General features: G+C 47.5%; 3 protein-coding genes and 1 pseudogene across 12 annotated transcripts; 2 read left to right on the plus strand and 2 right to left on the minus strand.

Annotated features, from left to right (window-relative positions):
- The first annotated feature begins 15724 nt into the window (after positions 1-15724).
- Positions 15725-33429, plus strand: Elp6 (elongator acetyltransferase complex subunit 6). Of its 4 annotated transcripts, none has more exons than XR_003948016.1 (7): positions 15725-16676; positions 21422-21500; positions 23896-23966; positions 25303-25421; positions 27078-27368; positions 30897-31043; positions 32142-33429. XR_003948016.1 is itself a non-coding variant. In NM_001081381.1 (7 exons), exons 1-7 carry the CDS (start codon positions 16623-16625, stop codon positions 32268-32270), a joined length of 801 nt encoding a protein of 266 aa, NP_001074850.1. In that variant the 5' UTR covers positions 16519-16622; the 3' UTR covers positions 32271-33429. The 4 variants fall into 4 exon arrangements, 2 of the variants coding, with proteins under 2 accessions (NP_001074850.1, XP_006512360.1); NM_001081381.1 differs by having other exon boundaries at positions 16519-16676; positions 27078-27279; XR_001779017.1 differs by lacking the exon at positions 15725-16676 and adding an exon at positions 16683-16996.
- Positions 19327-19648, minus strand: Gm35575 (predicted gene, 35575; annotated as a pseudogene).
- An 11185-nt stretch (positions 33430-44614) lies between the features above and the next one.
- Scap (SREBF chaperone) lies at positions 44615-96276 on the plus strand. 5 transcript variants are annotated; one of them, NM_001103162.2, is made up of 23 exons: positions 44615-44676; positions 64273-64491; positions 73721-73850; positions 83524-83681; positions 84303-84523; positions 84717-84822; positions 85324-85496; positions 85837-85963; positions 87890-88002; positions 88966-89060; positions 89671-89769; positions 89896-90114; positions 90783-91159; positions 91528-91716; positions 91821-92022; positions 92100-92215; positions 92299-92812; positions 92890-92975; positions 94876-94958; positions 95059-95225; positions 95393-95473; positions 95594-95800; positions 95883-96276. In NM_001103162.2, exons 2-23 carry the CDS (start codon positions 64370-64372, stop codon positions 96126-96128), a joined length of 3831 nt encoding a protein of 1276 aa, NP_001096632.1. In that variant the 5' UTR covers positions 44615-44676; positions 64273-64369; the 3' UTR covers positions 96129-96276. The 5 variants fall into 5 exon arrangements, with proteins under 5 accessions (NP_001096632.1, NP_001001144.2, XP_006512146.1 ...); NM_001001144.3 differs by lacking the exon at positions 44615-44676 and adding an exon at positions 44683-44832; XM_006512083.3 differs by lacking the exon at positions 44615-44676 and adding an exon at positions 44683-45093 and having other exon boundaries at positions 95883-96273.
- A 134-nt stretch (positions 96277-96410) lies between these two features.
- Positions 96411-119537, minus strand: Ptpn23 (protein tyrosine phosphatase, non-receptor type 23). 3 transcript variants are annotated; one of them, XM_011242931.2, is made up of 25 exons: positions 119361-119528; positions 109448-109522; positions 105028-105155; positions 104698-104774; positions 104030-104079; positions 103812-103943; positions 103309-103430; positions 103094-103225; positions 102961-103008; positions 102536-102592; positions 102371-102429; positions 102178-102257; positions 101957-102071; positions 101797-101862; positions 101370-101515; positions 100800-101117; positions 100568-100722; positions 100339-100490; positions 100068-100247; positions 98058-99978; positions 97781-97965; positions 97572-97676; positions 97345-97483; positions 97141-97254; positions 96411-97059 (listed from the first exon to the last, which is right to left on the minus strand). In XM_011242931.2, the coding sequence occupies exons 7-25, from the start codon at positions 103354-103356 to the stop codon at positions 96580-96582; spliced, it is 4500 nt and encodes a 1499-aa protein (XP_011241233.1). In that variant the 5' UTR covers positions 103357-103430; positions 103812-103943; positions 104030-104079; positions 104698-104774; positions 105028-105155; positions 109448-109522; positions 119361-119528; the 3' UTR covers positions 96411-96579. The 3 variants fall into 3 exon arrangements, with proteins under 3 accessions (XP_011241233.1, XP_030099856.1, NP_001074512.1); XM_030243996.1 differs by lacking the exon at positions 119361-119528 and adding an exon at positions 118067-119336 and having other exon boundaries at positions 103309-103389; NM_001081043.1 differs by having other exon boundaries at positions 96416-97059; positions 103309-103389; positions 119361-119537.
- Between the last annotated feature and the right edge of the window lie 2359 nt (positions 119538-121896).

Consider the following 121896-nt stretch of genomic DNA (forward strand, 5'->3'; position numbering starts at 1 on the left):
ACCAGCCCCTGATCCCATTTTTTAAAAGAATTATTTATTTTATGTATATGAGTATACTACACTGTACATATCTTCAGACACACCAGAAGAGGGTATCAGGTCCCAATACAGATGGTTGTGAGCCACCATGTGGTTGCTGGGAATTGAACTCAGGACCTCTGGAAGATTAGTCAGAGCTCTTAACAGCTGAGCCATCTCTCCAGCTCTGCTTTAGTTTTTTGGTTTGTTTTGTCTTTGTTTTTTTAAGAAAGTAATATGAAGTACATCTCAGCGATAGAGTACATGCTTAGCACAGAAAGGGAGGGAAGGACGGAGTAAGGAAGGAGATGCACAGGAAATTAAATCCCATGATGCTTTGTGTCCTCGCTCTAACCACGGACCAGACCTTAGGGTTGATTCTTCTTGTAGTTAACAAATTCTGTTCAAAACAATGTATACAGTGGGGACTCAGCAATGAACCTGGACTGTATAGTGTTGTCAGTATGAGAAATGCTTACAAAGAAAATACAGCAGAGAAGCGGTTGCAGGGGTGGTAGGGGACTCCGTGGCTGGAAGTTTGGGGCAAGGCAAACAAAACGCTTTAGTTTCTATGGCTGCATAAGACACAAGTCCCAGACGTGTTGGCTCAAACACAACGACCAGTTGTGGGGCCTATGTGGGGCATCTCAGCTGGGGACCTCCCCGAGATGGTGATCACACGAGAAATGGTCCTGGGATCCTCCCTTTGACATTACAGACCAGGGCCAGGCAATCGGGACAGTATCTCAGCATCTCTCACTGACTCCCCATGGTCTTTACAGGAGATCTCTCCAGCAGAGCAGATTCAAGGCCAGACTTTTCTCCAAACCATCAGGGCTCCACCTTGATGCATCTGTGAGCATGAAGCAGGGATGACTGCCTTTTACCACACAGCTTCAACGATCACACAATCACACGTGTCATCTCTGCTGCGCTTTTCGCTAAGCACTTAGAGAATGTTGCCACACTCCATGGTGCAGTCTGTAATCCAAGCTCCTTGGATGGCTGAGAAGGAGGACCACAGGTTCAAGACCTACCTGGACGACTTACTGAGATTCTTTTCCAAATAAAAAGTTAAAGGAAAAGTTAGGAATAGCTCAGCTCTCAACTGTAGGGCATTTTCTTTGTATGGATGAAACCTTGATTCAGTCTCCATTAATGAAAAGTGTGTGGGGGTGTGTGTGACATGAGACATGAGTCCATTCATCATCTCTCAGTGAGGTGTCAATGTGAAGTTGTGAGACAAAGATGAAGATTGTTCTATGACCTGTTGGCACAAACACTCTGTTTTTATATCTAGATTAACACTCATTCTTTTTTTGTTTGTTTGTTTTTAAATTTGTTTTTTGTTTTTTCTCTTACTTTCTTTCTTTCCTTTCCTTTTCTTTTTTTCTTTTCTTTCTTTCTTTTATTTATTTTGTTTGTTTGTTTGTTTGTTTGGACTTTTCGAGACAGGCTTTCTCTGTGTAGTCCTGGCTGTCCTGGAACTCACTTTGTAGACCAGGCTGGCCTTGAACTTAGAAATCTGCCTGCCTCTGCCTCCCGAGTGCTGGGATTAAAGGTGTGCGCCACCATACCCAGCTTCTTTTCTTTTTTCCTTCCTTCCTTCCTTCCTTCCTTCCTTCCTTCCTTCCTTCCTTCCTTTCCTTCCTTCCTCCCTCCCTCCCTCTCTTCCTTCTTCCTTCCTTTCTTTCTTTCTTTCTTTCTTTCTTTCTTTCTTTCTTTCTCTCTCTCTCTTTTTTTTTTTGAGACAGGATTTCTCTGTATAGTCCTGGATGTACTAGAATTTTCTTTGTAGGCCTAACTGGCCTTTAACTCACAGAGATCCACGGACTACCTCTGCCTCCCGAGTGCTGGGGTTAAAGGTGTGCATCACCTGCCATGTCTGGCTTCAATACCTGTTCTTAATCTATGTTAAAACCTTTCTTGAGGTTGAAGAGATGGTTCAGCCATTAAGAGCATTTAACCTGGAGGTCCCTGGAAGACAGTGTTTGGATGGCAGTTGGGAGGACAGGGGACCTTGATTCAATTTTTTAAAAAGATTTATTTATTATTATATCTAAGTACACTGTAGCTGTCTTCAGACACACCAGAAGAGAATGTCAGATCTCATCACGGATGGTTGCTAGCCACCATGTGGTTGCTGAGATTTGAACTCACGACCTTCAGAAGAGCAGTCAGTGCTCTTAACCGCTGAGCCTTCTCTCCAGCCCCCTTGATTCAATTTTTTTTCATTTGTTTGTTTGTTTGGGACAGGTCCTCTCTCTATGTAGCCCTGGCTGGACTGGAACTCACTGTGTAGACCAGGCCAACCCTGAACTCATAGAGATCTGCCAGCCTCTATCTCTGGGTTTAAAGGTGTATGTCATTGTACCAGGCTAAGCCCTGTATTCTTTACCACACCAGTCCGAAGTGGAGTCACCAGAACATACACAAAAAGTCAGGTGTGGTGGAATATGCTTTGTAACCCCAGTGATGGCAAGAAGCAAGGTAGAAATAGGTGGCTCCTGGGGCCACTGGCCAGCCAGTCTGATGGCCTGGTGAAGTTCCAGGCCAGTGAGAGACTGTCTCAAACAAAAGGCACCTGCGCTTATCCTTTGATCTTCAAATGATAGAGAGAGCCAATTCCCAGAGTTATTCTCTTTCCTCCACATGCACACCCTTGGCAGGAGCATGCTCACAACCATCCCTATAGATAAATAAGTAAGAAAAATTATTAAAATATAAAATTAGGGGGGCTGGTGAGATGGCTCAGTGGTTAAGAGCACTGACTGCTCTTCCAAGGTACTGAGTTCAATTCCCAGCAACCACATGGTGGCTCACAACCATCTGTAATGAGATCTGACTCCCTTTTCTGGAGTGTCTGAAGACAGCTACAGTGTACTTACATATAATAAATAAATAAATAAATAAATAAATAAATAAATCTTAAATATATATAATTAGATGATATTTTAAAGGCCACCATCTGCTATATAGTGAATTTGAGGCCATTCCTGATCTATATCAGATCGTATCTCAATAAACAGACTGGTGGGCATGAGGGCACACACCTTTAACCCCAGCACTCTGGAGGCAGAGGTAGGCTGATCTTTGTGAGTTCAAAGCTAGACTGGTCTACCTAGCAATTTCTAGGCTAGCCAGGGCAACACAGTGAGACTCTGTCTCAAAAAAAAAAAAAGTCTACCAACATTAAAACTAAATGACAAACTACCTACAATTTTGATTGGTTTGCTTATTTTAGTAAATTTAAATAGATTTTCCTGAATTAGCTGGGCAGTGGTGGCACACGCCTTTAATCCCAACACTTGGGAGGCAGAGGCAGGTGGATTTCTGTGTTTGAGGCCAGCCTGGTGTCTACAGAGTGAGTTCCAGGACAGCCAGGGCTACACAGAGAAGCCCTGTCTCAAAAGACCAAAACTAATAATAATAATAATAATAATAATAATAATAATAATAATAATTTATTTGCTCTATGACCTTATGTCTTAAGGTTAGCAGTTCTCAGCCAGTGGGTCTTGAGTCTTGGCCCCTTTGGCAGGGTCACATATCAGAAACTTTGCATATCAGATATTGACATTATGATTCATAATAGCAAAATTATAGATATGAAGTAATAACAGAATAATATTATGGTTGAGGGTCACCACAGCATGAGGAAATGTACCAAGGGTGACAGCATTAGGAAGGTTGAGAACCATTGCCTTAGGACCATTTCAAGGAAATAGATGTCTTTATTTCTTTCCACAGGACTTCATCTGGCATAACTTGGCCCCAGACTCACTACATTGCTAAAAGATCTTCCTGCCTTCAGCACCCACATGCTGGGATTACATGTGCCCAGCACTAAGTTCAGTTTTTAGGACTTGCTGCCAGGAAGTCTTGCATGCTAAGCTAGCAGTCTACCAACTGAGCTATACTCCAAGACCGGGCTTTTCTATTTGTCATGAGGTTGGATGGAACCTCTTCCAGAGGTCCTTAATCAATTCCCAGCATCCACATGGTGGCTCACAACCATCTGTAATGAGATCTGGTGCCCTCTTCTGACCCGTAGGCATACATGCAGGCAGAACGTTGTATGCATAACAAATACATAAATCCTTTTTTTAAAGTATGGGGAGTGGAGTGGATAGTATATGATGTTGAATTACTTGTAGAAACGTTTTGAGGCTATAGGAAACACAACTCTTGTAGCTCAAGTTTCAAAAACGTTTCTGGGCTTAAAGCCCTGGGTGAGACAACAGAGCAGAAGTAGAAATACGTTTACCAGAACCTATTTCCTAAGCCTGGAAGCCAATATGGCCAAGTACTATCTGGACACAGCTTAATAGCACCTAGACTTTGACAAGGACAAAAAGTCAATAGACGATGACAATGTTCTGACAGAGCTATTACAGGAGTCAGAAAAGCCCCTAGACATTGTCACCATGGCCTCTTATCAAGATAGCCAAAGCCTTCAACTCCCTTACCAGCTTCTGCCTCCAAATGTCCGAACTCCTCGTAGGAGGCCTCTACAGATGGCGTGCTTAGTTTCAGGGCTTAGAGCCGTGGCAGGCTCACAGCGCAGAAGGGCTTAAGAAGCATCTGATGTTAGATAGCACTGTTCTTCGAAATGCTCTGGCAGCTGCCGGCCCCTCCTGCCTCCCCTGCGCCTGGGCCAGTGGCCACGAGCTCCTCTGAGCCCTGCTTCCGAAAAGCCCATTCATAGCCTTCTTTCTCAAGGTCTCATCTCAACCCTGACTTCCCTGTCTACACAAAGCCACCCTTTCTTCTCAGGGACCCAGGTGGCAGTTGAGACTGTACATAATGACTCTTCTTTCTTGTGGCCCCAGAAAGCCCCCCAAAGGGCAGCCCAGACGGAAGATCTGCTTTGTCCGCGGGTGGTGTGGAGGAGTCAGAGGAGGGTACTTAATCTTCATTCTAGCCAGAATGGGGCAGAGCAGCAGCCCAGAGCTAACGGACACATTACAGACCAACCCTCCTGATACAGGCAAGGCTCTTTTCTCTCAGCGAACGCAGTGAAGATTCCCTGCCTCCCACCTTCCCCGTGGGCATGAGTGGGTGGGAGGGCTTACTCTCCAGGTCTCAGACTCACGTGCCTTTGCTCCCTGACCTCTGCTGGCTACTAATGAACGCCACTCTCAGCTTTCCACGGGCTTCTCAGGATCCTGTCGTTTTCTGAACATTTCACTGTCTCCACCAGGCAGGATTCAGTGCCTCCTGGCTTCCGATTCCACCTCCTCTACTGTAAGGTAGATCACCCGCGCTGTTGGCTTCAAGGCCGTCAGAGCTACACACCCACTCCATTTCTCCCATCCCCTCTTCAGCAGGACACACAAGTCTCTGCCTTTGTTTCTGATCCACACTACCTCAGAGCCTCTTGTCATCTCAGCAGTGACTGTGTGTTCTGCCTCTCACGTCAGCACGAGTTCCATGAGCCCCCAGGCTGCAGCAGACAGTACCTCATTGCAGGCAATCAGCACAACTGCCACTGCCGCTCGCCCACATGTGACAAAAACAGGTAGAGAAACCATTCCAAGGCTGGAGAGACAGCTTAGCGCTTGCTTGCTTTGCAGACATAACGGACCTGAGTTCGATCCCCAGTGTTCACATGATCCCAGGGCTGGCAAAGTAGAGACAGATGGGTCAGTGGAGTTCTCTTCAGCCAGCCTACCGTAACTGGCAAGCCTAAGATCCTGTTAGAAACTCCGTCTCAACTGGCAAGATGGCTCAGTGGATAAAGGTGCCTGCTGCCAAGCTTGACGACCTGAGTCGGATCCCCCAGGACCCTCATCGTAAAGGGAGACAACTGACTCCTGTAAGATAAGCTGCTTTCTGACCTCTACACCAATTGTGAGGTACACTTGCCTTCCCCGCCCAGTAAATAGGTGTATGTAATTTTTAAAATTTAAGAAATCTTATCTTGGGCCGGGCGTGGTGGCGCACGCCTTTAATCCCAGAACTCGAGAGGCAGAGGCAGGCGGATTTCTGAGTTCGAGGCCAGCCTGGTCTACAAAGTGAGTTCCAGGACAGCCAGGGCTATACAAAGAAACCCTGTCTCGAAAAACCAAAAAAATAAAATAAAATAAAATAAAATAAAATAAAATAAAATAAAATAAATAAATAAAATCTTGTCTTAAAAACCAAACAAACAGAAAAACCAAACAAGGCCCTGGGCTAGTGAGATGCTCAGCAGGTGTAGTGGTTTGACTGAAAATGGCTCCATAAACTCTTTGGGAGCGTCATTATTGGAGGTGTGGCCTTGTTGGAGTGGGTGTGGCCTTGACGGAGTGGGTGTGGCCTTGCTGGAGGACGAGTGTCACTGGGGATGAGCTCTGAGGTTTTCCCCATTGGCATGCTTCCTGCTGCCTGAGGACCCAGGTGTAGAACTCCAAGCTACTTCTCCAGTACCATGTCTGTCTGTGTCCCACCATGCTTTCTGTAGTGTTGACAGTGAACTAAACCTCTGAGCTATTAGCTGCTTTCCTTTATGAGTCGTCATGGTCATGGTGGCTCTTCAAGACAGCAATAAAAATCCTGACAAGACAGCGGGTCAGGGTGCTTGCCACCAAATCTGACTCCCGGAGTTTGATCTCTGAGATCCACATGGAGGACTCCTAAAATTTGTTCTCTGGCTTCCACACATGTACCACGGTACATCCACACCAACCTGTAAGGGATTGGTCTGGTGCCGCTTGTATTCAAATGATAAATTCTGTACCCCAAGATCTGGTTGCCCCAGTCAGGAACAAGGAAATTCTCAAGTATACCAACCTTGCCCTCAAAGTTATCCCTGATTGACTAATAAAGATGCCTACAGCCTGGGCTGGGCAGAAGAGAGGGGGCTTAGCAAAGGTTCCTAGCCTTGGGGTCTCAGAGAGAGGATGTAAAAGAAGAAGGAGGAGGTTGACATGGGGTAGGGAGGATGGTGAGCAAATAGCCACAAGGGCTAGCCTGATGAAGCAGAAGCAGCCCAAAGGGAACATACGGCAAATAATATCTAAGGGATCAAGACAGCAAAGCAAACAAAATAGCTTAGAGGGTTGGTATCTGCCCAGCTCTAGTGCTTTAAGGCTTATCATAAAATATAAAGGCTTTTATGTCATTTATTTGGGAACTAAATGATATAAGTGGGGTATTTACCAAGTAATATTTGCTACAACATCCACCCCTCTAAAAGGTAATAAAAATTTAAGAAAAAAAATTCGCTGAGCAGTGGTGGCGCACGCCTTTAATCCCAGCACTTGGGAGGTAGAGGCAGGCAGATTTCTGAGTTCAAGACCAGCCTGGTCTAAAGAGTGAGTTCCAGGACAGCCAGAGCTACACAGAGAAACCTTGTCTCAAAAAAATCAAAAAATAAAATTAATTATATAATTAATAGATTAATAAAATAAAATAAAATATAATGCTCGTCTGTCCTATGGGGTACACAGTGAGGTACACAGTTCTGGGAGATTTCCTGCCAGCTTTCCCCAGAACTCTGTAGTGTCCAGTTTGAGCACAGGACCCTGCCCAGGCCTTTCCTGTTTCTAGCTCACTCCAGAGTTTCCTTCCACATTTCTTTCCCCTTAAACCATCACTTGGGGAAGCCTGGCAAAACTGTTCTTCTCCATTCTCTGGAATTCTCTCTCCTGTCTGTTCTCCTCTGACCTTAGAAAACTGACCATGGGTCCTTGTTTCCTTCCTTCATTATTATGTTTATGGGTTTAAAAAAAAACTTATCTCTTCATTTTATTTGTGTGTATATACTATCACTGCCTTTAGACACACCAGAAGAGGGCATCGGATCCCATTACAGATGGTTGTGAGCCACCATGTGGTTTCTGGGAATTGAACTCAGGACCACTGGACCATGTTTATGTATTACAGGTATTCAAGCTCCAACAATATACTAATGAGAAAAAGAGACAAACCCTGCCTGTCCTCTGGGGCTGGAGAGCCAGCTCAGCAGTAAAGAGCACTTTTCCAGAGCTGCTCTTCCAGAGAAGCCAAGTTTCATGCCTAGCACGCATGTCAATCAGGTTATTCTCCTCGCTAATTCCAGCTCCAGGGACCCAGGGGATCCGGTGCCTCTGACAGCCAAGGCCCCTATATTCAGCACACTTACCTACCCACATGCTCCACACACACACACACACACACATACACACACACATCATTTAAAATAATAAAAATAAGTCTTTTTTTTTTTTTTTTTAATTTGGGACTAGAGACCATTGAGGGGTTAAGAGAACTGACTACTCTTCCAGAAGACCCTGGGTTCTTTTCCTGGCACCCACATGGCAGCTCACAGCCATTTGTAACTCCAGCTTCAGGAGATCCAATCCATTCTTCTAGCCTCTGAAGACACCAGGTACACATGTGATACAAGGTCATGCATGCATGCAACACACACAGACAAAGACACACACACAGACAAAGACACACACACAGACAAAGACAGACACACACACAGACAAACACACAGACACACAGACATCTTTATTTAAAAAGAGGCGAACTAAGAGAGCTGTGTGGTTGTCCCTGGGAGCCGCACATGACCTCTGTTCTATCAAGCCTCAGGATTTGTTAACCCGGCAGCATTAGCGAATGTCTGCTGCCCTCTGGTGGGCATGTAAGAAATGGCCCAACTTTCTTCCAGCTCTGTTAGCCAGCTGTGGTTTATAAGTTCACCTTCAGCTCCATCCCAGACAGATGGCAGAAGCAAATGCTGTGCCCAGGAGGCAAACAACGTGACAATACCAAGTGTTTGTCAGAGAGGTGAGTTCAAGGGCACAGTCATGAGAGGAAAAGCTTTGAAGTTGACAAGGCCTGGACTAGATGCTTTAGTAGTCCTGCTCCTTTACCTCTCCCTCCCCTCCCCCTCCCCCTCCTCATTATTTTCAGCATGAACAGGGTCTCATTGTGTATCTGTGGCTGGTATGTCATTCTATGTAGACCAGGATGGACTGAGACTCACAGGGGTCCTCCTGATGCTGCCTCTCCAATGCTAGGATTAAAGGCATTCCTGCCTATCTGCCTATTTTGTTTCTTATTTTATTTTATTTTTTGCTTTTTTTTTTTTTTGTTTTTGAGACAGGGTTTCTCTGTGTAACCCTGGCTGTCCTGGAACTCACTCTGTAAACCAGGCTGGCCTAGAACTCAGAAATTCGCCTGCCGCTGCCTCCCAAGTGCTGGGATTAAAGGCGTGTGCCACCACGCCCGGCGCCTATTTTGTTTCTTGAAGATTTAATTGTATGTATGTATTTTGCCTGTATCTAAGTATGTACACCACATGTGTGCCTGTGCCTGTGCCTGTGGAGGTCAGAAAAGGAGACACCAGGAGTGTCAGATCCCCTAGGCATAATGTGAATGCTGGTCCTAGGCCATCTGGAAGAGCATCCAGCTCTTATACCTGGAGCCGTGTCTTTAGCCTCTATCATCATCATCACTTTTTTGTTCTCTTTATTATTACTGTTGTTGTTCTTGTTCTTGTTACTATTTTGTTGTTTGTTTTTTTTTTTCAAGACAACATTTCTCTTTGTGTAGCTCTAGCTGTCCTGAAACTTGCGCTGTAGACCAGGCTGGTCTCAAACTCACAAAGATCTGCCTCCTGAGTACCGGGATTAAAGGTGTGTGTGTGTGTGTGTGTGTGTGTGTGTGTGTGTGTGTGTGTGTCAATGCCACCCAGGCCCATTTATCATTTTCTAATGTGTCTGCATATGCCAATGTATCTGCCATGAGTGTAGACACTTGAAGAGGCCAGAAAAGAGCACCAGATCCCGTGGAGGTGATACCACACACAGGTGTGAGTGCTGCGAACTGAGTTTATGGCTTTGGGAAACAGCAAGTGTCTTAGTTGGTGAGCTACCTGTTCAACCCCCAGAACCATCTCTGAGTTGGAAAGATTGTAGCTAAGGGGCTGGGGAAGCAAAGATGTTTGTTTGTTTGTTTGTTTTGTGGTTGTGATTTTTTTTTCTTTTTCAAGACAGGGTTTCTCTGTGCAGCCCTGGCTCTCTGGGAACTCGCTCTGCAGACCAGGCTGGAGATCCTTCTGAGTTCAGGGATTAAAGACATGCACTACCACTGCCCAGATGACACTTAGAGTTCTTAGGACAGCATACCCGAGAAGACACTGGGACACAGAGAGAGCCTGGAGTCTGCAGAGGGCGGCTCTCAAGTGTTCAGTATAGGAAGATGCTCCCCAAAGCCAGGGAAAGAAGCCCAGAAAGACTAAGGGGGCAGAACTAGGAGGAAATTCTTTCAATCTAATAAATCGAAGCTATGAAGAGCCTGCAACTATAATCTTATTTCATGATGAAAAACTAACAGTTTTCACTTGAAATAAACAAGACAAGAGCTGGGCGTGGTGGCACACGCCTTTAATCCCAGCACTCCGGAGGCAGAGGCAGGTGGACTTCTGAGTTCGAGGCCAGCCTGGTCTACAAAGTGAGTTCCAGGACAGCCAGGGCTAGACAGAGAAACCCTGTCTCAAAAAACCAAAAATAAAAATAAAAGGAAAGAAACAAGACAAGAATGTATATGTTTTCACCATTTCCAGCTCATGTCCTTAAGTAAGAAAATAAATAAAAGGTACATAGGTGGGGAAGAAAGACATAAAATTATTCTACTCACTGACACTATAGTCATTTACGCAGAAAATTCAATGGAGCCTTTTAAAAGCTACAAGAATTAATGGGTTTAGCAAGGATGAGGGGTAAATCAAAATACACAAATGAAAACACGGATAACTAGGGGTGTACTTGCCCAGCATATGGGAGACTCCCTAGCAGCTCACATACAAAAAGCAAAACACTGGAGCTAGAGAGATGGCTCCCTGGATAGAGATATTTACTATGAAAGTCTGGTGACCTCAGTTTAATCCCCAAGCCCATGGAAAGGTAGGAGAGAGCTGATATCGTCAAGTTGTCCTGTGACCTCCACATGTACTTGGTGGCACACACCCACACCCAGACCACCACCACCATCATCAAAATTGTGCCAGGCCTAGAATCAAATTCATTTAATCACTGCACTAGAGGTGAAGAAGCAGGCAAATACAAGGCTGGCCTGGCTTACATAACAAGTTTTGGCCTAACCAGAACTACATAATGAGACTGTTTCAAAAACAAAAATTGAGCAGGGCAGGGTGGCACACACCTTTAATCCCAGCACTTGGGAGGCAGAAGCAGGCGGATTTCTGAGTTTAAGGCCAGCCTGGTCTACAGAGTGAGTTCCAGGAAAGCCAGGGATGTACAGAGAAACCCTGTCTCAAAAAACAAAACAAAACAAAACAAAACAAAAACAAAAAAGGGAAAAAAAGAAAAGAAAAAAGAAATCGAAAAGAAAAAGTACTATTTATGGCATGGTAATCCCAGCTCTCAGGAGGCAAAGGTAGGTGACTCTCTATGAGTTCCTGGTCTATAATAGTAAGTTCCAAGCCATCCAGGGCTACACAGTAAGACCTTTTCCCAAAACAAAACAAACAAACAAACAAACAAACATCTATGATAGTTTAGAAACATAAAATAAAATAAACTTGACAAAAAATAAAATAAACTTGACAAATCTGTGAAAGTCATGAAGACTGGAACTACAAAATATTTAAGATGACCTCAATGAATAGAAGAGAGAGACAGAGACAGAGAGACACACACACAGTGTGAAAGAGAGAGACAGAGAGAGAGAGAGAGAGAGAGACAGACAGACAGACAGAGACAGAGAGAGAGAAAACAATAGTCCTAGTACAGGGTGCACTCAGGTCAGATGGCTGCAAGTTCAAGGCCAGTCTGAGCTACCTAATGAGTACCAGATCAGCTAAGTCTACACAGCCAGGCCCTCCCTTTAAAAGCCAAGAAATGAGTAAAAGGAGAAAACACAAGCAAGGCTGCAGAGATGGTTTAATAGTTAGAAGAGATTACCGGGCTTACAGAGGACTAGGGTTCAGCTCCCAGCACCCACAATGCACAGCTACAACTGCCTGTAACTCCAGCTCCCAGGGCTCTGAGTCTTGTCTCTGTGGGCACTGGCACTCACGTGTGTATACCCACACCCATACACAAAATAAAGCCTTAAAAAAACAAGAGACAAAGAACAAAACAAACAAAGACCTGGTCGATTAGTTTGATAGTTTGTGATATTACTTATGTTCTGAAAAAGTGTAATAAAAACAAACAAACAAAACTAGGCCTTTAGGCCCAGGCTTGAGAATGTGACCTTTGTGACTCAATGCTCCAAGGCATGCTAATCATAAAACAGATAGCGACATTCCTCCGCCCACCTGCTTCCTGGGATCAGGGAGTTTTCGTTCAAAGAAACTCAACCTGACCGCTCCTGGAACCCACTATACAAATGTGCTATTGTTAGGGGCTCACAGAAGCTGTCATGAGAAATAACCCGCACAATTACCAGGTATTCCTTGTGACTCTTGTAACTTTACACTTCCTCGTGACTCTTTTTTTTTTTTTTTTTAAGATTTATTTATTTATTATATGTAAGTACACTGTAGCTGTCCTCAGACACTCCAGAAGAGGGCGTCAGATCTCATTACGGATGGTTGTGAGCCACCATGTGGTTGCTGGGATTTGAACTTTGGACCTTCGGAAGAACAATCGGGTGCTCTTACCCACTGAGCCATCTCACCAGCCCTCCTCGTGACTCTTAACTGGTATTTTTGGTATTTTCCAATAACGCCCTTCCAACCCCCTTGTGGTTTCTTCCTTTAAATACCCCCTTACCCAGCTACTCGGGGCCCACGGTCCTCTACCCCTGTAGGGTGTACGACTGTGGGCCCCAGAGCGTGCCTGGAATAAAAGTCCTCTTGCAGTTTGCATCAAGACCGTTTCTTGTGAGTGATTTGGGGTGTCGCCTCTCCTGAGTCAGAACGTGGGGGAGTCCTCACGTTGTGGGTCTTTCATTTCAACAGAACAGATGCCTTGCTGTGAGCATCAGGCCAACTCCTGGAGTCAGTTCTCTCTCTCTCTCTCTCTCTCTCTCTCTCTCTCTCTCTCTCTCTCTCTCTCTCTCAATTATTAGGGGCTGAAGAGGTGGCTCAGTTACCACATGATGGCTCACAATCATGTAACCCAGGGAATCCGATTGATGCCTTCTTCCAGACTCTGAAGGCACTAGGCATTCATGTGGGCAAAACATCCACACTCATGAAATAAAATAAATCTTTTAATCTTAAATGTCATTTATTGTTGTACGTGAAAATGTGAACGTGGGTGCCCATGTGCCACGGCATCCTTGTGGAGATCAGAGGACAACTTTCAGAAATCAGATTCTCTCTCCTTTGTGGGTCTGGGGCACACACTCGGGGCATCAGGCTTGCAAGCCCTTTCACCTGAGGAGCCACCTCAGCCCCAGAGATTGCTTTTCTTTCTCACTACCAGTAAGCCCAGACAGCCCTTTTGTTTTGTTTCTTTGAGACAAGGTCTTGCCAAGTATCCTTGACTGTCTTGGACTCACTATGTAGACCAGACTGACCTCAAACTCACAGAGATCCTCCTGCTTCTGTCTCCTGAATGCTGTGTGCTCCACTAGGCCCTGCTCAAGAGCCCATTTTTGGCTGTAAGATCTAACTCATCTTGACTCAGAGAGGTCAGCCTTGGCTTCCATCGCACATGTAGAGCTTCAGAGCTGACATCTTGTTCCTTTCTTTTGTTTGTTTTTTGTTTTTGCTTTTGTTTTTTTGAGACAGGGTTTCTCTGTGTAGCCCTGGCTGTCCTGGAGCTCACTCTGTAAACCAGGCTGGCCTAGAACTCAGAAATCAGACTGCCTCTGCCTCCCGAGTGCTGGGATTAAAGGCGTGTGCCACCACGGGCCGGCTTGTTCCTTATCTTAATCTTGTAGTTTTTGAAAAATATCTAGGTCAATTACTGACCCTTTCACACACAGCTGTGTTTAGTTTTGAGTTTACCAAAAACATTGCTCCATTTACATTTTACCTTATTATATATAAAGAAAAGGCAAACAAATCTCCGAAAAACAAACAAACAAACAAAAACAACAACAACAAAAAATGGGAAATTTACTTAAACTTCACACACTTTCCCCAAATCCTCCTAACTCTCTTTTGGCAATAGGCCATAGGCCAGCTAGCTCAGGCACTGCAATACAGGAAGCTTTACATTGGTTAATGATTTTTTTTTCCTGGGGATCTGAGGGACTCCTTAGGTTAGAACAAAACCACATGATTTAAGCAGGACCCTCAGGGAAGGCCTCCAAGATAAACTGAAAACTGAACCAAACACCTGGAGTGGCTTCACATCAGCTGGATATCTGGGGGGAGAATCATTCCAGAAAGCAGAACTTCTCTGCATACCCCCAAGGATGGGCACACAGGTGTATCCCCACCATACCATTTTTTTTAAGTATTAGTGCCAGGCATAGATATACATGCCATTAATTCCAGCATCCAGAAATCACAGGCAGGTCTGTGAGTTTGAGGCCAGCCTGGTCTACCTAGAAAGTTTCAGAATAGCCAGGACTACATAGACTCTATCTCAAGGGAAAAAAATGTATGGGTGTTTTGCTTACATGTACATGACCAGTGCCTAAAATGGCCAGAAGAAGACACTCAAACACCTGGAACGGGGATGACAGACAGATGTGAGCTGCCATGTGGGTATTGGGAATTGAACCTGGGTCCTTTGGAAGAGTAAACAGTGCTCTTAATTGCTGAGCCATCTCTCCAGCCCCAATCACAATTTCTTAGTGAAGGTACCTCTGACAACTACCTTAATTTCAAATCTCTATCCAGTCTTGCTTTTCTCTACAGTACCTACAGAGATCGGGTGCAGTTGTATTTCCTTTTATTCCTTTCTAATTATGCCTTTTGAGTTTATAATTATACCATCCCCCTTCCCGTTTCTCCCTCCATATCCCTCTCCTGGCTCTCTTTCACATTCATGGCCGATTTTTTTTCATTGTTTTTACATAACTGTATGTTTCTGTATATAACCTCTGTATATTTCATTATTTCATTTACTTGTTTATTTGTTGTGTTTTTGTTTTGTTTTGTTTTTGTTTTTCTGTATAGATCTGGCTGTCCTAGAATTTGATCTGTAGATCAGGCTGGTCTCGAATTCAGAGATCTGACTGCTTCTGTTTCTTTTTTTTTTTTTAAAGATTTATTTATTATTATATGTAAGTACACTGTAGCTGTCTTCAGACACACCAGAAGAGGGAGTCAGATCTTGTTATAGATGGTTGTGAGCCACCATGTGGTTGCTGGGATTTGAACTCTGGACCTTCAGAAGAGCAGTCGGGTGCTCTTACCCACTGAGCCATCTCACCAGCCCTGCTTCTGTTTCTTAAGTGCTGAAATTAAAGGTATGTGCCACCACCACTAGCTTATATTTCTTTCTTCCTCTTCTTCCTCCTCCTCCTCTTTTTTGTTTGTTTGCTTGCTTGTTTTTTCGAGATGGGGTTTCTGTGTTCGCCTGGCTAGCCTGGATTCACTTTGTAGACCAGGATGGCCTCATACTGCCAGAGATCTGCCTGCCTCTGCCTCCTGAACACTAGGATTAAAGGTGTGCCCCATAACGCCCAGTTCCATTATTTTTATTTTTTAGAGGTAGTTTCACAAAGCTCAGACTTGCTGGCAACCCTCCTGCCTAAGCCTCCTGACAGCTGAGATCACAGATGTTGGCAGCATGCTTTTTATGTTGTTTTTGATGCTAGGAAAGAACTCTTCAACTGACCTGTATCCCTCTGACTTTTCTTTTTTGTTCTTTTATTGTTTTAGCAGAAGGCCGAGGAGGGCCTTGCTTATTTAAAATAAAACTATGCATACGTTTTGATGGTATGTATAGGTGCACCACTTCTATGCTTGGTACCCTTGGAGGCCAGAAGAGGCTATCAGATTCCCTGGGACTGTAGTTACAGAGGGTTATAAGTTGCCAAGTGGATAATGAGAATCAAATTAGGGTCCTCTAAAATCTTCTGAGTCCCCTTAAATTTTTTTGTGTATATTGTGTGTGCATGTGCTGCAGAGCCCAGAAGAGGGCGTCGGGTCCCCTGGAGCTGGAGTTACAAGTAGAGCAACCCAATGTGGGTGGTCTTCAGAGGGAGGAAGAAGAGCGTTTATTCCCTGAGCCATCTCTTTGGCCTCCTGGCTTCTGCTTTATACAAAAAGCTCTTCAGGATGTAATTCTGTGCTAGTAAGGTTTGTTCTCTCTTTTTGCGAAGATCCTGCAAACATTTCTCTATGTGTTCCATGTATCTAGCCCAAGTTTGTGAGCAATACACTAGGAAGACGTGGAGCAACTAAGACCCGGAGGTGCGGAGGGAGGGGGAGCAACGGAAAGAGAAAGCTCGCCTGCTCGTGCTAAATCGTGAGGGAGCACCAGCACTGTGTGGACCCGCACCTACTGAGAGCAGCACAATGGTCCATTGCCCGAATGAGAGATCGCTCTAAGGCTCAGCTTTACGAGCATACGTGCTCACGCGCTTGCGCAGCAGCAGCAGCAGCATCACAACCCCAAGCCTGATTGGCTGACTCGAGTCCGGCAGCGAGATCACGCATGCGCGCTTTCTCGCGCTCGCGAGCACGGTCTTGTGGGTGCTGTTCTTGGACCTTCATTCTTTCTGTAGAACCATAATTTTTATCCCAGTTCACGATGTTTCCGGAACTCAACAACCTTCTCAGCACCACCCCAGACAAGACCGAGCAGGTAAGATGTCGTGCGGACCGGAAGAGGGCAGGTCCCGGGAGCGTGCAGGATTGCATCCGGGACGCTGCGCGGTGGAGTAGGCGCGTCTGCCGTAAACCGAGGGCATCTGGGAGTTGTAGTCTGGAGAGGGCTCGCCGAGGCTGCAGTCGCATTCCTGGGCCTTTGGAAGATGGGTTTCTGGACTATCTTGCGTGTTCGCTTCCAGCCCCAGGACCATGTGCTCCGTGCCACACTGGCGCCCAAAGATGGTTGCAGAGCAGGCCCTAGAGGAGATCCTTTTATCTGTCCTGAATCTCCTTCCACCATGGAACATTTTACAGGTTGCACGGAACACTGCTTGCACTCTTCCTAGTTCTGATGATATCTGGTTGCAAAAAGGCCTCAGCATATTCCATCCCCTCTGTTTTTCCCAACCTCCTCACTCTCCATGGAACCTCGAAATGTCTTTCACATTTTCACTTAGGGGTTACCTCTCCCAGGAGTATATCTGTTTTATTCTGTAATTTGCAGCAAACACACCACATATGGAAAGCTTTAAATAGATCTTGTGGATTTTGGTTGTTTGGTTGCTTATTTGTTTTTTTTGTTTTTTGAGACAGGGTTTCTCTGTGTAGCTCTGGCTGTCCTGGAACTCACTCTGTAGACCAGGCTAGGCCTTGAACTCAAGAAATCTGCCTGTCTCTGCCTCCCAAGTGCTGGGATCAAAGGCGTGTGCCACCACTGCCCTGCGATCCTTCTGGGTTTTATTTGCCTAACAGTTCTTGACTGTTCAGACCTCCAGTTCTGACTACTTTTCTAGTTGCTAGGGCATTTCCCAGGTCCAGAGTGACAGCAGGAAGTGACCACTTTGGGTGGGAAATGTGTTTCAAGGCCAGGCAGTGTGATTTGGCATTTTATATTGGGGGGAGGGAGGAGAGGGACACAGCTGAAACCCAGAGGCATTGGACAGGTTTTCCCTAGGTTGGTACAGCATTGAGGTGGTGTGTGACAGCCCTTGGTCCCAATGTTGTCTGTTACTTACAGAACTACAGCAGGTAGTTAGGCAATGCAGAGACCATCTTCATAGGGCTTTCCAGCGATTGCTGTGATAAGAGTCCCGTCTGAACCACAGTCACTGGGAGATCTTTGTCATCAGAGGCCTTGTCAAGAATTGGGCCAGGGGATAGAACAGTGGATATAGGGCTTGGCACCAAGTATAGAAGTGGAATTTGGGTTCCAAGAACCCACGTCAAAGCCAGGTAGGCAAGAGGACACCTGTCATCCCAGCACTAAAGAGGCAGAGGTGGGATCCCTGGGGCAAGCTGGCTGGCTGCATTAGTTCAGATTGCCTAGTCATTAAGATTCCCTACCTTGATAAATTGGAAAGAATGGAAAGCGGCTGAAGAAGACACCCAGCCCCGACTTCAAGTCTCCCTACATGTGTGCCTGCACACACATGTCCATGCACATGCAGACACAGATACCACAACCACAAACCCAAAACTAAAACCGTTTTTTTTTTTTCCCCTCCCCATTCACTGTTACAGACACAGACGCCAGGGAGCATCTTAGGGCCTAAGACACTACTTAAAACATCGTACAATTAGGTGTGTGGTGGCAGGGGCAACAACAGGCAGATCTCTGTGAGTTCTAGGCCAGCCTAGAACAGCCTGTAGGGTGAGTTCCTGCCTCAAAACAAACAGAACAAAATAACTCTGTTTCAAGATGGTCTGACTTGAGCATATCAGGCTGGTATTTTTTTGTTCCTTTGTTTTTGCTTTTGTTTCTTATGTCTGTGTAGCCATGCTGGCTTGAAACTCACGGTGTAGACTAGACTAGTCTCGGGCTCACAGAGTCCCGCCACCCTCTGTCTCTCAGGTGCTGAAAGGAACCACAGTCTGCTTAGTCTGGCCTTTGTCTCACAACCCTGTTGCCCCAGCCTTCCAAGTTCTGCATGGGAGACCTTTTCTGAAGGCCCGTTCTACTCACTGGAAACCAGAGATAAAGGACAAAGGCAGGCTTTCTTTTAATCTAATTCTCCTTAAGACTGGTTCCTGAGTTACTAAGCCAAGCAGTGACAACAAAATATCTCTCTCTCTCTCTCTCTCTCTCTCTCTCTCTCTGCCAGTAACATCAGTTTAGTACCTTGAGGAGGCAATTATAGTCTGGTCAGCGCAGAGCCAGCCCTTACAGGTCACTGGGTTCCAGAAGGGTCTGGTGAAATCTCTACATCCTCTTCTGGGGTGCTAGCCAAAGTCTCTTCCAGGTGACCAATGGTTTTCTCCAACTTTGCTGCAGATGTTTCAGCAAACAGCTGGGGTCTCAGCCTCCTTCAGCTCTTCCTCCAAAGCTTTAATCTCTTCTTGGTGCTCGCCCTCCTTGGTGGAATGTTCCTCTGGGGCTATCAGCCTCAGAGGGCCTGCTCCATGGTTCGAAACTCCTCCTCCAGCGGCCTGGCTTGCCTCCCAGCCGCCTCAGCTCTCCTGAGGGCTCCAGCTCTCCTTCCAGGGTCACCAGCTTCCTGGCCACCTCATGTGTGCAGCCGGGGACCTCTGTGTTGGACTTTGGCCCCCTTCAGCTGAACCCCCCGCCTCTCCTATCTTTTCTTCATCTTTCGTAGTCCAGCTTTCAATGTCCTTCCTCTCTTGCTCTCATCACATGCTTTCCCGGTCTCTTCAAGCTTTTGCAGGGCTGTAGCTGGGCACTGCTGCCGCCTGACTCCTCCTCTAGAAGCTGAGCAGTGCTTCAGGAAGGCCACATCTGCTTCATCCTCAGTGGCCTTCTCAGCCTGCTCCGGTTTCTCCTGGGCGTTCTTCACAGACATTTCCCACCTCACCTTCTGTCTCTTTTTGCTTTTTCTAGAGGGCAACATCTGTTGCTCTCATCCAGCTGCCTGGATCAGTCCTTGGCTTACTTGTGGGCCTCCGCCTGCTCAGTGAGGTGATGGTATTGTCCTTGTCCAGTTTCAGCATCTGCATCTTCTTTTGGATGGCACCCTTGTTGGGCGGGCAGGCCGTGAAGTAAACTGGGCTGGTTGCGAGCAACGAACACATGGGCCACCGAACACATGGGCTCTTCCCTACTTTTGACTTAAGAGGCTTAGCTGTGCGTGCCCATTGTGTTTAACAGGGCTCACAACTTTACTCCCTCATGACTCTAATTATCGGTTTTCTTATTTTTTAACAACTTGGTTTTTAATTTTTTTTTTTAAGATTTATTTATTGATTATATGTAAGTACACTGTAGCTGTCTTCAGACACTCCAGAAGAGGGAGTCAGATCTTGTTATGGATGGTTGTGAGCCACCATGTGGTTGCTGGGATTTGAACTCCTGACCTTCGGAAGAACAGTCGGGTGCTCTTACCCACTGAGCCATCTCACCAGCCCGGTTTTTAATTTTTAATTATGTATAGCTATGTTTGTCTGAATATGAATGCAGGTGTCTGAAGAGGTTAGAGATTTTGTTGCATCTTTCTGGATGCTATAGAGCTATAAGCAGTGTGAGCTGCCTGAAGCAAATGCAGTCCCCTGCAAGAGTAGATTATACTCTTAGCTTGTAAGTCGTCTTGGTAATGTGTAAGAGTCACCCAAGTGGTACTGGTTTTGAAGGCATGAAGGAGTTGAGCCGAGCAGCTGAGGCTTGGCACTGTGAGAGGCCATGGAAGGCCATTGGTGAAAGTGCAGCCTCAGTTGCAATTGATGGCCCAGGACTGAAGGGGTCATGCAGTGTTTTGGAGATGCCAGTACCATGAGATGACCACCAAGAGCAGCAGCAGCAGTGGAGTACAGGCATCTGGAGCCTAGAGGATGACGTGTGTGCTACAAAGGGCATGGCTGGAGAAGTGACCCAAGCCCTTGGAGGAGCCCAGAAGATCGTGAGTTGGATCCCAGACATTGGACGGTTGGAGATTGACTTTTGCTTTTGATTGTGACTATGCCCTGATATTTTTCCCTCTTGAAGGAAGAAACTGTTTTAGTGGAGCCCACAGTTAAGAGACTTTTAATTGTAAAAAGACTTTGGATTTTAAAAGAGATGGATATTTTAAAGAGATTGAAAATTTAAGAATATGTAAAGACTTTTAATTGTCATGTGTATGCATGTGTTCCCACATTTGTGTGTGTGAATGTAGTTGCACACATGCCCAGGTGTGTGTGTGGTAGTCATTTCTCTTGTTTTGAGACTGTTGTTCACTGCGTACACTAGCTGGCCATGGAACTTGTAAAGATTCCATCTTTGCCTCCTGTCCCTGCGTAGGTTCTTAGCTTACTTACTTACTTACTTACTTACTCACTGCTGGGTCTGACTTTACTTGAGTTCTGGGGATTCAAACTCAGGCCCTCATTATTGCACAGCGAGTGATTTATCCACCAAGCCATCTCCTCTGCTCTGACGTTTATTCACTTTTGGGTTAACTTAGTATGTATGTCATTATTTTGTCTTTTTTTTTTTTTTCCAGAGTTGAGGACCGAACCCAGGGCCTTGCGCTTGCTAGGCAAGCGCTCTACCACTGAGCTAAATCCCCAACCAGGGTTTCTTTGTATGGCCCTGGCTGTCCTGGAACTCACTTTGTAGACCAGGCTGGCTTTGAACTCAGAAATCCGTCTGCCTCTGCCTCCTGAGTGCTGGGATTAAAGGTGTGCGCCACCACGCCTGGCGTATGTAGGTCATTAATAAACAGCTGTTCAAGTGTCGAAATGTCCATAACTGACTAGCTTTCTCTGATGGGGCTCAGCCCTAACTTACCTTGTACTCTTCTCTACTTTCAGGGGACGCTGACTCTCCTCTGTGACGCTAAGACAGATGGCAGCTTCCTTGTGCACCACTTCCTTTCCTTCTACCTGAAAGGTATGTGACTCCCTGGTGCTGTAGAGAAGGATCCCCAGGTCTGCAGAGATGGCTCTGTGGTTTGGAGCACCAGGTACTCTCTCAGAGGACTCAGGTTTAATTCCCAGCACCCACGTGGTGGCTCACAACCATCTGTAACTTCAAAATAAAACAAAAATCAGTAATTATCTAGCCAGGCATTTGGTGGCGCACGCCTTTAGTCCCAGCACTTGGGAGGCAGAGGCAGGTGGATCTCTGAGTTTGAGGTCATCCTGGTCTACAGAGTGAGTTCCAGGACAGCCAGGGCTACACAAACTAAAACAAACAAACAAACAAAAAACAACAATAAAAAAAAAGTGGAAACTCAGAACAGCTAAGAAAGTAGAGAAGAAAAACCCTAAGGAAGCAACGGGGAAAACATTGATTGTCTTGGCTTTGGTGTTTGGGTAATCAATGAGCTTTCCTGTTAGGTACCGAGTGATGGGGGCATCATTACACCCTGCCCAAGAATGCCGTGTGCCCATCTGATCTACAGCCTGACTTCCCTTCTTCTCCGCCTCCCCCTCTCCATCCACTGTGGAGGAGCCACCACCTCTCTGAGGTCCTCGTGGGGGTGGCTTCCTGACCCAGTTGTTTCTTAGCTGTTATGTGTTTAGTCCCAGTTTCTCCAACCCGTGTGATATTTTGCCATTGCAATAGCTGCTTCCTAGAGAACACTGCGGTTTACCTTAGGAAAGAGATTAGAAAGTCTCTCCCTCCATTTTTTGGTGGTGCTATTACTGTGAGACTGAGTCTCCTGGAGCCCATGCTCGTCTCGAGTTTTCTGTGTAGCTGAGGATGACCCTGAATTGCAGGTGTGTGCCACCGTGCCTGGCCTTATTCAGTGCTGGGGATCCAACTCAGTGCTTTATGAGTACTCGGTAAGTACTTTATCAGCTTAGCTATTTTCCCAGCACAGACTCATCCATCATTAGCTTCTCCCTGAGGATGCCCCGTTCCAGCCGTGATAATGAGGCAGACCTTTGCCTGGTGCACTAATTTACAGCTTCAAAGGATTATATTCTCAAGTAATGTGATTTTCAGCCTAGAAAAACCAAATAATCTCTAAATACACTATTAGAATGAATAAGGCTCAGTTAATTAGCTAGAGTTTCTTAGAGTTTAATTCCTGGTCATATAAAACTATTTATCAATTGTATTCCTGTGTATAAGCAGTAAACACACAGCAAAGTTGGGAAACAGACACAATTTACAAAAGAACAAAGTTAAGAACCTACGAGCTGCAGAGGTAGGTGCATTTGGTAACAGGCTTGAGGTCCTGAGTTCAGATCTCACCTGGGTGTGGTGCAGACCTGTAACCACAGCACTAGGCAGAGAGGGGAAGAGTCAGTTAGGTTCCTGGAAGCTCAATGGTTAGCCCAGCTGGGTCAGTGAGCTTCAATTCAGTGAGAGACGGGTCTCCATTAATAAGGTGGAGAACGGTTGAACGTGACACCTGATGCTGATCTCTGGCCTCTACACACATGCACAGACTCACACAAACATGAATGAACACACACACACACACACACACACACTCACACAGAGTACTTAGGGGCCAGCGAGATAGCTCAGTTGGTAAACAGCACTGGCTACACCCGCCTGATGATCTGAACTCAGTCCCATCACCCACATGGTAGAAAGAAAGAACTCACTCCCACAAGTTGTCCTCTGTCTTCTGTACTCACACCGGGGTATGTGTGCACAGCCCTCCTTCCCCCAAGCAAGCAAACAAACAAACAAACAAATAAAACAACCAAACACAAGCTGGGGGTATGACTTAGTGGTAGGACTGAGTTTAATCCCCAGTTCTAGAAAACAAAAGGGGAAGAGGACATTTTGGCTTGTTACGACAGTTCAGTGGGTAAAAGTACTTGTCACACAAGCATGGCGACCTGAGTTCAGCATTTGGAACCTGTGTGCAGGTGGACGGAGAGAAGCAACTCCACAAACTTGTTCTCTGGCTTCTGTGCATACACATTACACATACACATACACATGATAAGTTTTTGCATCTTAGAGACTTGGGGTTGTAGCTCAGTTTATAGAATGTTTGCTTAATGTACATGAAGCCCAGGGTTGCGTTTCCAGTATCATAGCCAGGGCTACATAGAGAAATCCCATCTCAAAAAACCAAAATAACAAAACAAAGCAAAACAAAAAATAGAGTTCAAAGTTGTCCTGGGTTATACAGGGAGTTGAAGACCAGCATGTGCTACCCGAGACACTGTGTCATAGAGAGAGGGTGAGGAGGTGCGCCAGAGTGCAAGGCCTCGGCTAGGCCTTCCTCATAGCTCCTGTCTCCAGAGGATTGAAATAGTTATGTCTGGTTGTAGGAAGAGGATTTGTTTAAAAAGTCATTTATTTTGTTTTTTAGCTAATTGTAAAGTCTGCTTTGTGGCACTTGTCCAGTCCTTCAGCCATTACAATATTGTGGGACAGAAACTGGTAAGTGTTTCAGCCCTCTGTGGTGACATCCCCTCAAAGGAGCATGTGTCACTTGTGGCTAGGACTGGGACTTTCTTCTTCTTCTTCTTCTTCTCCTTCTCCTTCTTCCTTCTTCCTTCTTCCTTCTTCTTCCTTCTTCTTCCTTCTTCTTCCTTCTTCTTCCTTCTTCTTCCTTCTTCTTCCTTCTTCTTCCTTCTTCTTCCTTCTTCTTCCTTCTTCTTCTTCTTCTTCTTCTTCTTCTTCTTCTTCTTCTTCTTCTTCTTCTTCTTCTTCCTTCTTCCTTCTTCCTTCTTCCTTCTTCCTTCTTCCTTCTTCTTCTTTTTTTATTTATTATTTTTTTTATTTTTTGAGACAGGGTTTCTCTGTGCAGTCCTGTCCTGGAACTCACTCTGTAGACCCAAGTAAACAAACAAACAAATAAAACAACCAAACACAAGCTGGGGGTATGACTTAGTGGTAGGACTGGGTTTAATCCCCAGTTCTAGAAAACAAAAGGGGAAGAGGACATTTTGGCTTGGTATGATGGTTCCAAGGCCTCAAACTCAGAAATTCACCGGCCTCTGCCTCCCAAGTGCTGGGATTACAGGCATGTGCCACCACTGCCTGGCTGAAGCTGGGCTTTTCTGCTTAGGTTGTGGAGAACCTAACAGGAAGGACTGAGGATATTTTGGGACTCTGAACCCCTTATCCAAAGGATGGGCGTGTTTTATTGAAAGCATATAGAACCAGACCTAGTATATGTAGTTGTCAGTGACTCAAACCCTTCTCCTGATTGCGGCCAGTTAAGATTTTCTTGCCTAGCTGAGTATGTTTTCACATGACTTTAATCCCAGCACTAGGAGGTAGAGGCAGGACACAAGATCGGGGCTGGGACTGCAGAGGTGGCTCCGTGGTTAGCACTGCTGCAGAGGACCTGAGTTAGGTGCCCAGCACCCCCGTCAGGCAGCTTACAGCCTCCTGAGGCAGCTGCACTTGCATGCAGAGACATTTACACATAATTAAAAAGTAAACATAACCTCAGCATTCAGGAAGCAGAGACAGGCCGGCCTGGTCACAGATCTAGTTCCGGGACAGCTAGGGATACACAGACACTCTGTCTTGGGGGGAAAAAAAAGGTCACAGTCATGTTCTACTGCATTTTGGGTCAAAGCTTGCTTGGGAGGATACCCAAGTCCTTGTTGCAAATATCAGATAGCAGAGTGGAAATAGACAGGAACACTTAAGCGGGGTTTGGAGTATGTCTTGTACCCTCTTATTAGCTAGTATGTAGTTTCTCTGAAAGGCTCTCCATTCCCCAGAGGGCACAGCAATTCACTCTGCTCTTTGTCTTGTCTAGGGTGTCAGCTTGACAGCGGCTCGGGACAGAGGGCAGCTTGTGTTCCTGGAGGGTCTCAAGTCCTCTGTGGAGGTCCTCTTCCACTCTCAGGACGAGCCTCACCCCCTGCAGTTTCTCAGGTCAGAACCATAGTGCTGGGGTGGGGCAGGCAAGGGCTGCTGTGTTGTGTGGGAAGGCAGAAGTGACTTCAGGGATCAGACTCTTTCCCCGTGTTCCTGTGTGTCAGATAGCCCCTGGCTGCCATCATGAAGCTGACGGTGGGTGGTGGTCCCCAGAGCTGTGGGAAGCGTCCGTCATTTGCTGGGAGGATGGCGCGGTGATGTTACCCTGCTGTTTCGCTGATGGGGGCTTAGACCTCTCATGCACCTACTTTTGCTCTTTCTTGCCTTCATGTAGAAACTTCATCTTATGGGCCAGTGACCTTATTGGGACATAGCCATATTTGTTTGTCATTGATTGTCCCTGGAATATTGGGGGGGAAAATGACCTGCAGGCTTAAATATCTCTGTGTGAGTCTTTAACAACAGCAAGAGGAAGTTGTTCCCGGTCTGAGACTGTCTATGCTGTGCTCCTCAGCCTTTCTGAACATCAGCCCCTAATTGACTGCTAGTCTTTCTCTTTCACAAAGGAGTCCGAGACAAAGCTGCCCCCACCGCCCTACCTTTTCAGATATACCCTTTTGCCATGGCTAGAATGTCTCTGTGTGACTTACTCCCTAGCTCCACGGTCTTGGTCTTAACATTTGACTGCAGGGGCGGGTTATACCTGATCCCAGTGTGTGTGTGTGTGTGTGTGTGTGTGTGTGTGTAGGCGGTTGCTCTGGGCACTGTGCTCCACTCCTCCTCACGCTGCTGGGAAATGACAGCTTGCAACATCCCCCCAAGGAAGGTGGGGGTGGGTGGGTCACCATGTGTCAGAGATCTGTCAATTCTGCCTGTATTCCAGCAACCCATAGGCCACGCCCCTCACCAAGATGCTTGGATGCTGCTCAACTTCCTCTTGCAGCTCAGGATGTGCTGGGGAGGCCTCTCTCGCCTGCCATTCTGACTTGTTCATCCAGGGGCCTCAGCTTCTGGATTGAGACTGCCTTCCCCATGCTGGCCTCCAGCTTTCTATTCTCCTGTTTCTATGGTAGTTGGGACTATAGGTATGGACCACCGTGACAGATCTTTATAATGTCTCTTCAGGGACTCAAGGCTTGTTCAGTTTTTGTAGCCCCTAAATTTTACCTTAGTACCTGGTAGGCCATAGAAAAGACTTGAATTGGAGTAAAGTAAAAATTACTTGTGTGTGTGTGTGTGTGTGTGTGTGTTTTTCCAGATGGCCAAAGACAGTCATACAGTTCTTTGCCTTCTCCAGCCTCCCTTGGTGTCACTTTGTCCCAGATAAACATTTGTAGAGCTGGGCATGGTGGTACATGCCTGTAATCCTAGCACTCGGGAGGCAGACACAATGGGATAATGAATTCCAGGTTGGTTCTAAAGTGTCACACTTGAACAGAAGAGAAGAGCTGGGCAGTAGTGTTTACCTAGTGTGCGTGAAGCCCTGTGTTTGACACCCAGCTCTCCGTCAAACCAGCTGTCACGCCTGCTAGGGAGCACTTGGGATGTGGAAACAGAAAGATCTGAGAATCAAGGTCTCCCTGGGCTACATACTGAGTTCAAGGCCAGCCTGGAGTTCATGAGACACTGTCTCAAAATAAAATAAGACACCACCCCCCACATCTGTAGTGTGTGACTGACGAAAGCTTTGGTGACTTTTCCCTATGTTTCTAGGGAGGCTGGTACAGGAAACCTGCAGTCACTGTATACGTTTATTCAGGACACCCTGAAGCCTGCGGACAGTGAGGAGTCCCCATGGAAGTACCCAGTGCTGTTGGTGGACAACCTCAGTGTGCTGCTGAGCCTGGGCGTGGGGGCAGTCGCTGTGCTGGACTTCATGCAGTACTGCAGAGCCACGGTGTGCTGCGAACTGAAGGTACTGCCGAGACTGCTGTGGTCCCTGAGAACCCAGACTGTGCTCTGCTTTCTCTGTCTGCCTGCTCTGAGTTCCGCTGCTTTCCTCAGGTAGACCAGAAGTCCTTTGTTCCGCCCATTCTACTTTACTCTACTTGGCAATGCTGAATAATAAACCTCTCAAAAGTAAAGAGTGACTGGCACCGTGGGACCGTGCCCTAGTCCCTGCTGTGTGCCCTGTGGGCTCCTTAGCGAGTATTGAAGATTAGCTGAAGCCATGACTCATAACTTATATTTTCTTCCTTTATGGGTGAAAGTTCTGAGGATTGAACCTTAAACCTTTCACTGGATTTTTTTTTTTTTTTTTTTTTTTTTTTTGGTTTTTCGTGACAGGGTTTCTTTGTGTAGTCCTGGCTGTCCTGGAACTCACTCTGTAGACCAGGCTGGCCTCGAACTCAGAAATCCGCCTGCCTCTGCCTCCCGAGTGCTGGGATTAAAGGCATGCACCACCACCGCCCGGCTTGGAACATTTTTTATGCGGTAAATTAGGGCCGTGGTTGTCACTCAGTTGGTAACATGCGTATGTAGCAGCTGTTCATGATGTCACATGTCTTTAACCCAGCACTCAGGACATTGTTGGAAGAAGGGTTGTGAGTTTTAGGCCAGGCAAAAGTGCTGGCTGCACAGGCCCAGTGACCTGAGTGTGAGCCCAGAACCCACGTAAAGGAGAAAGGAGAGGACGTGTCACAGAACTGTCCTCTGACCTCCACACGTGCGCTGCGTGCCTGTGCCAGCACCCTCTCACACCCTGTACACAAGATAAACAAAATAACTGAGTGAGAGGCTGAACAGGGCAGCATGTGCTTATAAGCACTGGTAGAGAGGAGTTAGATGAATTAGCAGGAGTGTCTCCAGTCGTGTAACCCGCATGCACAGTCTGCCTGGGAGCCATGGTCAAAGGACTGCTGGGACCCTCAAGGCTACAGTCACAGGGCCAGGATCCAGATAAAGAGGGGTAAGGGAGGGCCGGAGGGAGGGAGGGAAGGAGGGAGGGAAAGAGAGGAAGACTTCAGAGCCCCCATGGAAGGAAGACTGGCTGGCCAGTGAGCTCCAGGGCTTCCCTGCTCCACGCACCTAAGGCTCCGGAGTGCTGGGGTTACATGTGCACTGCCTGGATTTTTTTTTTTTTTTTTTTTTTTTTTTGAGGTGGGGTTCTATCTATGTAATCCAGGCAGGCTGACTTTGAACTTTGAACAATGTAACCTTTCACCTCTGACCTTCTTTGTCCACCTCCCAAGTACTGGAGTCACAGATCTGTACACCATGCTGACCTCAAATCTGTCCTTTTGGTTTTTAATTTTTTTTTTTAAAGATTTTCTTATGTGTTTGTTTACTTACTTAGTTTTTTGAGACAATTTCTTTTTGTACCCTTGGCCATCCTGGAACTCACTCTATAGTCCAGGCTGACCTCAAACTCATAGATCCTCCTGCCTCTGCCTCCCCAGGGTTGGGATTATAGGCATGCACCTTTATGGCCTGGCCTAAGATTCTTTTATTTATTTTATTTTATTTTATTTTATTTTTTTTTGGTTTTTTGAGACAGGGTTTCTCTGTGTGGCCCTGGCTGTCCTGGAACTTACTTTGTAGACCAGGCTGTCCTTGAACTCAGAAATCCGCCTGCCTCTGCCTCCCAAGTGCTGGGATTAAAGGCGTGCACCACCACGCCCGGCAATTCTTTTATTTTTAAGTGTGTGTGTGTGTGCCTGTGTGCATATGCATGTGTCTGTGCATGTGCATGTGCGTGTGTTTCTGTGTAGGTATGTGTACACACATGTTGCATAGGTGATTGTTGAAGGCCAGAAGAGCTCACTGGATCCCTTGGAGCTGGAGTTGAATGCCTGGATCCTCCCCAAGAACAGTTATATACTCTTACTGCTGAGCCATCTCTAGTCCTCATATCTGAACTTAAGAATTCTTTTTTTTTTTAAGATTTATTTATTTATTATATGTAAGTACACTGTAGCTGTCTTCAGACACTCCAGAAGAGGGAGTCAGATCTCATTACGGATGGTTGTGAGCCACCATGTGGTTGCTGGGATTTGAACTCCGGACCTTCGGAAGAGCAGTCAGTGCTCTTACCCACTGAGCCATCTCACCAGCCCCCGAATTCTTTTTTTATAATAGTAGCTTGTTGCCCATGGAGACTGGAAGAGAGAACTGAATCCTCTGGGACCTGAGCCACAGACATCTAAGGACCACCTTCTCAGTGCTGAGAATTGAACCTGGGTCCTCTGGAAGAGTAGTGCTCTTAACTACTGAACCATCCCTTCAGCCACCAATCCCCACCCCCCACCCCGCCCTCTTTAAAGACGAGGTCTCACTATGTAGCCCTGGCTCTTCTGGAAACTCACTGTGTAGACCAGGCTGCCTCTGCTTCTTGAGTACTAGGGTAAGAGGTGTGGGCTCCATACATAGCTCACGTCTGCCTCTGTATGAAGGTGCTTGGGGTCCTGTGGGCTCCACCTCAGGTCACCGTGCTTTCACAACAAGCACTTTACTACTGAGCCGTTTCTCTGGCCCCATAATTTTTAGTTTTTAGTTTCTTGCTGTCTGGGGAATTGAACCAGGGACTTGTGTATGCTGAACATGTGCTAACTTAAGCTGTACTTCTAATCTCAACCTTTTACTTTTCCCCTCTATGGTTCCAAGGACCAAATCTAGGGCCTCTAGGGCCTCAAGCATACTAGGCAAGTACTCTCCCACTGAACTGTATACCCCAAGATGCCACCTCTTGGTGGGGTAGACCCTCCATTTCTGTTTGGTTAATTTTGCTCTGCCATCAGGATTCAGGTCAATGTGTCCTCCCTGGCTCTCCTTTGAGATCTCCCTGCCCCATGCCTCTCTCTCTGCTGGACTTGTCACCCTAGATTATCTGTCTGTCTCCAGAGCCTAGCTCTCTCTTCTATCCTGTATTATCTGGTATACAGTGAGTTCTTGGGAACTGTTGGCTGAATGGTGCCTGGCAGAATGGTACCAATTAAGTGGAAAAAAAAATTTTTTTCCCCCGAGGCAGGGTTTCTCTGTGTAGCCCTGGCTGTCTGTAGACCAGGCTGGCCTCGAACTCAGAGATCCACCTGCCTCTGCCTTCTGAGTGCTAGGATTAAAGATATGCACCATCACTGTCCAGCTAAATGAAAATTTAAAGATACTTAATTTGGTAGTGGGGGGCGGGGGGACATGCCACAGACAGCTTTCAGGAGTCCCCTCTGTCCTGCTGTTCTGTGAGGTCTGGGGATTGACTCGGATCATTGGGTCGACGGCGGCGCTTTTACCTGCCGAGCCGTCTTGCTGGCCCCTGGTGGCGTGGTACTAAGGAGCAGAGGCTGAGCTCCTAGGATGAGGTTAGTTTTAGACGTTTAGGTTGGACTTTCAGGTGAAGATATGCAGTAGCTGATTGGAATTAGGGTCCTGGAGCCCCTTAGAGCTCTGTCTGTCTTATGAAGAAGCTCTTGGAGCAGCAGCAGGGGGATGATGCGTGGGGATACGCAGAGACGGGTGTGGAGATGCGGAAGGCCTGGTGTCCTCTGACCCGGGTATCCGTTTGTTAAGGACCAGGTTTCCTTCTTGTGTGTGATACAGGGAAACGTGGTAGCCCTTGTGCATGACACTGAGGGCGCTACGGATGAGGGGAATGACACCCTGCTGAACGGCCTCAGCCATCAAAGCCACCTGATCCTGCGGGCTGAGGGCCTGGCCACTGGATTCTGCAAGGACGTGCATGGGCAGGTAGGTGCACAGGCTGAGTTTTGTGCGTGTGAATTCACCAGGTAGCACAGAGACTCCTAGAGCAGGAAACGGTTTTTCTGGTCTGTGAATGTTAGGGTCCAGGCGTCACTGTTAGAAGGGCCCATACTTAAGTAGTATGCTTGCTTACGTACTTAATGTATATGAGTATACTGTTGCTGTCTTCAGACACACCAGAAGAGGGCACCAGATATCATTACAAATAGTTAAAGAGTCACCATGTGGTTGCTGGGAATTGAACTCAGGATCTCTGGAAAAGCAGCCAGTGCTCTTAACCACTGAACCATCTCTGTAGTCCTTGTTATTGTTTTTCAAGACAGGGTCTCTCTGTGTAGCCCTGGTTGTCGTGGAACTCACTCTGTAGACCAAGTTGGTCTTGAACTCCTTCCTCTGTCTCCTGAGTTCTGGGATTAAAAATATGTGCCACCACCTCCCCAGGCAATATGTTGATTTTCAAAATCAGTCTAGCTAACAAGCACAAAGCTATGCTTAGAAAGGAAACTAAAGGACTGGCGAGATGGCTCCACAGTTACGAGCATCTCTTGCTCTTTCAGGAGACCAGATTTAGTTCCCAGCACGGTATGTTGGCTCACCCATCTGCAACTCCAGTTTCAGGACATCTAACATGCCCTCTAGACTCTCTGGGCACCAAGCACTCACATGGTCCACATGCAGATAAACATACATTCATACACATAAAATAAAAAATAATATATTTTTTAAAGAGTAGTTGTTGATTATATATAGCTTAGTGTTAGAGCAAGTGGATAGCATGTGCAGTGCCCCAGGTTCAAACCCTAGTTCTCAAGAATAAAACTAAACAGAAAGGAAAGGAGGGAAGTGGTAGACTTTTTCAACCTTTACTTCCCTATGAGAAGCAAGCAGTATAGCTGCTGAAACAGCGAGGCAAGCCTTGATAATATTTACTGTAGAAGTTGGTCTCATTACCGTATGGCACGTTTGCCTGAGCTATCATAGAAGCTGCACTGGAAGGTGACTCAGGAGACCCAGTTGGATTCACAGTGGAGCAGGTACTTGGTGGTCATCTCTTCCTTAGTCCTTCTCTCTCTCTCTCTGCAGCTGAGCATCCTCTGGCGGAGGCCGTCGCGGTCCACAGCCCAGCGGGCTCAAAGTCTCACTTACCAATACAAGATACAGGACAAGAATGTGTCCTTTTTTGCCAAAGGAATGTCTCCTGCTGTTCTGTGACCTGATTTGGGACAACTGAAGTGACTTTGGACAGTTAAGAAGCACCCTGGCTGAACACTCGTCAGGCTTGACTGCAGCTCCGCTGTGACCAGGGAGGATGGCGCTGTGAGGGTGTGCCCGCTTTGTCTCCAGGGCTCTGCTTAGGAAACACAGTGAGGAACTGCACGTGGCTTATGCTGAGAGAGGCTGCAAGGTGAACCCCAGCAGAGCCAACCTTTGGGGCATCCCACATGACTCCAGCCTCACCTGCCTGTTTTTGGAGGTTGTGCCATTAAGAGCCACTGTAGATAGAAGGAGGCCATCAGGAGGTTGTCTTGAATGGCAGCCATCCTGGCTGACAGCTAGGACAATGAGGCAGAATAAAGAAGGTTCCCACACAGGCTTCCTGGAGGTTGTCTTTTTTATATTTCACTTCCCTTTTACATGGGGACTTTTCCTTGAAGTCCAGTAAGGAGATGGGCTTGGAAATGGAGGTGAGGACACTCGGGGCTCAGAGCAGGCTGAGGACAATTGAGCTGGAACTGGACTCCAAAGCCGTACCTGCCAGCCTGCACTCATGGAGACCAGGGTCAGGTGTCCCCACCCTCACCCACTGAAGGTGTAAACCTGCTTCTGTCTCTGCAGCTTGGCCTGTATGCTGGAGTCCTAGCCATCAAAAGCATGGCACTGGGACCTTGAATGAGGGAGAGGGGAGTATGACTTTGAGAAGAGTAAGAAAGTGTCTTTGCTGCCTGGTTAGAAGGATCATGGTGAGTTACTGTAATGCATCTTTGAAGACAGTGGGGACAAGAGGAAGGAGGTCTTGGAACCAGTCTTTTTGGTCTGTGTGTCTGTGTGTCTGTGTGTTTTGGAGGGCAAATTGAGACTAGGTTTCTTCTATGTAGCCCTTGCTGGCCTGGAACTTGCTATGTAGACTAGGCTGGCCTGGAGCTCACAGAGATTCCCCTGCCTCTGCCTCCAAAATGCTGGGATTAGAGGTTACAGTACCATGTCTGATAAGAGAAAGGAATATTTATCCCAGCGTCCTGAGATGATCCTGATCACACCTCGTTCCGTAGTAAAGGTCACCTCAGAGGGAATGAATACAAGGAGGGCTCTCTTAAAATTTGTGCGTTGTTTTTACATGTAAATGAATCCACTAATAAAACTAAAAATTTTATGGATTGTGTGTGTGTTCCTGTGTTGAATTCACAGCTTTGCACATGTTAGGCAAGTGCTCTGTAACTGAATTATGCCCATAGTTTTTTATATAGTTACTAATTTAAAAACCAGCTCAAGCTGGGCGGTGGTGGTGCACGCCTTTAATCCCAGCACTTGGGAGGCAGAGGCAGGCAGATTTTTGAGTTCGAGGCCAGCCTGGTCTACAAAGTGAGTTCCAGGACAGCCAGGGCTATACAGAGAAACCCTGTCTTGGAAAAAAATAAAACAGCTCAAAATAACATTGGAAAGGAGAAAGCGGTATTTCTCTTCACCTTCTTTTTCCTTGCCCAGTGTAAGTGTTAAACTTGAGTGTTTTTCATGAAGCTGGTGTGGTGGTACATACCTTTAATCCTGAGGCAGAGTGAGGTAGAGATTATGAGTTTGAGGTCAGCCTCATATACATAATAAGTTCTAGGCCAACCAGGGCTACAGAGTGTCTCAAAACAGAAACAGTTATTACATTTATTGTGTGTGTGTACATATATACATCATGTCACACATGGGGTGGTGGTCAGAGAACATTGGTCAGGAGTCAGTTTTCTCCTTCCACCTTGTGGGTTTCAGGGATCCAAACTCAGGTCACCAAGCTTGGCAGCAAGCACCCAATTAAGGCTGTCTCTATGGCCTCCTCTCAGTGGCCTGTTTGTTGTGGTTCCTGCTGACCTTAGTCCCTGTTCTATTGCTGTGATGAGATACCATGACCAAGGCAACTCTTAGAAAAGAAAACATTTTATTGGGGCTTGCTAATTGTTCCATTGGCTTATTCAATTATCATCATGGAGGGAGGATGGCGACATGCATGGCTCTGGAGCAGTAACAGAGCTAAATCTTAGTCTGCAGGCAATGTGTGTGTGTTAGGGGGGAGGTAGAAGGGAGAGGAATATGGGGAGGGAGGGAGGGGAACTGAGGGGCCAAGTGTTTGAAACCTGAAACTCACCCCCAGTGACACAACACTTCTTTGAACAAGGCCATTGCCCCTAATCCTTCAAATCCTTTCAAACAGTTTTACTCCCTGGTGACTAAGCAATCAAAAGGGCCTATGGGGCCATTCTTATTCAAACCTCCACAGGTGAGGAAAAGCAGGGTTGGTCAGGGGAACCTTTCACTACCAGCCTCAGAAGTATATCCCCAAAGCTCTGTATCACAGCAGGTAAAAGCAGTGCTCTCAGACACAGGCTCCATCACCACCCCCAACTGCTGGAGAAAGTCAGTGGTCCAAGTGGAAGTGGAGTATTGCAGCCAGCATGTGGACCTCCCTGCAATAATCAGCATCCCTGAAAGATGCTCCGTTTTTCAGGGAAAGTGTGCAGAGTCCTGGCGGCCAAAGAGAAAGCTATTTTGTTTTCTACACAGATCTCACTATGTAGGCCAGACTGGCCTTAAGTTCATAGCAGTACTCTTATCCCAGCCTCTTGAGTCAAGCTTGGGATTATAGACTTGGGCCAATGTTTCCTCCTCCTCCTCCTCCTCCTCCTCCTACTACTACTACTACTACTACTTCTTCTTCTTCTTCTTCATCATCTTCTTCTTTTTAGATTTATTTATTTATTTTTATGTATATGAGTATACACTGTAGCTGTACAGATAGTTGTGAGCCTTCATCTGGTTGTTAGGAATTGAATTTAGGACCTCTGCTCGATCCAGCATGTATATTATTATACATAAGTACACTGTAGCTGTCTTCAGACACTCCAGAAGAGGGCATCAAATCTTATTACATGTGGTTGTGAGCCACCATGTGGTTGCTGGGATTTGAACACAGAACCTTTGGAAGAGCAGTCAGTGCTCTTACCCGCTGAGCCATCTCACCAGCCCTCCTTTTGGTCTTGAGACAGGTTCTTTCCATGGAGTGAGTCACGGCTGGCTTCGAGTTCACTAGGTAGCCCATGTTGGTCTCAAATTCTGTGTCCAGCTTCTTGACTGCCAGGCTAACAGGTTCATGTCACTCAGCTCTGATCCCATCCATTCATTTGTTTATTTATTGTCAGAGTCTCATAATGTCACCGCTGCTTGTCTGGGATTCTGTTTAGACCAGGCAGGTCTCAAACTCACAGAGATCCACCTGCCTCTGCCTCCCAATTGGTGGAATTAAAGTCATGTGCATCTCAGCTATGTGATTTAATGTGAGTGCCTAGTGCTGGCAGAGGCAGAAGAGGGCATTGAATCCCTGTAGCTGGAAGTGCAGATGGTTATAAGCCATGGATGGACCAAACCTGAGTTCTGTGCAAGAGCAAGCAAGTGCTCTTAACCACTGAACTACCTCTGTAGCATATTTTATTACTTTAAAATAGTTTATTTCAAGCTGGGCATGGTGGTGCAAGCCTTTGGGAGGCAGAGGTAGGCAGATCTATTGGCTTTAGGCCGACATGGTCTACCTAGTGAGCTTCAGGCCAGCTAGAGCTACACAGTGAAGCCCTGGGTCAGAAAACCAAAACATATATTGTAATCTCAAATAAATAAAAACTCAAAAGATTTTATTTTATCTTCTAGTTGTCTGTACGCATGGGTGTCATGTGCAGGTGTCTGCTAAAGCCAGAAGAGAGTCCTTTAATCATCCCCTGGGGCAGAGGTTACAGTCAGTTGTGAGCAGCCTGAGATGGATGCTCAGAACAAAACTCAGGTCTCCTGTGAGAGCAACTCGAGCTCCTAACTGGTGAGGTACCCTCTAGCCCCTGATTCCATCTGTTTGAAATGCCCAGAAAGAGCAGATCTATAGAGATAATAGATGATCTATAGAGACAGACAGACAATGGATTAGTCATATTTGGGGGCTGGGAATCGGAAATGGGGGTTCATTTAACCTCTCTAGCCCTTACTTTCCTCATTTAAAAAGCTCCTATTTAATGGGTTCATTTTATTACAAATTTTTATTACGTCTAATTTATTTCTACTTATTTGAGTGTGTGTGTGTGTGTGTGTGTGTGTGTTTATATGTGCCATAGCATATATGTGGAGGTCAGGTGACAGCCTGTCACAGTTGATTCTCTTTTCTCTGCATCTCAGAGATCTAACTCAGGTCTTCAGGTTTGAAAACACATATCTTTACCTGCTGAGCCATTTCAGTGGCCCAGTATTTTAATTAATTAATTAATTAATTAATTAATTTTTGTTTTTTCGAGACAGGGTTTCTCTGTATAGCCCTGGCTGTCCTGGAACTCACTTTGTAGACCAGGCTGGCCTCGAACTCAGAAATCTACCTGCCTCTGCCTCTGCCTCTGCCTCTGCCTCTGCCTCTGCCTCTGCCTCTGCCTCTGCCTCTGCCTCTGCCTCTGCCTCTGCCTCTGCCTCTGCCTCTGCCTCTGCCTCTGCCTCTGCCTCTGCCTCTGCCTCTGCCTCTGCCTCTGCCTCTGCCTCTGCCTCTGCCTCTGCCTCTGCCTCTGCCTCTGCCTCCCAAGTGCTGGGATTAAAGGCATGTGCCACCACGCCCAGCTTATAAATATTAAAAAAAAAGATTTTTCTTAAGTGTTTAATTATCTGCATGCATGTGTGTCTATAGAAGGCTATGAATGCATGTGCCTGCTGAGATCTGAAGAGAATGTCTATCCCATTCCCTGGAGCTGGAGTTAGTTATGAAACAGCCAGGTGTGAGTGCTGTAGATCAAATTCAAGTTCTCTAAAGAGCAATACAAGCTCTTCCCTGCTGTGGCATCTCCCAGGCCCTGGCTCCATTTGTCTGAAACTGGATCTATCGAGACATATAGAAGATTATTAGCTATTTTTAAAAAACTTGAATTTGTCTTGTTTGCTTATCTGTTTGTTTGGTTGGTTGGTGGTTGGTTAGTTAGTTAGTTGCTGAATGATCACTTGATTGGTTGGTTGGTTGGTTGGTTGAGACTGACTGAACCCTGGTTAGCCTTGAACTGGCATCTATCTTGCCTCTGCCTCCTGCGTGCTGGAAATGTAGGCATGCATCATGATGAGTGGTGATCCATCTTATTGCTTATGCATTTCCAATAAGTTCCAGCTAATCTGATTATAGTCGTTGCATATAACAGTTCAGTCAAAGTTCAACCTGACTTCAGCTTGGTCCCCAGGAGAAACACATCCAAGTTTTTAAAAACTAAAAGGAAGTCGGGCTATGCTGGTGCATGCCTTTAATCCCAGCATTAAGGTCTCTGAGTTCAAGGCCAGCCTGGACTCCAGAGCAAGTTCCAGGATGGCCAGGGCTACATAGAGAAACCAAAAAAACAAACAAAAAGCCAACGGTTACTAAATGTAACAGGAAGTCATCAAAAGTTTAGCAATCCCAGTAGTTACATTTCTACCCTGTGCCTAGTGTTATATTTGATTTCAATTAATCTCAGAACAATCTTCAAAGTTAGAGAATAAGTCTATCTAACAAATGCAGGTACCTAACCCTAAAGCAGTGGTTCTTAACCTGTGGGTGGTTGCATATTAGATATTTACATTATGATTCATAACAGTAACAAAATTACAGTTATAATGTAATTTCATGGTTGGGGGTCACCACAACATGAGGAAGTGGATCAAAGGGTCACAGCAGTAGGAAGGTTGAGAACCACTGCCCTAAAGAGAACATGAGCTGAACGTAGGATGCACAAGATTCCAGCACTCAGAAGGCAAGGGCAGACAGATCTGTGAGCTCAAGGCCAGCCTGTTTTACATAGTGAGTTCTACAAGGAATATATCGTGAGAGCCTGGCTTTCAAAAAGAAAAATGTGATCAAAATTGGCAATATGATTAAGCAAAATGGCCGCCCCAGGACCAGCTGCTTGGCTTCAATTCTGGTTCCGATACAAGCTACAGCTCTGTGGCTGAGGGAATCTATTTAACCTCAGGAAATCTCAAACGACAAGTCAAGACCCAGGACATAATGGACACTGCACTCTGAGGCTTTTGAAAGAAATTAAACCAGAACATGGACACAATAAAACGCCTGGATTCCAGTAAGTGGCAGTCAGTGTAATTACTGTTACAGTCACTTAAAAATATTCAAACTTTCAATGCCACATTGGTGTTCATCCAGTGTCTGCATTTTCTAGGAGGCTTTCACCATCTGTCACATACCAAGGATACAATACAATAATGTCCAGCCTATAATTCCAGCACTCAGTCAGAAGAGGCAGGAGAATCACTGTAAATTCAAGGCCATTCATATTCTATAGCTATCTAGTGATATAGCTCCTTGGTAGAGTGCTGCCTAGCATTTGTGAGGGCCTAGGTTGAATCAACAGAACTGTAAAAATAAACAAATAGAAATACTGCTCTTCCAGAGGACCCAGGTTCATTTCCTAGCTTCCACGTGGTACTCATAACCATCACAACATCCTAGGAGCAAGGGATCCAACGCCCTCTTCTAACTTCTGGCACATCATGTATGCACAAAGTGTACATGGAGGTAAAGCATCTATATGCATAAAGTAAAATAACTTAATTTTGGGCTGGAGAGATGGCTCAGTAGTTAAGAGCACTGACTGCTCTTCCAGAGGTCCTGATTTTAATTCCCAGTGATCACATGGTGGCTCACAACCATTTATAATGTGATCTGATACCCTCTTCCAGCATGCAGGTGTACATGAAGATAGAGCACTCATACATAAAATAAATAAACCTTTTTTAAAAATTTAAAGCTGGGCAGTGGTGGCGTACGCCTTTAATCCCAGCACTTGGGAGGCAGAGGCAGGCGGATTTCTGAGTTTGAGGCCAGTCTGGTCTACAAAGTGAGTTCAAAAATTATTTTTTGAAATTGTAATACTTTTTTTCTTGGCTTTTTGACAGAGGCTAGCCTGAAGCTCTCTATGTAGACTAGGCTGGCCTCCGGTTGTGCCTGTTTCATGAGCCCCAAAAGACCACCAAGGAGCCGATTCCGATGCAATCTCATTCAGGTCTTTATTCAAGCTAGAGCTTGGGCCACTCCATCGTCACTGTCACTGATGCAGCAGGACAGGAGGGTGAAGCCCTGAGCCCAGTTTCAAGCAAGCATGTATAGAAGCAAGCAAACAAGAGAGGGGGTGTTCAGCTTGGCACACATCTGGTTGGGGGGAGCTATCATGGAACTTGCCCTTTAAAATGATCGGCTGGTGCTGGAAGCCAAACAGTAAACTTTCATAAGTAAATATCTTTAGCTACTTAGCAGAAAGTGGCTATCACCTCAGCAGCCATCACGGGCTATTCACTTACACCCTGACCAGAGACTTGTTTTCCTAAGATATTTTTGCAAGAAGCCCACCACAGCTGAACACTCTGATAACATCTTGTTTTTCCCCTATACACCCTGGACTTGTGGTTAAGTGTCTCCAGCTGCACTCCCCAGCCTGTGATTATATACCCATAGTTGCCTTCCAATAAAGGAGACTTGATCAGATAGCCTGTGTTGTCTCCATTCTTCCAGTCTCTTGCCCCCTCAGTCCCCACTCCCTTTCTTGCAGACCCCATTGACTGGCTCATGGACCTAGTCAAGGTACAACTGTAACTTCTGCTTTCCTCCTGATTGGTGGCTGTTAGGGAGTGACCTGGAGACCAGTGATAGGTCAGGCTTGATGGTTAATGAGTTCAACCTTAGGTCAGGTTCTCTAAGATGGAGCCTGATCCCAAGATGGAGTTGGTCATGTCTCTCCAATTTGGAGATCTGCCTGCCTCTGCCTTTGAAGTTCTGGGATTAAACTGTATGACTCTATATATGGCTAATATAAGATCTTTAAAAATAACAAAAGGATCTAGAGAGATGGCTTAAGTGGAAGCAGCAAGTGCTCTTAAAATATAATTATATCATCTATAAAGCTATAACAATATATACATATATATATATATACAGATCAAGTAAGTGTGGAGTCCCTGTTGTCAGTGTATGGGGATATGAGTTCACTCCCTTCCACACTAATCTCCTTTCCCCTCATTCCTAGGCAATCTTAGTGCAGAAGCCCTTGCCTGTGTCTGTCCTCAGGCTTTGGGCTCTGAGGCTGCCCAGCCTGCCTGTGTTACTAATCGCCTGGCCCATCTGTCCCTGACCTTGACTTCTCAGGCAAACATAAGAAAAACCACTTTGCCCCCAGTGCTAGATACCAAACCCAAGGCCTAGGGCAGCAGTCAGCAGCTGTGCAGAAAAGCTTCTTTGTATCTCCTGTTAGATTCCTTGTCCTGGACTGCCTGGTGTAAAGGTGAGTCCCAGGCTAGCCATGGCAACATACCTCAAAAGGTTGGGTGGGGAAAGGGCAAGGTGTGGGAGTGACAGCCATTTCCTCTCTGGAGAGTAGACGGTCCTGCTGGCCCAGGGTTCAGCGGAAATCTGGTTTGTCTTTATCTTTTCCCCAAGTGACTTTGTTGTGAAGTGGGTTTAGGACCTTAGTCTTTTCAGGAACTTGGTTGTAAAAGAAAGCACTTAACCCTGTAGGGTCATACATAACAGGCTTAGTCGGAAAGTCTGATAGACTGTGCTGGAGAGGTGGCTCAGGATGGAGAGCGCTTCTCTAGGAGTCAGAGTGGTGGAAACAAGAATACTTGGTGTTGAACAAAGACACAGAGACAGAGGGAAAATAACTCAACAGGGCAAGTTCTTTCACAAAAAAGGATGGGCAGGCGAGTACCAGGGCTGGCGAGTACCAGGGCTGGCGAGTGCCAGGGCAGGCGAGCATACCAGGGCTGGCGAGTACCAGGGCTAGCGAGTGCCAGGGCAGGCGAGCATACCAGGGCTGGCGAGTGCCAGGGCTGGCGAGTGCCAGGGCTGGCGAGCGTACCAGGGCAGGCGAGCGTACCAGGGCAGGCGAGCGTACCAGGGCAGGCGAGCGTACCAGGGCAGGCGAGCGTACCAGGGCAGGAAGTGTGCCTAGTCTTTATTTTAATGCAGGTGGTGACTGTCTTTTCCCCATTGGCGGGAGTCCAACCTCAGAGTCTTTTGAGGTTAACTAGGTTTTAAAAGAATACGTGTAAAAGAAATTAAGAAAAAGGGGGAAGAGTTCTCTGTTCTAGGCTATCACATTCAAGAACTTGTGTGTGTGTGTGTGTCTGTCTGTCTGTCTGTCTGTCTCTTTGTGTGTGTGTGTGTGTGTGTGTGTGTTGTGAAAATAAAAGTTTTACCAGGTGGAGAGGATTAAAAGATTTTAATTATCTACATAAAAGTTTCACGAGGTGGGGAAACTTATGGAATATTAGTCCTCGGAGGGCAAGGCTACCTTTGATAAAAACAAACAAACAAAAGAAAATCGATTCTTCACAGTTGAGGCCCTGGGCTTGGATTTCCAAAACTGCAAATGAACAGCCCTGAAAAGCTAAGTGGGGCTCAGCCACAGAGCATTCCTGTAACAGATGACTTGGGTTCAAGTTGAGCACCCAAAGCAAAACCAGACACCAGGCAAATAAAACTGGAAAGATCTTACATACCTTCACAAGGAAAGAGACGGCGGTCAGAGCGGGAGAAACCAGGGACAGAGAAGGCGATGCTCACTCCCAGGCTCCTGAGGGGGCGGACGTGGTACTTGAGGGATAAGGCTTGGAGGAAGTGACCTGAGGATGGAGTGGGAGGAGCATGGGCTTCCCTACCCTGCTTTCTACTGTTGCTTCTAATTTAAAAACAAAGAAAAGAAAAGAAAAGAAAAGAAAAGAAAAGAAAAGAAAAGAAAAGAAAAGAAAAGAGAAAACAATCTTTTGTTTTCTTCAATTTTTAAGACAAGGTAGCCTTTGAACATATAGCCCTGGAACTTGCCATGAGCTCACGTAGGTTCTGCTTCAGACTTCTGAGTGCTGGGCTCACAAGCGTTTGCCACCAGTTCTGGTGTTTTAGTCTGCTGCTCTGTGCTACGATAAAACACGAACCCAAGTCAACCTGGGGCTGAGGTGGGGGCCACAGAGATAGCTCCATAGTTAAAGACACTCGTTGCTCTAGCAGAGGACCGGAGATCTTTCCAGCAACTTCACAGTGGCTCACAACTGTCTGTAGCTCCAGTTTTAGGGGGAGTTGAAGCCCTCCTTAGGGAACCAGGAATGTTCATGGTGCAAACGCATACCAGCAGAGGAAACACTCATACACAGAATACAATAAGTACATCTTGGGCTGGTGTGATGGCTCAGTGGGTAAGAGTACCCGACTGCTCTTCCAAAGGTCCAGTGTTCAAGTCCCAGCAACCACATGGTGGCTCACAACCATCCGTAATGAGATCTGACACCCTCTTCTGGTGTGTCTGAAGACAGCTACAGTGTACTTACATATAATAAATAAGTAAATCTTTTAAAAAAAAAAGTACATCTTTTCTTTTTTTTTTTTTTAAATCAACTCGGGGAACAAAGGGTATATTTGGTTTGCATTTCCATGTCCATCAACAAGAGTCAGAGCAACAAAATACACCACGTAAAAAAATAAATTTTATTTTTATTACTGAGGTTTGAGCTCAAGGCCTTGATGCTAGGCCCTACCAGTGGGCTGCATTTTCTTATCTTTGTGGGGGCCAGACTTATGTACCAGACTGGCCTCAAATTGGAACCTTGGACTTCTGTTCCTCCTGCCTGCATCTCCTAAGGGCTGACATAGGTGTGACCCACTGAAAGATCCTAACAGAATGTAAAAGGTCACAGAAGCCCTGAAATTGGCAAGATAGATGTCACTGTTAGCAGAACTAGCTTCACTGATTTAGAAAAATAGAGGTGCACAATGCTCTGGCCACTCCTTGAACTTGTGTGTCTGCCAATGTTTTGACCATTCCTTGAACCCATGTGTGTGCCCACTGATGAAGCCCACTGCCAGGTGTTTGTGATATTGGTTGCTGAGAAAGAGTCAGAAAATCTCCCCAGCAACCACAACCGGGCCAATCCTGAGTTGCTGCCCCTGCACCAGACTCTTTCCTTGTACCCCTCCCATACCCATTTCTTGAGAATTGTTTAGATCTGGAAATCCCCCCACTCTCCCCTTCTCCTTTCCCCCCTGAGGGCCTATAAAAACTGGGACCTCTTTCCCCTCGAGGTCGACTCCTCTAACCCTGCGTGGGATATGAGTCATCCCCAGAGCTCTGGCTTTCCCCGAATAAAGCCTCATGTGGTTTGCATCAAGCTTGGTCTATCGTGAGTTCTTGGGTGTCTGCTATTATCCTGAGGCCTGAGCGAGAGGCTCCTCTGGGGAGTCTTTCACCACCACTGCCAGTTTGCTGGGGGTTAAGGCTCATATTCAAGGCTGGGCAAGCAGTATATCAACTGAGTTACATCTCTACCAGAAACCTGCTTTATAGAATAACCCTATTCCAAAGGCTGAAGTGGCCACCTCTGATTTGTTTTGCACGGTGACTATACTTATATTTTCTCTTCCCCCACCACTGGTGCCCTTGAGGGCAGGTACAGGGTCTGTTCTACCTTAGTATGCCTTGGGGGTGAGCAAGAGTGACACGAAAGAAGTATGTTTAAGGTAGCAAGATGGGGGCAGGTGGCCACTCTGACCTGTGACACTCAGAGAGTCAAGACATTGGTAGTGTGGTTGAGATCTCTCCACAGGCAGGCCTGAGGACAAATGGAAACATAGCAACCAGGGTTGGTGCTGTTGCTGAGTGTCTGGAACCTCACTTTCCCCAAGGCCAAATGAGAGAACACACACCATATGCTTAACTCAGCATTTACCAGAGCAGTCACTCAGCATAATCCGTTACATGTGCAAGTCGACTGGTGGCAGTTCAGAAGGTGGAAGAGACTCAGACACCCATAGTTCCTCTACGTGGGAATAAACACTGAGTATATATCTTCCACTTTACCCTATGCATTGTATTTTTAACAAAAATGGAATCCTAACACCAGCTTGGTTTTGAACTAGCTTTCATTATAAGTGCTCATTTAACATCCTTGGTGTTGGAGGCTCCTATACCTAGTTCATCAACTGAATACACTTGCTATTTAGCTCAGTTGCTTCTAATTCCCTGGTTTGTTTTTCTTTTTGATGCTGCTGTGGATCAAACCCAGGGCCCCTAGCGTCTCAGGCAAGCTCTCTACCACTGAGCCATACACCCAGCCCCGCTTCTAATCCTTTGGCACTATAAAGCATGGAACACGAGCTCTTGTGCATGTTCTCAATCACTTCCCAGGACAGTGATGCTGTCAAAACTCTGAAGTGCTACTAGCCACCTTTTTCCAGGCCACAGGCAACTCCAGTACTTCCTCTCGCAGTTGTGTGGCAGGGGACCACCAGGGGGCGAACCCGAGCCGTTGGCAGTGCCAGACTACGCATGCGCACGCCGCCGGGAGCACGTGTGGAGGGCGGCGGAGCGGGAGGGGAAAGGTAGGAGTTGAGAGGTGAAGGGGCGGGGAGCTGCGCGGGCGCCGGGCGGCCGGGAGGGAGAGGGCGGGCTCCAAACACCGGACCGCGGGCCAGGAGCGCGCAGGCCGTTCTCCGCCGCTCGGTCGCCGCCGCCCGGGAGCTGCCTCGCTGCCACAGGTACCTCAGCGCGCGTCTGCACGGTGCGGCTGGGCCCCGGCGCCGGCCTCGCGCCGCTCGTGCCCGGGAGTTCCGGGATGCGGGCGAGCCCGGGCAGGGGCGCGCGGGCGTGGGCGCTGTCCAGCAGCCCGAGGCGCGGCTCCGGAGACCGCAGTCTGGAGCTGGGGGCCGGACGGTCTCGCGTCCCCCTTCCCGACCGCGCCCCCGCCCGGGCCGAGCTGCCTGGGTCGCGATGGGTTCAGGCTGAGTGAGCTCAGGCAGGTAGGCTCGCCGCTGGATCCTGCTTTGGGGTTGTCTGGGGTTGTCTGGGTGAGGGCTAGACCCTGTGACTCAGTCCTGCCTCTTTCCGAAGATCCGATAGCCAGGCAACATGTAGATTCTCTGCTGGGAGTGCTCGGTTTCTGGTTTTATGTGTTGCTTAAACCTAAACTTTGCTCGCTTATGTTGCTTATGTTTACTTCCAGGTGGTTTTGTTGCATCAGGGTTATAATGGGATAGCGCTAGCTGCAGCGAGTCCCGGGTCCACACTGCATCTCAGAAAGTTGTGCAGATGGTGGCGATGAAGAGGAGGGCAGTGAGCCACAGGTGGCGGCGGGTGAGGGGTGGGAGTGGGAGTGGGGTCCTGGAGGTAGTCTTCCTTAGTTTAGCTTATTTATCTCTTATGGTGACGGAAGCGATGAATAAATAAGTTCATGATGATCTTGTAGTAATTCTTGTGAAGTCGACATAGGAACAGTCTTTAATGATGCGTTTGGGTGCGTTTGTAGAGTTTGCTTATGCAGTGTGCAGCCATCTCAAGGTGTGCTAAACATTAAAGCTTTTCTTAGAGTCAGGATCAAGTGTATCTAGTTAGTGCTGAATGCATTTTAGGTGTAACCTGTGTGATGCTCAAGTGAAGATTGTATGTTATGAAGTATATGCTAATGTATTTCAAATCTAAAGGCTTTTTATATATTTGCAGCGTTTCTGCTTGGCAAATATTTTGTTTGTATTGTTTTTTTAACGACCAACAGGAAATACAAGTATAAACATTATTCCTATACTCATTATTAAGTTACTTGGGGACGTGTGCCTAGGGCATTGGTCTGCCACTGAGTAACACCTGTGGCTTTTTATTTTGAGTTGGGCTTCATTGCCCAGGCTGACCACAAAGTTTCATCCTCCTGCCTCGGTTTCCTGAATATGTGGGATAGCAGATGTGTGTGCTCCTGCTCCTGCTCGGCACTCATTCTTTGGTCAGGTTGAAAAGCAAGAACTGGCTTCCCCTTACTTGAAACTCCGTTGTTGTTGAATACTCTCTTGTTACTGTGTGTGTGGGGGGGGGGGGGCGGGTGGGAAGTACCTCTCCAGATGTTTCCATGTGCTTTAAAAGTCACGGTTTGGGAACCCTACCACCCATTTAGATTACTGTCCTGAGATGGGCACAAAACCTTTACTCTTAGTTTGTGGCTAGAACACAGAACCATAAAAATTGTGATTTGCCTGAGGCCATATGTAAGCTGCTTAACTGTCCTGTTGGGAAAGGGACCATGCCTGCCGTCCGTTTGTATTTGTTAATGTGGTTGGTTAGAGTTGCCACAGTTCAGGATCACTCCAGATACTCATCTCGGCGAGCCTAGAATTCATGTGCACTTTGCTCACTTTGACAGTCTGTATCCTTCTGTTGGCTGCGACAAATACCGCATGTGTGGTTTTCATTCTCTTTCCCGTGGAACCAGTTTCCAGGGTCATCCAGTGTGTGCATGGAGAATCAGGCCTTCAAACTGTGTCTTCCGGATTCTGCCATACGAGCTCCTGACCCTGGAACTTACCACTGTTCTGAGTTGGCTAAAGAAACAAGATCCGGGTGACTTTAGCCACCTAAAGTGATCCTTGTGGGTAATATTTGTGGAATTTTTCAAGGCTCTGGCTGTTGGGCACAGCTTATCTAAAGTTCCGTAATGAACAGATGAGATGATAGTGTTAGTCTATAGGGTGAATTTCAGGCAAGTTTTCTCACTGGCCAGTTAGGGGCTGTGCCTGTATGCGAACTTGTTTGCCCGACAACAGTCCGTGTTTTCCTGCAGATGTGCCCACTGGCTTCATAGTCTCTCTATTGTTCTCTTAGCAAATGGGAGGTGGAAGAGGAGGTGGTATGAGTGGAGGAAGCAGCCTGTGTCCAAGATGGCACATCTCAGTACGGCACGGCTCTCTTTCTCTCCTCTTCCCCACTTGGCTTGTTAGACTTTTCTAATTTTTAATTTTTTTTAAAATTTGTGGAAAATAATATATAAAATAAAATGTACAATTTTAATGATTAAATAGAGTAGTCAGGGATATTAAATATACTTACAGTGTTGTATAGCTGTCATTATTACCCATTTTCAGAACTTCTTAATTATTGTACACAGAAACTGTCCCCATTAAACAGTCCATATTTCCTGTGCCGCCTACTGCTGGCAACCTCTGTTGTACTCTTTTTTTCTGTGAGCTTGCTTGTGATAAGTTCTCTCATCTGAGGAGAATTGTAATTATGCTTTTTAGATTATTTCACTTTTGTTTAATGTGTATGAATGTTTTGCTTGCATGTTTGTATGTGTACCATATGTATGCCTGGTGCCCTCAGAGGTCAGAAGAGGCTATCAGATGCCCTGGAACTGGAATTAGGCATGGTTGTGAACAACCATGTGTGTGTTGGAAGCCAAACCTGACAGTCTGCAAGAACAGGTACCTTTAACTGCTGAACGTTCCCTCCGGCCCCAGGTCTTTCTTTTGAGTCTGGTTTCTTTCACCTTGATTTGAAGGTTCATTCATGTATTGTTTATTACATTTCATTCCTTTCTCAGATCGAATTATATTATTTTGTTTGTATAGCCACATTTTTTTTTCAAGAGTTTCTATTTATAGCTAGGCCTGTCCTGGAACTCGTAGACCAGGCTGGCCTTGAGCTCAGAGATCCACCTGCCTCTGCTTCCCAAGTGCTGGGATAATGGATGCTGCTATATAGCTACATTTTAAAAGAAATCTACCTTTCAATGAAGAGTGGAGCTATGTCTACCTTTTGGCTATTAGGAATGGTGACGTCAGGAACATGAGTGCACAGTTAGTCAAAAGGCTGACAATTAGGAGGAACTCAAGTGTATAGATCTTTGGATTTTTTTTTTTAGATTTATTTATTTATTTATATGTACACACCCCAGAAGAGGGCATCAGATCTCATTACAGATGGTTGTGAGCCACCATGTGGTTCCTGGGACTTGAACTCCGGGCCTTCGGAAGAGCTGTCAGTACTCTTAACCGCTGAGCCATCTCTCCAGCCTGGTCTTTGAATTCTTACTTTTAGTTCAGTGCGTGTTTTTTGTGTGCTATTTGGATATACAGTTGTCTGTCAGTATCCATAGGAGATTGGTTACAGGAACCCTTTTAGGCACTAAAATGTGTGAGTTTTTATGTATGTGGGTATATTCCCTGCATGTATGTCTGTGTACCACATACATGCAGTGCCCCCTGGTCCTCTGCAAGAGCAGCCAGCACTCTCAACTGCTGACCCATGTCTCCACCCCCTAGGTTTATTTATATTGTTTTTAACTACATGAAGGTGTTTGTGTCTGTATGTGGGTATGTTCTCATAGTGCAGAGGCTCAAGGAGGCTAGGAGCTGGAGCTGGAGTTCCAGGCAGGTGTCTGTAAGCTGTCTAATATAAGCACTGGGAACTCAGTAGTACACACTCAGCAACTGGTATAGCTCTGTATCCCTCTTTGTGTGGCTTTCAATTGTGTTGATTTCTCTTGTTGGGTCATAAAAGTTCTTTATATATTCTAGATGTTAATTCTCTGCTATATAAATGATTTGCAGATATTTTCTCCCTTTTTTTTTTTTTTTTCTTGGCTGTCCTGTGTTTTTTAAAAGGACCTGAGGGGGCTTTTGGGTTTTTTTTTTGTTGTTGTTTTGTTTTTTGTTTTTTGTTTTTTTGTTTATTTGTTTGTTTGTTTGTTTGTTTTTTGAGGCAGAGTCCTGGAACTCACTTTGTAGACCAGGTTGGCCTCGAACTCAGAAATCCGCCTGCCTCTGCCTCCCAAGTGCTGGGATTAAAAGCGTGCAACACCACGCCCGACTTTTGTTTAGTTTTTTGATACAGAATTTCTCTGTGTAGCCTAGCTGTCCTGGAACTCTCTCTGTAGACCAGGCTGGCCTTGAACTCGGAGATCTGCATGTCTGTGCCTCCTGAGTGTTGGGCTTATTGGAAAGGGCCACTGTACTCTGCAGCTGTGGTGCTGAGAGTTTTGAGAACTCCAGCCCCTAGAAAAGGAACGCCAGGGTGTCTTTCTTCCGAGTCACTCTCCACTCAGAGGCATCTTTTTGCATTCATTGTGGTTAGAGTGGAACCTGTTCCTTCCACACAACACTTGTAGTAAGGAATCTTGAAGTGGTAATGACAGAGCAAAGGCTCATCACATCTTCCATTTTGGGGATTAGGCTATACATGTTGTCTTAGAGCCTTGGTGTCTTCTGTCAGAGCATATTACCAGCAGGAAGTCAGGCAAAAGGTTTCTAGCTAGTGGACTTGATTCTGTTGGTATGTGGCGGGTGGGGGTGGGGGTGGGGGATGGCCCTGGCCTTGCTTCTGCTAGCATGAGCTGAGGCTGAGGCACCCGTAAGGACCCAGCTGGATGGTTTTTCTGGCTTTCAAATAGATTCTCTGGGAGCTGGAGAGACCGCTCAGTGCTTCAGAGCACTTGTTGCTCCTGTAGAGGGTCAGAGTTTGGGACTCAGTATCCACATCAGGCAATCACAACTACTCCAATTACAGGGCGTTGGACACTGGACCTCTTTTGCTCCTTGGGCACCTGAATACATGCCCTCATACACATATGCAGATACACACATACACATTTAAGTGAGCATTTAAACAATTAGAATCAGTTCAGTCATCTTACTAATTATTCTTGCCTAGGTCACAAAGGAATAAAAGGGGACCTTTTGCGTGTTGTTACTTGATTGAGGAGATGATGTATCTGGCTGCGACAACCATCACAATCAATGAATATGACTAGTTCTTCCTTTAGTGGAGGTGTTGCTGTGCATCCCAGCCATGACTCGAGAATGTGGGAAATCCTCCTCTTTAGTGCTTGTGCTTCAGAGTCCCTGAAATCCACTTCATTCATTAGCTGAAATGAAAGGAAATTCCTTTCTATTTTCAGTACAGTTAGCTTGGTCTGTTGAAAATTCCTCCAGTTTATTTGCCTAGTTTTGATGCTTAGAGAAGCTAAATTTCTTGCCCTGAGCATTGCTGCTTTGCAAAATAAAACAAAAATATAACTTTTTTCCTCCCTGAAGATGAAATTGTTTGTACTGGTGGACTAGTTTAGCTCGGTGGCCAGAGCTGCAGTGACTTTCCACCCTAGTCCAAAAGAGGTACCAGGTGCACCCAGGGAACACAAGGTGCCTCGGTGGTGACCTTCTCCCTCGAGGGATTGCAGGCAGCAATGGGTGCTGACAGTGTCTAAAAGCGCCCAGAGCTGCAAATCCAGCCACAGAAGCTCAGGAGGAGGCTGCCGCACCCACAGAAAAGCTTCCTTCATTAGTTTACAATTTTAGCTTTTAAAATGCAGAAATTTATTTACAGAACCTAAAATTGAAAAGTTGTAAGCGTGCACAGGAATAGTGTTCCTTTTCTTCTGCTCCTGTTACAGATCTTCTCCCTGGTGACAGAAGGACTTTCTCATGTGTCCATTCAGGGGTGTTTATGCATATACAGACAAACACTGAGGGTTGTTTTTTGTTTTTTGTTTTTTTGAGTTAGGGTTTCTTTATGTAGCCTTGGCTGGCCTGGAACTCATTACGTAGACCAAGCTGACTTTGAACTCACAGACATCACCTGCCTCTGTCTTCCAAGTGCTGGAATTAAAGAAGATGTGCACCACCATGGTATGGCTTCCTTCTATCTTTAAAGTGTGTTCTGGGGATCAGACTCAGGCAAGTGCCTTACCTACTGAGCTGTCTTGCTAGACCTGTCTTGTAGATTTATATTTAAAATTATCATTATGAATTTTATATATTTTTTGCCTTTATATCTTTTATACATTTGGGGTTTATTTTAGTGTGAACTATAGTTTGAACTTAATTTTTTCCAGACGTGAATCCATTTGCAGAATACCCGTTGTTGAAGAAGCCATCTTTCTCTCAATTGCTTAAAATTTCTCATCATGTTCTATATGTGATATACTTTGCCACATGTACTTGTGGATCTGTTGACAGAGTTTTTGTTCTGTTCTAGAAATCTGAGTATTTAGGTGTTAGTACCCACTTTTAACTACTCTGTAATATATTTTGATATGTGGTAAACTTAGTAGTATATACATACATGCAGAAAAAAACACTCATACATATAAAATTAACTAAGTGAATCTAAAAACATGTTTTAAAAATTAAGCCATATATATTTTATTTTATTTCATTTTAATTTACACGTATGTGTGTTTTGAGACGTGGTTTCCCTCTATAGCCCTGACTGTCTAGGAACTCACTCTGTCACCAGTCTAGCATGGTCTTCTCCCTCCCAAACACTGAGATTAAAGGCATGCACTACTACCACCTGGCCAAATCCTACATGTTTTAGTGGGACTATGTTACATTTTTAGGTTAATGTAGGAAGAATAATTTCTTTGAGATAGTGCCTCACTATATAGTGCTGGCTGGCCTGGAATCCTCTGTGTAGACCAGACTGGCCTCCATCCAACTCGTCAGTCTGTGGGGCAGGAACTGCAGGTGTGCACCACCAACCACACCCAGTGTGTGATATTCTTGTGATACCAATCCTTACTGAGAATAGGGCATGGCTTCTCTTTGTTCAAGTCTTATATGTTCCATAGAGAAACATAAAGGTCTTTTTGTTTTGCTTTTTTAGTATTTTGAATTATTTATATCTTCTGCTTATTCATGATAGATGTGAAAGCATTGATTTATTTTTAAAATTTGCTGATTTATCGTGTGTGTGTATGTGTGTGTGTGTGCACTCATATGTGCTACCATTGCTGAGTGTAGGTCAGAGGACAGTTTATCTCTCTCCACCAGGTGAAAGCCAGCTTAGGTCATCGGCTTAGTGGCAAACATTCGCGCCCACTGAACCATCTTGCCAGCCTGGCATGGATTTCCTAAATGTCAGTTCTCACTGACTTATGTGATCCTTTTACCAACTGTAAAAGATTTCAGTTGATTTTACTGGATTTTCTAGAGATGTAACAACATCTGCAATAATAAAAGTGCAAACAAAACAAAACACCCTTTCCTTTTCAGTTACATGATTAGGGATGGGCTGATTTTGTCCATTTGGAGTGAGGCAGGCACCTGGATTAGTAAAACACCTCTGCCTGTGTCTGTGAGGTTTATTTCCAGAGAGGATTAACAACGGGCTGGCCTGGGGCAGACAGGGCCAAAACTGAATCCCGGAGGGAGAGGAGAAAACCTGCTACTTCAGACATTTCCTTCCCTCTGCTTCTTGATCACTTGATGAAGCTACATTGCTCCTTCATTCCTTTTGTGCCATCCCAGACTAAGACCTCTGAAACTGAGCAAAAATAAAGGATGCTTTTATGCCCATATTTTGTCACAACCACATTTCTCTGGGACCCATTTTCCCTGTTACTTAAACATAGTTGCTGTGACACTGTGCCTTCTGGGTCTTTTGGAACTGACATGCCGGAGCTTTAACAGGCTTGGAGAGCTGGGAGTCGGGTGACACATGTCTATATCCCTGAATCCCAGGCTGGTGGATCTTTGAGTTCAAGGCCAGCCTGGTCTATAGAGTGAGTTTCAGGATAGCCAGGGATATGCAGAAACTGTCTCAAAAGGGGTTGGGGGGAGGGGTGTTGGAGCTGTGAGCTAGGGAAGTCCTATAGTGCTGTCTACAGAACTTAGCCGGTGATTCTGGTAAGAGCACATATGAGAATGCTGATAGAAATATAGGCAGTAAGGACTGTGCTGAGGATTTTGGGTGGGAACAAGGACTCTGTTGAAATTAGACTAGAAGTCATTTATGTTACATTCTAGCAGAAAATGTCTACATTTTGGCCAGGCCTGATGCAGGCTTATATTCCCATCTACCAAGGAAGACTGAGGCAGGGGGATGGCAAGTTCATTACCTGCCTAGACAACTTACTGAGATTCTGTCTCAAGTTTTTTAAAGAAGTAAAGAGAGGATTTGGGATTGGCTTAGTGGTCTAGTGCTGTGTGGTTCCTAGGTTCCCTCTTTTTACCAGAAGAAAAGAAGAAATTATCTTTGTTTTGTCTGGGTCTGAGATTTTTGTGAGAGTAAGTTTAAGGATGGTAGATTAGTGGTGGGAGATGTAACTCAGCTTGTTGAATACTTGCCTAGTATCCCAAAGTTCTAGATTTGATCCCCAACACTACATAGATTGAGTATGGTGGCAAATGCCTGTCGTTCCAGGGATCAGGAGGTGGAGACTGGAGGATCAGAAAGGAGTTTAAGGTGATTATCAGGTACTTAGCAAGTGTGAGGCTCTTCTGGATTATAGAGAAAGACTGTCAAAAAAAAAAAAAAAGGTGAGGGAAGGTGGGGTCTGTAGGTGTAGGGTGAAGGAGAGGAGAATGGGGGGTGATAGGAACCGTGAGGAAGTTCCAAGGCACTGCAGAATTCAGCTAGGGTGGTTTATAGTGGCAGTGGGAGGATAAAGCAGAACTGAAGGGTTTGGAAACCTTGTAGTCTACTCAGAGAGAAAGCAGGAAAGCCTGGCAGCTGAAGCCGGTAGGACTGTTAAGGAAGCCAGACGTAATACTCTGCAGCATAGCAGTAGCAAGGGCGCATTGAGAACGTCTCAGAAATCGGCCAGCTTCTGCCTATAGCATCACGCTCAAGCACGGAAAGGCTTTAGCTCATTAGAGAGACTGCTTTGGGAAGGGAGCCCTGGGATGCCCTGCTGCACAGGATTGCCTAGGGTTCTGCTGGGGCTCAGTTAGAGGTCCCTGCAGCCATGGCTTGAGGGGCCCTAGCTAGTGTTTGAGTTGGCAGATCACAGTTTTTCAGAAATACAGAATATGAGTTATGGGGGTAGTGGAGGCTTCCACCCAAATTTTTCTCTTTTTCTTTTCTTTATTTTTTATTTTTTTGCCATAGAAATCAGAGGGACAGTCTGGGAATCAGTTCTCACCTTTAACCATGTGGCTCCCAAGGACTGAACTCAGGTCATCATCTTGGCAGAAAGCCTTTATCCACTGAGCCATTGCTCCTTTAATCCCAGTACTCGGGAGGCAGAGGCAGGCAGACCTCTGAGTTCCAGGGCTACACAGTAAAACCCTGTCTCAAAACAAACAAACAAACAAATAAACAAACAAACAAACAAACCAATCCAAAAGCCCACAACCCCCAAAAGTAGCAACAACAAAGGAAAACCTTGAAAGACCAAGGAATGTCTGCCAGAGTCAGGCTCTCCATGGCTGACCTTGAGGGTACGGTGAATATAGCTGTGAGTGGAGCTAGAGATGCAGTGGAGACCACAGGAAATCAGAGATGCCAAGAACCTGGAATGTATCCTAAGGAAGGTCACGGGAGCGAGCAGAGCCAGCCTGAGAGAGGTCTTGTGGGCTGTGGCCGCAAAGCCATAGAAGCAAGTTGTTCTTTAAAGCAAATCACTTCCTGGTTTGATGCTACAGGGTTTGATATTTGGCCCTCCTCCTTTCCTGTACCACAGTTTATCCCTTTTAGAATTGGAATATTGGGGCTGGAGAGAAGGCTTGGCAATTAAGAGTACTTAACTGTTTTGGCATAGGATGCAGGTTCGAGTCCCCGCTACTCACATAGTGACTCATAACCGTCCATAGCTCCAATTCTAGGGGATCTGACATAGGGGTTTCAGTATATTTTGAACATGTAATAAAAAGTGTGGCCTCATCAAAAAGATGTGCAGCCAGTAGATAGACACAACACTTTTGTATGCAGAGTGTCCAACATAAGCAGATCTTTAATTTTAATTTACTGTCCCTACTGTTATGGTTGGAGGCTGAGCCAGATGTCAGGTGCAAATTCAGACAGCAAAATTAATAACCATTAGAATTGGGCAGGCGAGGGGTTGTGGAGACTTACCTGCCCTATTTGCCAGTTTAGTATATGGTAAAAATGTTTCATCAGAATTAATTGGGCAACTCTAGGGCTGTCAGATTGATGGCAATGCTTCCCCAAGAGCATGTGGTTGGGGCCTTTCCTAGACTTTTCTGGCTCTCACCCGATACAGGTAGACCCAGTGATTTGCCTTTCTGATAAGCTCTCAGGTGCTGCTGTTAGTTTGGGGACCATTCTCTAAAATGTCATCGGTACAGGGAAGGAGTAAACAAAGTGTGGGCAGCAGTTGGCTCAGTGGATAAGGCACTGGCCACACAAACCTGAGGACCTGACTTCAGCCTCGGGACCTGCACAAAGGTGAAAAGACAGAACTGAGTCCACAATGTTGACCTCTGACCTCCTCATTTGATCCATGCTGTGTGTCTGTGTCCGTGTCCATCCCCTGTGCCGATCATGTGATGCTCTTGAGTACACACATACGTTTTAAAAATACCAGCTGGAGGGGGTTTAAGGCTGGGACATTTGTGAAAGACCGGATGGATGAAACACTCCCTCTATTAGTTTGTTTATTCAATTTATTGTAGTGTGTGTGTGTGGAGGTCAGAGGACAGTTTTGGAGAGCTGGTTCTCTCCTTCCACAGAGGGAGGATCCCGAGGACAGAACTTAGTCAAGCTTGTGTTACCCTCTCACCACCTCACTGTTCCCTCACTTTTATTCTGAAAAGGTGTGGTTGCCTGTCTGCTGTCAGAGCTTCTGGTCTGCTTTGTATCACTCCTGGAAGGTGAGAGGTAGGTTTGTGGTGACCAGTGTCTGGATAATTAGTATCTTATTGTTGCTTGATTTGGTTCATTTGTTATCCAGAAAGGTTTTGTTTTTGTTTTTGTTTTTGCTTTTTTGTTCTTTCAAGACCGTTTCTCTGTCTATTCCTGGCTGTCTTGGAATTTATTCTGTAGACCATGCTGACCTTGAACTCACAGAGATATTCCTCCTGCCTCTGTCTCCTGAGTTCTATGACTAAAGGTGTGTGCCCCCATAGACCGGCTATCTAGTAAGTTTTTAAGCCTCAGTTTCTGTTTGAGACATTGTCTTATATAACCTACCAGACTAGTCTGAAACTGACAAAGTAGCTAAGGTTGGTCTTGAACTCCTGGTTCTCCTGCTTCTTCCTCCCAGGTGCTGGTATTATAAATCTTCATTCCCATGTCCCACTTTGGCTTTTTTTGTTTTTTGTTTTTTGTTTTGAGACAGGTTCCCACATAGCCCAGGCTGGCCTTGAACTCAGTGTGTAACTGAGGCTGGCTTTGAACTTAGGCCCTTGATCCTTCTCCTACGTTTAAAATGCTGGGATTATAGCTGTGCACAATTTAGCACAGTAAGTTCTTATTGTACCAAGACTTGTTCTAGACACTGGTGTACAGTCATGGACAGGAATTTGCTTATAGTCTTTTCAGGGCACATAGCACTCATAGTTACAGTTTAAAATGTCTGAACGAGAATAGGCTCTGTGAGAACTAGAGATGCATGCAGTCGTATGGAGAACATGTGGTCAGGAGAGCCATTTTTGTATAATGACCTGAGACCTGATTGATGTAAAAGAGCCAGCTTATAAAGAGAAGACAAAGCATCAGAGAGAACAGGATGTGCCAAGGCCTTGGTGGAAATGAGGCTGAAGAGGACAGAGTCAGGGGGGTGGTGTGAGATGGAGTGGGGAGGAGCAGGGCAGCTGTGCAGAGCCCCTGCAGACAGGGACAGACATCTGGGTTTCTTTCTGAATGTGCAAGGATCAGCAGAGGACAAGAAGGGAGCAAAGGGAACAACTCAGCTGGAGAGTTGGTGGGGCTTGAAGAAGGGGACAGAGGGTTGAGAAAAGCCACCAAGTGTCTGTCTTAGGGGCTGCGTGTATGTGCATACAGGATGAGGGGTGAGGTTAGAAAGCATGCTGTGAGGTAGAGAGCGCTTGTGAAATTCTGATGAGAGGTACAAATGATGCATCAGACGTGTTGTAACTCGAGATTGGCCTGACGTGAATTATTAGCTCACAGGAGCAAACTGAAGAGCAGTTTTAGTAGCGTGGTGATTGGTGGTCTCATAAACTGTAGCAGTAGAGAGGTTTTTAAGAATAAAAACAGCTAAGAATTCTACAGAAGTAAGTTTCTCTAATACAGGGAGTGTGGTGAGTGTGGCCACCCTGCCCAGAAGATCAGAGTTCTTACAAGTTGAAAGCAGTCTGTTCACTCGTTCTATGTGTCTGTCTGTCTGTCTGTTTCTCTCTCTCCATAGTCTCATTCAGTAGCTCTGGACAGTCTGGAAGTCCGGATCCTTCTGGTCCAGCCTCTTTGAGTATTAGGGTTACAGACACTAGCCATCATGTTCCACCCCCATTTTGACAGGTCTCATTCTACAGTTGAGTTGCTTTGTGGCCTGCAGAGAGGCTGCATATCCTAGTGGGAGCATGTGGAAGAACATACCTGTTTCCTTTATTACCAAGAAGCTAAAGAAAACGTAGAGAGGCCAGGGTCCCATGATCTCCTTCAAGAACCTGCCCCAGTGAATGGAAGACTTTCCGTTAGATACCGTCTCTCAAAGGCTACATCACTTTCCAATAGCACTGTCCTCAGACTAAGAATTACACACATAGGCCTTTGAGACACATTCAATACCAAATTGTGGTTAAAAAAAAATCAAACAAAAAATTGGTCTCTCTGTTAGCTGTAAGTGCCTTCAAGGAAGAATGGCAGATAACCTGAGTTTGCTGATTGATACCAAATACAGTGAGACGGGACTGTCTGTAGTTAGGATACCACTGTTGGGTTATTCTGCTATTCATTGGGTTCTGTAGGGTTCTGTGGCCTGCCCAGTATTTCTGGTGCTTGATTTTGCAACATGTAAATTTTACTCAGGAGTGTGTGTGAGGTTACATAGCTGAAATGCTATAGATAGTGAAATAAATGGTATTAAACTAGGAGAGGGACTAAGATTAGTTGGTAAAATACTTGTGTAAGAATGGGAACCCGAGGTCCATCTCTAGCCCCATGTAAAAAGCTGGGTGTTAGTGCTTGTAATTCTACCACTGGGAGACATAGTCAGGTGGATCTGTGGGGTCTAATTCCACCTTGGTTCTGTTTTGACCTAGCTAATGGGATGAACCAAGAAAACAGTGTGTGTCAAGTGTTTACATTTGTATTTGGTACAAGGTAATCGCCTAATAAACAGTGGTGGCCCTGGCACTGCAGCTCTGCAGTTTTGACTTTACTGCTGTTGTTCTACTGTTGCTACTGTGTATTAAGTTACTTTGGGAAGAAGATTTGGACTCAAGACACAAAATAAAAATCACTCCCTCAAGACCCAGGAATAAAGCCTGTCTATATTTTGAAATGTAAAGTTTTCTTTTAGTAACATTGTAAACATAGGTTTATACATTTAAATAATCGTTTCTTTCCTTTCTCCCCTTTCTCCTTCCCTTCCTCCCTTTTCTTTTTTCATCTTATGTAGCCCAGGTTGGTCTTAAAGTCTGTGTGCAGTTAGAAAGCTACCTTGATCTCATCTGCTGCCACCATCTTCCCAAGTGAGGGCTATAGGCATGAGCCATCATGCTCAACAGTATTTCCTAAATACACGCGTGCGCACAGGTGTGCACGCCTATGCGTGCCTGTGTGAATGTGTGTATACACGTGTGCGTGAGCAAGCACAGGCAGGCATGCATGTGTAAGTCTGAGTGAGGGACACCTCTCAGGATTCAGTTTTCTCTTGCCACCTTGTAGGATCCCAGATCTACTCATCGTCATAAGGCCTGTGCAAGTACTTTACCCTCTTGCCAGCCTGTAAAAACGTCACTTTTATAATAATAGGACTATAATGTTCTAAAATGTTTTTGTTATGGAACAGACTTGTCCTTTAATCACACAGGTGCTGTGGCATGCACCCAATTTTAAAGCTCGTCATAGAAGAGCCAATATATACAAGTAATGGTAACCAAATTGTGATCATGGTTGCTAAAAGAAAGAAAGAAAGAGATATTAGGTGTAAATCTAGCTCTTCCCAAAATGATGTACAGGTTTAATATAACTTTTACCCAAATCTGAGGCTCAGTGCTTAAGACCATGTACTGCTCTTCCAGGGGATCAGAGCTCAGTTCTTAGCACCAGCAGCTCTGGATGCTGCTAGGCTGCATAGGTAACTACATGTGAATACATATAATCCCCAACACATATACATGTGATTAAAAATAAAATCTTAAAAAAATCCTGTAAGCCAGGCACAGTGGCACGAGGCCTGTAATCACAGTACTTGGAAGGCAGAGGCAGGATTGAGAATTCAAGGCAAATCTGGGCTTCCTATTTTCATGGATATAGACTGTTGACAAAATTATTCCAAAACATACTAATGTTTGAAGAGGCAAACAAGCTAGAATAGCTAAAAGAATGTGTTTTTTAAGCAAAGAGGGGTAAACAAAGGCAGGAGGATTAAGAGTTCAAGGCCAGTGTGATCTATATGGCAAGACACTGCCTCAGATAAACCAAAACTGGGATGTAGCTCAGTGGTAGGATCCTTGTCTGGCATGACCAAGGTCCTGGGTTCAATCCCAGCACTGCAAAAAACAGACAAGAGAATGTCATGTGAAGAACCATTATCCATTCCAAGATTTAATAGTTGCATCTGGGCATGGTGTGCACGCCTTTAATCCCCTCACTTGGAAGATAGAGACAGATGTATCTCATGAGGTGGAGGCAAACCTGGTCTACCAGCCCAGCAATACAGTGAGATCCTGTCTCAAAAAATTAACAAACAAAAAAGTTTGGTAGTTGTAGTAATGAACAGCAGATCACTGAGAAAGCAGAGAAGCCGTAAAGAGATGCGTGAACAGCCAGCTTGCTGGGAGGCGGCAGGATGGTATGTTGTTATGTTGCTCAGGCTGGTCTTGAACTCACAAACTCAAGAAATCTTGCTCTGCCTCTTGAAAACAGATTATTGCCCATACATCTGACTGATCTTTAAGCCAAGCTGCTAAGGCAAATCAATGGGAAAGGAGGAAGTCTTCAACAGATGGTCCTAAAGTAAAGTGCTGTCCTTGTGAGGAGTTAAGGAGGGAGGGAGAGAGACGGACAGAAAATGAATACATGAACCTAGATTTAAACTTTACAGTTTATCCAAAATGAGCTCAGATAGACCACACAGATTTAATGTAAAACTCACATTTTAGGAGAAAATTATTATAACCAAGTAGTACCATTTCTAAAAACTAATATACTCCCCCAAATTAAATTCAGTTTTTAAAAAGCATGAAAGAATACTCATTAGTGTACTGTTCACAGTAGCTGGGGTGGGAAAAAGGCTGAAAACTACCTAGTAGTGTCTGTTAACTGCTGAATGGATAAGCATTATGTGACTTAAGCGTTCAGTGATGTGTTACTCAATGGTAAAACTGGATGGACTCGTGATAACTTACTAGCATTGTTCAGCCTTGAAAACTCTGGATGAAGAAGTCATTCACAAGTAGACATTGGATGATCTCATTGTTTGAAATGCCCAGAACAGGCAAATCCCTGGAGACTGGAAGTGGTGTGGTGGGCGTCAGGAAGGAAGTACAAAGGCAACAGAGAACAGAAGCAAATAGGCATGGGGCTTTCCTTAGGAGTGAGGGAATGTCCTGGAATTAACAGTAATGGTTGGTAATGGGATGAGTTCAAGGTCAGGGGCACCCTGTCTCTCTGCTCTACTCACGCCCTTATCCTTTCAGGAGGGCCTTCTATCTTCTGAGCCCCCTGGTGTGGCTTGAGCTGGGCTGCTCCTCTCAGGCCGCCTGGCCAGTTCTGTCCTGTGCTAGCACTGTCTTTTTCTTTAAACAATTCTAATTTGGGCTTCTAATAACAGGCTCCTTTGGTTTTGCTTATATATATGGTCTTCCCCAAAGGCACGGGCAGAATTGTTTGTTTTTTTATTGTTGTCTTGTTTTGTTTTCAAAACAGGGTTTCTTTATGTAATCCTAGCCTTTCTGGAACTTGCTCTGTTGGACTAGGCCAGTCTGGTTTACCTCAGCGAAGTGTCTGTCTCAGAAATGGAACTCTGAGATCGATCCATCTGCCTCTGCATCCTGGCTTGTGCCACCATACCTAGCTTTTTTTTTTTTTTTTTTAATAATTTTTATGTAACATGGTCTTCTTAGTCCCTCAGGGCAAGAGTGTCTCTTTAAATTCAGGGAGAAGGGCTGTAGATTTTTATCTGAAGCAACCTGTAACTGGGGCAATGTAGGAAAAGCAGGTTGTTGGTTCAGGTTGGGTACGTCTTGCTTTGGAATAGCTTTGCATTAACATTTGCACTGAGAGATAGAGAGTCTTAGTATCTCCTCTTCTAGGTTCAGGCAGGGGGACTGCACCATGAGCTAAAGCTTGGGTTTGTTTTCCATATGCTCTGAGAATTAGCAGTTAGTGTGAGTGATGTCAATGAAACATGTATTGGCTACAGAATGGCAGGGGATGTTGCTCCCTCAGGGTCTCTGTATGGGCCCCACAGTTGAACGGGTCCTCTTGCTGGAGACTTCAGTGGCCTGTCTTGTGAGGGTAAGCCACTTGATAGTGGAGCTGTTGTGAGTACTCACCTGCTGCTTCAGTTCACTCCCAAGAGACCTACAGAGACTTCTTTTTATCCTCTTAGAGAAAATTCTCAGACTAGAAACTCAATGTGTACCTTAAGTCTAGTGCTTCTAGGACGGTAGAAGGTGTGGCGGCCATTCCTTTTGATTTGTGAAATAGTTACACTGTGACTCCTTTTGTCTCTGATTTCTGGTTATGGCACTTGAGGAGTCATCCTTATAGCCCGGTTGTCATCAGGGAGCTTAATCAAGCCCAGACACATGTCTGAGCAAGTTCCCAATTACACAGACCAAGGAAACAGCAATGTGGAACAGACGTGAACTTGAACCTTAAACCCACTAGAGAACTGTACTAAGAAGAGAATTCTAAATGCTTCGGCTTTCTCTAAGAGTTTTCTATTTTGATTGGTTTAAAATTAGCAGCAAAGAGCAAATTAACTTTAAGTTAGGACAAGAAAAAGGACTTATTGGAAGGCTATGGGGTGGCTTATAGACTGGAAACAAAAGTTGATGAGCCAGTCTTCAGAAAGGTCGGAAGCCAAAACAGCCTGGGGACCTTGGGAGCAGCCATCTCTGTGGGGCGAATAGGAACTACCGGTAATAGCCAGTTCCTCCTCCACTGTGCTCAGAAGCCAGTGTCCACAGAGTGAGGCCCCGCTGCTATGGCCAGAGTCAAGGTGGTGGACTTTGACTGATAGGCAGGCAGGCCCTGTGGACCTAGTAGGAACCTGTGAGTTCCACTGGGCTGCTATTATTTTAAAAGGAGACAGCTGACAGCAGGCAGGAATAGTAGGGCTTATCTGTTCTTGCTCCTAAGGAGCAACTGTGAACCAAGAACAGAGGCTGTAAGCCAGTCCTACCGCCTTTGTGTAAGTTTACTTCGATGCCTGGTATTTCAGGGCCCTAACTTTCTGGTGTCTTATGTTGAGGACAGATCCCACTGAACAGTCTTTCCTAGTAATCTGTTCAGGAATGTGTTTTGGGGGTGCCTATTTCTTTGCCAAGGTTTCTCTAAGGCTTTCTCTAAGTCTGGCCTGTGCACAGAAGAGGACCGGGAGGATGTTCAGAACTCATTGGGCAGAGCAGCTGAAGGTGCTATGTGTTCTATAGGCATGCTTGCATATGCCCTTGGGGGGTGGTCTTTTACAGATGCCTAATATGGGGCTGGGAGATGTGGGTCATGGGTAGCACTTGCTGGGCATTTGTAAGGCCCTGGGTTTGATACCTAGCATCTGAAAAAGCAAAAACAAAACTCTTAAGATGGAAAATGGTTGAGAATCGAGAACTCTGGGCTAGAGAGGAAGTTCTCAGGCTTGTTTGGTTGGACTGAGAGTGATTCAGTATCAGAGAGCCATAGGACCTCACAGCCATGTTGTTTGTGACCAAGTGACCTATTGAGCCGGCACTCAATAGCCACTAAAGATCATTTGGAACAGTTGCTCCAAGTTCATAGTCTCATGCTGTTGAAAATTAAAGAGGTGGACTCTTGGAATTTGCAAAATAGAAACAAGCTTTATTAACAATTATTACAGAAAGGTAAGAAATTGAAAAAAATATGAGAAATTAAGGAAAAGTGATAGAAACTCCTGAAAGAGGGGTTTTCAAGAGAGGAGGAAGCCACTGAGCTTCATGGGAGAGAGGCTTACAGGGCTACGAGGAAGGCTACATGAAGACCAAGGGAACTGCTGTGAGATTGGCAGTTCTCTGGGCTACTGTGGGTGGAGCCAGTGGGGGGGGTCCACAGGATCCACAAGTGTCCCCCTGGCCTGCCCCAGGAGTTAGGTTTGCAGTCACTGTCCATGTGCTGCTCTCAGTCAGGAGTGACTGAAGCCCCTCTCTGTCCCTCAGCAGCTGTCAGTTACTCACACTGACTGTCACTTAGCCTGTGTTCCTACCCTCCAGCCTCGCAGATGTCTTAAGTGCTGTTAATGAAACTAAGCAGTGTGTTCACATTTGAGGGATGGCGGAGCGCTGCGTCTTACCCCAGCCACCATCTGGAGCTGCAGTCTTTCTTGGTTTCCTCATGGTTAGCTCCTTGTCTGTGGGGTGCTCTGAGGTGGTTTCTGGGCAGGAGCTTCTTGTTAGATGCCATCCTTGCTTAAAATGCAGTCTGTTTTTATGATTAGCTGCATTAGAAATAAGACATTTGAAAGGATAATGGTGTTTTACACGTATTTCTCAATTGCTCCGGGGGTTGGAGTAGAAAGCTGGCCAAGAGCCCCATCTTATCTGTCTAGATTGGTTATCTCATACCCAACTATAAGCCCACTGACTTAACTTCCTCACTCTTCCAGACTGTGCTATGCTAACCCTTAATTTGCTTTTTAACACTAGCTTCTGTTCTCACTGCAACACAAATGAGGAACTTGCAGTTTTCACCGTGAGCTCCTTTCCCTTAGTTCCTACAGAGAGCTAGGTCCTGCATTGAGAGAGCAGTCACTTACAAAGGTACCAAGGTTGTGCGTGTGCATATGCCTATTTGAGACTCGCATTTCCAGACTCTACATATTCTGAAACCAGGCTCTAGCCACATAACTGCCCCCTCCCCATAGCAGTCCTGGTGTATAGAACCAAGTACTTAGGGTTTTTTTTTTTTTAATATGCATTGGCATTTTGTTTGCATGTATGTCTGTGTGTGAGGGTCTCAGATCCCCTGGAAGTGGAGTGAGCTTCCATGTGAGTCCGGGAATTGAACCTGGGTCCTGTGGAAGAGCAGCCAGAACTCTTTTAACTGCTGAGCCATCTCTCCATCTCCCAAATACTTAATGTTATATTACTTTTCTCCTTCCTGGTTAGGTGCCTGCAGATGATGTCTGCTGTAAGTGATATCCAGCATCTTCCGGGCTGATCCATGGTCACTTTCCGGGATGGCAACAAGGTGACTTAGCCGAGGATGACCCTGACTGAAAGGCTTCGTGAGAAGATATCTCAGGCCTTCTACAACCATGGGCTGCTCTGCGCATCCTATCCAATTCCCATCATCCTCTTCACAGGACTCTGCATCTTAGCCTGCTGGTATGCTTTCAGTTTGTCCCTTACGTGGTAGAACAGTGTGGGGTGACAGTCGACACTAAACCTAACTGATGGAGCTCTTGGATGCTGTGTATTTTTATGTAGTGGGAGCTTAGTAACGATACTCTCTGGAGCTGCATCGTAGAGCGTTCAAAGGCATTTTCCCTTTAGTGTTAGTTACTAGCAAGAGTCTGAGCACTGCAGGGTAACGTGCGTTTGTTTGAACAACTCCTTGGACACCTTCTACGGGTTGTCTCATATGCTTGCTTCTCTTGTCATTTTCTCATGTTCGGATCCCTTGTTACTTGCCGGCTGTGTGGCAAGGTCTGTAGTAAAAGCCATGGGAACTTGTGTTTCTTTTTTTTCACAGGCCTCATAGAAGCCTGAAAACTGACTGTGACATTGTAAAATGAGGGGCTTGATATAAGGTGGCCTCGTGAAACCATACAACATTTTCAGCTATGTGAAGAACCCACCTTAATATAATTTTCTCTAGGGAAAAAAATGTATTTTACAGGCTTGGGTGTGGCTCAATGGTAGAACTTTGTCTGGTGTGCTCAAAGCTCTAGGTTCAATCCCTAGCACGAAAAAAAAAAAGGTTTTCCAGATTCACTGTATACAATGCTGTGCTGTAAGTCTGGCTAAGACTGACCCTCCTGTTCCCAATGTGTTATAAATGACCCCAGACTTTTCCCTAATTTACAGTAAGAAAGATGAGTATCATGCATTGAGAGCTTCCTCCCTGGTGCCAAGTCAGGAATATAATTACATTTCTCATCTGTCCTCATCTGTCCTCACAGTACTTAGGAAACGGTCCAGTTATCGCTTCATTCCAGAAAAGGGGTGGGAGTTTAGTGACGTGCCTGGTCCATGTCACTGTCTCTGTTGCCTGCCTCTCTTCGTTCTGGCTCAGTGTACATTGGTGTTTAAAACCTACCTAACTGTATTGCATATTATAAAATACAGTGACACACGCTGCAGGATGAATTAGGAGCACTGTGAGGACTGCTGGCTATTTAAAACAAAAAAAAAAAGCAAGCAAGCAAAAAGTCAAAATTCTCTGTTAACTGACCTCTTTAGTGTTTTATTTCTCTAGGTCTCATTTAGAGGGTTAGGCAGGTTTTGAGACATACAGCGGTATCAGAACTGTATGAAATCTTATAGGATAAGGCAGGTTCTCAGACATGGGGTACTGTCAGAACCGTATGGAAGGTGGGCTTTCACTGATGAGGTTTCTGGTGAACCTAAGTTTGCTGCCGTGACAGGTCCCCATGCCTGGACACTACACACTGGGAAGCTCTAAGCTCTTTGCATTTGTGTGGACCAGGCTAGCCTGGAGCTTCCTGCCGTCGCCTGCCTCTGCCTCCCTTGTAGGAAGATTGAAGGTGTGTGCCATACTTTTTGAGGATGAACTGCTTCTGTGGCTTCTTCAGCAGCTTCTCCATATGGCAAGCTACCGGGGTATCTTTAAAAAGTGTTCACTAGCCGGGCGTGGTGGCGCACGCCTTTAATCCCAGCACTCGGGAGGCAGAGGCAGGCGCATTTCTGAGTTCGAGGTCAGCCTGGTCTACAAAATAAGTGCCAGGACAGCCAGGACTACACAGAGAAACCCTGTCTCGAAAAACCAAAAAAAAAAAAAAAAGTGTTCACTACATTCTTATTTATTCACTTGGTATGCTTGTGTAGAAGTCAAATGAAAACTCTGTGTGCACCATGTGGGCCTGATAGACGGACTCAAGTCCATCCTGTCAGCAGGTGTTCTGCCCACGGAGCCATCTCAACAGCCGTAGCTGAATGTCTTTTGGCATCTTAACACACTGGGCATGAATAGCACACAGGCTGGTACCGTCAAAAGGCTAACCAGATAGACCTCCTATAAAGTGCTAGTATCTCCACTCTGGAGTACAGATCTGTTTTGAAGTCCAGGGCGATTTCTCACACTGATGCTGGAGGGGGAGCTTGAGAGTCAGAAGTTCAGTGGACTGCTGGTGGTGTCTAATTTTACAGTGACACACTGCCAAGCCTGTAGACCTGTGGCTCCTTCACCTGTGTAGTACAGGATGCCCCCTAGGGAGTGGCTTTTGTAGTCACTGTTTCCTGGGTGCTTTACCATGTAGGGATTTGGAGGTAGTCTACTTTGTCTGAGCCATAATGTAGAAATGCCCTTTCTTCTTTCCTTTCTCTCTGACAGGAGCTCATTGAGATCTTGGACCTAGGCATACAAATCCCAATGTCATTTTCTATTCTGGGAAGTTTTTCTGTTGAAACAACTCCCTTTCTGTCATAGCCTTGAGGTGCCTAGAGGAAGCAAAGCATGGGTAGAAGCCAGCTTTTAGTAACTGTGTCAGATAGTCAGGCTCCATTCAACTGCTGCTCTTTATTCCTTAGGTGAGATTTGTTAAGACCCAAAGGACCGCTGCACTTGCTCTCTCTCCTGAGATCCAGTAGCTACCTGAACGACAGCAATGCAGCTGTGTTTACCCCGTTCGTTCATCACCAAGTCCCCTCTAAAAGGCACAGAGCAGGACTCAAGAGGTGCTGACTAATGAGGGCTGACGAATGCATCTTCCTCCATCAGGTTGAAGAATCAGGGCTTGAGAGGCTGTGTATACAGGAGTCAGGCTCCTCAGCCAGCACCAGGGGTCTGATTTTCTTCTCTAAGCTGGTGTTGAGGTGTCAGTGAATGAGATCTGAGGATACTCCTTCAAATAGCCTGAGTGCTGAGCCTTGTAAGTGGGCTTTGGTAAATTCTCTCCTGTCTGGTTCCTAAGTGTAGTAACTGTTAACTCCATCCACTGGGAAAAGCTGATGAAACTTGTAGCAAATAGACATTGTAGCAAAAGTTGTATTTATATTTCCTAGCGGTTAGGCTACTAGGACCCAAGAGGGTGGCTCAGCTCAGAGGCAGACTTTGCCTTAGACCTTCCCTGGTGTGTGTGTGTGTGTGTGTGTGTGTGTGTGTGTGCACAAGTGTGTAAGAGAAGGGTAAGGGTACAGGACATCTAGCTCAGAGAGGAAGTTGGTGTCATGATGAAAGTGTATTAAGCCTCCTGAGGATGACAGTCTTGCAGGTATTTGAGAACAGATTTGGTCCCTTTCCCTCTTGCTTTTCCTTTCAGGAGAGTGACTGGCATCTTCAGCTGGAGCTGTGTATCTCAGCTGTAGTGGCCTGTACTCAACCGTTTTGTCCCTTTCTATCCACATCTCAGGTTGTTCTATGATTACCTTTGCGGTCACACAATGGGCCAGGTAACAGCTTGCCTCTTTGTCTGCTGGGACATTTATATGTTCCTTTCACAATAAGAAAAGGAAATCAGAGTGACTTAAGCCTGTCTGTGCTTATGGTTAGGTCAGCCAGAGTGGCTGAGATCAAAGTTACAAAGCAGCCTGATCTCTGATCTGAAGCCCGGACCCTGGAGGGGCCCAGAGGCCAGCTCCTTAGACCGTTCCATGACACTGCCCAGTTGAACATTCAAAGCAAGAACTTCCTCTTCTTCTGGTCTTACAAACTGTTAAAAACAAAACAAAAAACTAAAAAAAACCAAAAACCTCAAAAGCAGCCACAACAACTCCCCAGAGCTTGCAGGAATCACAGACTGCTTTATCACTCACAGTTTACTCAAGAAGAAAGGTGAGTAGGAGGGAAGCCCTTGAGGCTTCTGTACTCAACTCTCCAGCTTCCTTATTAAAAGGAAAGACTGGGGACTGGAGAAATGGCTCAGTGGTTAAGAACACTGGCTGTTCTTCCAGAAGACGTGGGTTCAATTCCCATCACTCACCTGTGGTGCACAGAAATACAAGCAAAATATATGTTCAGGAAAACATTCACACAAAATAAAAATAAATAAATCTTGAAAAATTTAAAATTACCTTGTGGATAGGCACAATAAGTTTAAATATAAGATCACAAAGAGACAGAAAATGCTATGCTAAAAAGAGATATTATATGCAAAAAGTAACTGAAGGAGACCCAGAAGGGCTTTATTATTATCATACAATAAACTTCAAAGTTATAAATGGCAAGGGACATAAAAGTGATACCATTCCATAAAAGGAGGATATAATAGCAGTAAGTACACACAGTTGACCACAGAACCCCCAGACAGACTGTTTACAGTAATGGTGGTGATTTCAATCTACTTCAATAATGGATATGACATCCAGACAGGAGCCAGGCGTATGTATGCCTGTAATCCCAACACTTAGAAGGTAAAGAGTTTAAGGCAGCCTTAACTATGTAATAAGTTCAAGGCCAGCCTAGGCTGCATGAAATTTACCTCAAAATAAACAAAAAACCTCAAAAAGCAACAACCAGCTAAGGTCACTAAGGAAACAGGTTCAACACAGTTGTTAGAGCAGTAAATATAAACAGAGCACTCCACCAGCAGCTAGAGTGCACCTGTCATGATTACAGTGGAAATAAGCCAAAATAAGATCAGCAACAGAAAGAAAACAGGAACATTTACAGATCTGTAGAAATTAAGCCATCGAGTCGAAGAAATGAGAAGTTAAAGAATCCCTTGAGATGATGGAAATAAAATTACAGCACACTGCCAAACAAAACCAGAGGCTTAAAAACTTACTAGATACCTGGAGGTGCTGGTGCACACCTTTAACCCCAGCACTCGGGAGACAGAGGCAGGTGAATCTCTCTGAGTTTGAGGCCAGCCTGGTCCACAGAGTGAATCCCAGGACAGCCAGAGCTACACAGAGAAACTCTATCTCAAAAATCCAGGAAAAAAAAAATTACAACACACCAAAATACAATATACTGTTAGCAGGTCTTTCTTGGGTCTCAGTTCTTCCCTGGGTGGCCCTGTCACCCTACACTGTAGGGAAATGCCTGGAGCTGAAAGGACACAGTGTGTGGGAAACCTGTTCCTGGGCACCTATGGGCAGGAGCAGAGCATGCGCTTAACACACCGGAGATAATAAAACGTATCGCTCAGGCCAGAGAGACAAGGCACCGAGGCATCCTGACTGCCAGGGTGCCCAAGAGAAGCTAACAGATGGACAGACAGACTGACTGACTAAGGTGCCTCTGGAAGGGTGGACCATGAGATTGGTGACCTAAAGGACTGTGGTGGTTAGGTGACAGACAGGCACAAATGATGAATGTAGAACTCAAATTAACAGGAAGTTGTCAGTAACATGGAGTAACCTGGCCCTGATTCTTAGCTCTGAATCTGCTCATAAACCCTCTGGTGTGGCTTGAGGTCTTCCCTGCTTCCCGAGTGAGTCCCCCTCCCTCTTGCTTAATGCCCTCCAACTGCAATGTAAATTTTGAGAGCAGAGATCTTGTCTGCCTTGTGCATCTCTGGGCCTTGCACAATGTCTGGCCCTGAGTTCACACTCAAATATTTGTTGAAAGAATAACTACTGAGAAAACAACCAGGCTGGTTGCCTGTTAGTGGTGACCCAGCTGCCAGGACACTGAGCAGTTGGGTAGCCATGTCCAGAAAGGAGGCAGAAGCAAATGTACAGATTTCTCCACCAAGGAAACTTCACTCTTGCCAGTTGCACAGCCCTAGGTTAGACATGTCTTGGCTTGTAGGAGAGCAGCTCGAGAGGACAGCAGGTCTTCATCTCCCAAAGATGCTTTCCTTCTCTTCAGTCTCTCTGACCCAGGTCAGTCTATGTATCCTAAGCTGTTCTGGAATTTACTGTGTGGCCTAGGCTGGCCTCAAATTTATGATCTTTTTGCTTCTTACTGCTTCCCAAGTACTGGGATTATAAGCGCGTGGTATCACATGCAACCCCAAATATGCTTGCTTGCTTGCTTTCCTTCTTTCTTTCTTTCTTTCTTTCTTTCTTTCTTTCTTTCTTTCTTTCTTTCTTTCTTTCTTTCTTTCTTTCCTTTTTAAAAAAGATTTATTTACTTATTTTTCTTTCTTTTTTTTTTAAAGATTTATTTATTTATTATATGTAAGTACACTGTAGCTGTCTTCAGACACTCCAGAAGAGGTTGTCAGATCTCGTTATGGATGGTTGTGAGCCACCATGTGGTTGCTGGGATTTGAACTCCTGACCTTCGGAAGAGCAGTCGGGTGCTCTTACCCACTGAGCCATCTCACCAGACCTTACTTATTTTCCTTTCCTTTCCTTTCCTTTCCTTTCCTTTCCTTTCCTTTCCTTTCCTTTCCTTTCCTTTCCTTTTCTTTCTTCTTCTTTTTTTTTTTCTCCGAGACAGGGTTTCTCTGTGTAGCTCTGGCTGTCCTACAACTCATTCTGTAAACCAGACTGGCCTCGAACTCAGAAATCCACCTGGCTCTGCCTCCCAAGTGCTGGGATTAAAGGTGTGTGTGTGCCGCCACTGCCTGGCTATTTATTTATTTTATATATATGAGTACACTGTAGCTGTACTGATGGTTGTGAGCCATCATGTGGTTGCTGGGATTTGAACTCAGGACCTTTGGAAGAGCAGCCAGTGCTCTTAACCGCTGAGCCATCTCTTCAGTCCCCCAAATATGCTTTCATATTGTCTTTGTTTATAGTTCCATTTAAATAGTGTATTATTTTAAAGCCCATGACTTGGTTTGGGATTGGTTGGTAGCTGAATGATAACTTAATTGTTATCTTCTCTATAAATGGAGACTTCCATTTTTATTATGGAGAATGCCTCCTACAGAGAAGTATTTATATAGCTAGTACACTTTAAGTGCTTAGACTAGTTCCTGGCTCGGGGCTGGAGATATGGCTCAGCAGTTAGGAGAACTCGCTGCTCTTCCAGAGGACAAGGTTTGGTTCCCACACCCACATGGCTACCATGTGTAACTCCAGTTCCAGGGAATCTAACGACCTCTTCTGGCTTCTGTAGGCACTTTGTGCATATGATACATGGACATAAATGCTGGCAAAATACACATGTGCATAAAATAGAAACAAATCTTTAAAAAATGATTTCTAGCACTTATGTAAGAGGTTCCAATATTATTATTTACCGTCTCCCTTGGGGTTCTGCCCACATGGCCTAAAATTAAAAGTAGATGGAGAAATACATGTGTATAAACCAAAACTCAAGAACTACAGACAACATCAGCATCACATGAAACAACCCAAACCATCCATCCAGGCAGGCATGGTGCTACACACCTATAAATCCCAGCATCTGGAAGGCTAAAGGATGTGGGTTCAAGGCCAGCTTGGACTTCGTAGGAAGATTGACTCTCAAAACAAATAATCAGTGACCATAGTTTCCTTCCTCCCTTCCTTCCTTCCTTCCTTCCTTCCTTCCTTCGAAGCTGTGGTAAGCAAGATTACGTCTAGATTTTTTTATTTAAAAATTTTTTATTTTGGGCTGGAGAGATGGCTCAGTGGTTAAGAACACTAACTGCTCTTCCGAAGGTCCTGAGTTCAAATCCCAGCAGCCACATCGTGGCTCACAGCCATCTGTAATGGGATCTGACATCCTCTTCTGGTGTGTCTGAAGACAGCTACAGTGTACTTACATATAATAATAAAATTAGTTCATAAATGCTTATTACACTTATTTAAAATTTTTTTATTTTTATATGTTTGCATGAGTGATTGCCACGTGTTTAAGTATCAAAGGAAGCCAGAAAATCCCCTGAAGTTGAAGTTACAGATGAATGTGATGCAGTAAGTGCCAGGAACTGAACTCAGATCCTCTGGGAAAACGGAAAACATTCTTGCTGTTGAGCCATCTCTCCAGTGTTCATAGCTTTATTTTCAATAATGTCAATTAGAAACAGCCAAGTGTCCCTTGGCAGGGAAGTAGACATGTGTACAATAATATATTCATTCAGTGGAATACCACGTCCCTGTTATGTCAGGGCTTTTACTATAGTGCTAGGAGATGAGCACAAGGCCTTAGAGATGCTAGGCGAGCACTCTACCACTGACTTACGTCTCCAGCTCTCATGTGTCCATGTGCTTCACTGCTAGGCAGTGGTGGCACACACTTTTAATCCTAGTACTCAGGAGGCAGAGGCAGGCGGATCTCTGAGTTTGCAGCCAGTCTGGTCTACACAGAGAGTTCCAGGACTGCCAGGGCTACACAGAGAAACCCTGTCTCAAAAAAACCAAAAACAAAGAATTAGGTCTGCATGTACTAACATATAGGACTATAACAGATACTTATATATATTGAACCATTTACAATAAAGTTAGTTCATAAATAGGATAGATAATTTATTTTATATTAAGTTAAAAAATAGGCAAAGCTGGGCTGACAAGACGGCTCAGTGGGTAAAGAGCATTTGCTGCTAAGCCTGACAGCCCAAGTTCAATCCCCGGATCCCACATAGTACTAGGGATGAAAGAACCGGCTTCTGCAAGCTGCCCTCTGACCTCAACACGTGCCTGGGAGGTGCACCCCACACTAAATAAACAAATGGACGGATGTGGGGCCACATGGTAGAACGTACACATAGATAGATGTACGCGTCTCAGCACCAAAAACAAAAGAAAAGCAAAATGACTCGGCCGTAGCACTGTCTGTGTTGATGGCTGTGACCAGGGCTGTCTTTTGAGCTTCTGGACACGTTCTGTAGCTTGATCTCGGTGGTGATTAGCTATAGGGTTATGCGTGGATGAAAGCTGTACATCCGATGTGTGTGTGTCATGCTGTATGTAAGTCACTTCCTCTGTGTCTGTCGTCTTGTTTTGAGGGTACCACCTCACAAGGCCTCGAGTTTGCCTCCCTCTTACACAGTTTATTTCTGAATATTAAAAAAAATTAAGTGAAACATGAAACAAAATAAAATACACATGTATTTCATAGCTTGCTGACATGAGGCCAGTTTCTTTACGTGTGATGGACCCATTAACCTGTGCTCAGCATGGCTGAGTGATCCCCAGCCTCAGGGTGTCTTTCACAATTCTTATGATTTGTCCCTTTAAATAGAGCAGTTCCTCAGCTGTCGGAACCAGAATTTGTATCCTCTCCCCTAGTTTTTTTTTTTTAATCCTATGTCTGATTGATAAGACTTTGTGTTTAGCGTCTTGTCTAAAGCCTTAGAAAACAGTCAGCCAGCCTGTTATACTAGTTGGGCTTCTTTGTAGGTTTTGTGGCTAAAATCTGTTTGAAAATTCTGATCTCGATGATGTCTGAATTTCAGTGCTGAAATTCTGTGGTAAATAAGATGGGGGTTTTACACAGTTCTGGCAGTGGGGATGCACTTGGAATTGCAGTGGCTCCCGTGTCACCACCATCTCATAGACTCTGCCTCTCAGATGTCCTTATTCTTTCTCTCCTTTTCCTTCTCCCCAGCTACCCGCTGCTGAAGCTCCCCTTGCCTGGAACGGGACCTGTGGAATTCTCCACGCCTGTGAAGGGTTACTCGCCCCCGCCTGCGGACTCTGACCACAAACAAGGAGAGCCCAGCGAGCAGCCAGAGTGGGTAGGTGCTCGGGTTGTTACTGAGGAGAGCCCAAGCAGAGAGCTGATTGGTGGAGGCAGACTCTGCAAGTGACAGCAAGAGTGGTCAGCTTCAGACTAGTGACTTCACGTGCTCACCACTTGACAAAGGCACCCAAGTGTCTAGTTGTGCACTTAATGAGTAACTTTTATTGAAAGAAAACAATGGCGCATAAGTGTGAGCACCCTAGAGAAACGAGGGGTGACCAGCTGGACCCAGATTCATCCCCAGCCTACTCATACACCATGTGCAGAGACCAGCTGACAGGTCGTCCAGTCCTTGATCCTAGGTAGTCAAAACAGCAGAGCATCCCTGGAGTGAGCCTAATTTTCTCAGATCAGTAAGGAATTTTTTTTCAATCTTCATAATCCAGTCAGGTGGTTTTAAAAGTACAGTTGTTGTTGTTGTTGTTGTTTTAAACTAGAAGAAAAGTTGGAGGCCAAAGTAATTAAGTTCCCCAGTTACTTAGTTTATGAGGATCAATACCTCCTAGAACTCTTTGCTCCCTCAGCCCTACTGGACTGGACTGTTGTCAGTTGATGGGCTCTGAGCTGAGCATTGATATGAGAAAGTCTAGTTGAAGGCGGAGACTTGGTATCCCACTCACTGTGACTTCTGCACTTGCTATTTGAAGCTCAGAAGCTCGGCCAGCTCATGTTTGGATCTTACCTACCATGGAAGGACCGTGTGCCTATCCTTCATGCTGGGGACAGAGCTCCTCTTCTCTATCTCCCGCAGGATAGCACCTTCTTTCCACTTCCTTTCTGGTTACGGCCAGCTAACTAGTTAGGCATTTGACTCTCCTGTTGCTGACTTGTAACACCCTGGCAAGACGGTTCTGTGGATGAGAAAGACACACCTGTGTGTACCGGCCTCTGCCTCTGACCATCGGCATGAGTGGTCTGTGGCCAGCAGAAGCTGCTTGTGGGAGAGAGAGATGGTTCAGTGGGCTTCCCTGGTACTTTTCATTGATCTTGGATGTGACTGAGCTGGTGTGCAGTGCAGTACAGAAACATGGTAGTACACACCTTTAATCTCAGCGCTTGGAAGGCAGAAGCAGGCTGAATTCTTGTGAGTTCGAGGCCATCCTGGTCTGTAGAGTGAGTTTCAGTACAAGCAAGGTCTACATACAGAAACCCTGTCTCAAAAAAAAAAAAAAAAGGAAAAAAAAAGTTGGGGTCCAAGAATTTTCAATGGTCAATGCTGGAACAGTTTTTGCATCACAATAAAGGAGTATTGATTTACATGCATATGTTTCTACTCTCAAATAAATGGTAAATACTTGGAAGTTTATCCTAAATCCACATAATTAACTGACTCAATAAAATAAATAGGGACAGTAAGCAAATTCTTGGGCAGAAAAATTCATAATTCCCCCTTTTTTCTTCTTTCTTTCTTTCTTTCTTTCTTTCTTTCTTTCTTTCTTTCTTTCTTTCCTTCCTTCCTTCCTTCCTTCCTTCCTTCCATCCTTCTTTCTTTCTTTCTTTCTTTCTTTCTTTCTTTCTTTCTTTCTTTTTTCTTTTTTGAGACAAGGTTTAATGTTGCTTAGATTGGCCTCAACCTGCTATGTAGCTGAACTCCTGATTCTTCTACATCGGCCTCTCAAGTACTGGAGGAAGGCATGTTCCACAATACCCGACTTCTCTCTTCCTTACGTGTGTGTAGAGACTTCCTTCCACAGAGCACAGGCAGGGAAGGGCGTGTGCAGTGGAGAACTTGACAGGCAAGGCCTCAAGAAGGTGATGGAGGGTAAAAAGAACGGCACTTGCCTCTGGGGTCTGCCAGATGTATAGATAGCCCTAGTCTACTGAGTAAAACATCAGGCAGTCTCAACTGAGGGACACCCCCCAAAATACCTGACCAGCACTCACACCAAAACCAAGAAAAGTCTGAGAAACTGTCACAAGCTATGAGAAGCCTTTGGTGTCATGGTATGGCCTATGATTTTTAGAAGCTTCAGTCCCACTTTAGATGTCTCTGTTGCTTTGTATCTTAGATGAGGCATAACGTCGTGGCGGCAGCAGAGTGTGGTGGAAGAGCCTATTCATCACATTGTGGCAGGAAGCAGAGGAAGAGGCAGAGAGGCAGGAGCATGTGTGTAAAGAAGGTGTCAGACTCCCTGGAGCTAGAGCTACACGCTTCCCAGCAGCCCCTACTACAGAGTCTCGTCATCTTACCAGGTCCTTGGTCTGAGTTCAGCCTACTCTGTATTAGACGTAGCATGGCCTATGGCTTTGTAGGATTGGCAAGGAATAGTTCCTTCTGGGCAGAGGGCTGTGCTTATAGAGAAAGAAAAACAAAGCAGAAATAGCAGAGATTTTGATTTCCCCATGTGTGGCCTTGGGCAAATGACTGTACACTTTTGCGCCTGAGTTTCCATATTTATAAACAAGGTGATAATTATGCCTGTGTTACACATTATCCTAAGGATTAAATGAGAGAATGCAGACTTAGTGCAATGCCTGGCCCACCATTAGCATTCAGCAAATGATTGTGGCTGTCATTGTATATTGGATCTGGCTGGCCTGAACAGAGAGGAGAAAAAGGTCTGTATGCTTGGACTGCTTGCAAGGTCACTAGGTATGCTCCCAGGCCTTAGGCCTGCCCTTGGCTCCGTGGTTCTTTCTTCAGGGCCCTGTGCTAGCTGCCTTCCGCATGAGGACTCTGCTGGGCCTCTGCTTGTATTGCCGTGCTGTGAATTTATGGTCACTCAGGGTTACATAAATGCCAATGTTTTACGCACCACAGATGCCCAAGAAAGGGTTCTTGTTGAGTAGGTAAAGACCAGGATTATTTAAGAGTTGGTGAATGAGCCTACTATCTTATTTTATTTTGTGCACTGTAAGTGAGAAAGTTGGTGGCCCAAGTTGTTTCTGGGTTTTTGAGTTCAAATCTCCAATCGTGGAAGCCATCCCCTTAAAGGAACTAACTCAAGGACTTGAGAGATGATTCGGCAGGTAAGAGCACTTATCACTCTCACAGATTCCTAGGTTTGGATCCTAGTGCCCACATGGTCACAACTATCCCGAACTCCAGTTCCAGGGCATCCAATGCCCACTTCTGACCTCCTTGGTCATCAGGCACATATGCAGTACACATACCTACTTGCAGACAAAACATTTATACACTTAAACACTGTCTGCTTTTAAAAAAGAGTGTCACAGGCCTGGTATGGTAGCACACATCTCTAAGTCCAGCACTTGGGAGGCAGAGGCAGGCTGTGAATCTCTGTGAGTTCAAGGCCAGTTGGTCTACAAAGCAAGTCCAGGATAGTCAGGCCTCTGTTACAGAGAGAAACCCTGTCTCAAGTGCCCACCGCCCCCAAATGACACAGGAAAAATGGTGGTGAGGAGATCAGTCTGAATGAGCTTGTAGGGACGAGGAGGCTGAGATGACACTGCCTGGGCTGCCAGCTCAGTGCTCACCATCCCAGGGAATAACGTTCTCATCCTGATGCTCTGCTAGGTAGTTCATGGATGTGAAGCAGAAGGAAGGGACTGTGGAGGAGCAGGCTTAGTGGAGATAAAAGGGAGAGACTAGCCAGAGTCCAGAGCGACCCTGGGGGAGTGGGGGGAGGAGGGGGAGGGGAAGGGAAAAGAAGGGAAGCAGGTGCAGCAGCCAAGAGGGCAAAGGTAACCAAAATGGCAGCCCAGCCCCTGGAGTTGTGGAGTGGGGAATGGGCAACTTATGCTAACCATGCCCTGTAACAGGTAGGGACTGAGGGATTCTGGGAGATCCTGGCAGCCAGGTCTTCTTTGGTATGTTAAATAGACACCTCAGCTGTTAGTCCAGGTTTGTAACATAACAGTTCACATCTGTTATTTTGACTGGCCTTCACAGGGACCCTTTCTGGGCTGGGTGGCTTATTCCTATTTGGAGAGCCCTGTCTCATTCATAGCTCGAAGCCAGGGAGGGTGGTGCTAGAATTTGAATCTAGGTTGTTCTGCTTACTTATGAAGGAAGAACTAAATTCAAAATAGAAGATGGGCTTCAAAAGGAGAAAAGCCCGAGGGCCTCAGCACTTGCATGCCTGCCCTGGAGCAGCTGTCTTGGTGACTGGAACCTGACTACTTACGGAGATGGGGATGCTATGGCCTTTGTAAGAACAAAGCAAAGGATGCAGGCCTTTGTAAGAACCAATCTGGCAGGTTCCCAGAGGCATACAGGCTTGTGCCATGCCAGACTTCTAAGCCAGCAGTGTAGTGTTTGTGGTGGCTGCCTGAGCCTGGACACACAGAAGATGCAGGCAGAGATGCCTTTGTTCTCCAGGATCTCAGTTCTTCTCCCAAACTGCTTATGCTGGGCTGCTTCTCCGGAGTCAAAATTGTCTGAGATTTCCTGAGCAGGATGACTATACAGGAAGCGATAGCTCAGGGTCAGGCAGCGATAGCTCAGGGTCAGGCAGCTGTGGGTTTAATCTGGCTCTGCTCCCCATCGGTGTGTGACCTCAGACTCATGCCTTGGCTCTCCTTGCCTTGGTTCTGTTATCTTGGTATTTAGTTGAGGATCTTTCACAATACTGCAGCCCAGGCCTCAGGAATCTCAGAATTCAACTCGGGGGGGGGGGGGGATTTGCTTCCTCATGCACTCACATGGCTAATTGGTTGCAGGTTTCTTGCAAACTTTTTTTTTTAAAGATTTATTTATTATATGTAAGTACACTGTAGCTGTCTTCAGACACACCAGAAGAGGATATCAGATCTCATTACGGATGGTTGTGAGCCACCATGTGGTTGCTGGGATTTGAACTCAGCACCTTTGGAAGAGCAGTCAATGCTCTTAACTGTTGAGCCATCACTCCAGCCCTCTTGCAAACTTCTTAATTCCTTTCTAAAAGTTGGCTAAATGCCCTTTCTAGAATGGCTTACACGATGTCTTGTTTCACCAGGTGTTGGTACCAAAAGATGGGAGAGATTTGTTATAATGTTCATAACCTAAATTCAAAGATGGCATCACTTTGGCTTGATTCTCTGTCAGAAGCAAATCAGTCGATTAAGCATTCTTTTAAGGGGTGGGATTGCACAAGAACATGAGCCCAAGAAGGCCTGGCTTACTGGGGGCCGAACTAGAAGGCTGCCTACCATTGTCTCCCTCTGTTCTACTGAAAGGTCTTTTGTTTGCTTGGGGACATCTGAGTTCTATGAACACTTCTGCGTCCATTGTCACTCATGTAGGCTACCATTCCTATCTGCGTCCATACCTCTTTCTCACTTGAACATCAGGTAGGGAACTTACATATTTAGTTAGTTTTCTAGACAGGGTCTTACTTTGTAGCCCTGATTGTGCTGGAACTCACTCTGTAGACCAGGCTGGCTTCAAACTCAGGTCCCACCTGCCTCTACCTCCCGAGTGCTGAGACTGAAGGTGTGCGCCTTCACCAGCCCAAGTAAGGATTATGAAGGGAGCCCGTCCCCACAGACCGGGCTCACTGCACAAGGGATTGGCCACACCTCATCTTCACTTACATTTTAGTGCCTGCCTTCTTACCAACCTTACTGTTCCTTCCCCGGAGGATCTCTGGTACCGTGGCCTGTGGTGCTGGAGAATGTCTATCCTCAGAGCAGCCCTTACCCAGTGTCTGTAGGAGCAATATGGAGTCCCTCCGCTCTACTTGCTCAGGCACTGTGAGGTCGCTTGCTCAACACACCTTTTGCTGGCTCCCTCCCCTCCAGTTTCCTGTGTCTTTAAGATGAATTAGTATTTTCATGGTCTGCTTCTAGAAGTTTCCAAACTGGTCTAGGGCTTGTGGATGGCTGCCCCTGTAAGAGAATATTGATGTCCAGGAGAGAGAACTGGAAGTCACATATTAAATGATGACTTGATGATCCTGGGCTAAGACTTAGAAAGAACTTGAAGGATGTGGAGCACCTTCTGGGAAGGTACACGTGGAAGTCGGTGGCTGACCCAAGAGCCATTCAGCAGAGAGCCCAGGTGAGACGAGGAATGAGTCTGCAGAGGAGGCCGGACAACATGGCATGTCTGCAAAGGCTTCCGCCAGTGAATGAAAGCACAGGAGCTCTGGGCTACCCAGAGTTGGTGGGATGGCAAAGGAAAAAGCTGCCTGGGACAAATGGGATAACAATGTGTTGTATAGAAACACGGTGGAGGGTTGGGCATGGTGGTGCACCTGTGTGATACCAGTACCCCGGAGGCTAAGACAGGAGGATTACAAATCTGAGGCCAGCCAAAGCTACATAGTAGACTCCACAAAACAGACAGGTAACTCTGAACTGCACAGGAAGCCATGCTGCTACCTTCCCTGAAAAGAACAGTGGTGCTAACAATCCTTTCAAGAAGTTTGCGTGAACTTGGGAGTGGGCCCTAGTAATGCTCCTGGAGCCTGGCCCTATATCCCAGGTTGAGAACTCTGGCTCTGAATTATACTTACTTAGCTTACTAGTCCTTTGCTGAAATATAGGCCCAAGCCAGGCGGTAGTGGCACGCGCCTTTTAATCCCAGCACTTGGGAAGCGGAAGCAGGGGAATCTCTGAGTTAAGGCCAAGCCTGGTCTACAGAGTGAGTTCCAGGACAGCCAGGGCTACACAGAGAAACCCTTTCTCGAAAAACCAACAAAAAAGAAAGAGAGAAAGAAACAAAAGGGAATTTAGGCCCACGTGATTCTGGGTGTGAAGGAAGGGAAGAGTCCTGGGGGTGTGGAAATTGAGGGGTCATGAACTCTCTGAGACTGAGGAAGAGGTAGAGTCTGAGAGCAGCACGGAGCATCCCAGCTGACAGCAGGACTAAGCCTGGGGCTAGAAGCTCCATGGTGCCATGAGGGTGCTGTGCCTTTCACACTATTTAAGGGGTGATCCCCCACATGGGGTTCCTAGAGCCCCTTGTCCTTCACCCAGGCTAATGTGTGCCAAGTCAGCAAATCGCCACAGGTTAGAACCTGTGGCAGCCAGTTCCAACCAGGTGACAAAGTAGTCCTTGGCAGCATCAAGTGGCCCTGTGCGTCAGAGCCTTCTCTAAGCTAGCGTCATAAACAACTTCACAGCCCTACTAAGTACCACATACTTGTAATGTCTACACTTGGAAAACAGAGACAGGAGGATTACAACAAGTCTCAGGCCAGCTAGGATGAAGCCTAAAACCCCATCTCAACCAAAATTATGACTTTGCTTTCAGGTTGTTCCTTTGAGCTCAGGAGACAGTTCTGTGGCCTTCTCATCCACTCGCCTGCCCTGGGGAGTTCCCTGTGGAAGCAGCCCCTCAGCCCAGCTCGCTCTAGCCTACCTGCCTGCCTGTCTCTCTCTAGTGCCATTGAACTTCCAGGACCTTGGTTTCATTAGACAGCCCCTCCACTTCAGGAACATTTGGACTTTTCTCTGTCATCAATTTAAAGCCCAGAAGATCCAGCCAGGTTTCCCAGCTGGCCTTTCACTTGCCAGGGTTCTTTTGTGCTGTGCAGGCCTTCTTACTCTGTGTCCCTTGCTCCTCAGCTGCCTTCCCTGCCTGTCTCCTGCCCCATTCTCATAGCTGCTCAGCTGTAGCTCACATACTACACACTTTAGGAATGTTCCATGACATGGCACGTGAATGCTCTAATCTGCAGTTTGAACTCAGTGCCAGTGATGTCAGCACCAATATGGAAGAATTTATTATCATTGTGCCAGCAGTTTATGAGGCCACTAGCCGGCATGCTCTGGGAGTGAGACGGCTACACACCAAGTTCTTGTGAGAAAAGTGTAGCATTTAGTGAGAGGCTTGAGTCTGAGACACTGTGATACCCTACTTGGTTATGGAACTGCCTGAGCAATCAGTCCCCCTTCCTACTGCTTAGTGCTATTATTTCTGTTAAAATTCCATCTCTGGGGTGCGAGTGGGCAGGAGATACCCAGAGGTGCTCCTGCTACCGTGCAGTGCATGCGGTGTGTGGCAGCTGGTGGGCAAGTGCCACTGCAGTGAGCAAATATGTAGTGGAGAGATGGGAGGGAAAGAGAAGCGGAGAATCGGTGGTGGGGAGAATCAGCCTGATGTGAGGCGCTTGCCCGCCCACGTAAGGCCATGTCAATGTCCTGGCCAGCCATGTCTGTGGCCCTGCAACAGGAGGATTCTGTATCTATGGCTCATGTTACCACCAAAGGCCATGGGGATATCCCTAGTATGGGATATCCTTACCTGGGGCCATGTTATGTCCAAGGACTGCACAGTGTTAGCCCTGTCTCTTGTCAGCCGCAGCATTCAGGAGAGCGGTCTGCACTTTGTCTGGGCAGCACACTAGAGCTGGCCCTGTGGTGTGGGTGCAGGAAAGCTGGTCCCACCCTTTGACTGGGCAAACCTGGATAGCGGATCCCAATAGCAGGGGTGCAGGAGAGCTGGTGGGCTGACCAACTCAGCTACCACCTAGGCCCAGATCTAGGGCTTTGAGTTGGCCCATCCCAGCATCTACCCCATCTGTGACTGCTGGAGCTTGTTAAGGGACCAATCTTGCCGATCCAAAGCTCCAGGATTTCCATGACATAGGGCAATGGCAGTATATCTGAGAGGAGTCTTGGTGAGGATCCAGTATTGATAGTATGGAGGAAGCCAGAGGCCTCAAACCAGACCAGTGATTCACAGCAATGCACATTTACAAGTAAAACCGTTTGAGCAAAAGGGTGTGCTGTATGACACACTGTGACACACTCAAATTCCATGGTGAGAGTTCTTGCTTGCTTGTCTATCTGTTTTCTTTTGGGTGGTTAGGTTGTAAGGGTGGAGGGCGGATCTAGAGGGACAGAAATGAATGTGATTGAGGTGTGTGATGTGAAATCCACACGGAATCAATAAAATATTAATAATAAATATGTAGACGGAAGGAAAAAAACCTCTGGGTGAGGAGGTGGTGGCACACAACTCTAATCCCAACACTCAGGAGGCAGAGTCAGAGGCAGGCAGAATTCTTAGTTCAAGGCCAGCCTGATCTACAAATTGAGTTTTAGGGCTACACAGAGAAATCCCATCTCAAACAACAACAAAACCCAAGCAAACAAACCCATCTCCACAGATGTCTACTCAAATATATTCTTGTGTGACTGAAGCGAGCACACATCTGGATGCCACAGGGTGGGTGGTGGTGTTTTCTTCACACCTGGAACTCTGGTCAGAAGCACTTCTCATGCCATAGAGTTGGAGAGCTGGGCTTGAAAAATGTGTTTGTTGTTTTTGAAACAGCTGTGTAGCCTGGCTGGCCTGGAACTCACTGATTAAACAGGCTGGTCCTCAGACATGGGGTGATCCTGCCTCTGCCTCTTAATTGTTCAGATTATATCATGCATCACCATACTCGGCCAAAAACTTGGCTTGATTTTTTTAAGCACGCTACAGAGTAGTAATTCTGTGGATCAATGTCTATATATCACTGAGACCTCTTGGAGCTTGTAGTCTGGTGTAGCTAGCAGCTATGCCCTGGTAAAGGGCTAGACAGGAAGTGATTTAGGCTTGGTAGTATGATAGACCAGACATGTCTCTTGCAGACACAAAACTCTGTTATAATAGTATGGGCTAAGGACCAGTGGGGGTGTAATGGACATAGCTTTATTCCTGAAAACACAGAAAATGAATCTGAGCTTTGTGGGGAGTAGGGCGTATTTTCCCAACACCTAACTCATTAGTGTCTTCCCATAGCACGTGCTCAGTGTTTCCTTTCTACCCCGTCCTATTTCTTCTGCAGTATGTGGGTGCCCCCGTGGCGTACATCCAACAGATATTTGTGAAGTCATCGGTGTCTCCCTGGCACAGAAATCTTCTGGCAGTCGATGTGTTCCGGTCACCTCTGTCCCGAGCATTCCAACTGGTGGAAGAGATCCGGAACCATGTGCTGAGAGACAGGTACTCCTCTCAGGGACTCCCAACTCCGAGTACCAAAGGGAGTTACATTATCAGTCAGCTTTGCAGTTCTCCTTGGGGGCCCTTTGACGCTGCATCCTCACAACTCACAGAGTGAGTGTCAATGGGCCTGATGGTAGGGAGGTAGCTGAGCAATAGCTGACCCATGGTGCCTGCCTCTGTGCTCTGTTGAGATTAGCAAGCTCTACCTGGGGGTACCTTCTGGTACATGCTGGCTCAACAGACTGTCTATTGCCACCAGGTTTTAGTTAGCTAATGACTTTGACGAGAATTTTGTGAACTAAAGCCCTAAATCTTTTGCACTCTTGCCCACTAAAACTGTCTAAGGTGTTTAGTGGGGGAGTTTGCGTGCTCTCACATGCTTGCCTTTCCAGGAAGGAGACAGCTTTAGGACTCCAGTGCATTCTGAGGGCTGCATAGATGCATGGTCTTCTTGTTGAATACTTAGAAGCATTTCCCTCAGCATCCTATCACCAGGCTCTTTGGAGATAGCAGGGAGAGAGAAAGCATTTAGGAACTCGATGACAGATGATTCCCCATAAGTACAGGGGGTTGGCCCTATGCTGGCAGAAACAGCAGCGGCTTCCTCCGTATTCTCCTTAGCTCAGGGACCAAGAGCCTGGAGGAGGTTTGCCTGCAGGTGACAGACCTGCTGCCAGGCCTCAGGAAACTCCGGAGCCTACTTCCCGAACATGGCTGCCTGCTGCTGTCCCCTGGGAACTTCTGGCAGAATGATTGGGAGAGATTCCATGCCGACCCTGACATCATTGGGACCATCCATCAACATGAGCCCAAAACTCTACAGACATCAGCCACACTCAAAGGTACCCTCAGCACTCAGGAGCTAGAGAGATCTGTCTGCTCACTGTCTCTCCTTCAATGGGGTGCTCCAATATATCAGGGGCTGCCTCTCGATTCTAAGAATAAGGGTAGAGAAGGGGTTCTGGGTAGCCCAGTTGCCACTCTGTATTGGTGACTGTTATTCCTTTGTGGGTTCTTGCTTGTTTCTGCCCACAGACTTGCTGTTTGGTGTTCCTGGGAAGTACAGTGGGGTGAGCCTCTACACAAGGAAAAGGATGGTCTCCTACACCATCACCCTGGTCTTCCAGCGCTACCATGCCAAGTAAGGTGCTCAGGTTCTCGTACTCTGCGGGAGACGTGGCCCTGAGTGGTTGCTTCTCTGACCAGCATGGCCCCAGGCCTCCTATTGAACTGTTTGTGTTCTTTATACCAAAGAATTTTATCTGATAATTTGAGGATGGCCTCTCAGGCCTGACTAAGAACAAGGGAATTGAGGCAGGTCTGACAACTCTCATAGCCTGGTGTTTTCTTCTGGTTTCTTCCTAAGCCCTGGGCTGGTGGCCTCAGCTGACTACTGAGCTCCATGCAGCCTCTGTCTTCTGAGCAGGCCACTGCAGGCAGCTCTCCACAAGTGGCTGGAGCCCCTGAGGCACCTCCGGTGTGCTCTTCTGGGCCTCTGGCACCTGGAACCAGGTGATAGGTCAGGAAAGGAGGTCTGCAGCGTCATCATCCTTGTGGTACCTGTGGAGACTAGAGAGATGATAAGACACCTCAGATGGGAGGAGACCCTGTGGGGCCCCTTCAGGGACTCTTTTACCTACAGGTTTCTGAGCAGCCTACGTGCCCGGCTCATGCTGCTGCACCCCAGCCCCAACTGCAGCCTCCGAGCAGAGAACCTGGTCCACGTCCACTTCAAAGAGGAGATTGGCATTGCTGAGCTCATCCCGCTCGTGACCACCTACATCATCCTGTTTGCCTACATCTACTTCTCCACACGTAGGTCGCAAGATGAGCTGCTCCATGACACCCACCTCCCCGCTGTCGGGAACGGCTTGGAGCCCAGAGCATATCTGGCGGCCACTAAAGCTAAGGCTTCATTTCTCCCCCTATAGATTCTCAGGGGCTGCTGAGGAAAAGACACTTTATGGGCTAGAGCTCCCCAGAGGAGTGCTATGTCCCTGAGCCTGGAAGTGTTTCCTTCCTCGTCCTTTTCTTCCGGTTAAGCAGGACCTTTCCCTCCCTTGACTGATGGCACAGTCTATCTTAGGAGCCCAGTTAAGAAGGGTCCCAGGGGCTGGGGGAGGTACTGCCCTGATGTGTCCTCTCTGCTCTTTAGGCAAGATCGACATGGTCAAGTCCAAGTGGGGCCTCGCCCTGGCAGCCGTGGTCACAGTACTTAGCTCACTGCTCATGTCTGTGGGGCTCTGCACCCTCTTCGGCCTGACGCCCACACTCAATGGCGGGTAGGTCTCCCAGGGCCAGAGTGAGCCATCAGGCCCCTTGCACATCTGGGCCCTGTTGACCATTGTTGTTTATTGTTATGCAGTGTCTTTGCCTTATTATTTTTGACATTGAAGAGCACATTTTTCCCTCTTTAATCATACATATATATATATACACACACACACACACACACACACACACACATGTGTCTGTGTGCCATGTCTTCTTTCTATGGAACATATAGTTATATGCATATATGTGTTTGTACATATGTATACATACACATTGAGTGCTTTTAGAATATTTATATTTGCATATGTATGGTATATATGTATATATGGATGTTATTGTTTATATTTTAAACAATAACACTTTAATTTTTTAGATTTATTTTTATTATTTTTAATATGTTAGGGCATAGAAGACTATGCAGTTGAGTAGAGGTGTCCCCGGAGCTCTGGCTATGGGGGTTGTGAGCTGCCCGGTATAGGTGCTGGGAACTGAACTTGGGTCCTCTGTAAGAGCAGCAAGCACTTTTTTTTATTGTTTTTTGTTGTTGTTGGTTTTTCGAGACAGGGTTTCTCTGTGTAGCCCTGGCTGTCCTGGAACTCACTCTGTAGACCAGGCTGGCCTCGAACTCAGAAATCCTCCTGCCTCTGCCTCCCAAGTGCTGGGATTAAAGGCGTGCGCCACCACCGCCTGGCCTATAAGCTTTTGTTTGTTTGTTTGGGTTTTTTTAGCAGCAAGCACTTTTAACTACTGAACTGTCTCCCCAGCCTGCACACTGCTCGCCCAGGGCTTGTGTCCAGGGAGTGCCCGATAAAGAAGCATATGTGTCTTCCTCACTCTTAGAGGGACTGGCAGGGCGGCTCAGTGAGTAAGGCACGTCCTGCCGAGCCCGATGGCTTGAGTTCAGTCCCTAGAGTCTGTGATGGAAGGAGAAAGGCGAGAACCAGCTCCACAGGTTGTCTGTTGATCTCCATATACATACATACATACATACATACATACATACATACATACACACACGAATATAGTGAAAGTTTAAAAAAAAAAGATTTAAAGACACAGATCGAGTAAGTGTGGAGTCCCTGTTGTCAGTGTATGGGGATGTGAGTTCACTCCCTTCCACACTAATCTCCTTTCCCCTCATTCCTAGGCAATCTTAGTGCAGAAGCCCTTGGCTTTGGGCTCTGAGGCTGCCCAGCCTGCCTGTGTTACTAATCGCCTGGCCCGTCTGTCCCTGACCTTGACTTCTCAGGCAGACATAGGAAAAACCACTTTGCCCCCAGTGCTAGATATCAGACCCAAGGCCTAGGACAGCAGTCAGCAACTGTGCAGAAAAGCTTCTTTGTATGGCTCCTGCTGGGTTCTGTGTCCTGGACTGCCTGCTTCCTTTTCTGAGCCACTTTGAGAGCTTCAGGTACATGGATAAGGCTCAGCCAGCAGCCAGATGCCCAAGGGGACAGTTACTCCTCTCAGAGATAGCTTCTCAGTAAAGGTGTAGGCTGCGGCTGTCCCTCCCATTTAGATGAATATCTTGGCCTGGAGTGACAAATATAGAGCCCATGGTCATTTCATCAGCCATTGGAGTCTAGTGTGGGAAGGGTCAAGAAAGCTGGGGTCTGGTAGTGGGGTGTTGATGTTCTCTAGTAGGCTGCTTTGAGTTTCCCTTCTCTACTGGGTAGAAGCGACAAGAGACAGTAGCTGGCCCTTAGCAAAGCTTTGGAATCGGCCTAAGGGCCAGACCTGGGTTTACAAGGTGCCTTGTTGGATGAAGCTGCATTCGAGAGGGTTTCTTCCCTGTGCCACAGAAGCCACTTGGCAGCCTCTATTATAGGTTGGAAGCCCCACAGCTTCCTCAGGGCTCAAGCCTGGTAAGAACTAAGCCTGTATTAGACCCGATCATGCCACCATCCCTTACTGTCTTTTCCTCTGCTCCCCAGTGAGATCTTCCCATACCTGGTGGTCGTTATTGGGCTAGAGAACGTGTTGGTGCTCACCAAGTCAGTGGTATCAACTCCAGTGGACCTCGAGGTGAAGCTTCGGATTGCACAAGGTAACATTGGGGTGATGGCCTTTTCCTCGTATATTTAGGCTCAAGGAGGTAAGGAGCCCTCAAATTGTGTCTTTAGGGCTGTGGTGATAGCTCAGTAGAGTGCACAAACGTGAGGACCTGAGTTCAATCTCCAGACCCATTTCAAGGCCACACACAGTGCAGCACCGTTGTAATCCCAACATTAGAGAGACAGATAGTGGACCCTTAGCTGGCCTAACCTAATCGCTGAGCCTTGGGCCAGTGAGAGACTGTCTCAACATGCAAGGTTCCTGCAGAATGATACCCACGTGACGTCTACACACGCTTGCACACATATGCACCCACACAGCCCTACAACAGAGTCTCTCACTGCGCAGCCTTGGTTGGCTTGGGACTTGCTATGCGGACCAGGCTGGCCTCAAGCTCATAGAGCTCCATCTGTCCTTACCTCCTGAGTGCTAGGAAAGAAGGTATGCGCCACCATGCCCTGCTAAGGGGAAGTCCATCTCTTGAGACACTTTATCCTAGGCCTGTGTCTGTGACAGTAAGCAGAAGCTGACTGCATTCATTCCACCATCCTCCGATGAACTTATGTGCTGTTAGACTCTGCCCTGGGTGTGGGGTATGAAGCGATGAGGCAGAGCCTTGTGTGTGAATGCAGACTTGTTATGGCCACATAACCCTGAGGGCAGCATGAGGAGGAGTCGGTTAGCTCCGCCATTGCTCTGCAGGTCAGGAGTGGATATGGCTCCTTGGGTCTTCTCATCTCATTGCCCTGGTTCTCCCTTGTTCTGCCACACCCCACCCTTCCTCTGTAGTCAGTGCACATGGTGGTGACTCCCTAGAGTCTGCCCATTGGGTGGAATGGCTGCCCAAATTCCAGACCCCCTCTCATGCTCTGTCCATCTGACAATGCCATGGTCGGGTATAGATGTGTAAAGCAGGCCGGCTCGCCACCCCTCAGTTTTTGGTTTCCCTATGCAGGCTTGAGTAGTGAGAGCTGGTCCATCATGAAGAACGCGGCGACCGAGCTGGGCATCATCCTCATTGGCTACTTCACCCTCGTGCCTGCTATCCAGGTAATGCTCCAGGGCTGGCTTCGCCTCCTAGCAGCCATATGGGGCGTGTGTGTGTGTGTGTGTGTGTGTGTGTGTGTGTGTGTACGCGTGGGTGTGTGGGAGTCCTGTCATCTCATGCAAGCCTTTGATAGGATCCATGTCGCCTCCTAGCAGCCATATGGGGCGTGTGTGTGTGTGTGTGTGTGTGTGTGTGTGTGTGTGTGTGTGTGTACGCGTGGGTGTGTGGGAGTCCTGTCATCTCATGCAAGCCTTTGATAGGATCCATGTTGCTGTGCCAGAGATCTCAAACGAGGGCAGGGGAAGAAGACCGAACTTCCAGCAAGTTCTGGCCCTTAACTAGGCCTAGGATGCAAGCCACCCCTTCCCTACGTTAGGGCAGAATTCCCCTTCTTTCTGTGGTAACTGGCAGACAAGCACACGAGCAAGTCAGGACTTGTGGAGAAAGGCTCTGTCCTGCTGTCCTGACCACACTAGTCAGCTCCCAGCCTCCAGACAGTAGCAGAAGGGTGTTTTCCTTTGCCATTGCTGTGCTCTGCCAAGTCTGGGGCCTGTGCCTCCCAGGCTGAGAGCCACTCGCGCAGACACCATGCCTCTTGTGTGTTCACTGCAGGAGTTCTGCCTCTTTGCTGTTGTGGGCCTGGTGTCTGACTTCTTCCTCCAGATGCTGTTCTTCACCACTGTCCTGTCGATCGACATTCGCCGGATGGAGGTAAGAGAGGCTGAGTCTGTCTGCTTGGTGCTGACTTTGTTTAGAAGGTCTCTGAGTGAGTGAGCATGGCCTCAAGCAGAGGCAGCCTCCGAGCAACTTGGGGCCTGATCTCTGTGCACTCAACAGCTAGCAGACCTAAACAAGCGGCTGCCCCCTGAATCCTGCCTGCCCTCAGCCAAGCCCGTGGGGAGGCCAGCACGATATGAGAGACAGCAGGCTGTACGGCCATCCACGCCACACACCATCACATTGCAACCATCTTCCTTCCGAAACCTGCGGCTTCCCAAAAGGCTGCGTGTCATCTACTTCCTGGCCCGCACTCGCCTGGCCCAGCGCCTCATCATGGTACCTGTCAGCCCTGCTCTGCCTTGCAAGGGGCAGCACTCAAACCCCAGGGGTGGCACTGCAGGGCCTTCCTGAGCTCTCTGACCAGGAGCTCCTGGCCTGCCTGTTGGGGAAGCAGTGCCAGGATCAGCAGGGAATGAGCTGCCTCTAGAGGGACCAGGACAGGGATTCTCCAGGATAAAGTCACTTTGCGTGGTCAGGGTTTTCCTGGGCCCTGGCTAATCGGCCTCCGTGTAGCAGCAGAGAGCAGTGGGATGTGCTGGCTGTTGAGGTGGCAGCTAACGGAGAGGGTGGGGGTGAACTGAGGCCCTTGGGAAGGTTTGCAGTAGCTTAGGTACCTGGGCCCTCTGGCCAAGCTGACCAGGGAATAGTACCAGCTTTCTGGGCCCAGCGAAGAAGAGGTTGGGAAGTTCTGTCAAATTAAAGGGGTTCCAGTGGTTTCTGGCCTTGAAAACCCAGTTCTCAGCCATGGAAAGGGAACCAGGCCTCTGGTGGCAGATGTTGGCAGGTGGTAGTGAGAGGCCTTGGGGGAGTAAAAGGGAGTACAGATTGGGGGCCATGTCCTACCTGCACATCCAGGTCCTTCCAGTGTGTGAGCCAAGACTGCTGGGGCCTGGGGCTTCCCATTGCCTACAAGGCCCTACTGAGCACCCGACACCCCACTGCAGGCTGGTACCGTTGTCTGGATTGGCATCCTGGTATACACCGACCCGGCAGGGCTGCGCACCTACCTTGCTGCCCAGGTGACAGAGCAGAGCCCACTGGGTGAGGGTTCCCTGGGCCCCATGCCTGTGCCTAGCGGAGTGCTGCCTGCCAGCCACCCGGACCCTGCATTCTCCATCTTCCCACCTGATGCTCCTAAACTGCCAGAGAACCAGACCTTGCCAGGTGAGCTGCCTGAGCATGCTGGTCCAGCAGAGGGTGTCCATGACAGCCGAGCCCCAGAGGTAACTTGGGGGCCTGAGGATGAGGAGCTGTGGAGGAAATTGTCCTTCCGCCACTGGCCCACACTCTTCAACTACTACAACATCACACTGGCCAAAAGGTAAGCTGAGCTGTGCCAACTGTCCTCTTTTTTGGTGTCAGCTCACCATCCCCAGAGCATCTCCTCCTCCACTAGGTGAGAGAAAACTAGTGCGAATTCTGAAATAGTTGAAACCAGTTTATGGGGGCAGTGATACAGGAACTAGCGCTCCCAGCAGATATACTAGGAGGGTGGCCCTGAGTCCTTGTTCTCAGGTTGCTTGCCTCTCTTCCCCTTGGCAGAATGAGATGCGTTGATGGGTGCCAGGGTGCCAGTGTTGAAAAGTAGCGAGATTGGGGTGCCAGAGCTGCTTTGGGAGGGACTGCAGGCAGTGAGTCTCCACTAGGAGAGCATCCCCACCGAGATGGGGCTTCACTGCCTACTCACAGGTACATCAGCCTGCTGCCTGTCATCCCTGTCACACTACACCTGAATCCACGGGAGGCTCTGGAGGGGCGACACCCTCAGGATGGTCGCAGTGCCTGGGCCCCACAAGAGCCTTTGCCCGCTGGCCTCTGGGAGTCCGGACCTAAGGGACCAGGTGGAACACAGACCCATGGCGACATTACCTTGTACAAGTAAGACCTCCCTCAGTGAGGCAAGAAGTGGGTCGGGGTGGAGCCGGGGGGGGGGGGGGAAGGGGAGGGGTACACCCTGCTCATGCTTTTGCTGCCCCGCACAGGGTGGCCGCGCTTGGCCTAGCAGCGGGCATCGTCCTGGTGCTGCTGCTGCTCTGCCTCTACCGGGTGCTCTGCCCGCGTAATTATGGGCAGCCGGGTGGTGGCCCCGGCAGGCGGAGGCGCGGGGAGCTGCCCTGCGATGACTACGGCTACGCACCGCCCGAGACGGAGATAGTGCCGCTGGTGCTGCGAGGTCACCTCATGGTGAGTGGGGTGGGAATCAGCGGACTTCAGCAGGTCGTCGCGGCCTTGGCCCTTGTCAACATAGCACCCTCACGCAGGACATCGAGTGTCTGGCTAGCGATGGGATGCTACTAGTGAGCTGCTGCCTGGCAGGCCAAGTCTGCGTGTGGGACGCTCAGACAGGGGACTGCCTCACACGGATCCCACGCCCAGGGTAAGCGTGGGTTGGCCCCGCCTCTGCCTGCTCTCGCAGGCTCCGCCCTTAGCTCAGACTTGTGTGGTCCTTGACCTGGCCAGGCCACGCCGGGATAGCTGCGGAGGTGGAGCTTTTGAGACTCAGGAGAACTGGGAAAGGCTGTCAGATGGAGGCAAGGCTAGCCCGGAAGAACCTGGAGACAGCCCTCCGCTGCGACGACGCCCCCGAGGGCCTCCACCGCCTTCCCTCTTTGGGGACCAGCCCGACCTCACCTGCTTAATCGACACCAACTTCTCGGTGCAGCTGCCCCCAGAGCCCACTCAGCCCGAGCCTCGGCACCGGGTGGGCTGTGGCCGCTCTAGAGACTCGGGTTATGACTTCAGCCGCCTGGTGCAGCGTGTGTACCAGGAGGAAGGCCTGGCTGCTATGCGCATGCCGGCCCTGCGCCCACCCTCCCCTGGACCTCCCTTGCCCCAGGCCTCTCAAGAAGAGGGGACTGCACCTGAGAAGGGCTCCCCTCCCCTGGCCTGGACCCCCAGCACAGCCGGTTCCATCTGGAGCTTAGAGCTGCAAGGCAATCTCATCGTGGTTGGGCGGAGCAGCGGCCGGCTGGAGGTGGGCCGAGTGGCTGCCCACACGGAGCTGGGGGGGTTCCCACGGGGAGTGGGTGCTCAGAGCCTCTGTTTCCACAGGTGTGGGACGCCATTGAGGGGGTGCTCTGCTGCAGCAATGAGGAGATCTCCTCAGGCATCACAGCCCTTGTCTTCTTGGACAGGAGGTGAGTTATCTGGCTGCTTGCCTCAGCCCCATGTTTCACCCAGCCTGTGAGGGTCAGACCGCTGTCCGAGCGAGGCCTGAGGCCTCTTTGCTTGGTGAGGGGTTTGACCTATTTTTATTCAGTCTCTGGTGATATGGTGGTTTACCTTAAAAAGGTGTCTTTGTAGTAGGGGCCAGGCATAGGCTAACGCAGAGTACACTGTTTTCTTTCTATCTGTCTAAGGCAGTGTCTCTCACTGGAAGGCGAATACTGACCCTCTGGCTGTTTCACTCTTCAGCTGCAGAAAATATGTTGGCAGAACATTTTTGTTTGTTTTTTTTTTTTTAACGAGGTCTTGGTTTGGATGCTATATTTTTTCTTTTTCTTTTCCTTTTGTCACATGTTCAGGGTTTTTGTTTTTAAATAAGTATTTTGCTTGCTTTTATATGTCTGTGCACTACATGTGAGTTTGGTGCCATAAATTCTAGACGAGGGTGTGTCGGGCAGGGCTCTGTAGACAGTTGTGAGCTGCCATGTGGGTGCTGTGAATTGAACCTGGGTGCTTTGGAAGAGCCAGCAGTGCTCGTAACCTCTGGACCATCTCTCCAGCCCTCATTTGGGTCCTCCTCAATTGCCCAGAAACTCACTTTATAGCCTAGACTGATCTTAAAGCAATCCTCCTGCCTTAGCCTCACAAGGGTTAGGATCACATGAATGTTGTACACCTGGGTTCAGAACATCTTTCTTGTTAGAAGTCTGTTTGCTTGCTCTGTCCTCCTGTCCCTCTGCTGCTTACCCCTCCTACCATCGTGGGCTTCTGACACCAACTCTGGTTGGAGAAGAGGAATCCTAGTTCCCAAGCTTTGGCTGTAACTGCATTCACAAGCTCAGTCTACCTGCCTACTCCACGATGGCTCGTCCCCGGGTTCCTGGCCGTTGGCTTCACCATCCCAGCTAGAAGGGGGCCTTTGCTAGGGGTGGGGGGAGGAGGTATCAGGGGAACTCTGGCTCTCTGCATTTTATCTGCTGCCATCTCTTCCTGCCACCACTGGAACTCCATTCTCCCCCCAGGCTAGCCTATCACATCTGAGTGTGTTGGGAATCCTTCCCTACTGCTTGTTCTCTAGCTTTAGGAAGTGCCCACGTCTCTAACCTTCAAAGTCCCTGACGACCATGCTTTCCCCTTCCTGTGCATCATAGAATTCCAGTTGAGTCTTTTTGATGAACATGATATGCACTGCCTTTTGCTGGGACAAGATTTCAGGATGCACCAGATTTGTGATTGTGGGAGCCACTGGCAAAGATTCCTGCCTGTGTCTGCAGCTTGTACCTAAGAATTCTTGGGAACAAAGAAAATCTTGCGTGGTTAAAGGACACAAGTAGACTATATACTCAGCAGGTTCAAGTTGACCTTTTCCCTCCCTCAGAACTGACCCAGTTCTGACTCTGAAAGTTCCAGAGGAGGCTTCCCTCCATCTGCTGTCTTCCTAGGTTCATCTTATTGCTCTTTTTCCTGTGTGTATAAGTGTGCACCATGAGCCTGGTGCCCGTGGAGGTCAGAAGAGGGCATCAGATCCCCTCTAACTGGAGTTCCAGAAGATCGAGAGTTGCCATGGAGGTGCTGGGAACTGAAACCAGCTCCTCTGCAAGAGCAGATGCCCTGAACAGTGCTGAGCCATCTTTCCAGCCCTGTGTTTATATTGATTTACAAGTGTGGATGACACTCATCAGCGACCACATTATGAATTATTAGCTCATTTAACATTTACAGCCACTTTGAGGTGGGGGCTGTTAAGCCCCATTTTACAGAAAGGCAAGGCTTAGAGGCCAAGTGGTAACCGGCCCCTCAGCTTGAGCATCTTCTTATGGCACTTTGTGCATCCCTCCAAGCTATATAGTCTTTCCCGTCCTTCTCTTCTAGGATTGTAGCTGCTCGGCTTAATGGTTCCCTTGATTTCTTTTCTTTGGAGACCCACACTTCCCTCAGCCCCCTGCAGTTCAGAGGTTAGTGGGCCTGAGGCCCGCAGGCATTATGTATGTGGGTGGGGGAATATGTCTGCAAAGTGCCTTTTTAAGAATCTCCTCACTGAGCTTGTCTCCTTAGGGACCCCAGGGCGAGGCAGTTCTCCTTCCTCATCTGTGTACAGCAGCAGCAACACAGTGACCTGTCATCGGACCCACACAGTGCCCTGTGCACACCAGAAGCCCATCACAGCCCTGAGAGCTGCTGCCGGGCGCCTAGTGACAGGGAGCCAAGACCATACTCTAAGAGTGTGTATTGTTTATCTCTGGATACTGGTGAGCTGGAAAGGGGGTGAGGAGGAGGAGGAGGAGGAGGGACCAAGCTACAGGAGTCTTAGAGCAATGGTGGAAAGCATTCCTAGCTAAAACACGGACCTTGGAAAGTCCCTGAGCCCAGAGCCTCTCCTCTGTCCTAGGTCTTCCGACTGGATGACTCGTGTTGCCTCTTTACCCTGAAGGGCCACTCAGGGGCAATCACAGCTGTGTACATTGATCAGGTAAGGGACCTGTGGTGGGGCTGTGGGATTTGGTTCCTGGAACAGTAATGGGATGGGGACACTTTTGTTGATAAAGGCACATTACACTGTGACCAAGTTCCTTTGGGCCTCTTTTCCCAGACCATGGTACTGGCCAGTGGAGGACAAGATGGAGCCATCTGCCTGTGGGATGTACTAACAGGCAGCCGGGTCAGCCAAACATTTGCTCACCGTGGAGATGTTACCTCCCTCACCTGTACCGCTTCCTGTGTCATTAGTAGTGGCCTGGATGACTTCATCAGTATCTGGGACCGCAGCACAGGCATCAAGCTGTACTCCATTCAGCAGGTGAGGAGGCGGGTTATAGGTGTTGGTGTTTGGGGGATTGAACACCCCCAACATTGAAGACCTCTTCTGCCTTTGCCTGCAGGACCTGGGCTGTGGTGCAAGCTTGGGTGTCATCTCAGATAACCTTCTGGTGACCGGCGGCCAGGGCTGTGTCTCCTTTTGGGACCTAAACTATGGGGACCTGTTACAGACAGTCTACTTGGGCAAGAACAGTGAAGCCCAGCCTGCCCGGCAGATTTTGGTGTTGGACAATGCTGCCATTGTCTGCAACTTTGGCAGTGAGCTCAGCCTAGTGTATGTGCCCTCTGTGCTGGAGAAACTGGACTGAAGGCAGGTCAAGTACGCTATTCCCTTTCCCCCATCCCAAGGTGGGGCACAGGGGATAGCAACTCTTTGGACCTAGACTAGAGGCAATAGCTGACTCTGAACTGTTGTCTCCTGACTGTAATAATAAACTTTTTTAAAAAACCACATTTACCAGGGGCTGAAGTTCTTGTCATTCCACACTCCTCCTAGACCCTTCTCAGAGCTGTCCAAGAAATGTGGGCTAGGAACAGCAAAGGGGGAGGGGTCTTTGGCACCTCTGAGGCAGCAGTAGGTGAACTCAAGACAATGGCCACAGAATAAGTTTATTATTTCAGCAGCCCAGGGCTGGAAAAATGTCAGGTTCCTCAAGGGAGCAGAGCCTGATCTGAGGCCTGCAGTGCATCTCCATCTGGCAGAGCTGAAGGCAGCAGGGATGGGAGGTGTAGTGTAAGGATCAGATAGGCAAAGCCTTTTCAGGTCTTGTTGAGTGTCCAGAGTGGATCCAGGAGGCTGAGGGGGTCATCCGTAGGCTGGGCAGCCCTTAGACCCTGCCCGTTGTGGGCCTGCAGAAAGTTCTGCTTGCTCATCCGCTGCTTTCCCCGTAAAGAACTGTCCAGTGAAAATGCTTCTGGAGTCAGAGAGGCCAACAGCTCCAGGGATGACGAGGGGGGCCCTAAGCTGGGGGCTTCAGGCACTGACGGCTCCTCCTCTGGCTGGGGGGCTTCAGGCAGAGGTGAAGAGAGTGGGGGAGGCGAGGAAGATGGGACAGGGGTAGACTCTGGAAGGCTAGCTGGTGGAAGACCTGGGGGTTCTACAAGGCCTGGGAGGCTGGCAGCTGGGGAATCCAAGCCACCTAGGGGCCGGATGCTGAGCTTGGCAATGGTAGCCTGAATGGAGCTGATGGGCACGTCTCCACCAAGGACCAGATCCTGGGAGTCCTGAGGAAGGTGGTTCTGAGAAGGGAGAGCTAGTAAGGCGGCTTTCACGGGATTGTGACCATCCCAGCCGCCCTCACCTCGAGGAACCGCCCTCACCTTCTGGCTGATGTTCACACTGGCCACAGGCTTGCCAGGAGGAGGCACACCATGGCGCTGTAGGACCTGCTCCACATGTCTCACCAACGCCTCATGGCAGAACTTGAGGTGAAGCTAGAGACACACATTTGGTCTTGTCAGCTGGGCAGGACCATCCTCACCAAGGGCAAGCAAGACCCAGCTCAGCCCAACCCACCCACTCACTTTTTCCTGCAGCATGTGTTTCCTCTGCTGCCGCATCCGCCTCACCAGCTGGGGCAGCTCTGGAATCCCATTCCCAGCCTCCACCTCCTGCACGGCTGCATAGAGCAACGCGAAGGCTCCTGTGCGGCCCACCCCAGAGCTGTGACAACAAACAAGTATAAGTCCAGGCCAAGAGCCCACGGGGTACACAGCCTCACCCCCTCACTCCGGTACTGCCGGCTCCTTACCTGCAGTGTACGACAATAGGTGTGTGCAGGGGTCGCTGGTGCAAATAATGTGCATGCACCTCCTGGATGAAGCGCAGCAGATTGCCAGGGCTGTCTGGCAGGCCTCTGCAGGGAAAGGGCAGGTATGAACCAGGCCTGATGTGAGGCCTTCATCCCTAAGCACCCAAGAAGTTTGACCTTGACCCCACCAACCAGAACAGTAAACGCACAACTCAGGCCAAGTAGGGAAATGGAGGTGCACAAGAGAGCGCTTGAGGCTCTGATCCCGGAACTGCAGACTCAGCACTCGCTCCACATGGGTCTCAGTAGTACGAATACTGCTCAGTGCCACGCTCAGGGCTCCATGCACCATGGGCTGGCCCCTCTCTGTGGGGAAGTAACGCGCCACCTTTTGCTGAAGGGTAGACAAGACAATTAAGGTTGGCTTTCCTGGACTCCCTGCCTCCCCACTCCGATTCCCTCCTAGATACCCATCTAGGCTCTTACCTTTTCCATCTCAGCCTCAGACACCAGCATGACAATGACTGACACTTTCTGTTCATGCACCATGAGCCAGAAATCTGCAGCTGTGCCAGGCAGCGGAGCCTGGGTGGCCACTAAGGGTGGACAGTATGGCGAGAGCCCCTCCACACAGCTAGCATTAATATAATCATCTTTGCCTGAGCGCAGCACCACACGGTTGCTGTCATACGGCATGACATCCTGGTGCCGGTTCTTCAGGGAGTAGCAGCGGGCAATGGCAATGGATCGACCTCGGGCATCGTGTTCCTGTGCCTCTTGCAACTCTCTCCAGATGGCATCCAGTGCTCCTGCATCCCCCAGCTGGCCCCGAAAGGCCTCCAGCTCCTGCTGCAACTGCTGCAGCCTCTCGGGATGTTCATAGGGGTCCTGCTCAATTAGCCGCAGGGCCTGTGGCCGACGGCCCTCAGCTGCATCTACCTTGGTAGGCTGTAGCAAGGGCTGCCCACCCCCAGGAGGCTGGGTACCTCCATGCTGGCTCTCAGGGCTAGAAGACAGAAGGTCTGCAGCTGCAGCACCTCGGCGCAAACAAGGTGGTGGCTCGGCTGTTGGAGGTCTTGAAGGTACTGGGCCAGGCCCTGGTGATGGGGCAGGTGAAGGCACCAAGTGTGGACTAGGGGTGGGCTGACTGGCTGGTGGGGGGCCTCGAATGGAGACAGGGGTTGCCTGAGGACCAAGGGGCCTAGGGGAAGGGGCAGGGCCATATGCCAGGGTGGGGTGAGGATGAGGGGGCCCAGGGCTGGGGAAAGGCAGAGCCCCTGAATGTGGGGGAAGAGGGTCTTGAGATGGGCCTGGATAGAGCTGGGTGTGTAGGGTGGGTGGTGGTTGTCCCAAGACACCAGGCTGAGGAGTAAAATGGTAGGGTGTTGGTGGTGGTGGTGGAAGAATCCCTGGGGCCTGAGATGGGAAGAGATGTGGATGCTGGAATGGAAGGGGCTGTTGTGTGGGTTGTGGCCCAAATGCTGGCCGTTGGGGCTGAGGCTGGGGCTGGGGCTGGGGCTGGGACTGGGACTGGGGCTGGGGCTGGGGCTGGGGCTGGGGCTGAGGCTGAGGCTGGGGCTGGGGCTGGGGTTGGGGCTGGGCCTGGGCCTGGGGCCCAGTCCTGGGGACTGGAAAGCCTGTGGGGATCCCAGGAGGAAACTGATGCTGTGGTAGAGGGCCAGTGAGGTGCTGCTTGGTCCCTATAGAGTAAGTATAGGGTGCAGGCAGAGGCTGCTTGGTCCCTATAGAATAAGTATAGGGTACAGGCAGAGGCTGTGGTTGGGGAACAGATTGAGGTACAGGCTGAGGCACTGGAAAGCAGGGCTGGGGAAGAGCAGGGGTAGGGTTTGGCCGTGGTGCCGTGTGGCTAGAGATAGGGGCTTGGACACTATCTACTGTGGTGGTAGCTGGCCGAACTGTCATGGCTAACTCGGGTCCTGAGAGCTGGGGAGGTGGAGCAGAGGGAAGACCTACAACTGGTTGGGGTGGCCCTACCCCTGCATAGGGACTGCTTACAATTCCATGCTGGGGAGAGGATCTGGGTACGAGGCCCAACTCCGATGTATAGGCAGGGGCTGGGTAGAGGACCGTTGCAGGTGCCATGGGAACTGCAGCCCTAGGCTGCATCAGTTGAGTGGGGCCTGAATAAGTTCCAGGGGGTAAGGGTCCTGAGAGATAGTGGGTTGCTGGGCCTGTGGAACTAGGGAAGGGGCCAGGAGAAAAGTGGAGAGGGGCAGTAGTTCCTAGGAATGGGTCAGGTAGCCGTGGGCCAACCATCATGTCAGGGGGCAAGCTGCGCAGCTCCTCAGGTGTGTCTCCAGCCTCCACTGCCTCCCCCTCCTCACGGCGGGACAGCAATGGCTTTGGGGCTGTAGGCCGAGGTGGTGGTGCCTTCTTCTTCAGCTCTCTAAGGGACAGGCAGGGAAGTAAGGCTAGCCTCCATAAGTCAGGCTGGCCTGGGCTCAACCTACAATGAAGCCTAAAGACCACACCTACCTGTCCAGGAGCTGCTGGCGAGCGGCCTCTTGGGCACGACAGATGGATTGTGCCCGTTCCAGAAGGGTAGCTACCTTGCTTTCCAAGTCTGCATAAAAGTCCTTGCCTTCTTGGGACTTCTTCATCAGGTCCTCATAGGCCTCATAGGATGCTACCAGGGTCTGTAGTGTGGAGTTCCACCTTGGTAGGCAAAACAAAAAGCCAGATTGAGGCAAGCTATAGGGACAGAGCTCTGGATGGAGCTGCGGTAAGAACAAAGGCAGGTACTGACTTTTGGTCCAGCTCACTAAGCACCCGCCGCACGGCTGCATACTGCACGTTGGCCTCAGTCAGGGCACGGAGGACATTGTCCTGGGCGGCCAGGTTCTGCTCCAGGTAGACCTTCAGCTGGTCATACTTCTTCAGCTGCTCCTCAAACAGTTTCTGAGGGAAGATGGGGACACCACCACCTAAGGAGAAGCCCAGAAACAGAGCCCTGTCTCGCTGCTCACCCAACCCACCTTCATCTCTGAGTGGTCAGTGGTGACCAGAGAGGCAGTGATGTCATCCTTCTGGATCAGCTCTCGGAGCTGCTGTTCCAAGGACACACGCTGGTCCCGCATCTCCTGCACCTTGGCGAGGATGCGCTTTAGGTTTTGCAGCACGGCTTTGTCCTCTGAGGGCGGCAGCAGTCAGTGAGATCAAAGAGACCCTAGTTCCAAGCCTTTCCCCATAGCAACGGGCGGGGCTTACCTGGGGTGAGGGCTGGTGTGGGTAGGGCAGCCCGCACCTGGTCCAGTGGTCCACTGAGCAGGCGCAAGTTACCAACATGCAGGTTCATAGCACGATGCAGCTCACTGTTGGTGAAGGAAGCCTTTTCATGCACTTCCATGTACTTGGCCCATTCTCGCCTCACCTCTGCAAGCTCAGCCTTGGCAACAGAGGGGCCAGGGCCAGCCCCGGCCTGGCCCAGGGTCTCCTGCAATTTCTGCTCTTGCAGCTCATCTTCCTCCAGTAGATCCCTGATGTCCTTCAGGGAGGCCTCCACATCCGTGAACACCCCTGACAGCACTGAGGTAAGGGTAACATTGAGGTAGGCAGATCAGGCACCACTCTGCCTTCTGCCCCCAAGACACTGAAACGCCCACTTAGATTAGAGCTTGTTTCCTAGCACCTGCTAAACCCCACAAACACAGGAAGTGATCCACAGAAACATGTGGGCGGAACATGCCCGGCCCAGGGCTTCACCAGCATCCTCGGTGGGGAGGCCATGGCAGACGGCTTGCATGCTACCCCTGCATCTGTCTGCTGTGCTCTGCTCACCCTGCATAGACTGGACAAGGTTCTTGACAGTGTCAGGCCGGACGCTGAGTGCCGCACACTTCTCCATGAGCTGGGGGGGGATATGGTTGTAGGCATCCAAGTTGTCCACTGTCTCAGGGTCCAGCTGCATGGAGTCCATGAACTGACTAGGGAAGGAAGAGGGATGACACAGGATCGGGTGGATGCTGGGCTGGCCCAGTTCCTTCCACATAGAGAGCCTGCTTGGTCCATCCCCTCCACTGGAACTAGACTGAAGACTTAGCAGAGAGAAAATTGTCACCTTTACCTCTCTAATACTACATGGCCTAGTAGCTATGCCCAAGCACTGGTACAAGCACATTAACACCTACAGTCTAGATCTAGACTCTGGTCAGGGAGGCGGGAAACCTGGTGTATACACACCCCCCACCATTTGTCCCCCACTTACTCTAGGACCTCATTCTTATCTTCAATTTTGGCCAGCATCTCCCGAAGCAGTTTGGCCTTCTCCTCACTATGGAATAAACAGAGCAGTTGCTATAGACCTGTATTTTTGAGAGACACCAAGACCCTTTATGCCAAGGAAAGGGCCAGTCCCTCCTACACACCTGTACAGTGATGAGGCCTCATGGGCAGCCATGGGCACCAACTTGGCAAAGATGTCAGGACCTGTAACAGCTGGGTCTGTGGGGTTTACTGGCAAGGGCTTCACCAAGGGAGCTCCTAAGGGCAGGGAGCATCAGAGATCAGTCCACAGAAAACTCAAGCAGCCTCCTCCCTATCCCATCTTCTGCCAAGCCCACTCCTAGCTTCCCCTCAGCTGTCACACCTTTCACAGGCTGGAGTGTATCCAGTGCTGGCACAGCCTCATGGTAGATAAAGTCATTGTCCTTCTTGGCAGAATTATATCTGGGAGTCAGGAATGGGGAGGGGAAAAATTACCAAGGACAACTAGATTCCCATGGCACTGTTAGCTTCTTCCCAAGAGTACAAGGATAGCCACCCTAGCCCCACACACTCACTTGCCCCCGATGACATCCATAGCAAAGCGAAGTGCATCTTGCACAGTGTCGGGCTGGCCCTGTGGAGCAGAGATAAGAAATAACCAAGGCCAGTGCTGAGATCTGTCAGGTCAGCTAGCTCTGCCTCCATGGCTCTGAAGAGCAGCCACATGTGTTCAGCTTTACCTTGGCCAACTTGATGGCTTCATTAAGCTTGTCCAGGGCACTCTGGAAGTAGGCCACCTGTGGAGGGCAAAACCTGGTCTGTCCTTTCCTGCTCGGGCCCTAATGTTCCATGTCCCTAATTCATCCTACCTGATGATAGCATCACTGACCATAAGACCAGCCCCTCAGGTAGCAGATGCCAGCCAAGCCAACAGCCCCCAAACAGCTCCACTGTAGCTCCCAAAGGGCTACCCTCCCTGTGGGGACCCCACCATACCTCCTGAGACCCTTACAAACAAGGGCTGCAAGGTGGTGATGGCTTGGCACATGGTGTAAGGAGGAAAACAAGGATGGGGACAGAGAGGACCAGCTCCAATATGATGTAAAGACGATCATAAAAGCCCAGAACAGATCCTCAGTGCACCCCTTACCCACAGTCCACTCACCCGTTCCCCAAATTTCTGTTGCTCCTCAGCCTGCTTCCCCATGTGTAGCTGGGCAAAAAGGAATAGGCATCACACTTGTCTCCTAGGCTACAGCCATCGGGCTCACTCCACACCCAGCAACCCCTCACCATACATGAGCCACAGCCGCAAAGTAGTAGATCTTCATTTGGACAAGTTTCTTCCAGTCTTTCTGGATACGGCCCAGCAGGGAGGCAGTATCAGGGTTTTCCAAGGCCCGGCATGCCTCCTTATAGTAATCTACCACCTAGGAGTTGGAATGAGTCCAGTTATCGAGGACCAGGGGCAAAGCAACCTGTGCGCTGATGCGGGCCTCAGCCCTCTTCCTACCTGTGCGCTGATGCGGGCCACTAGAAAGCTCTTCCGGTTGTCCAACATGGACTTCTCCAACAGGCACTCCTGAGCCTGGCCCTGGAGCAACAAGTGCAGGTCACCTGAAGGTCCTTTCCTTCCTGGGAGCCAAGGGACAGACCAAAATATCTCCTCTCCTCTAGTCTCCCCCAAAATTAACACACTGCCAGATCTTCCTGAAACTCAAAAGACCCAACACTAGGGCCTCTTTCCTGCCTGTCCCTTACTACAGGCACATGGCTGGCCCATGATCTAGCTGGAACTGCCTCCTCCCTTAGTCATTTCTTCTCCAATTTAACTTAAAGTTAGGGGCGGTGGCTCATGATTAACCCCAAAAAGACAGAGGCAAGACGACTGGCCATGATTTTGAAGAAAGCATGGACTACACAGCAAGTTTCAGACCAGCCTGAGCTACAGAATAAGACTCTATTTCAAAACAGAAACAAGAGCAATCTGGCTCCACCAGGGCCCCCCCTGCTCACCAGCATGAGGTTGACATTGAGCGTAAGGATCTGGCGACTCATGTCCACACTGAAGGCCTGTGGGAAGTGTTCACGCAGGTAGGCAAAGGCGCCTGCTGCACACTGGAAGTGGGTGCAGGAGACTTTCATGCCCTGGGAGGGAAGAGGTGAAAGATGCCACTTCCGTAAGGCAGGAAGCAAACTCTGGCGGCTGAGCCCACGCTGTCCCCAAGCCTCACCTCCTCAGACACCCGCTTGTCCATAGCCCCCAGCATGGAGTGCAGTGCACCTAGAGAGGCAGGGGACACTCGGTTACAAGAGCCTGGGGATGCTTCCCAGGCCGCCCACTCGTGTGCTGAGGCTGAAGTCGAGGGGCACTGCTGTCATTCAGTCAGAGAAACAGGTCTGAGACCTGGGCGGTCAGTGCAAGGATTCCCGAGGAAGAACAATCACAAACCTAGCCAAATCTTTTCTCCGGTTATGCACCTGACTGGGGGTAAAGCAGGGAAGAGCCCCCATTCTTTCCCTCAGCCAACAGCACAGCTGACTTGAAGGGCAGTCTAAGGCCAGCTTTGACCTCCCTCCCTGAAGCAATCTGAAAGCCGTTAATTTGGGGGGTAGGGGTGATACTCTCAGACAAAAGAGGCCATGACTCCCTACTGGAGTAAGTACACAGCGACAACGCTTGTGACAGTCAGCCCAGCAGAGCAACCCTTTAAACAGCGACATGCCAGTGACCCAGAAATCAGCAGAAGTGCCTGTGTGCTGTGGTAGAGGTGGGGGAGAGGTTACAACCCAGGCACCTTTCTTTCATCCACTCATGGCTGTTTTGGCCATCTGACCTAATGAACTAAGACCCTGGGCTGGGAGGGCTTGGAGGAGGCCATGGAAGGACCAAGCAGCTCACCGAGGTTGTAGAGAATACAGGCCTGCTCGTACTTGATGTCTTCATGGGACACAGACTTGCCCGAGAAGATCTCAGTCCTGCAGACATGCCAGTCATCTCAGAGTCACACAGATGGTAAGAGCTGGCCTGGGCCCAAGGGTCAGGGGAGGGGACCAACCACCCCGGTATGAGACAGGCATCTATGGGAGATCACACTAACCCATTCCCCATCTTGTGCAGCAAGGAGAGAAGAGAGGGGGAAAGGATCAAGCCTATCACCCAGGCATCCCAGCTGTCCAAGTTCACACCTTCTAAGTTCTCATCTGCCCAGCCCAGTCTACCAGTGCTCACCAGGTGACAGCTACAGCAGCCTCCTGGCCTGAGCCCATGGGCACCCGACTCTGTAGGTAGTGTAGCTGGCCAAGGTACTTTCGAAGAACACTGCAGCCCTCAAAGTCCCGGGCAACGCGAATAGCATTCTGGGAAGTAGGATGGAAGAAAAAGGCTCACCATCATTAGAATTGCAAAGAAAGCCCTCTCTATGCCCACAGTTATTGGATATACCATCCTGGCAGCCAAAGTCTGTCCCACATTTCTAGAAGACACTCTGTAATGTGCTTTGAATTTTTTTACTGTATTTAACTTTTTACTTTAAAAAAATTATTTCATGTGTATAGGTGTTTGGACTACATATATGTGCACCACATGCATGTCTGGTGTCTGTGGAGACCAAAAGAGGGACTTGGCTTCCGTGGAACTGGAGTTATATATGGCTGTAAGCTGCCATGTGAGTGCTGGGAATTGAAACTGAGTCCTTTAGAAGAATAGCTGTGCTCTCAAGTGCTGAGACATTGCTCCAGCTTGATCCGAAGTTCTTCATCTGAAACTATATAGTTAGAGACATCCAGGTCGGTGGGGCAGGAAGATGCACAGCTGCATCCCAGAACCAGGAGGCAGGGATAGGAGCAACAGTTGTTTAAGGCCATTCTTGGCTACAAAGCAAGTTTGAAGTCAGCCTGAGTTACACGAGACCCTGCATCAAAAAATGATGTGTGGGAGGCCAGATATCCAAGACAAAGAAAAAAATCCTTGAATGTGCATACTAAACCACTTTCATAGCACTGTCAGATTAAAGCCCTGGATGCCACAAGACTTTCCATTAAAGGAGGCTGTTTACATGGATTATGTCAAGGCTACTCACACAAGAAAACAGTCCACAGCTAAACTAAAGACAAAGGTTGCTCGGGATATACTAACATTTCAATGACATGCTACTAGGCAAAAAAAAAAAAAGTAACAGATGAATATAGTGTGATCTAATTTCTGTAAAAGCATATGATATGCAAATAAATATACAGACCAAAAAGGGGGGAAAACCAGATGACTATACCTCAAAATGTTGATAGTGATTAAGTAATTATCTATAGGTAGTGAAGTATTTCTGTGTGTATGTAGAGTGAATATATGCACACGTGTGTGCTGGTACGTGTACCCGAGGTTGACATCAGGTATCTTCTACGATCACCCACTACCTTGTCTTTTGAGACAGGGTTGCTCAGGAGACCCAGAGCTCTCTACCTGGCTGGACTGGCTACTCATCTCCACTCCCCCACTCCCTCCCCATCAGTACCAGGGTTACAAATGTGCATGGCCACACCTGGTGTTTTATATGGATCTGGGGATCCAAACCCAAGTTCTCATGCTTGCATGCTTGGCACTTTACCAAATGAGCCCCGGTTTATCTTCTTTTGAATACATACACACACACATACACATACACAGACACAGACACACACACACACACACACACACACACACATACCCAGACACACTCACACATACACAAAGCAACAGAAATCAATGCCGCCTGATTTTAAATGAAAACCAAGTATTGTGTATATTTGTTTAGAGATTTATTTTTTACTGACCATGGTGGCACCTGCTTTTTAACCCAGCACTCAGGAGACAGAGGCAGGCAGAGGCAGGTAGAGCTTTCTGAGTTTAAGATTAGCCTGACGAGTTGCAGGCTAACTAGGGACATGGGGTCACTATGTAGTCTTGCTTGCTATGTAGTCTAGAGCTCACTAGTAGACCAGGCTGGCCTTGAACTTGAAGTCACAGTGATCTGCCTGCCTTTGCTTCAGTTTTATTTTTTAGTTATGTGTATGTGAGTATGTGCAAGTGCATGCAGTTGCCCTCCAAAGCCAAAAAAGGGCATCAGTTCCCCCAGGGCTGAAATTACAGGCTGATACGGGTGCTGGGAACCAATTGGAAGCAGTGTGAGCTCTAAGCACTGAGCACCTTTCCAGCTCCACAAGTGTCTAAGATGAGAGCTGCGTGGACGTTGGTCTGTTGGCTCGGGTTGGCCTCCAACTCTAGCCACGAAGGATGGCCTTGAGCTCTCTTCCTGTTTGCTTTTGTTTTTGGAGACAGGGTTTCTTTGTGGTGTGGCTGTCCTAGAACTCGGTGTAGACCAGACTAGCCTAGAATTCAGAGATCCGCTTGCCTCTGCCTCCCCAGTGCTAGGATTACAGACACATGCCACCGCCACCAGTGGCTTTTTGTTTTTAATGTGGGGTGGAGAAAGGGTGTCACTGTGGCTGAGGCTCCCATTCAGCAGTCCTGCCTCTGTCTCCTGTACCTGGACTCAGAAGTGTGCACCGTCATGCTTGATAGCAAGTGTTTCTTTCCCAGGGTTTCTTTGACATATATGACTGCCAACATCATCACTATTTATTTAGACCCGTTATTAAGAAAATAAGGGTGGGCCGGGCGTGGTGGCACACCAGCCTGGTCTACAAAGTGAGTTCCAGGACAGCCAAGGCTACACAGAGAAACCCTGTCTTGAAAAACCAGAAAAAAAAAAAAAAAGAAAAGAAAATAAGGGTGGCTGCAATGATGGTTTACACCTTTAATCCTAGCACTAAGGAAGAGGCAGCAAGACCTCTGTGATTTCCATGCCAGTCTGGTCTACACAAGCAATCTCCAGAATGGCCAGAACTACTGAGAAAAACTCATCTCAATTAACAACAACAAACAAACAAAGAGAATAGGAATTACTTAAACACAGCACTGAACTGCTGGGGTGCTCAGTGCGCGAACGTGCTTGGTGTGAAGCCTGATGGGCTGAGTACGTCCCCAGAACAGACTTTGCAAGTTGTCCTGTAATGGCCACATAAACGTCCCCCCTCTTCCAAACATGGCCCCCTTTCCCTCTTGAGTATATATAAACACAAAATTTAAACAGGGTATCATGAGATTTCATTTGCTCTACTAATCAAGATTGCAACTACGTGGATAATGACCAGGTAGAATTCAGTGTGGAATCACTAACCAAAGCAAAAATTAACGTTTCAGGTAGGATAAGATAGTGAAACAACAAATAATGGAGGAGCTACATACTTGGAATCTCATGGGCCAGAAAAAAAGACAATGTAGAAAAGTCGAAAAAAATGTTTCAAAAGAGTGAAAATGTGGGCCAAAAAGGGAGATTCCCACTACCCCTGACATATACTATACCTAGATGAATGCCATATAGATTAAGACTTAAACTAAGCCGGGCATGGTGGCACACGCCTTTACTCCCAGCACTCGGGAGGCAGAGGCAGGCGGATATCTGAGTTCGAGGCCAGCCTGGTCTACAGAGTGAGTTCCAGTACAGAGAAACCCTGTCTCGAAAAACCAAAAAAAAAAAAAAAAAAAAAAAGACTTAAGTTTAAAACAAAACAACAAAGCCAACCTTGGGGGTTTGGCAAGATGGCTGAGCTGGTAAGGGTTCTTGCCATCAAGTCTGAGGGTCTACGGTTGCCCACGTGGTGGAAGGAGAGAACCAACTCTTGCAAGTTTTCCTCTGACTTCCACACATGTCCACACACATACACATACATACTATAATCAAATGTAATTTAAAAATTTTAAAATAAACAACAAGAAAAAGATCCTTGAGTCCACACATAAAGGCATATGCCTATGATCCCAGCACTTGGAAGACAGGGGAGAGGATTTAGTCCACGATTAGGTTGGACTACATTACAAGTAGTTCCAGGCCAGCAAAAATACATGACAAAACTGTCTCAAAAACAAAAATAAGGACCAGCCAGGTCTCTCGGCTTTAATCCCAGTACTCAGAACACAGAGGCAGATCTCTGTGAGTCTGAACTAGCCTGGTCTACACAGGACAGCCTGGTCTACACAGAGAAAACCAGTCTCAAACAAAGAACAATGGAGTATGTGGGTGCCCAGATGGTGGATGCTTGCCTGGCACGCATGAAGCTTGGGCCCGACCCCCAGCACCACAGAATCAGGTGGTACACACCTGCCATCTTAGCACCCAGAGGAGGAAGTGGGAAGGTCAAAACTTCAAGGTCATCCTCAGCTGCACACAGTGTCTAGGCCTCTGTGGGTTCCATGAGATTACGTCTCAAAAATAGACCAGGTTGACAGCTTAGCAGCTAAAGACACTTGCTACCAAGCCTGAAGACATGAGTTCAATCCCCAGTACAGCAAAGTCTTAAACATAAAGGAACAATGCCTATAATCCCAGAACTTTTGGGACAGAAGCAAGACCAGCCTGAGCTACATTGAGATCCTATGTAAAAGAAAGTAAAATAAGCCCCCTTCATTCTGGTGCTTTTATAGACAGACAAACAAACAATCCGAAATCCAATGTGACCACCACAGTAGAAGGTAGACTTGTGTTTTGTTTTGTTTCTTTAAAACCTCTTCAGCAAACCAATTAAATTTGGCCCTACATACAAATACTTTCTCCTACCTGTCTGAGTAATTCCAGCTTCTTTAGTTCCTCGTTGTAGGCTTCTGGGTTCTCTCCATAATTCTTCAGGACAAACTAGAGGGAGAAAAAAACAAAACAAAACTGTAAGCAGAATGCCCTGCAGAGCCGCTCTGAGTCTGAGGCACACAGCTGATGATTCTGACAGCCTCCTCTTCCTCTGGTCCAGTGAGAATGAAGGCTACACCCTGCGCAAACACTTCATTCAAGCGTCCTCTCTGCTGGAGTCTCAACTATAACCCGGAATTCAAGCTGCAAATAGGCTAAAGGCACCAAACAAGAGCAAGAGAACAAACCCACCAGCCCCTCCTGACAAGGAACGCATCAATGAAAAAAGCGCTCCATACTTTCCTCCACTCAAGAAAAGCCAGAGGGAGCGTGATGAGAAATGAGACAGCGCCGGCAGTGGTGGCGCATGCCAGGAGGATTTGCTGAAGGAGGCAGAGGCAGGAAGATCACGAGTTCGAGAAATGAGCCAGCATGGAGTGGGGCGTCAACCAAAAACACCAGGGCTGGAGAGACAGCTCAGCAGTTCAGAGAATAGGCTAATCTTCCAGAGGTTACGGGTTCAATTCCCACACCCACAGGGCAGCTCACAACCATCTCTAATTTCCATTCCAGGGGATCCAGTACCCTCTGCGGGCCTTCCCTCAAAACGTGGTGCAGAGATACACATTCAGGCAAAATAGTTGTACACATAAATAAAACATTAACTTAATATAAAATTAATTTAAATAATAACAAACAAACAAAGAGCAGGGCTGGAGTGGCTCAGCTGGTAAAGGGCTCCCCTGTCTCCCACGAAGGCCTGCGGTTGATCCTGAGTGCCTCATAACGCAGCCACGGCGGCTCACACTTGTGATCCCAGCACCCAGGATGGAGAGAGATCTGTTTCTCCCATACAGTGCTGGTGGGACTATAAATTAGTGTAGCCATTATAGGAATAAGTATGAAAACCCTTCCTGGGGACCTAGGTTTAACGTCCAGCAACTAACTACATGGTGGCCCAGAAATGTCTATTACTCCAATTCCAGAGGATCCAATGTCTTCTCACCTCAAAAGCCACCAGACACACGTGTGGTACACAGATATACATACAGACAAAACAACCATAAACACGAAATTTAGTAAGTCTTAAGAAATAAAACAACTAAAAATAGGCACAGAAAGCTGGTTTAGTGGGTGACATCAGGTCCTTGCCGTAAAAGCCTGGCCGACCTAAGTTCAATCCCCAGAACACAAAGGTGGCAAGCAAGAGAGGACGGCCATGAGCTGTCTGACCGCAGGCAGGCGCCTGGAGGCAGAACTGAGAGCAAAGACCACAGAGGAACACTGCTGACTAGATGCCCCTCACTTGCTCAGCTTGCCTTTCTTTTCCTTCCTTCCAACAAAATTGGGTAAACTGAGCTGTATCCAAGAGGCATGGCTTGTTGTGGATCTGGGCCTGATTTTTTTATTGCTCTTACATGTAAAAGGTGTTAATATCACCTGCTACACCTGCCTCACAGATCTGTCATAAAGACTCAATCTAGATCCTAAACAGAAAAAGAGGATGCTCAACTGAAGATACACTTTATGATATGGCAAGACCTGTACTAAGACTCAGAACCATACGCTCTTCTCATGTGATAAGATGTTAATCTTTTCAAAATTATAAGATTCCATATCCCAGCTGGTCATGGTAGTACAAACACTAGTGATGCAGAGGCAGATGGACCTCTGAGTTAGAGGCCAACTTGGCCTACATAACAAGTTTCAGTCCAGCCAGAGCTATACCCTTTCTCAAAAATATTTGGTATAGCAGATAAGGGATGTGTAATTAGCATATGATCATTTGTACCGCTGAAGGTCATTTAACATTGTCTGCTTCTAGAGGCTGCACTTGTTCTGAGCTGTTGCTCTCTTCTTATAACAAATGATACAAAACCATGTCAAGAATGATCCCTGGAATAAGAATTCTGAGTCATGCCATGGCTTGCAGGTTAGAGAAAGGGAAGATCGGTGACTAACAATGGGGGCAGTAGGACCGAGGCAGACTTCCTGACACCAACCGTACTCTACCTCACAGTCTCTTCTATCAGCATGCTCACTTTCTGCATTACTCTTAATTTGATATAATGCCTTCAAATTTTGCCATACTAATTAAAGCAATGAGCAAATAAAGCATTAAAGACATCACATGGAACTTTTTAAACACTGAGCGTCTCACTGTTGTCTAGGCTGGGCTTTGACTCCTAGGCCCACATGATTCTCCCACCCCAGCACTCCGTGTGGCTAGGACTACATGTGTGCACCCAAATCATCATGTATGTCCAGGGCATCACATACACTGTCTCTTCCTTTTAAATTTCCATTTCCAAAGCTGAATCAAATCTAGGTCATTCTGTGGGCTGTACTAAGAAAATGCACAAAAAATTGAGTCGTACATACAATGTTGCTATTTTATACACAATCAGTTGCTGAATTTCAAATAAACAAAACTTTATTCACAAGGCAGAGTGTTGCCAAGTAAAGCTTTCAGCCCAGTCATGTCTTCAAGTCTGACAATTACAGGTCAAAGGTATGGGCGTGAGAGCACACTCTTTAAAGCCTATCCTAGTCTGACCACACATAATTCTCAGACTCCTTCCTCATCCCTTTTGAGCAGCTGGTTGGTCTTTTCTGAACAGCATGAGTGAGGAAGACGTAAGCTACAACTCCCAGAGGGTGCTAGCACTAGACTGGTTATTCAGCCAACACTCACAGGGCAGCTGCACACAGCTGGGAGAGCTGCCTTACTCCTACAGAAGTCCAGCACGAGGAGGTGGGGACAAGGTCAGATATCAAGGTCGTCCTTGGCTATAGCAAACTCCATTTGCACTACAACTCTCTGTCTTAGAAAGGGTGTGGAGGGCCAGGCAGTGGTGGCGCACGCCTTTAATCCCAGCACTCAGGAGGTAGAGGCAGGCGGATTTCTGAGTTCGAGGCCAGCCTGGTCTACAGAGTGAGTTCCAGGACAGCCAAGGCTATACAAAGAAACCCTGTCTTGAAAAACAAAAAGGGTGTGGGGGATGAGGGAGCTAGGTAGAGACAGTTCTGTTGGGAAAGTGCTTGTCACACAGCAAACATGAGGGCTTGAGATCAATTCCCAGCACCCACATGAACAGCTGTACATAGCACCCCAACTCTGTACTCCCAGCAGCACTAGAGAGATGATAGCGATCCCAGGGTTTGCTAGTCAGCTAACCTCCTCCACAAGCCCCAGGTACCAGTGAGAGACCCTATCTCAAAAACTAAGGTAGACAGCTCCTTAGGAACTATACTTGAGGTTGGCCTCCAGCCAACATATACATAAATGTATAACCTGTAGACACACAAACATGTACACATACACACACCAAAGAATTGATTACTTTCTAAGAAAAGAACCTGGTCTAAACCCTGAGTGAAATGTATACAAGCTTCTGATGTTTGAAATTAAGACTATGAACCATCCAGGTTATTGTAATGGGACCATTCTGTATTATAACAGAAGTAGAAAGACAGGTTCAGGCAGATCAAATGAGTCTTCTCATCTGTGATAAGACATAAACAGATCCACACCACAGATAACTGACAGTATTTTATATATTTCATGTCCTCCACTGGTGAGCATAGGGGACCAGTAGGCTTCATTTCAGTTCTTCTCATTTACCTGTCCTGTGGGAATTCTAGAAGAGACAAAAATTCCTCAAAGCCAAAACACCAGATGTGGCCAAGGTGAGCAGCAGGAAGAAGCAGGAGCATGCGCTTTCTTCAGAGCAAGTCAACTGACAGGACAAAGGACCCGACTCTGCTAAGCAGATGGGGGACTCGGAGGAAGCATGGCTTAGCATGAAGCAGGAACTCAAGAATGACCTGAGCAGGGCAGCGGTTGACATGGAAGTGGGAAAGCTCCTACAGAAGAGGGCTGAGGAGTGAAGTTACTGAGACAGGCTGCAGCGAGCTGCTGATATGCCTGACAGCAGACAGCTTTCCAGAGGCCTGATGGGAAATGAACATTTAGAGATCAGCCAGAGCGAGAGGAGAAACCAAATGGAGGCCCCATGGTGCCCAGAATGTATCAATCAAAGGCAAGCTCAACAAGGGTGGGATTCTCAGAATCACTACGCTCCCAGGTCTGCATGGAGAACGAAAGAACAAGGGATGGATGGCTACACCACCTCAGGCTACGTGAGCCTGACCTCTGCTCCAACGTAGCTGCTTACGGATCGGTGCTTAGCAAAGAAATGACTTTTAATATTAACAAGTGTGGCCAAATCATGCACTGGTAAAGAGCACAAGAGTCACCTTCAGTGAGTCAGTCCTCTGGGCCTCCAAAAGGGTAACATGGCGCATAGGACGGATGATGTAGCTCACTGATGAAGGATTTGCCTCATTTGAACCCCTGGGTTCAATCCCTAGATCTGAAAAGAAAGGTGATGCAAAACAGCCCAAAGCCAGCGCTTGTCCACTAAGGGCTTATGTGAGCCCAAGTGCTAACTTAGTTTAGCACTGCAGTTCAAAACCGGCTTATACTTCTTACTGCTATTTCACATGAAGGAAGGGAAGTCACATCCATTGGGAATGACAACAATACTGTTAACAGAAAAACTAAGCTTACATTTAATGAAATGTATCTGAGCAAAGACATACTGATTTGTGAACAGGGCATTCTTCCAAAGAGCCGCTTCAGAACCTGCAGCCTACCCTAAAGCACAGAAAACAACTTAGTTAAGGTATCAACAACCGGTCAACAGTTACACCTCTGTAGTTAAATGTTTACAGGTTAGTTAACTGACTATAGGGCTTCCTGCCAACAACTAAAGCTAATGTCACTGAGATAACCCTACACTGGGCTGGACATGGGAGAGTACACAGGCCCAGAGTTCACTCCCTAGCACCACCAAACAACAACCAAAACCCTGTACTGTGTGGATCTTTTGGGTCCAATGCAAGTGCCCAACACAAATCTCTTTAGATGGGTGCTCCTGTACCTTGTAGATATTTCTAGTCTCTCTCTCAATCTCTCTCTCTCTCTTTTGGTTTTTCGAGACAGGGTTTCTCTGTGTAGCCTGGCTGACCTGGAACTCACTCTGTAGACCAGGCTGGCCTCAAACTCAGAAATCCACCTGCCTCTGCTTCCCAAGTGCTGGGATTAAAGGCGTGCGCCACCACGTCCGGCTCTCTCTCTCTCTCTCTCTTTTTTTTTAAGATTTATTTACTTATTTTATGTCTATGAGTGCTCTAGCTGCATGTATACCTGCATGCCAGAAGAGGGCATCAGATCCCACTATAGATGGCTATGGGCCACCATGTGGTTGCTGGGGAATGAACCCAGGACCTCTGGAAGAGCAGATAGTGCTCTTAACTGCTGACCCATCTCTCCAGGCCCAGATATTTTTATTCTTTAAACTGCCCTAACTTTCTTTTTTTTTTAAAGATTTATTTATTTATTACATGTAAGTACACTGTAGCTGTCTTCAGACACACCAGAAGAGGGAGTCAGATCTTGTTACAGATGGTTGTGAGCCACCATGTGGTTGCTGGGATTTGAACTCTGGACCTTCGGAAGAGCAGTCGGGTGCTCTTACCCACTGAGCCATCTCACCAGCCCCTGCCCTAACTTTCAACTTTCCCCTACTACACAATGGATCTTTGTGATAAGGGGTAAGGGGCTGTATTATAGGGATATAATTCAGCGACAAAGTCCTTGTCAGGCATGCCTAGCAGACCCTGGGTTCAAACTCCGCACCAGTAAAAAACAAAAAACAAAAAACAAAAACCTTGGAATGACTGCCTGTATTGCTATGGCTGAACCGTCAACAGAACCAATTTTTACTCTCTCTCTCTTTCTCTCCTGAGCTTCCACCAAGTCAACAGTAGTTTCTGCATTTAGAGTGAGGACAGAGAATGACAACCAGACCAGAGGCAAACAGTAAGGCAAGGCCTCTATTGTCAGGGAAGAGTAAGTTCCAAGGCTCTTAGAGTGGCTTCTGCAGAATCTCTTCTAATGTTCAGGGAAACGTATGTTCGTGTGTATTTCCTTTTCAGATAGGGTCTTACTATATAGTTCTTGCTGTCCTGGAACTATGTAGACTAGGCTGCTCCTGAACTCACAGAGACCCACCTGCCTCTACTTCCCAAGTGCTGGGATTGAAGGTATATGTGGCCATGCCCAGTATGAATTGTATTTCTGGAGCAACGCCTCTCATTGAGAACAGGTGCTCTCAGGGTCTTTCTTGACCAGAATTTGGGCTGGAGAGATGGATCAGAGTTGAGAGCACTGACCTCTCTTCCAGAGGTCCTGAGTTCAATTCCCAGTAACCACATGGTGGCTCACAACCATCTGTAATGAAATCCGACGCCCTCTTCTGGAGTGTCTGAACACAGCTATAGTGTACTCACAAAATAAATAAATCTTTTTAAAAAAGAAAAGTTACATTCAAACAGAAATCTGGAGGCCTGATGCGGTGGCATTTGCTTGTATTCCTAGCAATGGAGAGGTTGAGGCAAGAGGAACAGGAATTCAAGCTTAGCCTCTGCTATATAGCAAGTTTGAGGCCATAACTGCCTGTAATTCTGTAGCGCTCTGTCTTAACCAATGTTCCCACCCTCCAAAACCTAGGGATTTGGGAACTGAGATTATGTCTTATTTTGAGACAGGGTCTCACTATGCAGCCCAGGAATCCCATCTTCCTGCCTGTTTCCCAAGTGCAGACATATAACCACCATATCTGACTAGGCTGAGATATTATTATTAAAACGTATGTGGGTTTTGCATGTGAATACAGGTGCCCTCGGAGGCCAGAAGAGGGAGTCTCATCCCCCTACCCCATCCCACCCCCACGCATAAACACACCCAAATTGGAGTTACCAGCAGTCTTGAACTGGCCAACCAATGTGGGCCATGAGAATCAAACTCCAGGCTTCCATAAGAGAGATGTTTTATTTTCTACTGTCCATTTGTCTAGGCCCTGGACAAAGATTTTTTTTTCATGTATTTAGGGTCAACATAATCTAAATCTAATTTAAATTCCCTCTAGACCAGTAGTTCTCAACCTGTGGCTCATGGCCCCTTTGGAGATTTAAATGAGTCTTTCACGGGGGCTGCCTAGGATCATCTGCATACCAGATATTTACTTTATGAGTCATAACAGTAGCAACATTAGCAGGGCGGTGGTGGCACACACCTTTAATCCCAGCACTTGGGAGGCAGAGGCAGGTGGATTTCTGAGTTCGAGGCCAGCCTGGTCTACAGAGTGAGTTCCAGGACAGCCAGGGCTATACAGAGAAATCCTGTCTCGAAAAACCAAACCAAACAAAACAAAACAAAAAAACCCAGTAGCAACACTAGTTATAAAGTAACAACAAAAATAATTTTATGACTGGGGGTCACCACAACAGGAGGAACTGTATTAAGGGGGCGGCATTAGGAAGTTTGAGAACCGCTGCTCTAGACTGTCAGTCATTTGAGAAACATTTTCCTAGGTAGAGGGTATTAGGCTAAAGGAACATGGAGAGGCCCCTCTGGTATCCCAACTGAATATGGGGTTAAAACACAGCACATATAGGAGCAGAGTGTATCGGAGAACACCTTTAATACCAACACTTAGGAGGCCAAGGCAGGCCTGTGAATTTGAGGACTGCCTAGTCTACATAGTAAGTTCCAGGATAGCCAAAGCTCCATAGTGAGTCCCTGTCTTGAAAAGAGAAAAACGAACAAAACCCAATATATATATAGGGCCAGAGTAGCAGGGTCAGGGGAGGAAGGCACTTGCTGCCAGGTCTAACCACCTGAGTTTGAGTCCCTGGACCTGCCTAGCAGAAGGAGAACACTAACTCCTGCAAGCTGACCTCTGGCCTCCACACAAATGGACTGCCATGCCTGAACCCACACACCCAGACACAGACACAGACACAGACACACATACATACACACACACACACACACACACACACACACACATAAAGATCAAACACAGCACATGGAACTGTTGTTAAAGAAAGGGTGAAGGGAAGGAAATTCAGAAGAGGAAAAGACTAATCCAGATTAAGTTAAGCTTTTTGGAAGTCAGAGCTACATACAGCTGGACCTTGAAAGTTGAATGGAACCAATTCACAGAGATTACAGAATGGCCCTATTGCCTCTCTGTGGGGCAAACATGAGAGCTCTTTTAAGTAGACCAGTGATTCTCAACATGTAGGCCTCAGCTCCTTTGGGGTAGCAGATCAGATAGCCTGCATATCAGATATTTACACTAAGATTCCTAGCTAGCAAAATTAACAGTTCTGAGGTAGCAACCACTGAGGTAATATAATTTCCACAATCAAAAGTACAACATGGAGAAAAGCCTATTAAGGAAAGAAGAAGTAATAATTATGAACAGAATGTAGAATACCTAAATCACAGAAACACAGATCAAACATATAACATATTACAACAGGAGTGAGACAAAAGATCAAAGAATTAGGCTATGTCAGAGAGAATCCTGAATGGGAAACTAAAAATACTGGCTTTACTCTGTAAGACTCTGTATAACCAGGGCCCAATATACTATGTCTTTATCTTCCTCAATTTTGATACATTTTAGAAAAATTCACCTCATAATATTAAACAGAAGATGGTAGCCAGGTGGTGGGCGGTGGTGGTGTACGCCTTTAATCCCAGCACTTGGGAGGCAGAGGCAGGCGGATCTCTGAGAGGCCTCAAACAAAGTGAGTTCCAGGACAGCCAAACAAACAAACAAACAAAAAAAGAGAAGATGGTAAAGAATTAACAAAAGTCTGTAAATTTAGATCAATTGGCTTACTACGCTGGTCTTACAGGTGGGGAAAGGAGTCTGGGCTGGGGGCATATATCTCTGTGGAAGAGCACCTGCCTAGCTTCTTGTGCCAGGCTCTGTCTGGGTCTGATACTCACAGCTTGGACCACCACCACATCCACACACCCGGCACCTGAATGCACCTCACCCTATCCTCAAGCAAGTAGGGCCTGATCAGAGGAAGTGGTGATATGAAGAGAATCCAGGAGGCAAGTCCATCGGAAACTACTTCCAAACCCATTTTCTTTCTCCTCCTTTCCCTAAATACCACGGAGTGGTAAAGGATTCTAGACTGTCTACTCCAACCGCTGCTGTGCTAAATCCCCAAGACTCCTCCCAGCTCCCCACCTGCCCACTGCTGCTACGGCCCTCTCGGAGGTTACCCAGTTCCACATCACCACACCTGATCTCACCACGGAAACCCCTTGCCTCAGTGAGCTCCAAACGACTGCTCTAGCCAGCACAATGACTCATAGGATGCCAAGAGCCCTAGCGTGATTCAAGCCCTCTAATCATCAACAAGAAACTGTCTTTTTGGTTCAAAGGAACTTTGGAACAGAAATTTTGTCAGGAGACCATAGAGAATTGGAGGGTCAGACATCCAACTGCACACAGACACACACTCAGTCACACACTCTAAGAGCCAGACATTCCTATGGACCACTCGGGCTCCGGTCTTAAACACACATTCTTTCCTAGTCCAGTCTTGAACTGGGAGGCCACCAAGGCCCGGGCCTAGCATGGACTCCGTAGACCCTGGACCGCCATCGCTCCCCGCGGGGGCTCCCTGGACATGGAGGAACAGGGCAGAGCTGGGTCCAGGAGCGTCATCGCAAGGAAGCGCTGAACCTCGGTAGAAACGCGGGTGGTCTGGGACAGAAGTCCGGAAGAGGGTCCCCATAATGATGCACTGCCAGTCGGAGAAAACGATGATGTGCCGGCCGGGGAGGGGTGGGCCATCCTAAGGGAAAACGCCTGGCCCGACCTGTGACGGAACCCGGGGAGGGACAGGCGCGCAGGGGGGGCGTCACGCGCGGGCAGACGACGGAGATGCGCGGCGAAGGTGTGCTCACCTTCTTCACCGCAGACTGGAAGTGAAAGTCACCGGCCTCCTTCAGGTCCAGCCAGATCATGGGCATCCGGGGCACGGCCTCCATCGCGGGTAGCGCCTAGCGGCCCTAGGGCCGCTCCCCTCCCAGGTCCAGCAGCTGCTTCAGCCGCGCGCGCAACCCCGCCCCTCCACGCCGGAAGCTGCTCGTCACGCGGAGTGACGCACTCCCCCCGCAGCCTGTTGGGAGGTGCAGTCCGGCCCCCCCACCCCGGTAGTCTTTTTGCACATGCGCACACCTCTTCGCGCATGCTCGGTCTTCTCGCGCGAAGGGTCTTGGGTGGAGAGACGACCCAATCCACGGTGAAGGGGCTTCTGGGAATAGTGATCTCCTCCACTAAGCTTGAGGCTTTGCTGGGATTTTCTGGTTTGCGTAACGTTCTTCTTCCTCCCGGGGGGGCCCTTCAAAAACTCACCCATGAATTTGTAATTCCCAAATCTTGAGAGCGGTGAAGGATGGGGACTAGTGCTGCATAGAGAACGACTAGTGTGATGTTAGGGAGAGGGGTTGTGAAGACAGCCATGAGCTATGCAAACTGTATGGCGGGATGGAACTCAGGCTAAAAGTGCCAAGGGATTCCTTCTGTCCGCGGTTGAGGGGGCAGGAACACTGCTCCACACCACCACCCTCTGCAGCCTGAGGAGTTCTTGATTTTTAGTAGGATACATTGAACAGCCAAGTTAACACCTAAGAAGACTGCGACTCTGGAAGGAACTATACAGCGACGAGCATTTGTCTCTGGAGACACCTGTGAAACAGGAATTTTAAAGCTGTGTTGTGTGTATTGTTAAATTTTAGACATAAATAATGGAGACACCCCGGAGATTGAGGGAAGAGACTAGGTCATTTCAAGGCTGGACTGGGCAACATAACAATACGTTGTCTCAAACAAATTTTAAAAATAAGGAAACGGAGAAAGTAGTGAGTGACCTTTTGTAGTCTTCTAGGAGACCGGTGATTGTGGCTTTGGGTGAAAAAGGCTTTAAAAAAAAAAGTGGGTAGATAATGCACTTTGAGGAACATCTGAGAACTATTTTGAAAAAAAAGTATCCTAAGTTGGGGTGGGTACATGTTAGGGAATGAGATCAAAGTTGATTTCCAAGTTTCTGCCTGGTTTAGGTGGATAGCTGACAGGCTGTTACCTGACATGAGGAAATTGGGAGGAACATGTAGAAGGGAGCGCAAGACTTCAGGTCTAGTTTGTGTGAAGATGAGGACAGATGCATTTAGAGGCAATGTAGAGCCCGAGAATAAAGACTCTGGATTCACAAGACGGGTTTCCCCGACCCAGGTAGGGCCCACGTCCTCTTTGTAGAAGTAACAGACATTTCCATACTAAAAGTATGTTAGGGTCTAGAGAGGTGGGTTGGTTGTTAAGAACACTGGCTGCTCTTCCAGAGGACCTGGCTTTGATTTTCAGCATCTACATGGCAGTTCCCAGCAGTCTATAACTCCAGTTCCAGACCTTTAGTCTTCTTCTGGGTTCTGTGGGCACTGCACACATGTGGTACACAGACATACATATGTGCCAAGCAAAACTCCTATACACATACAATAATTTTTAAAATGAAGTTTAGCCAGGCGGTGGTGGCGCATGCCTTTAATCCCAGCACTTGGGAGGCAGAGGCAGGTGGATTTCTGAGTTCGAGGCCAGCCTGGTCTACAGAGTGAGTTCCAGGACAGCCAGGGCTACACAGAGAAACCTTGTCTTTAAAAAAACAAAACAAAACACAAAAAAATGAAGTTTAAAGAGTATGTTAAGCTGGGGGGATGATTTGGAAGCTAAGGTGTTGCCACACAAACACGGGAACAATCTTGGGAATCAACCTAAAGATAGGAGGATTGAAAACTGGCTGGACAGAGTTGTACACCACGGCCTGTGTGTGCCCCCCCCCCAATTCATTATGCAGAGACACGATAAAGCTAATTTTTGAGAGTCGGAAGCCAGCTAGTGCAGCTGTCCGTTCTGTGTCTCTGCTTTCTGGATGCTCTGAGGCGAACTCGGCCATCAAGGTCCTCCCTACGATAACCCTTGAAGCTATGAGGCAAAATGCCTTTTAATTTTGAGGTATTTTTGTCACGGCAATTGATTTGAGAACAAAAGGAGTTGTTTGTGGGAAGAGTTTCATTATGAATTATAACCCTCTGAAGATGGATGGTGGGGGGAGGGGTGGTACAATAGCTAGTGTACCTAAAAGCTGTCGCCTTCAAATGGTTAAAATTGTAAGGATTACATTAGATATGCTTTACTGCAAGACTAAGGTGTGTGTGCGCGCGCACAAGATCTTTCACTAAGCTATCCGGGGGGGGGGGGGGGGTAGCACACTCATTTAATCACAGCATGTGAGAAGTGACCCCCAAGTGAGAAGGCAAGCCCCACCTAGACTATGTATTAAGTTCCAGGCCAGCTTGGGCTTCTTTAGAACCTGCCCCTATACCAACATTACAGACACCATTTCTGCAAAACTCAGGAACAACAGGTGAGTCCCAGCTGAGGGGA

Source organism: Mus musculus, chromosome 9 (genome assembly GCF_000001635.26).
Source record: "Mus musculus strain C57BL/6J chromosome 9, GRCm38.p6 C57BL/6J".
In the NCBI taxonomy this organism is placed as follows: Eukaryota; Metazoa; Chordata; class Mammalia; order Rodentia; family Muridae; genus Mus; species Mus musculus.

Bases quoted from the DNA above. Each gene is read 5' to 3' on its own strand.
- Elp6 (XM_006512297.1), top strand. From the start codon at position 16,892: ATGTGCTCCGTGCCACACTGGCGCCCAAAGATGGTTGCAGAGCAGGCC. The intron at 21,501-23,895 runs GTATGTGACTCC...TTTGTTTTTTAG, and splicing joins CCTTTCCTTCTACCTGAAAG to CTAATTGTAAAGTCTGCTTT. The intron at 23,967-25,302 runs GTAAGTGTTTCA...TGTCTTGTCTAG, and splicing joins ATATTGTGGGACAGAAACTG to GGTGTCAGCTTGACAGCGGC.
- Scap (NM_001103162.2), top strand. From the start codon at position 64,370: ATGACCCTGACTGAAAGGCTTCGTGAGAAGATATCTCAGGCCTTCTAC. The intron at 88,003-88,965 runs GTAACATTGGGG...TTCCCTATGCAG, and splicing joins GAAGCTTCGGATTGCACAAG to GCTTGAGTAGTGAGAGCTGG. The intron at 91,160-91,527 runs GTAAGCTGAGCT...GCCTACTCACAG, and splicing joins AACATCACACTGGCCAAAAG to GTACATCAGCCTGCTGCCTG.
- Ptpn23 (NM_001081043.1), bottom strand. From the start codon at position 119,444: ATGGAGGCCGTGCCCCGGATGCCCATGATCTGGCTGGACCTGAAGGAG. The intron at 102,430-102,535 runs GTAAAGCTGAAC...TCTGCTCCACAG, and splicing joins AAGCCATCAAGTTGGCCAAG to GGCCAGCCCGACACTGTGCA. The intron at 97,255-97,344 runs GTGAGTGGGTGG...GTGTGTCTCTAG, and splicing joins AACACATGCTGCAGGAAAAA to CTTCACCTCAAGTTCTGCCA.